The sequence below is a fragment of the Scomber scombrus genome, chromosome 2, assembly GCF_963691925.1.
Source record: "Scomber scombrus chromosome 2, fScoSco1.1, whole genome shotgun sequence".
Classification (NCBI taxonomy): Eukaryota; Metazoa; Chordata; class Actinopteri; order Scombriformes; family Scombridae; genus Scomber; species Scomber scombrus.
In genome coordinates, this window is record NC_084971.1 from 17022986 (window position 1) to 17147228 (window position 124243).

The following is a 124243-nucleotide window of genomic DNA, read 5'->3' on the forward strand; positions in this document are numbered from 1 at the left end:
TTATGTTTGTTTGATTTTTGATTAATTTTCTTTTTCTTTTCTTTTTCTGTAAAGCGTTCTTGGGTTTGTGAAAGGCGGTATATAAATGTAACTTATTATTATTATTATTATTATTATTATTATTATTATTGTCGTTTTGAAAAAAGTTTTGCATGAGATTAATTGGTACTGTGACACCATTTAAGCCCACACGTGCTCCAAATAAGTCCACATCATGATTTATTTACAAAATATAAATAGAATCCAACAATTAAAAACAGCAAAATGTGTATTATGTTACATGAGAAATTTTTTTTTTAAATGAGGAAATAACCCTCCTGAGCAAAATCTTAAAGGTCTGACTTCAGATATAACCCACTTTGTTATCATCAAAATTTTCATAAGTAACTGTAATTTTATTACACATTTTTTCTCTGTTATATTTATTTTGTAATTTAAATTACGTAATGCTGTTACATGTAACTAGTTACTCCCCAACACTGACTATGCAACTGCTCAATCTACATTTACAGTGCTTTTATACTTCAATACTTTACTGTGACTAATGTGAGTAAAATGTAATATTCTTGTTTTAGTCAGTTTTGATTTACAATAATGAATAATTTTCATTATTCAGGTAAGGATCAGGTAACTAATTATCAAAATGAGTTGTTTATCTGCACTTGAGCCTCTGTTGGAGAGGCATAAGTCCAGATCGGGGCCAGATGCTGTGCCTGGATTCACCAAAACACAACTGAAATAACTAATTGAAGTCTCAAAGTTGCTCAAAAGAAGTCACTGGAAAAAATCAGAGTTCAATGAAAATAGAGCTTTACTCACAAAAAGGAACAAAGCCCAAGTCAGACCCCGGGATCAGTTTTTCTTCCCCCTATAATTATAGTATCCCTTCATATCCTGTATCCTGCTATACTTTCCATAAGTGATAACGCTACACCCCCTGCTCCCAGTCTCACTGGTATCAGCACTCTCCCTGCCAAGGTCGTGTGGCAGACTTAGCTGCTTATATCTTGCTTGGCCCGCAAGGGAGTCCAGGCCAGGTAGACAGGCATTTTGTCGACATCCAATTTATGAGATTCTACTGGTGAATTACGAGGTGGGGCCTCCCTCATGCAGCATAGGTCTTCCAGGGAACTATGCTGGACTAGAGAACTAGAGGGAGCCAAGGCCAGAACTGCTGATACCATCAAATACGGGTGAACAGTAGGGCCATACTTTTTCACGTTACCTTCAGTTTACGCTTCACCTTCAAGCTGCTCACACTGAATAACAGTAACATAGGTTTTTATGACTAAAGAAACTAACTCTAACATTACGTGTGTATATGACTGATATTCTTTAATAGGTTTGCACAAAGCATTTCTCATACAGAGTACTTTTAATGAAAGTTTACCACAACACCTCATGGGATTTTTAGTGCAAAAGCACTTATCGTGACTTATTGCTTCATTGCAAATCTTTTACACATATACTTTATTTTTATTATCAAGTTCGTATTGCCACTACTCTACTTGATAATAAACAATCATTGCTGTTGCTGAAACATCATTATTTAGGGCACAACATAAACTGACCTTAACAAACACAAGGGATTTATTATATATAGTATAAAATACCAGACATAGTATTTTATTAAAGGCATTATGACTCTGATCTCAGTTCAGAATAAGAATCACCGATATTGTCTTTATTTTTCCTGGAAACTCTAGTTTTTGCACTGTCTCTCTTTTGGTGAAGGTTTTCACTAAAACTAGAACAGTGTTTTCATGTAAAGTTTGTCACTTTTCTAAGCATGTTTCATGCAGTATCCGTGCAGTGTCCCTGCAATATTATATATATTTGTTTAATAATGGTTGAAATTGTGATGAGGTAGTTACGGATGAAAGAAAGAATAAGTTAAGTGGGACAGAAAGGGAGTTCAAATAAACAAGTGAACTGAAAGGGAGAGATTGAAAGGAGCCATGAATCAATGGACAGTGTCCCTAAAGTATGATCGTAAACTGATAAATTAATAACACAGAGACAGTTGGAGAAGTGCATTTGTAAGTGAAAAGTTGCAGGGTTATATCTCTGGACAGCCAAGGAAATGAGCATCACACTCCACCCATAACTGCTCCAGTGGCATTAAGACTGCGGTTTTCTGGATTTACTGGACAGCAACAAGCTACAAGCTGTACTGCAACTTTATCACTGTAAAGCAAGGCATTACCGGAAGAGAGAAAACATCTTCAATATATAATTATTTGTGTATGACTTCTCTTACACACTTACAATGTGATTACACAGAGACAACAAGACAGTAATATGGTCAAGTCTTAATTAAACAAGGACCTTCCACAAAAACATTAATCTCAAAATGAGAAGAAGGGGTTTATAACAGATTTAGTTATTAGCTGATTTCCATCTGCAGCCACTGGGCAGGTAAACACAGAACAATGACAAGACACTAAAAATATTTACAACAACAACACATTTACATGGAACAGCATTACATAATCTCTATCACACTAACAATTAAACAGACAAATCTGCAAGCACACATCAGAATATAAATACCAGCACATTCATCCAGTTTATGGTTTAGGTGCTACGACGGCAGATACACCTGGGGTATAAATCTGGATTTAGGGACTGTGAAAGGAGCTTTTCTACTGACCTTTGTCTGCACTCTTGCATGTATTGGCTTAGTAGGTCTTTGAGCTTTGAGATAATCCATTTAATACCTTATACTGTAGGTGAGTCTCAATTTAATTTATCTGAAATTAAATTTCACATTATACAGTCCTTTTGTCATATTTGGGAATTCTGGTATCACATAAAATCCCACTGCTCCGAGCACTATTAACCACATTTTTTAAAGTTATTTTTCATCCATGCATATTCCTTACAGTATTCCAATTATCACTTGAAACAAAATGTGGTCTGATGGTTGTCACTGACATCTAGAAGGCGCCAGCATACCTATGTGTTCATTAATAAGCAAACTGTTTTATTGTGATTCTGTGTGCATGTAACCTACAAAAGAGATCCTGGTCTCAATGAGATTTATTGAATAAACAAAGCTTATTAATGTTGACTCAGTTTGTTGCTATGAATCATCTTTACACAACGAAACCATCACACATAGAGCTTCAAATGTAGTCAGTATTACTCTGAAACTTCTTGTCTATTCTTCTATAAGTGCAAGGAATCAAACAGCAGCTGCAGGCTCATCATAAGTAAAATGATTGCTGTTGTGGTTCTGTTTGCCTGTTAATGCAATGAGGATAGTTAATGCATTTATGGCCTTTGACCAGTTAAGTGGAGCCACTTTAGCTTGTTAGTAAACGACACGGAAACATGTGGATTCTCTTACTCTCTCTTTTTTTCCAACCACTTTAGCCATTTTCACTTCTTTAGTGGTGATTACACATTCATACATGCTTTAATGCATTTGATGCTGACAGGAAGTTTGTGGAAATACACGTGGATGTAGACATGCACTACACACACACACACACACACACACACACACACAGGGTGGTAACATCATATTTGTGAGCACTTTGATTTTTGTTCCCCTCTGTGAGAACCACTCGAGTTAATTTATATCAAGTAGCTACTGTATCACATCATACGTGTCAGTTTTTGTGTGGATCCTCCGTATGTTCATGGTACATACACACTCACACCCAGAGGGAAAGTGAGGTAGAGAGAAAGATTCTAATGGTCTCCCAGTTAAGCTGATCATGGAAATTGCATTTATTTCATTCACTTTGTCTCTACTCCAGTCTCGTCTCCCTTGTGCCTTTGCATCTCTCCCCTTATTTTCTCCCATCTCTACATTTAGCCTGTATGCATTTTTCAAAGTTGATTCATTGACAGGACCATAATAAGGAACAGCAATAAAGCAAACAGTTGTATAGTGTAAGTGGACAATTATGAAAGTTTAGAATGAAAGATTGAACAAAAAAACAAACCAGACTACATTACTACACTCTACGACCTAATTACTTAAACTAAGCTACTGCTTAAGCAGAAAACACAATTTTAAAGATGAGATATACTGTAGTCATCTTATCAAGTCAAGTCAATAAAGCACATTTAAAAACAGCAATGATCTAAAATCAAAAATTATCTGTGGTTCGACACTATATATTTTTTTTTTTCCTGAAGAGCAGAGTGTAAACTACTTTTAAACACTCCCATGTACCTAAAGTCTTATTTGATATAATAAATCAAACCCTGCAATCAGGGCTGAACTCACGTTTCATATATGGACACTTAAACATGTCCTTTGGACGTTACTCCCTCACAGGTCAAGAAGGATAAGGAAGTGCTGGACTCAGTATTTTGTCAATAATTAATCACTCCTTGGTTAATGACTGACACCAATCTACTTTCAAACATGCAGTTTTACAGTTTTTAAAACAATTCTCACATGCCTGTATGAACATTGAAAGTTGACAGTTTTTAAAACTGTTTTTGTAGCCTGAAATCCTTTCTCTTGTTCTCTTGTCCTTACATGCTTCCCATTGAGGTGATGGGGGACAAGATCCACAGACCCCTTTTCTGTGCAAAAATAAAGAATCTTTCAAAGTTACAGCTTTTTAGTATGAAATTCCCTCTTTGTGTTTCTGTGCTGACCTGCTGAGGAATAATAAAAAGACAAAGAGGAGATTTCATGCAAAAGAAGTGTAACATTGGAAGATACTCACTTTTCCAACTCAGACTGCTGACGACTCATATTAAATTCAAATAAAAAACACTGAAATGTATGTATATGTGTATGTGTATGTGTTATAATCATGTTAGGAAAATGATTTTCTAAAGCCAGTTTGAACAGGAGGAATGATTACCAACCAAAAAAGTAGCCATTGTTTTAAGACTTAAAAAAAATCATGAACTTATCCTTTAATGCTGTCAGAATGCTATACTGCATTTGACAAAACCATACACTTTGATATTTTAACAACTGAACATCATGGTAAAGGTGAAGATAGAAGAAGAAAAGAGATAAATGACAAATCAAAAGAGGAGTTGAGCACAGTTTCATGTGTAGCTCCTCTGGTTTCTTTCAGGTTGGGACCTTCTCTGACATATTTTGCTGATTCTCTTTGCTTCCTTCTCGTTTCATTTTCCTCCTCTTCTTCCCTCCTCTCTTCTTCAACCTCTTTCTCCATGCTCTTGCACCATGTTTGCCTCTATAGCTTCCCTTTCTCATTCTTTTGCCCAACACCCTCTGTATCATCCTGTCTCTAGTTGGTTCCCTCCCTCAGTGCCCCCTTCCCTCTCTCTTTACGGTGGATTAAAGGGCGGCTACAGCCTAGTCGATGCTAATCAGGTTTATCCAGACAGAGGGCGATCATTGGGCTATGAGTAATTACACTCGTTGATATTAGCTTACTCAGATATGTGTCCTGGCAGATTTTCAATCCACATCATCTCTGTGGATCAAACATATGGTTATCACTGCAGTGTGATGCCTCACATAACAGCTTAACACGGCAGTTTCTTCTCCTTTGTTTTGCAATACAAAGATCCATCTGTTGTGACAATAAATGCACGCTCATTTCTAGAATATGAGCTTACTGTTGTAAATGTGATTAGAGAAATTCAATTTTTCAATCATGTGTTGATCAAGATTTAAGAATGATTAAATAATTGATTTAGCTTTTTTTTGGTACATCAGAGCTTCACTGCAGAACAACAGTGCGCTGCTCAGCTGGAATACTCAATCAGAGTGAATTCCATCAAAGTGAATGCAAGGTCTTTCCTTGTTCCTCTGAGGAAATGTTTGTCTTTTGTTTCCTTTTTTTTTGACCCACCACTTGAACAGACCCACCGATCTGTTCAATGGGTAGTTATTGATATGTGAAACACCACATTTGAACCATGGATGGACACTTAACAACATCACAGAGTGCGTAAAAAACATCTACTGCACTGACTGTATTAAAGGAGAGGGAAGACAAATGGACACAGATATCAGATGTATAATGTCCAGTCAGCAGACAGAGAAGAGTGTTGGATTGCATCAGAAAGAAAAAAAAGTTTATGCTGATCTTCGTATGGAGAAACGATGAGGTATGCTTTGTGTGTGTGTGTGTATGTGTGTGCGTGCGTGCGTGTGTGTGTGTGTGTGTGTCTCCCTGTCAGTCCCCCTGTGGTTTTTGCACCGGCAGGCTACGAAATTGTACGTACGTGCCTGCCTGAGGGTGTGAAGATAGCTCCATTTGTAGGTGATTGAGTTAGGATGTGTGTGTGCATGCGTCACTGAGAAGGAGACAGAGAGGAGAGCGGGGAAGGTGAAAGAGAAGGAGAGCGAATGTTTTTCAATACGTAATCTAATCTAAGTGGCTATTTTTCTTGTATAAAACCTCCACTGCCCTCGGTGAGACCGCTGTCCTCATCTGTCTAAAAGCACTGAGTGAGTCATGGTGTGGGTCCGCACACACAGAAACACACACACACACACACACACACACACCAAGTCATAGTGAGTCAGCCCAGATCTGCTATAGACCCTCACCTCAGTGATGAATAATGTAATAGGGAAAGGCATATAAACTGCTCCAATGACATGTGAACTTAGTGGAGAGTAGACATATGAATGATCCTGGAGGACACACACTCACACACACATACACACACAAACACACACAGTGGCATCTTTATCGAGCATATGGGCTGCTGGGCTATAGATGGGTGAACAGGTGTATTGTACTTTGACACCTGAAAGTGCAGGTTTCCTTTGTTTGAATGCAGAATATTCAACAAAGGATTTCCAGCTGGACAGTGAGACATAAAGCGTGATGAGGTGTTTTAGCATCAGTGCATCACTTTGTCTTGTATGAGGTATGTTTTAAAAACTTATGAGCATTTATCAGATGTGTGATTAGATACTGAAGTCGACCTAAATGAGGACGAGAAACAACAAAACATTTGTGCTTCAAATATGAAACACCGCTTCGAGGCATCACTGTCTACAATTTTTTTTTTCTTAAGCACATGGTCGGTCTGCTACTGCCCTCTCTCACCCCATATTTCTGAATCCCTGAAGACCCTCCAACCCCTCCCTCTACCCATCCCACCTCCTCAAACGGTGCATGTCTCAGATTATTTGATCCTAATCCTGCCATTACTCTAACCATACAAAGCTGTCTATTTAGCAGAAGTACCCAGGAAAAATGTGTTATCACAGTAACTGGCCTGACTCAACGTCAGAATATATCTACTGGACTTTTCTGATTATCTTATCTCAGCAGTTGACCATCTTTTCATACACATTAAGGGTTAAAACTGCAATAAAATAGTTACAAAACTGAGCCTCGGGTCTGAATGGGTAATCATGCAAGTTAGCTTCCCCACAGTTATTTCTCTTATATTCAACTGATAAAAGAAACCATCGTAAGCCACATTTTTACAGAAAATCAGGCTGTAAAAATAAAACAAATCAATGAAGTTTAAATAAAGAAAAGGAATAAAAGTAATGTTCTGCTTCTTTTCTAGTTTGTTTAGCCTAATCAGGCCATCATTTGCTGAGAAAGGCATAAACAGCCACGGGGTAATGCAGTGAGGTTAGAAATGAATCATGTGTGTAAGAAGAAAAAAAAACACAACAAAATACAACAGACCCAGTGTCCTCTCATATATTCCTCTGGAGCTACAGGAAACACACAGAGCACAGAGATAAAACACACACACACACACACACACACACACACACACACACACACACACACACACACACACACACACACACACACACACACACACACACACACACACACACACACACACACACACACACACACACACACACACACACACACACACACATAACCAAACACACATTTGAACATGCAGAGGCATGATGCTAGTTAAGAGGCTATTTGTGGTATTATATCCACCAGGAGGCCCACAAAATGAATTTATAGTAAATTAATTTAGCTCCAACATCCAATTTCATTTGATCCTCTTTGGAATTATGACACAAAAAACAAAACACAGAAACACACACTTCAGATCATTTGTACCTGCTTAATTATGATATTTTGGTTGGGAGATATTACCTTTTTTACCCCCTCTAAAAGAGAAACACACTGGGTCTAAGTGAGGATTTTGAGATAATTAGTTTTATTATGAATGAATTATAGATGCTATGTTATATGATGGCTGTAGCCTGATGTTTACATACATTTTTTTGGGGGATTTTTCTATCTTGTTGGGTATATTGTAAATGATGTAAATTCAGTGTTTTTAGTGCTTTCTTGACATTCTGTCTTTAACTTGTGGTCCAACTGCATCCAGGACTCCTTTGATATTTAATCATATAACTGATTGAAACAAGTGTTCTGTATTAAGACTAATCAAATCATTTTCTCTCAGCCCTTTATACTGCTGACTTCACTTGCTACCCATTAATGCTTTGAAAAAGGTCTCTGACCAAAAGCTCGCTATTAAAAAGATTTTTGCACAGATTTGAGCGTGTGGATGCTTTTTTCTTTCCCGTCATTAAGACTTCATGATGTGCAAGAAAAAACTAATATAAGGAGCACCATTACAATATTTTAATACATTCAGAGACTGCTAAATTTGGGGAATATGCCATTTTTTTTATATTAGAAAAATATAATGATATAATGGCAAAAAGATAAGACACCATTTTTTGGTTGGCTTTTTGATGATTAATTTGAGGCTGCTATTACAAAATCAGTAAGTTTTATCTGTTTGTTTAAATGTTAATTTGCTATAATAATGATTAGGTACCAAACAGGTTATACCGGAATCATATCCTGCTGGAAAAAGCTTCCCCTGGCAGTGCACACCACCACATCATAAGCGTGCACTGACTCCTACTAGGATCTAAAGTTGATTAAATGTGGGAAAAGTGAAACCCCAAAGATAATGTTGATCAGATCTGGGAAACATGAGGCTATGAAGGGCAAACTGAATGAGCCTCTGCAAGGGAAACTCCAACCAACAGAGAAAGAGAGCTGTCATCATCTCAGCAAACCAGTGAGGGAATCACTCGGTAATAATATGGTGTAAAAGCAGTCCTGTAGATCAAATTTAACAGACTTCTTTGTCTTAAAATTGTACGTCAGGCAGCATTTATTGGAGAATTTCTTTACTATATCTTCCTCACAATGACTTTGTAAAAAGATAGAGATGGCTTGGAAAGAGTCAAGCTGTGTGTTTTTTTCCTGGTAATAAGCGACTCATCACCTTGGCCGGTGTCCAGCCAAAGCGGGACAGTAAGGAGTGGCAGGGAGCCACGGTAGAGAGGAGAGGAGCTGCACTGTGTCTTTAAGCTCCACTGAAATCCATCAGGGGGAGTCGCTGCCTCCAGGATCATTTTGTTTGTGCGCTCACTTACAGAGCAGGGACCTGTTCTGGTTATTACGGTGGATGGGATCTGGTGAGGTGTTTTTTTTTTTCTTCTTCTTTTTTTCTGTTTTTCCTGAAGCACAGGGTGGTCATTCCTGCACCTGAGACGCATGGAGTAGAGGGAACAGCTTAAAAACCGCCCAATCATGAGGTGCCACTGGGTTATTTTTGCATCACATTGTATTCTGCTCCAACTCGGAGGTAAGAAATCTTCCAGAAATTATTGTAATATTATTTAAGTATTGTTACAGTGACTCGTACTGTTTCTGTGTGCCTTGTTTAATTTCGTTAGCTCACATTAGTTCCATAAATGGTGCTTCATTAGACCTAAATGTGCCTTTAACAGTGAGTTCAAAGATCTTATTGTATTATAGCGACTTTATGGTGTCACCTCTGCTATTAGTACAGGATATAGAACATAATGTGTCTTTCCAGATAAATAAAAATGCTTCCACTGCGTTCAAATTGGGTCATTTCGCTCTCAATGAGACTTATCCAGGTGCAAAGAAAAGCAGCATTCATCATTGCGCATGTTAAGTAGCCCCTGGACTTATCTTACTGTTCCTAGGAACTTGATGTATGTTGACGGAAAGTGTCGTTTAACGGCACAGCCCGCCCTACCTGTCAGCTGTAGTCTACAGCTCATATCAACACTCATTTGCCTAACTATCCACCTTGGGGTTGCTTTTCTTGGTAGGCAACAGGTGTGTCTGCAATGTGTGTGCGTGTGTGTGTGTGTGTGTGTGTGTGTGTGTTTGCTGTTAGAGATAGATTAATTATTTAGTCAACCGAAATAAAAGGGAGGGAGTCAGGTTGTGTGTGCCTTTGCACGGCAGCAGAAGAAACAATAAGAGCCCGAAACAGCTACCTGTGTTGGGATAGTAGTTTTGTGTTTAGTCATGGGACAGACTCAGGCTTTGCTTGGTCAAATCACACCCAGTGACATGACTAAAAAAGAAAAAATAGACATGGAATCAGATATAAAACATGCATGATGCAGGGATCTACATGCCCCTTCATCTCGCTTTCTTCTCAGTGCTGCCAACCCTGAAGGCATTACACATCACATGAAAATCCTGCACTTGAAAAGGCGCCTTTCATGTGTGTGTGTGTGTGTGTGTGTGTGTGTGTGTGTGTGTGTGTGTGTGTGTGTGTGTGTGTGTGTGTGTGTGTGTGTGTGGTGGGTTGGGAGGGGTCTTTGCTGATGGGGGTTACACTAAGAAGAAAATGTTAAGTTAATGTTACTTTACTCATCTTAAGAGAATGGGTTTAGGGGCCTTAATGCATAGCAGGTAGACAGCTCATAACTATTGACTGTTCAATTGAGTCATTGTGGTTAGATAGCACTCTGTCTCTAGGGGCTCTGTGCCAACCATAGCATCCTATTTAACCATCACATTAGTTCTCTTCTCTTCTCTTCTCTTCTCTTCTCTTCTCTTCTCTTCTCTTCTCTTCTCTGTTTTATCCAGTTTTAGCTCTTTTCACTGAGCTCTTTCTTGCAATTCTTTGTAGAAATGGTAATCCGTCTACATTAGTGTTGGTGGTAGCAGCAGTTTTTTTGTCCTTCTGGGCTTCTTTTTTTTTAACCAAAACTGAACCCAGCACAGCCTTCAAAAAACAGCATCCATACGCCAACCACACTTTTTTTCCTCTGTTCCAGTATGGTGCAAGCCAGTCATCTCCCCCAGCGGGCCTCACATAGTAGTTCCCAAGAAGGGGAAGCTTGAGCTGCGTTGCCACGAAAAGGCCACAACATCCAGTGCTCCGTTCAGGTTGAGGTGGCAATGGGAGAGGGCTCGCAGACTGGAGGGGGAGGTGGAGGAGAGCGGAGTGGCTTATGTCAAGGTGCCGGCGGTTCAAGCCTACCACATGGGCCGTTACGTGTGCATCAACAACAGCACACAGGAACGCAGCTCCGTCTATGTATATGTGAAAGGTGGGTGTGTGAGGATGAGGGTGAAGCATGTGGGTCCATATACAGACTCTGATAATAATTTTCCAAATCTGATCCCCCTCAGACCCCCAGAATGCCTTCCAGCGCACGATGGTGAACATCATCCTGGTGCGTGCCGGTGAGAATTGCACCATACCCTGTCTCGTGACCGACCCTGAGGTCACCCTCCTGGATTTGGAGAGCTGTGATGGACAACCTTTGCCCTCCGGTATGAGTTACCACAGCAACCTTCAGCAAGGCGTCATCATCAGCAATGCTAGAAAGGAGTTTGAAGGCTGTTACGTATGTGTGGGAAGGCTTGGTGGAGAGAAGGTGACGTCGTGCAAGTACACCATGGATGTACGACTAGGTAAGTAAGAGATATGAGAGATATCCTTGAAGAGCAGGAACCATTAGTAGATTAATCAATTAGCCGATTAACAAAATTAGTTTAATCATTTCTCAATTTTAAAAAACCTCAACATTTTCTGCTCAAATCTAAGGATTTGATACTTTTCTGTGTCATTCATGATAGTAAACTGAATATCTTTGGATTTTGGGCTGTTGTTTGGACAAAACAAGACATTTGACACATCTCCATGTGTAATTATAACAGACATTTTTACTATTTTCTAACATTTTATAGACTAAAAGTTAAATCATTTAATTGAGAAAATGATGAACAGATTTAGCTTTAATAAAAAATAATCATTAGTTAGAGCCCTATTTCCTTGTTTCCAAAGCTATAGTTCATGTTCCTGAATGTAGCAGAGCTTTACAAGATTCCTTATTTGGATGTGAATGAGGTCTAAAGCAACAGCATGAATGCAGATTTAAAGCTATTAAAAAGACAGGCTCCAATCATCTTTATAGGAACTTTTTGTAGTAAGTTATCTGTGTTGAAATACACATTTTCAACAAAACAACAGCCATCCATTTCCAGTAATTACTCACAGCAAAGTGAAGCCAGATCATTTACCTTTTCCTCAAGAAACAATGTACATTTCCCAATGTTTGTTTCCAAGTAGTGAAGTAAAGCAAAGAGTAACAACCTTCACAGCTACTTACCAAAACATTAATGTTAGCTGCTGAACAATGTGTGTGTGGCAGTAAATACCATGATTAATTTAGAAAAACCTTCTGACATCAGAAAATAAATCATTATAGGTGTTGAGAAGTGGGAAACTTGTTGCCATATTGGCCTTTTGATGTTTATTATATTGTAATGTAGCATAATAGAAAGAGGAAACAAAACAGAAATAGCTTTGTAGAGATGACCCTACAAAGCTATTTCTGTGAATGATGTAGTATAGTATAGGGTACAAATGTAGGTTATAGCCTCCTCCAGTCAAAGAAGTGTTTTCCTTGTTCCTTCAGTCGGATGTTTGTGTTTCACTGTTCAGAGTTTGCGTTGTTGTTGTTGCCAATACTCAATGTACACTATTGTGATGTGGAAACTTGGATCCTCTAGTGCTATACTCTGAGAATCAACTTTTCAGTGAAGAAGGAGACATCTTGTGTCCAACAGTAAAACTTTGAAATGGAAAATGGAAAAAGAGCATCGTAGTAAAGAGTGATATTAAATGGATCATAAAAATTGTTTAAGTGGGCATAGGTAGAAAACGGATCATGTTTCTGTTTGTCTGTGCACTGCATCAGCATTCCCAGGATGGTCTGCAGTGGAAAGAGAGCCAAACAGAGACTGGCTGGGTGGAGTTATTGTGTGTCCTTTTGACTGAGCGCTTTTGACTGATGGAGAGAGGGAGTGCGAGAATGGATGTAAGGGAGGGAGGAGCAGAGGGATTAGAGGAGTCCCATACAGAACAAAGCTTTGTAACGGTGCATGAAGGGCGTGTTTGGGGTAAATAGAATTACTGCAGCCTTCGTCAAACCCGGCTATTGACGTGACGTCAGTGAGACGGTTGTTGTTGGAAATTAATAATCCAGTTTATGTCAGAGCAAGAGCATGCGTATGCAAATACTGCATGTATGTGCATAGTCACAAGAGCATAAACATGCATTAATGTGTGTGTTTGTACTGTAAGGAGTTCCCTGCCACTGAGCAAAGACTCACACACCCTTAAGGGTATTTTATAGAAGTAGACAAACAAGTTATATATTTGCTTTGCTTTTCATCTTTTGTATCAAATTGCCAAAATTCTCTTTCAGCAGCATTTTGATTAAATATCCCAGGGCAAAACAGTAGTTCAGATTTAGATTTATGACTTAGACATTTAACAGACAGACACATCCAGAGTGATTTACAGTGTTTATAGGAATACTATACAATACAATACAAATAATCTCAGACTCATAAATAACATCCAACCGATTGTTAGAAGTGCAGAGGTCATGACCTAAGTGACCAAAGTGAGCCTGTGGTCGTCATTAAAGAGGAAATGCCCTGGAAACAAATATGATAAGAGCAAAGTGTAATGGTTTTAATGAAAGTGTGCTGGTTTAAGTTATAATAAAGTTACATTTGCTGTTTTTCTTGATCCAGTTCCAGAGGCGCCTCCAGTCATCACACTGTCCCAGAAAAACACTGTCATCTTGAGGAGAGGAGAGAAGTTTGAGCTCACCTGTAGCTCCCCCAACGTCAACCCAGACTTCAATCTCAAGTGGAACTTCCCTTCAACAGCGGTGAGATTGATGTGCAGATTCACTGCAAGAACAGGTTGCTTCTGCTTTTGGGTGACTTACTTGTCTCGCCTTTCTTTAAAAGTGAAATCAGCCTTACCAACACAAGAAACTGTCAAATGTTTAGACTGAAGGCAATCATTTTGTTTGTAGTATTTCTGGGAATTTGGGAGATTTAATGATATAAAGAGGAATTAACATTCAACAATTAAACACATATTACATATTATGAGTTTGTTAAGACTGTTTCTGATATTTTTAGACTAAATATCTTAAAACTATCCCAAAAAAACTAACAAAAAACAATAATGATTGATTGTTTTTGATTGTCAACCAGAATTTTAAAAAGAAATTTTGGAGATAACATTTGCAGTGGATTTAATTTTACAGTTAAATTCATGAATAATATGTGACATTTTTTTTTCTTGAATTGCCAGAAAATTATATAGAGCTTGGTTGGTGGACAGGAGTTCTGGGGCTTTGGTCTCAGTATTTCAAAAATCCTGGTTACAGTCCTGAAAATGTTTAAATGTTAAATTTGTAGCATGAAATTAATATTAAAACACATCAAAACAAGTGTGAGGAATGTGTAAACTCATAAAACTTAAGCATGAATCTGCGTGACAGTGCGCCTCTCACCTTTGCCCCTGAAGCATCCTGATGAAGCCCATACCTCACACATCTTGCCTGGTTCGCGTGGTTATCTACGGGCCACCTCGCTCTCGATCAGAGCTGTCAACCAATCAGATTCAGGCACCTATCGCTGCTCTGCCCACAATGAGAGAGGAACCAGTGCCACAGCGCTGCAGCTGGATGTCCGCAGTGAGTGCTGAATTTGGTTTATATTAAAACAACACTCAACTAAAACTTGACACCAGTCTTCACCCCCAAAAGTTTATCTTTCATTTGCATACTATGCAAATCCGTAAGTGCATGCCTCGAGGGAAACATGAATCATTATTCAGAATGTGTTATTGTGAAACAGGACGATGTCTGAAATTAAAGCTGCTCAAGAGATGACTTAGTCAAGGTTAGACAGACTACAACAAAAAACAGCAAAAGAGAAAAAAATGTATGAAAGTGGTGCATATTTGCCATGTTTGATCAGATGAGATTGTTTCCATTCATACAAAGTAACAAAAAAAAACCTCAAAGAGAGAATACAAAACTTCCTTAAAAGCTTCCTATAATCCAAGGATTACGTATAGCGTCCACCAGAGTTGCCTTCACATTTCACATGATGTTTGAAATGCTGAAGGAAATCATGTAGGCAGGAAATCTGAAGTCTGGGAGCAGAGTATGACCATGAGGCTGTTGTTTACCTGTATCTACCATCACATGATGTGTTCTGATGCAACATGTAGTTTTATAAGTTTACAGAAACCTTTAAAAAAGTGGCGGTGTCCTTAGGTTTAGTTGGTTGTCTTACGGCTTTTATATATTTATATACTACATTCTACCAGCTACTGTTTCTCATTTCTAGACCACGGATTTTACATCAAAGTTCAACAATCAGTCTGTCACTATTATTTGCATATCATACCTAAGCTGCCTGGAAAAAGATTGATGAAGAAGATGATTTATTTTTTTTAGGATAGACATGAAAAATTGTGAACCTACCCTTTAAATAGACTAATGACATATACTGTATCATTGCATCTGTAAGATAATCTAATATCCAGCTCTTGTTCCTAAATGAACACATCAGATTATAATAATATGTACCAAGATGCACTTTTTCTTTAACCATTTCTGTTGTTCTACAGATCAGGGGTTTATCTCCATGTCAGGAAGCACAAGTCCAGTCCAGGCCGATGTGAGAGAGGGGGAGAGTCTGAGTCTCAGAGTAGAGTTTCATGCCTATCCTGCACCCAGCTCCCTGTTCTGGTCATACAATGGCAAGCAACTCCTCAACACCACAGAGCATGTTATTACTGTCCACCAGCACAAATACAGGTACAATATGTTTACTTCAGTTTTTTTCCACAGTAAGTACGCATGCGTGCACATGCAAACATATGACATGTATGTTTGTTTTATCAGATACGTCAGCGAGCTGAGACTAGTGAGGGTTCTTGGCTCAGAGGGCGGGATCTATCAGTTCTCAGCCAGTCACGATGATGCATCTGTCAATCATTTATTCCATGTATATGTCAACAGTAAGTTGCCCTAACATTTATTTTTATTTTTTTTTAAAGATTTTTTTCGGCATAGACTCCGATTCGAACCGGGGTCGGCTACGTACGTGGTATGCGCTCTAACCACACGACCACCTGCGTGCCCACTCTAACATTTATTACATTTTTTATAATAATAACACAATTTACAATTTAAGTTTTTTTTTTCATTCTAACGTCTGCCCATCGTCTCTTTCTCTACAAGGTAAGCCAGTTATCATCGCTCAGGAAGGGCCAGTTGATGGACAGGTGCGGTGCATCGCTGCTGGTTACCCAGTCCCTAAAATCAGCTGGTACTTATGTGTGCTGCCCCACACAAGGTATGCCTAAAATATATCACACTTCTTTCATAAAAAGGTGTGAATGATACTTTAATTGCTTTATTAAAGTGAGTTTATAATGGAAAAAGACAGAAAGGATTATTATACACAAGTGTATATGAACCTTTGACATCCTTAATGCTTTGTCTTGCTCTTTACTTCATTCTTTATTCATGAATAACTGTAGAAAGAAGAGAGTACAAGAGTCACAGCAGCTCTTGGTGTAATACTTGTTTCTACAAATTGGTCATAATGTAATAAAACTGTTACTATGATAAATGACAGCATCATGTGATTACTTCATTACTACTTTACTGGTTCATTCTCCTTTAAGAGCTGCAACCAGAGATATTTTAGCAAGAAATTTTACCAAAAAACTGTGTTAATGGTGCCCATTTTGTAATTTGATCAATAAAAAAAATCTTAACGTAGTCACTTCTTCGTTTCATGTTGCTGAGATGAAATGCTGTAACTAAACAGCTCTGTGACCTCAGACCATTTTGGACCTCACAATAATCTCAAACATGACTCATCATCTCTTAGCAGAGCATCATCTGTCATCATCTGTTATTCTGATTGCACGAGACACTCACGGGAGCCGAAAAAGTTAATCAATAGGTTTCATGTCCTTCATCTCATAGCCTCATTAGCATTCAACAAGCAAAAAAAAAAAACAGGATTATTGATAGTTTACCAAAGAAAGCTTTTTGGTCTTGACTTTTTTTTTTTATAACTAAATAAGTATCTACTAATATTGCATAATCTTGAGCTATCAGAATTACTCTCCTGTGATAATGGGATAAATACTAGTTATCTTATCTTCCAAATATGTTATTTAAAGAAAATTAATTTTTTCAACATAATTATCCTGTTATCAGAACTTTGTTATCCTGAGATAAGGATAACAAAGTTAAGACCATTAACTTGTGATCTGGAGATAATGGGTAAAATAAAATGACCACAACCACTGCCATTTACAGTTTCTGTAGATTATTCTTAGATTATCTTAATTTCAATAATCAATAGTTTGACACCTATTTTAATGAAGACATTTTAATTGGAAGTGTATAACAGTGCTGAGGCTAGCAACAGAGAATGCCCATGAATACAGAGGAAGAGCTGTAAGTAATAGCAGCAATCAGACGGGGGAAAAAGTTAAAGAGCCACATTAACCAACTTTATGACCCCTGAACAGGTGTTCACACCTGCCCAATGCCACCCAATGGGAGACTCCGGAGGTCACCATGGTGATAGAGTCCGCATTTGGTAGGAGCGAGGTGGAGAGCCGACTGAACGTCAGCAAGGAACACACGCACTACCACACTCTGGAGTGTGTGGCATCCACAGAGGGGGGAGAAGCCTACACCCTGTTCTCCATCAGTGGTACCATACTGTTAATATCTGTAACACACACACACACACACACACACACACACACACACACACACACACACACACACACACACACACACACACACACACACACACACACACACACACACACACACACACACAGACGTTACATTAGTACTCAAACAAACACAGAAACGTATTGACCCCATGTCTGTGGAGGCCAGGTGTGTGGTTACTGGGTGCAGATTGAATAAAATTAGTGCATGCTGACTATGCAGGCTGGGATTATATCCTTAACGCACAAACACCACTGCTGCAGCTGTCTGTCTTAACGCTAGAGGAAGAGGATGTGTTTTTTATGTTTGTGTGTGTGTGTGTGTGTGTGTCTGTGTATAACTACACCTAAGTGCTCCAACATACATTTCTGTGTGTCTTCTCAGAGCGCGTTGTCCCCCATAAACTCTTCACCCCTCTCTTAACCGGCATGGTGGCTACTGGCGTCTTGCTCAGCCTCATTCTGGTGGTGCTGCTCTATAAATATATGCAGGTAAGATAGCAAATACATCATAAATACGACATCATCACTGCAATAAAGAAATAGTTTAATCTGAATGAAAGTAGGGCTGTAAATATCTCATATATCACATAAATCTATGGCCATCAATACGATTCAGACTCATGAATTAGTTTAAAAACTCAGAGACACCAAAGTTAAATTGAGGTGATCTAGCTTCATTGATATGCAATTTTCACTACCAGGAAAATGGGCTTTAGTAGTCTCTGGCAAAGGTCCCACTCTCATCTACTAATGAGTCATGCCTCCATCTTGTTTACCGTTAAAGTTCGAAGCTGATTGGACTAGTTTTTGTGTTGCATTTGGTAATGATATTCTGCAGATAAGAGTGATCCTTTTAATGAATACGAATATGTCCTAATGAACTTGAAATGAATCAATCACCCATTCAGAGTGCAGACGTGGCAGTTAAAGGATTTTTACTTTACCCACGTGGCGCACTGCTTTTACTGCACTCAGATGAGTCAGACTCCTTGAGAACTAGTTTATGAATTCGCGGTGGGATCATCAGGAGAAGGTCTAGACATAGTCTGACATCTCAAAGTGTATAGAGCGCTCTAAAACTGAAAGGAAGGGTGATGAGACAAGGCCAAACATATAAATCTACACAATCATGTCATCACACATAAACAATATCAGGAAGTTGATTTAAAGTCACTTTCTCTGTATCCTTCGTCCTCTCTGCTCTCCAAACTTCAACAGAAACCTAAGTTCCAAATCCAGTGGAAGGTCATCGAGAGTATCCATGGCAACAACTACAGTTATATTGACCCCACGCAGCTCCCGTATGACTCAAAATGGGAGTTTCCTCGACAGAAACTACGCTTCGGTAGGACAAGTTTTTGTAGCTGTTTTACATTTACAAGAAACCATTTGTGCAGATGTGCTTGTGTGTCTATCATCATGTAAGTTCACACAAACAAGCATGATTATGTGACATTGCGTAGTTTGGGTGTTTGGCCAAAAGTTAAAACCTCCAGTGCACATACAGTACACTGAGAATAGACTTTGCACATTCATAGAAGTTTTATTTGTGGTTATATTGGAGTATTATTCAAAGTTGAGTATTTTTACATGTCTTAAAACATTTCTGGAGTGGATCTTAAAGTTTTTGTATGTGTGTGTGTTCATGCAGGTAAAACTCTGGGCTCTGGGGCTTTTGGAAAGGTAGTGAGGGCCACAGCTTATGGACTCTGCTCTGCTGACACTGTGTCAACCGTCGCCGTGAAGATGCTCAAACGTAAGCGTGACTTTCGGTTGGTTTGTTTTTCTCTCTCGCTGTCTTTGACTGCATTGTAGCCACATATGAGACACCGCAAGAGTGTATAAATGTTCCGATGATGTCATCACAGCCAATGCTCACTCCACGGAGAAGGAGGCGCTGATGTCAGAGCTGAAGGTTCTCAGTTACCTCGGAAACCACGTGAATATTGTGAACTTGCTGGGAGCGTGCACTGTCGGAGGTGAGAGGAGGATGTTGAGATTTTGGGTTGATTTGTTTGTGGATTTACCCCAGAATCATCTTGCATTTGCACTTTTAGTTTACCTTCTTAGATTTGTACTTATTTATTAATTGATTGTCACGGTGATAGATATTGCCTGGAGAGGTGGTGTAAAAAGAGATGTGCTGACTTTCTGCTCTGCCCCGCAATTATTGGCCTTTTATTAAAAATCTGATATTGGACAGTCAGTTCTACTTAGTTCCAATATGAAGACGTGATGCAGTTTGACTCGTTACAAATCTACTGCGCAGACAGTCAATATTATCTACCTGTCCAGCCCTCGGAATTGATCATAATGCAGCACTTAAATTGGATTTCACACAAGCATGCATGAATATGTTACTAGGAAAGAAACACTTAAGATTCTGTTGTAGGTCGGCATGACAAACCCTCATTTAAAGACATTGAATATTTGTGCAATATGTTTTAACACAACATATTGATATCGCCTGTAAACACTTATTATTAAAACCTGTCAGAAAGCATTTCACACGTCCATTTGTGCAGTCAAATATATCCAATTCCTGTCAACCTGACTAAAGAAGCAACAGACAAAATACAGCAAAATACCACAAACACCATCTTCTTATTAGAGCTTTGGTTGTCTGTTTCTTTTGTATTGCTGTTAAAAAAAAATCTACTGTGACTGTGGTTTCTTTTTAAATCTCTGCATCCTGCCAGGTCCAATTTTGGTAATCACAGAATACTGTTGCTATGGCGACCTCCTCAACTTCCTGCGCAGAAAAAGAGAGTCCTTCTTAAACTCCCAAGTCGATGATGGTTACTATCGCAACGTCTTTAAGCAGAGCGAGCCTGCAAGGTGTGTATTTGTGTTTTATTTGACTGGAAAATGGTTACCATGTCAGAATGAAATACTTACTGTGTGTGTGTTGTGCAGCAATGAAGTGACTGGCACTGGATATATGCCCATGCGTCCTTCCGAGAAAGAAAGGTCTTCCCAGTCAGGTAGAAAACCTCTTCCCTTTAAAGCATTTCAAAATTACACAACACACTGAGTATCCTTGTAAAGTCTATACAAATAAAGACAAGTAAAGACACCCATATAACACTTAAGCTGACAATGTAACTCTTGTCTAGACGATATCGATGAGCTGTCTCTGGACGCTGAAGATCTCCTCAGCTTTTCCTATCAGGTGGCCAAAGGAATGGAGTACATCACTTCCAAGAATGTAAGTCCTTTACTTTTGATCATCTGCTTATTTATAGAGTATTTACAGAGTGCAATTTTAAATGCTGCTGCTAGTTTATAAATCACGTCATGGCTGTGAGCCAAAATACTTTAAGTATTGCCGTCAGTTAGTCCATAAAGACGTCGGGATTTAGCTCCCATAGTGCACACAGATGGAAGCTAATTTCCTTATGGTTTTAAAGAACCTCCCTTGCTATTTTATGCCTTTGATTGATTGTTCTCACATTGCACTTTTGTTTACTATAAACAAATGTGGGCTTTTTTTCTATGTATGTCTAGACTTTAATTGCATTGAGACTGTACTAAAACCTGTCTCACTATAATTCAATTATTGACTTTATTTTGGACTAATTTATTTTCTTTCAGTGTGTTTCAATGCTTTTTGTCTTGTTTGAAGTACTGCCAAGTGGCCCCTTGTTTTTGTATGATTTGTAACAAGTTTAACTTCCATCGCCTCATTTACATGTGTGTGCTGTGTGTCAATCATTCACTGCTGAAACCAGTTAGAAAGTCAATACTCATTTCCATATTTGTGTTTGCCTGTGTGTGTGTGTGTGTGTGTGTGTGTGTGTGTGTGTGTGTGTGTGTGTGTGTGTGTGTGTGTGTGTGTGTGTGTGTGTGTGTGTGTGTGTGTGTGTGTGTGTGTGTGTGTGTGTGTGTGCATGTGTAGTGTATCCACAGGGATCTTGCAGCCAGAAACATTCTGCTGACTCACGGCAGGGTGGCGAAGATCTGTGACTTTGGGTTAGCACGAGACATCACTACTGACGCCAGCTATGTGCTCCGGGGCAATGTGAGTCACTCTTCCTCTGTGTCTCTCCATCATTTTTTCATGTTTCCCTTCCTCCCCTTCTTCTCTCTTTTTTTCTCTCTCTGCAAAATCAAGAAAATAAACCTGCCTGAAAATGAGCAATAGCTATAAATTCTCTTTGCAGCACATCAGCTGAATACTCTGCCCTAGAACTATGTTAAATTGCATCATCCCTATCAAATAAAATAACAATTCAATAAAATTAAACTGCAACTAACAATTATGTGTTAATTATTGATGAATCACTAATCGTTTAAAATATCAGAAAGCAGTGCCCAAAATGATGTTATTCAACTGCTTATTTTGTCCAGTCAGCACTCCAAAAAGCTAAAGACCAATTTTGTTGATCCATTAATGGATACATCAGCTGTTTTAGTTGCATAATATATTAATTAACAGAGAAGCAGCTGCACTTTGCTGCTATTCTCAGTCATAGAGAAGCCTTACTCTCTAATGCTCTACATGTACATTTTTAACCCTTTAAAGAGGAGATTTGTATTTTCTTATGAGAGAAAGTATGTGTATACTGTACTCTTGTAATGATGGCTCTCACTGCTGCAGGCTCGTCTGCCTGTCAAATGGATGTCACCCGAGAGTATTTTCGACTGTGTCTACACCTTTGAGAGTGACGTTTGGTCCTACGGTATCCTGCTCTGGGAAATCTTCTCTCTGGGTAATATTTCCAGTTAGAGCTGTGCTGTTGCGTCTGTTTCATAACGTCGGCGCCATTATTACCCTCCATTTGAGCTGACTGGGGCCTTATTAGAGGCTCTGATGACGCTCCCAAGCAGCAGCATCACTTAGTGCAGTGAATTATAGAAAATCTTATTGATTGTGATGCATAATGTAGCTGCAGAACCCAGCGTCATTAGAAAATCTGATTTTGTACTCAAAAAAGGCTACTTTAGAAAATTGTTTTGTACATACTGTATTTTCATGTTGCAGGTAACAGCCCGTACCCTGGGATGCAGGTGGGCTCAGCGTTTTATAGGATGATCCAAGAGGGTCACAGGATGAACAGGCCAGAGTATGCTCCCACTGAGATGTAAGTGTGTGTCCAGTTTCTCTTCTGTTATGATGATTTATATGCCTCTTTTTCATATTTTTGGCTGCTTATAATGATTAACAGATGGATGTGTTTTCTCTCATTAGTGCATAACTGTCACACAACAGACATTAGAAAAACAAAGACGCAATAAAATGTAAAGACACAAAAACAACCAGTGCTATTAATACTGACGTGTAATCAGAGGTTATGAAGTGGATGTGTTTTAGATGCAGAGTCACCAGCGCGATACTTCACCCACTTCTTTATTTGATTTTACACCTGCTACGTCTGTGTATGAATGAAAACTACTTTCATTCGACTCGAGGTTGTCACATTCCTCCATGTTGAAACTAATCTCACTCTCACCTCTGCAGGTATGAAATAATGCTGTCTTGTTGGAACCACGACCCTTTGAAAAGACCTTCTTTCAGGAAACTGGTGGAGAGGACTGAACTGCTGCTGTCAGAAAAAACCAAGAATGTAAGTTTTAAGCATTTTGGCCTTATTAGATAATGAGTGTATTGATACAGGGACAAAGGGAGAGAATAAGCAATAAAAGGTCTCCTGGAGTCAAACCATGGATATGAGGTTACATGATGGGCGCATCTTAGGCTGCTACTATGCCCCACATCTCATAATGTGGTCAATTTTTGTCATCGCTACCTAATTAAAGGGGCACCCCATTGATTATGCACATGTAGTTCATTTTAAGAGTCATGGGTAGTACTTCACAGCCTGAGAAAACAGCTGTATAATCTACTCCTGTGTCTCTGGAGGCGTTTTGTCAAGTTAGGGTAATGCAGGTTTTGGTTTTAGAATAACATTGTATTTGACAGAAAGCCTGCTTTACAAAACTTGGATCACTGAGTAATGAAAGAGAGGCAGGGAGACTCTAACAAAAGGTTTCTGTCAGAATGTATTATGGGAAATGTAAGATCTAGTGTTTTTGGAGCTTGAACCATACTATAGATTCAAACTCAGGATATCTTGGCTTCTCCTCTATCAATTATTGCCTATAGTCTTTAATCTGTCTCCTGCAAGTATCCCAACTTGAAAGTGACAATACTAAATCACTGGAGAATCCCTTTAATAGACATCCTATGCATAACTACAGTCATGTGTAAAATATGTAAACTCCCTTCTTGTGACATTTTGGAAATATTATTTGTTAATTTCTTCAATTGAACTAATAAAATCAGGTTCACGGCCTTATTTGGTCAAAAAAAAGTATGCCAGGGTGCTCATCTCTCTCCTTTAATCTCCTGCCAACTTCCTACTGTCACTATCTAACAGGGGAGAAGAAAGATAGCAAAAAAATGTGTGTGTCCTACTGAATTTAGGCATCTATTGTGGATATGACATTGTGTATTTAGCATGTCACACTCTGCACTATCAGGCTGAGAATTTAACAAAACGTTTGTTATTCCTCAGGTGTACTTAACACTGAGCAACCCTCCAGAGCAACAGAGGGCGCCATCACGGAGGCTGAGCTCAGTCTGCAGCACTACAGCCCCCACCCAGCCTTTACTGCAAAGCACTGCTGACGTCTTCCAGGACTATGTTTGATACACACACACACAAACACTGCTATGAAACATAACCCCCCGAACCCAATCATTCTCTCCCTTTACCGCACAAAATAAAAGAGAAAAATGTACGCTGCAAACTGCTCATAACACATTCAATCAAACTAATTCTCAACCACTGGCCTTTCTACATCACACACACACACACACACACACACACACACACACACACACAATGTATATACAACCCTGCACTGGGCTCTCACTATTGGCATCTATCTAATCTCCCCACTTGATCTCTGCGGTAGGTATTTAAGGTGCACTAACCAGCCCATCAGATACAACATCGACCATGAGCAGTGGGGTGGGGGGTGGGGAGGTTTGGCTTGCAGTCAGCCTTAAAGATTACATTTTAAGATGCTTTGGAGAAAACAGACAGGAGTAAACACTTGACCTTGGGAGATGATATTGGACTGAAGAAAAGAAGCAGAGTGGGTGCTCTGGACTACAACGGTTCTTTGTCTCAGATTTGTCTCCCGCTTTACAGGAATAATGTCATTTCATTTTGTTAAATAAAAACTACATACACGGGTTGGATAAGAAGAAAGATGCCACTCTCATTTCTGTGCATTAAGTCTGGTGCTATAGCCAGCAGCTAGTTAGCATAGTTTAGCATAAAGACTGGAAACAGGTTGTCTGGCTCTGTCCAAAGGTAACAAAGGCTGCATACCTGCACCTCATAATCTCACTGATTAATATCTTGTTAGTTTAACACATGGAAAGAAACACTGTGGAAAGAGTCTTTAGCTGGGTTGTATGTGGGACTATGTCATTGCAGGAAGCAGTGGATTTATTCTGTAGTTTAAACCGGTTGCCTGGAAACATTATTTGAACTAATTTAGCTTTTTCTTTTTCTTCCCTTTGAGAATTAGTGCAAGTTTTGCCTGTTCAACAAACATATCGTGTGTTGGTGTTCTGAATAACAGAACTTGAGTTGGTGTTATAAATGTTTGGGTTTTTTTTCTCAAATTTTCTTATATATTATGTATAAGCACAATGGAAGTATCCCTTAACGTGGTAAACGCTTATCTAATTTAAATAACTTCAATTACTTAGTAACTTTTACCTGGCCGGCTCCTCAAAATAGACCCAAATATATCAGTCAGGCCGTCACCTGCGTCACCGCAACCGGCCAAGAAATAATTCAACAACCACTTCTCTTTTTTTATTGATTTCACAAACCAGATATAATGTATTAATTCGTTATCCTTAAAAGTGCTAGTAGGTGCATTTTATAACCTTGGGACCCAAGCAAGATAACTGTTTCCCCCTGTTTCCAGTCTTTATGCTAAGCTAAGATAACCATCTCCTGGCTCCAGGTTTTTTTTTTTTTTAAATGGAACGACATGAGATAATAACTCGCAAAATGTCAAACTGTCACTTTAAAAAATATTAATTTACTGTAAAATATTAACAAATACCAAGAGTGTCCACATGAGTCAAAGTAACTGTTTGGTTTTTTTTAAATACCAAGTGATATGTTTTCATTATTAAGTTTAAAAATTGAGCCATAGCAAAGTGGCATGCGAGCGACAACTCCTAATTAAAAACAAAGCCATAAGTTACAGAAACAGATTCCCACCTGTGTTCATCTTTGAAAACTGTGACTTAAAAAAAACTGGTTGTATTGCTGTATGTATTTTTGGGATAGTGTTAGTTTAGTCTTCTTTAGCAAAGCCACTGGCCAGGTGTTTAGGGCTGATTGTGAGTCCTCTTTACTTGATTTATGTTAAACATGTATGCAATGTAAATACAATAGAGATGTGCCTTTTAGACTTTTTCTTTTTTAAATACTGGCTGCATTTGGTTGTGAAACTGTTATTGTGGAGAGGGCAGCCAAAAGAGAGTTCCTGTGTTCTGGTTTTGAGGTTCATGAAGTTTTGATACAGTTGGTTGTCTTGTAATAATAAAGAAAGTACCTGTGACGGTAAAACAGACTTGAAAGTGTCCATTTCATTTGTGTGTCTTTCCCCATCTCTGTGAAAGAAGACAGAGTTTACAGACATGCTAGAGGTTGTACAACTTTGGAAATATTCAAAATATAACGACAGAACAAAGTTAAATTTCATCCTGAGTGACTGTCTGTCCAAAACGTTGCAATTTCAATAGTTGTTGACAATCAAAAACCATAAATATCAATCTCATGAAAGCACAAGTGAAAAAGTCAAGAGGGTCACCAAAGTTTGGGTACATCAACTGGGACTCTGGATCCACCGACGCTGCCAACCTTAAGAGCTGAAAACAGTCCAAAACACAACAGAATAGCTGAAGATGTGTCACTTACAATATTTGCAACTGTTTTTATTTTCAAATTGACCAAGAGGGGAGAGAGGGTTATAATAATAGCAAACATTTTGCTTCAAAATATTGATTATTACATTTGACTTTGGGGTAGATAAAGGAGCACAGTTCAAGAGCAGAAGAAGGGATATACATACATACATACATACAGTACAGGTAAGCATAGCACCATTTTACACTGAATACTGGTGTTCTTAGCTTTGTGTATGTGTACAGTATTATACTAGAACTAGGACTCTTCAGAACCAAATTGTGTAGTGGGCAGGTGATCTGTGTGTCTGCATGGAGGGGGAGGGGGGGCCTCGCTGTCTTTCCAATATCCTACACCTCAACTTTCAGCCACTTTTGAAACTCTTTTCCTAAACAGATGATGTCAGAAAATTATTGCAGAAAAATAAACAAAATAGATGAAGATCATACTGGTGAAACATTCAGCGGGTTTTTTTTTTTTTTAATATACTATGTAAAACCTGTAAATAAGATTGTATGTAAGATTCTGTATGTGGACGCTTGCAGTGACAAACACTTTTACTCCCCATGTTTTCCTTCATCACAAAGCCTGTCAAAACTTCTCCATAATCAACATCCATTAGTCTCTTTAAAACACCTTTACATTCTTTGGGCTGGGTATCAGTGACACATACTCAAACTATAAACATTTCAACATTACCCTTTAGAGTGATGCCGTAAAAACACACTAGTCTATAGAGGATCTATATTTGCTATGTGATGGGTGGAAGACCTATTTCAGATAGTAAGACCCACACTGTAAAATCGTTCTCTAGACTCTGAAACTCCTGCTTTATCTGGAGGGTTACTATGAGACCGGTCCGGTGTGTATTTACCGTGATAAGTGCTTGTTGAGCAGTCCGTCATTGTAAAACAATAACAGCACCCATCTCCTTTATAGCCTGACTGGTGACCAATGCTCTGCATTGCCCAACATCCAGTCACACATCTGTTTCCATATGAAAATATAATGGGTTACAGTGACAGTTAACATGCATACAAATGCTCTCTCTCACACACAAACATGTATTCAAGCTGAGCTGTCCCACACACTTGCAGGCTTGCAGAATTCTGAGCCCAAGCAGAGAGGAAGATTCTTGAATATTACAATTATTTCTTTATACTGCAACGCAAGAACTGATTGGCTATCGCCAGGGGAAACCAATACTGACCCCCGAGTGATACAAGAAGTAGGATCAAGACAAGGAGACGCTATATTCGCACGTAATGCAAACATACACATACACTCGCTCGCACACACACGCACACACTCTCTGAGACAAAACACATTCTGAATGCTCCTTTGCCAACCATCACGCTTCCTCCTGTCCGAGGCTTTTCTGTTTGATATGGCTTACAACTGTGACACAGAGTCTGAGCTCAAATTCAAGTCTTAATTCAAAGTGAAGGTGAGCCCAGCCCTGCTTTTAACTGCCGTTTGTGAACTGAGAGAAAAGAGAACTACACTGCAAGAGGATTTCTGAGGCCTAGGAAGAGAAAGAAGGATGAAACACTGATTATACAGAAGACCATGAGACAGTGTTTAGAAATGTTCACTGGTACACTGAGGTCTGACGAGGGTATCTCGACAACCCCCTCCCCCTTTGCAATAATCTTAAAATCATGAAGAAAAATAGCACTTTTGTTTTGTTACTTTTCTCATTGGTGACTTCGCCCTCTACATTTCTGTTTTGATGAGGAAACAATAAGGAACGCTCCAAGAAATCTGGGTCAAATATTCTTCCGTCACCACACCCTTTGTGACACTTCTTCCTCTGGTCTTTGCAGCATCACTGTCTAATCCTTCCCGGTCTGGTTCCAGACTGAGGCAGACGCAAAACTTTCCACGTTCCTGAGAATACATGTACCATCCAGCAACTTCAAAACCCTTACTAAGTCAATTATCGTAAGACACAAGGGGCATCAAACACACACACACACACACACACACACACACATACACACACGCACGCACACACTGACCACAGACACTCATGCACACAAAGATTGTATTCTCAAAAACACACACTAGCTCACAGAATCACACCACAGTTTACAAACAACTAGGTCTACAGTGATTTACTGTACACAACCACATCAAGTGCTAAAAGTTCAGGAGGTTGAGGATATACTGTTTGTTACGTATAGGGCTCTTTGACTGTTAAAAAATAATCCCTTCTATATACACACGCGTGAACTTTATTAGGGGTAATATCTTTTTGGAAAATATATACGCCTTTGAGTAGTCTGCTCGAGAGAAAAAAACAAAACATAATTGACTATGTTATTGGCACTTGGAATCACTAAACCTGTTATACGTACAGTGATCATCCTGCAAAGAATACAGTTGAACTGTAATCTAGTCTCTTGCTTAACATAATTTGTACTTGCAAAGTTACATTTTTTGTCTCAGAGACAGTGTTTAAAAACACAATTCTTTCACAAAAAACCCCAGCCCAGCCTTTTTTTTCCTTAAAACAAACTGACAGAACTTTAAAGCCCCATTCTGGACTTCTTTTGTTTTTTTTAGAGAAGGGAGGGACGGGGGGGAGGAGGGGGTCCAAGAGAGCACGTTGTTGCTCCGTCTTTGAGCAGAAAACACTTGAACAAAGTAAAAAGTCATTTTTCAAAAGCGACTAATAAAAGCTTACACAGTTATTCTTTCCATGCAATCATATAAAATACTACATTTCTGTTTCCTGTTAGGCTATATTGGATATTTACAAGTTTTCTTTTATCATACAGTAAATCTGTACAAGGTCAGTCCACTTTTGACAAACCTTCAAAAAAACAAAAACAAAAAACAAGTCCATCGTTACCGTGGCGATAAGGTGTTCTCTGGATTTTTGTCAAGTTTCCACAGAGACTGGAGCTCCCTCACACCCCGCCTCTGATGAGGGAAAGGGGGATTTTAATCCATCCTGCTGCCATGGTGACAATCTTTGGTGAGTTCCTTGGGGACTCACTGGTTTTCCTCTTTCCTATGATTCGTTCCTTTCAGATGGAGGGAGGGAGGATTTTTTTTGGGAGGTGAGAAAAAAAAGGAAGGAACAAAACAAATGTACGCAGCGATCCCTTCAAGTTTCTGTTACCCAGGACTTTACTGTGGTTGGCTGCTGACACTGTCAGTTCTATGTGATGATTGGGTTTTCTGCTGTTTCTGGGGCTGCGGTTTGAGCTGCTGCTGGTGCCTCTGGTGGTGAGATTGTTGTTGTTGTTGTTGTTGTTGTTGTTGTTGTTGTTGCCGCTGTTGTTGCTGTGGTTGCTGTTGGTGTGTCGCCTGGGTGAAGGTGCCCTGTTGTTGGAGTGGGAAAGCTGCCTGCAGAATCAGCTGGGTAGATTGGTTGCTATGGAGAAGACGAGTGCCCTGACAGAAAAAAAGAGAAATTAGAAAAGTAGGCCTTCAGAACTTCTTATTCGCTCAGTGTTTCTACAGACACATAAAACACGACACACATCTGTAGTTATTTCATAATTACTAACAGTAGCATAAATGTAACCCTAATAAAACATAAAAAACATCACATCTGTTCCCTATTTAAATCAACAATACTTGCTGCCCTCTACAGATACCTGTAGAAACTGCTGTTGTTGCTGCTGCCCCTGCTGGCCGCTCTGAGCCACTACAGTGGTCTGGTTTTGGCCGTCGGGCTGACCCTGTGAAGGTTGGGCTGGTTGAAGAGTCAGGGTCTGGGTTTGTCCTCCCTGCTGAAGGTACACAGGAGTTAACACAGAACAAAAACGGGGAAATGTTCAAATAATGCAAAAAAAATAATTATAGTTTTAGGATTTACTGCTTTTAGAGAGATACTTAAGTTGTACCACCTTCCTCTTAACATCTTTTTATAATCTTTCAAAGATATTTCTAAGGTGATGGATCATCTATCATTTAAACTTATCTAAATTTACTGAACCTGTATTTTTGTAACCCACTAGTCTCTTGTTCTTTTAGTCATTTATTAAGAGTTTACAAAAGTAAAGCAAATTCAAACCAAAAAAAAAACAAAAACTGATCTTTTCAGATTACACAGCTCTATTTTCTTGCTGCATCTTTAACATTCTCACCCAAAGGCATCCAACTATAAACAGTCTGTGGACGCCAAGCAGCTGACAGTTTTAGAGCCTCAAACATGATGGATGAGCTATAATTAGAACAGTGCTCATTCCTTGTCTTTGGTAGATGTACTTCATTTACTTTCTTACCTGTTGTCCACCAAAGGGGTTGTATGCGGTGACCACCTGTCCCATGAACATGGAGGTGGGTACCATGACTGCGCCACATGCCATTGGAGCTGTTACAAGCTTGGTCACCAGCTGCTGACCTGCAGGAAACCTGAAGAGAGTGAAACAGTGAAAAAGGAGGGTAGAAGAAAATCCATGAAACATACTGTTACTGCATACATTTACTTTGACAGCTCAGCTTCAGACGGGTTTTCTGGTTATTGTCCTCTTACCGGATCTGTCGGTCCTGTGTGAAGGTGGCCACAGTTGTGCCTTGCTGTGTGTTGTTCTGCGGCAGGCTGGTGCTGATCTGCAGCACGTTGGGCTGCCCTGGCTGGGAAATCATCATGGTGTTGTACAGTGGGGCAGATACAGAGCCCTGGGGCTGTGGCTGGGCCTGGGGGGGCTGCTGAGGCTGGCGTTGAGGCTAGAGAGTGGCAATATGTGAAGAAGGAAAGAACGGTGTCATGAGTTTCTTTAAAAGAGCAAAGCAACAAAAAATGTAAATGGATGTTCAACCTGATTCTAATTTGAACAGATCATATGCTCATATGAGGAATTACAAATATACTGAAAAAGACAAAATAAATTAGTTGAAACTGTAACTTTACACATTTTGTTTTTTTGCTGACAAAACAACATCTTAGATTTACTCAGACCAGGCAGCAAACACCACAGCATCTACATGGTCTCACTAGCTGGGTGTACATGGACTCTAATACTCCAGTCAGAATAAAAATGTTTGCAGTATAGTGTGTATAGTTCAGGTGGTCAGCGAATAAATGCTACAACTCAGGACGAAAGCCTGTCCTGCTTGCCACCTGCTGATGAAAGTGAAGGGGATTTATTGTCAAATTTAACGACAGTGGGTTAGCCTAACCTTACTTTAAGTCAGCCACTCCTGAACAGAGAGAGGAAAAATGTATGGCTGCTAGTCAGCTGGCTGAATAAAACTATAGGAACATATTGACATATCACACTGATGTATTCATCACTTTTGTGCACGTCACACAGCTGTTCCGATTAAATGCACCAGCGCATGTGAACACCGCAAAGTATTAGATCACATCCCATGTAAACAGTTGACCCATAATCTTTAATTGGAGTGATTTCAAATCGGAATGAAAAAAACACATGCACGTAACTGCAGATATTAAGGAATTGTCTTTAACTTTAGCTTTTCTTTGATTTGTGTGTAAACAAGTGCGCATGAGGTTTAGACTCATTTATATATATGTATGTGTGCACTGTCTGTATATAGATTCTAGTTTTCATGCATGTTTTATGACTACACTAAGGTAACTGATTAGCTCATGTGAAACACCCTTTACCTTTTACCTCTCTCCCTCTGATTGGACATTTTATGGTTTGATAGTCTATTAATGTGTCTAAAATCATGTGATCTGGAAGCTGTACTGACAATGGTGTCTTGTGTCACTTTGTACCCATTAAATAAACTGATTCTTTTGCCTGCTGGGAACCTCATTTATCTTCTTTGTCAGTGTTCGGGCAATTTCTTTATGAAATGAGAAGGATTTCAATACATGGAAATACTATCATGTGCTGTGTGCCATTCCTGTACTACATACTACCTGGAAATTTGAGTATATACTGTACAAATCTTAGTAGTAAACTGTTTAATGCTGTTAGTATACAATAAATCAACATAAAACCGTTTTACTCCAACAGGAAATGATACAATGCTTGGCCCATCAAATGTAAAATTAAACTGTAGACAGATACAGCCAGTTAAACTAAAACAGAGACAGCAAAATATAATTTTTTACTAAAATGTCTTCTAAGTAGTTTTCTCAACCATTTAAATCCTTTACAGCTGTGAGCAACTCCTCCATTTCTGTCTACCAACAAAATCTGCTCTGATATTTACATTTAGTATGAATTTGGGACACCACCATGGTGCGAAATATGTTGCTGCTTTTGTCCTGACTTTGTTTTGAATTAACTTTATGGTGAAATGACAAGTTGATAAATGATTCCTCAATAGCCCAGCACGGGGTGCGTCTCCAGCGACAGTAAATATGATTTTGAGTTTATGTTTTTCAGTACTTCACATGATAACACACACTAACAGCATGCCCTGTGGCTCCTCCTGTCATGTGAATGAGGTGTAAACATTACTACTTCACAGGACAGTGCTGTGTTTTGTGTAGTTTGTGAAATTCTCCACTAAATGTGACCAAAAATGTCAAAGTTCACACCAGATCACTGTTCTTAGAAGACACTGAATACACAGTAAATAATAAATGTTTGACTTGTCCTTTCAAAGTTACCGTTATGACTAACTTAACTGAGGTGAGGAGAACTCTGTAGTCTGTGTGTGTTTTTCCGTCTTTGAGAAAACCAATTTCAGTTAACCAGCATCGAGAGGACATTTTGGCCAGTCCTCAGTTTAGGGTAAGGGTTGGGTTTAGGTATTTAGTTATGATGGTTAAGGTTAGGGTAAGGGGTCAGGGAATGCCTTGTGTCAATGAATGTCCTCACAAAAACAAACGTGTGTGTGTGTGTGTGTGTGTGTGTGTCCCACCTGTGTGAGGGAGTTAGTCTGCTGCTGTAGGCTCTGCTGAGGAGGAGGAGCCTGCTGCTGGATGGTGAGCTGCTGAGTTCCTGAATAGGCAGGGTTAACTGCCGCTTGCTGCACTTGATTGGTCAAAGTAGTTGTCTGTGGGACCGACCCCACCTGAGGGAGCTGCACGTTCATCGCTCCACCCTGCTGCTGCAACAGCATCTGTAAAGATGGAATATTTTAAAAGTCAGGCCACAGTAATCTGTCTGTCCAGGTTTACATCATATGTGATTATTTTTGTACATTTATTTGCCCAGTCTGTTTATCATAACAGAATAATTTACTGGGGAAAAAATCAGCAGCGTGCACACTCAGGCTGTGAAGCTCTGTCTATTATTGTTGTTTCCTCTGAACAGAACTAAAATAATACATAATGCATGATTGTAGATGTAGGTCAGGCAAAAAGACAAAGGACAACATACCTACTGATCTTTTAAAGAGAGGTTTCATGCTAGCTTTGTTTGACTTTCCAGCAGCAATGCTGTGAGTAAAGTAAACCGTTTCAGTAAACTAAATAGACTGCAACCTTTGAATTTAATTGGCTCTCTGGTTTATTGTTGAAAAATATATTTTTTCCAGTAAAAGGTCAAACTATTGTATCATATTTAACCTGACAAACTGTCTTCCTATTGCCAAACCCTAACCAAATAACACTGAGGACAGAGACAAAGACATATGAAAGGAGGAGAGAAATAAGAAGATTTTGGATGGAGACAACAAACATTATAATTGTTGTATTTCAGTCAATATACTATTGACCAATTTTAATTAATATACAACAAGCAAACTCAGCCTAAATAAAAAACTATTTTATCAAAAGACATGTAGTCTACAGCTCACCGGTATGCCCTGTCCCTGGACTTTCTGCAGCTGCTCTTGAATGTGTCTCAGCTCCTCCTGCTGCCGCTGAATATTGGCCTGAATCATTCTGGTCCTTTGCTCCAGCTGTTCCTTTAGGTGCTGCATGGCGTTCACCTGCGCCGTGAACTCCATCACCGGCTGTGGGTGGAGAGAATAGAAACAGGTCACTTACTTCAGTGGTATTAACTGCTTGTATACGCAGTTAGCAGTAATGGATGTTCTGATGTTAATTCAAACACTGAAAAATGAACAGTACAAACTCAGCAGCAACTCATCTTCATTCTTACCTGTACGTTTGCCTGCAGCTGCTGTGGTTGTTGTTGCTGCTGCTGCTGCTGCTGCTGTTGCTGAGTGATCATGCCTGGAGTTACACTTTGACCAGTGGTTTGAGAGCTCATTGACTGCAAATATAGAGGAAACAAGAAAATGAGGACAACTGTAATGTATTAGTTTATTATATTACAAGTCATTGACTGCCCTGTTATAAAACAACATTAAGAGCAGAAAATTAAATCTGTGTTACTCATGGTGACAAAAGATTATCCGTCATAACATGAAGTTATGATCAATGACGTACCACCTGGCTGCTGATGGATGAGCGACGCTGTGATGTCATCTCCATGGTGGAGGCCAGTGACTGCCGTGGAGGCGTCGCCGTGTCCATATGTAGCTTGGAGGCTGTTGCTGCAGAGACAGAAACACTGATGAGTAAGAGTCCTACTCAGACACTGCTGATGATTGTGTCCGTTCATGTCATCTTACTGCAGGGCTTTGTTACTTGCTGCGTCACTGCCTCCTCAGTATATCTGATTAGCATTACATGTACTGTATGTCTATACACTGTGTGTGTGTGTGTGTGTGTGTGTGTGTGTGTGTGTGTGTGTGTGTGTGTGTGTGTGTGTGTGTACACGTATGTGTGCACATGGGTGTCCTTACAAGTGCAAGTGTTGTCAGAGACATGTGATGAGGACTTGCGGGAACTACGTGAAGAGGTTGAGGGCGTCCGGCTGTGGTCAAATCGCTCCAATGCCTCCTTGAGACTGGATGTATTCAGCTGTGACTCTGAGCCAGAGTCCTGACTCTGGAAATAACCAAGCAGACAAAAAATACTCTTCAAAGCTGATCTTTCAACAATAATTTCAGTGTACAACAAGTAAAAATAACAGGCCTGAGCAAAAGATCATTCAGAATAAAATCCATGAAATGTGATTTGAACCCACAAAAACATAATGCATGGTGAATACACTCCATATACTCGAGCCAGCTACTGTACCAATTAAAAGAATGAGATTAATAACCCAAACCAGCCATTTATTAACAAGTACAAGTGTTTCATGACAGGAAAATTGGATTAATTTAAGATTAACAACCACTATCCTAATTACCACCATGCAAAGTTTGATTTATGATACAGTATCTGTTGTTCTCCTCTTAATGTAATCACAGCCCCTTTCATTTATATAGCATCAGAGGACAACAGTCAATTAGTCAGATACTTGTAGACACAGTAACAAGTAAGACATGTTAAAAAAGGCTGACAGAACTTACTGAGAGAAATAAATGGATAACAGATGGGGGGAAACAGGCTTTTTTATGTAAAAAATGTACAATGATGTAATGAGGTTGAATATATAATTTTGTGAGGGTAGTTGTTAGTTACTGTAAGTAAAGAATTTCACTCAAACAAATCAATCTATCAAAGTTTAATCAGTAATCATTTAATGATTACTTCCCAAATTCATATCTATAGTTTTTTTTTTAAGTAATTTCTTTTGCAAACTAGATATATTGTGATTAATTTCATTATCTGTATTATTATATTTAGTAATTTTTTACCTTATCCACAGTGACCTCTGGGTTGGATTCCTCAATGCCCAGCTCCCTGCGCTGTTCTGCCCTCACCTCTGCATAGCTGCAGACAAAAAAGAAAAAGGAGGTTTTAGGGACGACAAGTGAAAGAACAAGAAGGCAGTGTACATGTGTACCATCACTGAAAGTATTTTTAAAAAGTGAGGATGTGCTTTCAGCTGGCAGTACCTGACTACTGTGTGTGTGCAGACAATAAACTCAGGCCGAGAGTTCCACTGGTGATAGGTGATGTAGTAGTGTGTTTGCAGCCATATCCACTGTTGACCTTTAGTCAGGAAACGGTAGTAGCAAGACTTCCCTTTACCGTACTGCATCACTGAGCAGGGGAGAGACAGAGAGGCAGACAAGCAGAGCAGTGAGAACCGACTAACAAGAATGGCTTTTACAAAGTTAAAAGTGAAAGTGTGTAAATGTGAGCCCTCACAGTGTTCGTGACACTTGGCTAGCGTCTCCAGATCGTCCACATGGTAATAGTCGTACCCTGATGTTCCCAGAACCTCAAATGGCAGGTAGCCGATGATCGGTGGAGCTCTGAAAAGAAGAAATGCATTCATTATCAGTCACACAAAAAAGGAAGGGAGGGTTAACTAAGTCCTGGTGCTCAGAAGTTACGGTGACCTAGGTCAAGTAAGATGCTCTTTCTGGTTCGTTCTGGTCAAATGTATCAAGAAGACAAATCTGATGCAGCACAAATGTAAATATGTCAAATGAGTATCTCTGAGTGTTGTTAGGGATTATACACAAATAAATTTGTGTGTCCCTGTTTACCTGTGGTCTAAGAAGAGGAACTTCCATTCAAGACTGTGCCTGGAGGTGAATTCTTCATTGGGCTCTTCCACTGTACACATCTCCTTTGAATATATAAACAACACAAGTCTAGCATTAGAGGACAAACATTTTGTTTATTTCTTGATGGTATTTATGCCTCGATGTGGCAGTTTAATTCAACAACCACATGGTGTACTGAATAAAATTATTGATTAATGACTCAGGTTTATTTATGTATCTGTGTGTGTGTGTGTGTGTGTGTGTGTGTGTGTGTGTGTGTGTGTGTGTGTGTGTGTGTGTGTGTGTGTGTGTGTGTGTGTGTGTGTGTGTGTGTTGGATTACCTTGATAAACTGAGGTTTGGCCAGCCGGACAGTGGCCACAAAGCACACCTGGTCGTCAAAAGCAGGCTGTAGCGATCGCTGTAAAACCCCTGCCAGACCATTCCTCGTCACATTGGGAACTACACAACAGAAAACAGAGTGCCCCATTGAAGAAGTTACACTGTGAGGCTTTCAAGGTGATTGATGACTATGTAAATAAAAATAATTTGATAAATTTTAACTTAAAATGGGCCTCACATGCAGAGTTTGTGTCACTTTGTTTTTGTTCACATTAACATAAACATGCAAGCTTATGATGTGAAATAGCAAAAAAATGTTAAAGCTTTTAAAGTGATTATTGCCTCAATTTAATGCCATTTAGCTACTTTAACTATGCTCACGCAAAATTAAAAAAATTGCCAATTAAGACTCGTACCATTGTTGAGTGACTTGAAGTTGCCGATGAACTTGACATATTCGTAGACGGGGGGTTCTTTGGGGTCAATGGCCCCTCGCAGCATATGACAGCAGAACTCCATGCAGTTCTTAGCTGGAAAAAAACACATGATTTACCAAAAAAAATTATTACTGTGGTATTCAGTACAAACACATCAATGTTTTAAAATGTTAGATGGTGCTGGATAGATAACATAAATGTTAAATCATGTTTTTCATTGCAGTATTTCAGACTGTATTTTTAGACTCATTAGTTGCTGCACTAACACTCAGCACAGCACTTTTGGTGCTAAACAGTTTTAAAAACAACTTGAATTGTTGCCAGAATTGACAGTAATGTGCATCCTGATAACATTAACCTGAATAATAACCTCCATCACATAAAAGAGATTTGCACTGTACTCTGTCAGTCTTGCATACAAACACACAGCACAGTACAGGTAACATAACAGGGTGTTACTGACTCTTTAAGTAATCGGAGCTGAGGCCCTCTTGGTCGGTGGGGTGCGTGGACAGAGCCTTGTACACCTCAGAGTGTTCCCCAACTGGCAGAAAGTTTAACAGGTTCTGGTCCACCAAGTCCGCCTGGAGAAGAAACACACACAGAAACGCATGAGCACCCTCACATAAATTACAAGAAGAGCCAAACTCATTTTAGTGCACACAGGTCATCCTGACCTGTTCAATCTGAACTACACAAAAGAAATCCTTTTAAAGCTTCTTATTCAGCACAGTGAAAGACTAATTCATACCGAACTAAAGAAAGAACCAGTGTTACTCACCGGTAGGTGTTCTAGTAGTGAGGTGATACTCTCAGAGACGTAGAGGATGTTCCCATCAGTCATTATTGCTATAAAGAACCCATCCAGAGCCTGATAATGCAAAAAAGGACAAGGAGAACACTCTTTGACATTGGTCTTCAGCTACAGAAGTTAAAATTTCATTTTGTCAATTTGACTTTTCTTTAATAGGAAGTTATTTAAATTGATTATTCCAAAGAGAAAATAAAAATGAACCAAAACTGTTGAAATGATTAAGGACCTTTTTAATAATTAATGGATTAAATAATCCAACAAGTTGTTTTCGCAGCAGACATCACAGCAGAAAAAGCACAGGTGTTATTACTAATAACATTAACGATGGCTCTGTTCTACTCAAGTGTCTCATGACAGTGAGCCAGCAAACACAACACCAGCACTCTGAAACTGAATTCTGCCATAAATACTTTTATTATTTACACCTGTGATTTTCCTACAGTGACATGTCAAAATATCTTCCATGAAAAAGACCTTTTGGGTTTGTTAAAGAGAATTAAAAATTAACACACTACCACAGGAGTACAATAACAGTGAACATGGCCTCTGTGTTGCAAAATCACGGCACACAATGTGAGATTTCTGACCTCCAGCATGAGCTGGGTAAACTCCTCGTTGCTAAGAAATGAAGGCTTCCAGTCCTGCCTGATTTCACTGGACTCCGACTGGGCTGCGATTTCTGAAGGAGAGAGAAAGTGAATGGAATTTTTAAAAAGAAAAATCAAGTCTTATGGGAAAAAAGTGAAGTATGAAAAACATGATGAGGTGACACAACAACACAAAAACAAAGCATGCAATAACAAGATAATAATAAGACAACTGGCCATAAAAATGTATTGACAGTACAAGGCTCAAAGTGAAAACAAGGCAGTTAAACAGAGCTGATAACACAGTTGATAGTTGTTCTGTATGATAATGACATACACATAATTAACTGTGGCAGAATAATTAGAAATAGTACATCGAGTTAACAATAGAGAGTTGAAAGGTTCAAATTAATTGAAGGGTCATTTGCCCTTCACTTACTGCACCCATGTCTCATAAAAAGTGTAATAAAAACATGTTTCCTTTAACGAGCTCTAGTAATAAAAGTAAACAAACACAGACAACAAAGTACACAAGAGTGCATGTTAAACCTAAATATAGAACCGAAACCGTCCAGCCCGTGAGGTGTTCCACGTAAACACAGGAAGTGAGGTGAGGGTGGTAAAAATGAACTGACCTTTGTGTTTACATAGGAAGTCGATGCTTTTCTGCAGGATGGTGGATTTGTCCATCTTCCTGGTATTGCCTGGCAGCATGGTGCCAAGCTCCTTGATGAGGACATTGAACTGGTCTCTCCTCTTCTTTTCTGACTTGTTACGGGACACGCTACAATCAGAAAACACAGGATTAGATGCTAAATTTTGAAACACATTAAAAGATATTTGCTTGTTCTGTTTATTTTGTCCAGATTGGTTTGATATCATGAATCGTGTTTGAAATGTTGGTTAATTAAACAGGAGGGGGCAAGGCAAAGACAATCCTCGAAAACCCCTGGGATGTTTAAATGAGTAGGGTTGGTGCGGTAATATTTAGCACATACTACACTTAGCGTCACTCCAGCAAGTTCATTCATAACTTACCGTTTTGCTTTGTCCTTTTCATCTTCTTCCATCAACCCATCAAAGATGCTACAATCATCCCTGTGTGAAGAGAGAAAATTATTTACACACATTGTTTTTCTTGTTCCCCAACTTGCTCTGTGTTGTCCTGTGTGTGCACTTTTGTTGGCAGCTTGAAAGCAGATATGCATTGTTAATAATAGCTAATGACGGATGTTGGCTAATGAGAGGATTCCTACATAACAGGAGCAGGTTTATTTTTGGGTCACACAAAAAAAAGAGAGTAAGACGGACAGAGGAATGTGTTGTGCTTGCCAAGAACGTTATGAGCGTATTTGTGTTCTTAGGGTTTCTGCCTACGTTTCAAATAATATGGGTCAATACTAAAACTACAGATGCACCAATCTCAATTTTCTTGGACAACTATGAGTCTGACCTGTCGATTCCGATTTTCTTTCTTTCTAAGAACTATAATTGACAACATATGAAAACTTTTTAAAAATGTAACCCTTAACCCTTAAACAGAAAGTTCAATTGTATGTTGATAATAAAACATGAACACAGTATTTGGTTTTGGTGCAGATAAATCCTGGTTGGTACCACGGTGTATGTTCCCATCCTATTTTTCACCTACAATAGTTTGTAATTTCCTAAATAATATCTGTTTTAGTGTAATCAAAAAGCACTTAAGCAAATATCACCTCATGGTGACTCATGTAATTTTAGTAGTGATCCGTAGAACTCAACAGGTGTACAGTTTTTTCAACTCTGCCCTACTTATATGGTCATCATGTCTAAATTAATATTTATCAGCTGTAATTCAAATGTACTATTTCAGATTTTTCCTATGGATTTAAACACAGCGTGTCTTTGTGTCAGAAAATGAGAATGAGGTTACATTACACAAAAAACACAGAAGTACAAACAAAAAGTTGGAAAGTGTGTTAAACTGCATCAGAACACAGAGACCACCGACTGCCAATTTAATGACTTACTGAATTCATGATGAGAAACTATTTAATTACAGGTTTTGCTTCACTGGTATGCCATAATAATAACAACAATGGCTTGATGTTTTGCAGACATATGTATAGTGCTCAACATACCCTATGCTTGATGTCATGGTGGCTGCTGATCAGGGCTGTGGCTGCAGTGATTTGCTCTTTAGGCGTGAGGTAGGCATTTGGAAGACCACCTGGAAAAAAACAAACACGTTAAGTACCAGTTATGTGTAATGTTGAAATTTAGTGGACTAAAAACTCAAGTGAATGGTTTGTACTGGTAAAATGGTAGTCTTTTTATTTTTATGAATTTAAAATTGATTCTCAATTTATCTGAGACAAAATTCCCAGACTTGCTTTTATTTGTACACATTTGCAACTGCACACATGCAAGCATACAAAAAAAAAAACACCACACACTCATCTTGACAAGCAGGGTAACTGATTAGGTTTAAATTGAGAATAGGCCAAGTTTGTACAGGGTTATGTAAATTCAATGCATATACCTTTTTGATACATGCAATGAAAAAAGTATTATGCACATTTACTGCACGTTTATAAATAAACATTTTATGTTTAAAGTTTTTCTCCCAGTGTGTCAATCTCCAACCCGAGTCACAATAATAACCTTACCAAGAAGTTCAGAAGACCAGCTTACTCTGTTAGTTCCCTTTATACTCCAATACACAACTAACTTATATTTCTAGTGTCAACTTAAGTAAATTCTTAATCATGACACAGATGTCCAAAAAAGACCATATTTGAGGTCATCAACATATGTTAGGTAGTATAAGCCTAAAAATAATGCAATGAGATTAACTCAGGATAAAAAGTAACAGTGTGTATGAGCAGTCCTCAAACTCTTTCGTAAGGTAATTTAAAGTTTCTACAAGGAACTTTCATTTTGTGCTGATTTTAGCGCCCCCTGTGAACAAAAGTGGTAGTGTTTTCCCAGAATTAAGACTGCATTTCCCATGAGCACCACCACCTCATGTTGTAAATATCTTAGTAGTGGGTGCATTTGTTTTGCAAGCAAATGAAAGAAAAAGCTTCTTATTTTTGATACTATTTTTCTTTTTAAAATGTTAAATAAACTGTTGATGAGAAAGCAAAGTGATTGTTTTGTTTTAGTTCTGTTCATACATCTAGGTTACATGTAAGGCTGAATTTACCATCCAATTTATTTGTGCTTTAGGACATTGAAACAATGAGAATATAACATTTTAATTCTTATATTCATTCTTTTGTTCTCGTTATACCACCACTCGCTCACTTTGTTCACTCAACCACTGCTGTCCTCTCTCGCTCTTTTTTTTCTTCTTTCATCTTTTTTTAAAAATGAGTCGGGAAGCCGACAACAAGTCTAGCTTTACTTTTAACGTTATCAAACAAAGAGAAATATCCTCCCCTCATCCTAGTTAAGTCTTTGTACTCTCTCATGCTATAATGCTACATACAATGTAAACATAGGCTCTTCTGGTCTGTGTGTGGTAAATCATTTCGTCTGACTTTGCAGAGAATCTAACCCTTTGGCAGGTATTTAGAAGAACTATATAGAAATAGCCAGTCTTCTCACTGATGGGCTTGTTTGCTTATTTAAGTCATATAGAGGCATCATGAAACTGTTTCATAGCCAGTTAAAAGTTCCTTGTAGTAAACTAACACACACAACACAGCTGTGTGCATCTGTGTGTGTGTGTTTGTGTGTGTGTGTGTGTAGTCAGTCCTCACCCCACTGCAGCTTGTGCACGTGGTCAGTTATCGTCTTTTCTCAGGGGTCGTAGAAAGGGTTTGGGGTCAAAGATGTTGAGGTCATTAGGGGTCACGAGAGGGCACCAGACCACAGGAAAGACATGGTGGTCAACCAAACCTGCAGAAACCAGAGCAGAAAACTGAGGTCACTTTGGGTTATACGGTCAATTTGGAGGCAGCTTTTAGCCAATTTTCTACTGCGTCTGATTGTATTTGCAGCTAAAACATTTCAATTTTAATTAGCCTACACTTGGTTGTTTTATCATATCTGAGCAGTCTCTCATTCTACTCATTTTTTATGCAGTGTGTTGGCTGTTACATGTACACATGTATAATCAGCAAATGTGGGTTAAATTAAAAATAACTCACTAGCATACACAATTTATCAAGTATTTTATCATAAAATGCAAAAGGGTATTACTTAAATGTTATAATACTATACACTTTAAACAAAGATCCGACTTGGATTAAAACTTTCTGTTCGAATAAATTTTTTTGTGTGTGCAGATGTTCATTTTTCATTGATAATATCCAAACAGGTTTCCAGCCAGAGTAACAGGTAACCATTATACTGATTATCAACACAAGATTATCTTAACTACCCTTTTTTAATCTGTTTTACAGTTAGAAAATATCAAAATTGACATTGCTGCCATTTCTTCCAGTCAATACTATTGATGACCATTTTAGTACCGATTTGTTAATTCTATTTAACTAATTAATAACTGATTAAAAACTGACTGAAGGAATAATGACAATGAAATTCCAGCTCAATGAGTCACAATGTTTTTAAAAGTGAGGAACATACATCATTGCAGTGAGGAGAACCTGATTTAAATCAAATTATGCATATGTGATCTACTCTCTCACAGTGCAGAGATCCAGTTGTGATTCAAAATTGTGAACTTACTCTGTGGAATGTCTCTGCGGGCAACACTTTCTGTTTTAAAGCCTCTCCTTCCAGGCACTGACAAACCTTTACGTGTGAGCCACACCTTACCTGTAACACAAAAAACGAGGCTCCTTCACAAACATACCAAAGAGCCTGTGTTCACAGCTTAGTTTGCATGCAAATGGTGGATGCTGGCAATGAATGTAGATTTTGTATTGGCTGGAAGTTCAAAACAGGAAATTAGTGCTGCGTCAAACTCTTTTCATTCAAATTGCTTAACTGTGTGATCTATAAAATGTCAGAAAAATAGTAAAAACTACACACTAGTTTTTCAAGACACAAGGGGACCTCTTCAAATTGTTTATTTTTTTCCAACCAATAGTCCAACGCTCTTGACCATAACTACAAGATTAGGGCTGCAACCAACAAATATTTTAATTATTGATTAATCTGATAGTTTCTCGAATAAAGGTTTGGTTTATTAAATGTTTTGAAAATAGTGAAAAATGCCCATTACACGTTTTAAAAATTGTTACATCCAACCAATGGTCTAAAACCCAAAGATATTCAGTGACCTATAATATAATACACACACACACACACACACACACACACACACACACACACACACACACACACACACACACACACACACACACACACACACACACACACACACACACACACACAATCAGACATTTCTCACAGTATAGCAGCTGGAACCAATTATGGCATTGTTACTCAAAAAATACTTTAATAATTAATTGTTTCAGCTCTACATTAGAAAACAGCAGCAAATTCATACAATTTAGAAACTGAGAAATGTTTGCATATTTGCTTGGAAAATCATGCCAGTTAGGGCAACTCATTATCAATGTATCTGCCAATTGTTATCTTGTTTAATCAATTGGTTGTTTAGTCTATAAAATGTCAGAAAATGGTAATCACTGTCTCCCAAAGCTCAAGATGCACCCTAAAATTTCATCTGTTCTGACCACCAGTCCACAACTCAAAGATATTCCGATAATTATCAACTAAGACTTAAGAAACCAGACAATATTTACATTAAAGAAATTGAAATGTTTCCTTTAAAAATAACTCAAAACAATAACTGACTATCAAAATAGTGGCTGTAGGCAGGAAGGTCACAGTGTGTACAGTAAAACCTGCACATGACAGCACCCTACTTGATCTTCTTGCAGTTGTTACAGTGTTTGAAATAAAAGTGAGATGGAAGCATTTCTGTTTAAACATCTTGACCCCACGATGGCTCTACTCTGGGAAGCACTGGCCTGACCTACAGTCTCCATTGCCCACTGTACGCTGTGCTCCACTGCCAAAATGGATAAACACTCATACTAGCAACAAGGCCAGACATGTAAATCCAGTTGACCAAAAACAGCCACCAGCAATGAGACAAACACAGTACATTTCTTAATTTGCCTTTTTTTGTGCCACAGGTGTTCGTTATACAACCGAAAGAGAGCAACCCATATAGCTAGCTTAGCATGCTAATTAAGCTTGCTACCGAAACTGGCCGTCTAGCTACTTCGGGGCGATTTAACGCTGCGCTTTCTGTCCCCGGTTGCTCCCGCTAACGTACACTCGCGGATACCGACTGACACGGTTTATGACAGTGTTTTGTGAACAAACAAACAAACATGAGGAATATCAGGCTTTAACCATGGCGAGCTGGCGCTGAGCCTCAAGCTGTCACGCAACAACTGACATTGAAGGCAAAACAATCTGTAAAAAAAATATTACCGTCGGTTCTCCAAACAACGCGACGACACCGGAGACTAAACATCCGAGCGGGGTGAGATCCGAGCAAAAGCCAACTGGAGCAGGATAGTATTTACTGTTAGCACAGAAATGTCTAAAAGCAGCGACGGTGGAAACATTTTCGCGGCAGATGTATGTGTACACACACACACACACTCACGGGAGAGGCGTACACGCGCACCCAAACACACATACACACACTGGCACGCGCACTCACTCACTCACTCACACACACACACACACACACACACACGCACACACTGGCTGGCTGCTCGAAATGTGGGTCACTGGGCCTTGCTCTCCCTCAAGCGTGCGGAAACAGTCCCGAAGCCTCCTCTGCAGTCCCACTGCTTCCGCACGCTACAAAAAAAGAGAAAGAAACACACACACACACATACATACATACACATACACACACCGTTTACCGATCTCAGCGGCAGTGCTTCTTCTTCACATCCGCTGGCTTTTAGAATATGCATTTTTTTTTTTAAAAACAACCAAATCCTTACCTTCCCCGAATAAATCGACAGCAGCAGCCTCCGAGTTTTGCTCGCTTGAACGTTGCAGTCGAGGTGGTGGGGGCCAGGAGGACTCCGGGTTGGGGAGAAAAACAGGAGGCCTACTTCATATTACGACGTACAGTCATGCGCAATAGAGACAGCAGGGCGCACTATTTTGCAAGTACAGTAGCAGCAAAAGCGGAGCTGGGTGATCTTTCAGAGGGGGGAAATGACTCCGCGGGTTTTGTGGCTTTTCCAGCCAGACTAGTCCAAGTGCCACCTTGTTTTCAGGAGCACAGAGAATGAAATGATGCATTTGAAGCGAGGAACATAACCATAGATATCCAGTTAATTCATATTTTATTATATATATATAAGATTTAAAACTGTAAAACTGTCTCATTGCAAATGGTGCTATAATAGTAATATGCATTAATAACACCACAATATTTTCTTTCAGGGAATCACAGTTTAGGTTGCAGTGATTTTAACTGTGTGAATGTGACATTGGATGGTGGCCAGGAGGGTGCAGAGCAGGGTAGGGATGGCCCTGTCTGATGGCAAGGGGTTTCCCCTTTTTTTTATCGACATCCAATCACGAGCTCCACAGGCCGTGACGTTGCACCTGAACAGTGTCGAGGATCCCCTGAACTTCACATTGTGGTCTGCTTTTTTGGACACAATAAACATATTGTATAAAATAAGATGTTCATTTAATCATATACCCAAACGACAACAACAACATGCAAGATGTAAATGTTGCATCCATATAGATTGTTACTCTGCATTCTTTCAGCCTTATTATCAAAGGAGTTTTGGCTGCATCATCTTCCTTTCAATCAGTGCAACAGTAAGGCCGACATCAGCTCTGACTAAGAAAGATGACTGCTAAAAATGTAGTTTATTCTGTCCTGTGTCATGGACTTTTCAGTTCAGGAGATTGAGAAAGTAACAAAAGGTGATGTTACACAGAAATTACACATAGAAAATTATGAGGCACTGCATTGAAGCAACTTGAAATATGTTGTTCTCGGCTTTCCTGAAAAACAGCTGCCAGAATTTGATCATGGCGTTTGTTTGTATCGCTTAACTAATTGTCCTGTCCTGACTGTGATTGTGGGGCACAGGTCACTTCCCTGATAAGCTCTTGATCTTCCCGAGCTGACATGATTCCGTCTTTACCTCTGTCCTCTATCATCATTGCCTGCTACACTGTCCAAAGTCTAGGGGTGGGAATCACACGGTACAGTAAGTTATGATATACAGTTATACCAATAAAAATGATTGTCTGATGATGATGATGGTGATGATGATGATGATAATGACAATGGTTAAAATTATGCAAGCAACTTGATAGTTATACAAGAAATAAGTGTAATTTATTATAAAGACATACAACTAGAGTTAAAAAAAAGGCCCAATATCTCAAATGAAAAATTCCCAGGTAATGGAAGTGTTAGTCTATGTCTCATTGGATCACAAATCTTTTTTTAGTCTGTGCAAATAATTTAAAGGATAGGTTCACAATTTTAAGTCTGTCTTAAAATAACAGTCAGGCGCCTAAATGAACACTGAAACAGGCTTTACTCACTGTAATCATTTCTCCTGTTCATACTGGCTATTAAAAGATCCCCTTCAAATGTGCTTTCAATGTAATGGGGGCCGAAATCCAGTCGTCATTTCATGCAAAAATGTATTTAAAAGTTAATCTGAAGCTTATATGAGGCTTCAGCCATCTGCGTTAGTGAAATAAAGTGGACATCTGCCGCATTTACAGTATTTTTTAGTAAAACTCCCTATTTTCTCTGTAGAGCTGTGGTGGAAGTATTGTCACAAAAAGAAGGAATTTGACCATAAAGACTCTAATTAGGAAACATATTGAATTGATTTGACTAATTTGGATTCAGATTAGCTTTAAATAAACCTTTAAATACATTTAAAAGTTGCACAGAAGGAGGCTTGTGGATTTTGTCACCCATCACTTACATTGTAAATAATGGTCAGTACGAACAAGACAAATGATTACAGCAAGAAAAAAGCTCAGTGTTAATTTGGGCACCTGACCGTTGTTTTAAAACAGACTTGGAAAAACAGAACCTATACTTTAGCATAAAACTCAAAATATCATATCAAACACTCAAAATACTTTTGTAAAATCCATAATTTGCTATTTAAATGAAAACACTCATTATACCTTCAACCTACTTCCTCTCTCTGAACTCCATCTGCCTCCCTCGCACACTATTCTCACGTCTCAATCATCATTTTCAGTTCTCTCTTGGTTTGTTTGGATTAGTTGTTATCTGCTTCTTAGAGATTCTTCTCCTTTTCCTGTGTATTATTTTCTCTCCGTTGTCATCTTTCCTTCCACTCCAAAACCTCTTTGTGCATAATCTGTATTATTCCTTCTTTTAATCCTCTCTACAACCTCACATTCACCTTCTTGAATCTCTTCTTCAGGTCTTCTGTTCCTGTTTTTACTTCCTCAGCTTCTCCTCCACTGGAATCATTTCACACTTTTCTTCCTCTGCATCCTTCATATCTTCCTTGTCTTTTATTCTGTTTCTTGATGATAATTTCCAGACATAGTATTTTTGCCATCTTCCTTCCTCCTCTCCTCAGCTTCCTTCATTTCATCCAGCCTTCCAGACTCTCCATCCTTGCTCGCAGTCTGCTCTTGTCTGATACCAGTATTATAATTGCTATAACCTTATTTCTTATTGATATTCACCCACTCACCTGCATGTTTCCATAAACTGCAATGTCAGGAGGAATGCTTGTATAAATCATCATTATGTTCATATTTATATATATATATACAGTATATAGACACCCTGGAAATAGCTTTTCCATTGAATACAAATGGGAAGTCATTACGGTCTTTATTGTTATTTATTCCACCATACATAATAAAAATTACTCTCTACAATCTGTGGGTTTTCTCCAATTACAGTGCAAAGCTCAAATCCTCTCCAACCATAAGACAGGCATAAGTAAGTACAATAAACCTCATGTGTTATTCATGAGATTCAACACTTCTATTATTTTCTTCCCTCCCTACTTCCTGCCCATCTGCTCATCTTTCCATTTCAGTGGTAAAAAGGCTTTCAAGTGAACACCCACAAAAAACCATCGACAACAACAATAAAGCACTTAGCCCTAGAACAAATGTGACAAATCCAATGGAGCCACAGTCTTTCCCGCTAACAAATCAAATCAGCGCCTTTAGTCTGATTCATTCTTATATGGAAAAAAGTCCTCCCATGCTGCTTTGACCTGCCTCTAATGAACTGGAACTAAAACGTATAAATATTATGTTGTCTCTGCTTATCTGTACAGCCAGGAAATTGTCTTGCAGAGCCATGATCACTGTAAAGAAGTGTAGCATCCTTTATGTGCTTGTAAAACTCCCCCATTAAAGTGCTCCACCCCACTTGTACCTGTTCTCAGAGATTGAATTACAACAGGGTAATGGAAACCATGCAGTGAGTGCTGTGGGACGTCCTTTTCCCACACAACAACCGTTTAATCACAGACAAACATTGGGCACAGTGCCACATTATATAGCAACATTTATATTCGACTGAGTGGAGAGGAGACAGAAAGACAGAGGAAATAGAGAAAGTCTGTGTGTGTTTGTGTGTATGTGAACTGCCATATGTTACTTTTGGGGACACATTTAAAACTTAAGATCATTTAATATGGAATGGCTTGACCAGTTAGAGACAAAATCCATGTCCCCAATTGGGAAAAATATTATTTTTTGGGTCAGTGCTTAAGGTTAGGTTTAGGTTAAGATTAGGATATATAATCACATACAAACATAATAGAAAAAACTGTATTCATGTGTGCTTAGTATTAGACTCACTCTGAAGTTAATACAAATCTAAAACTGAAATATTTGAAATGATTTGCAGGAAAGTTCAGCCAATATCAGGATCAGCATTGTAATGGATCATAACTGAAGCAATACATGGGTAAAATGACGAAGAGACTGGGCTTTAATTGCTCCCATTCCAATGAATCCCTCCTGGGTAAGTTAGTACAAAGACATTACTTGGAAAATTAAAGGATCATCAAATCTGATTGCTGCAGAGTGGATTGTGTGTGTGTGTGTGTGTGTGTGTGTGTGTGTGTGTGTGTGTGTGTGTGTGTGTGTGTGTGTGTGTGTGTGTGTGTGTGTGTGTGTGTGTGTGTGTGTGTGTGTGTGTGTGTGTGTGTTGTAGAGTGAGAGCTCATTTCACACACAACATACTTTCATGCGGTCTGACCAGAGGAAACATCACCACCTCTCTCCCGTCTGCTGTCAGATTTCAGTGTTGTCCAGTGTCACAGTCCTTGTTAGATATTTTTTGTTATCTCTTGGATTTTCTCGTCTCTTTTCACTCTCTCTCCTCCCCCACAGATTCTTTTCTTGTGAGGCTTTTCCTCTCCACAATTAAGCATTAATTCTTGTCTTCGTCTCTCCAGTGATGTCGTCTCTTCTGAGGGAGGAGATGCAGAGAGTTTTATTTCGACCTGCAAAACAGAGACTGGTGGAATTTATTGAGATTGAAGAGCCGCTGCAGGGAAGACATTTCCTCTGTGTCTCAGGTAAACAACTTTTATTTGATGCAATCATTTTATTTCATTTATCTGATCAATAAAAAAGCAACAAGTTTTCGGGGATAAATATTAAACATGATTTCACATTTCTCTTTCAAATTTTACAATCGATATTCTTTTGCAGGACACAATTTTTTGGTTGTAGTGAGGCCTTGTACTACCCTATTACACATTCTGTGTGAAGTGTAAGCCTTGAAATGATTCTTGTGCAGGCTCCACTTTCACTGCAGATGTGTCCGGTGCTGTGCTGCACCTGTTTACTTGAAAAACTGTGTTGGTTGTTTTCTCCCATTTTTCTGCAGTTGCAAAAAACAAAGTGGTGCAGTTATCTATCGTGCAATGTCAAGTATCTCAGACAAAGTCTGTGTCCAAGAAGTCCCATACCAAGCGCTCCAGCCTACAGGACTGCTACATGAGGACAGAGATCTGGTCCCTGTACGATCTTACTCTGGTTGACGGACGGGACCCTGATGTGGTGATTAACCAAATTTAATTGCAATGTCCTTGCTTAGTATTGCCTTATTTGCTACAGTCTCCTTAGTTTCCTATAGAGAGGTAAGGTGTCTGTGAATAACACACATGTGAATGACAATATGAATGTTACAAAAAATTGCTCGAAACTACTTTTCCAAGTTAGTAGTGCTTCTTTCTCATCGTCTTATGAAGCTGGTTCATATATCCGACTCCTTTTTTTAATGCTGTAGTTTTTAAAATAGATTCAATTATTTCACTGCAGTCTTGTAATCTCTTATTTACAGTTAACTTTTATTAACAAATTTTAATTCATTGGATGGCCGGTGCACTTTCCCTAGAAAGCATTATGCTTTGATTTGAAGTGCCTAACAAATTAAATGGTTTTTTTTCTTGTTTTTTTTTTACAAATAATTCTATCTCATGCTGTGTCTGTTTGTCCTGCAGGATGACCCCTGTTTCCTGCTGCACTTTGACAAGGTGCGCACAGTGAGGGCTGTCAGCTGCTCAGCCAAATACTCTTTTGTGCGTGCCCTGGTTGCTGTCTGTGAAAAGGACTGTCAGATGTCACTGAACCTGCTGAACTTTGATGGGGCTTACATCAACTATACAAACTTATACTTTAACAAAGGAGACTGTCAAGTTCTGTCACAAATATGCTTTTATGCACTGAATTTGGTATGTCTATCCATGTGTCCGGTGCCACTGGATGCATAATGGAATTAGACAATGATTGTGTGTGCGTATGTGTGTGTTTGAAGTTCATAAAACTGCAGCAGGTTTACGTATAACTTGTGTTGAGTAGGTGGTGATTGTAAGCTTCTGGAGTTATTTATCCACCATGAAGGAATAACTCGTCTTGCATTAAACTCTGCTGAATGTATCTTCATGGCAAATACAAGTTACAAGCAGCTTTTTAAACCAATGTGTTAACTGTATGATGTACTTTTGTTGTCTTTTTAAATGCTTAACTAGAAAACATTTCTGGATTTCAAACAGAGAATAAAACAATTTAAAATGCCTTGCCTGCCTCGGCCCTCTGTAAAAATCATCATAATGTGTAGTCTTTGTTATATATTTTAAATTATTCATGGGGGCAAAAACAGTCACATTAAAAAAAACAAACAGTAACAGTAATGAAAAACAAAAAGAGGAATTAAATTATGACATAATAAAAAACTTCTGTAAAAGGATTCATGTGTAAAAAGATTTTAAATACATTTCAATAAAATCAAAATAATTCATGAGAGGAGGAAAAAATTAAAATACACAAAGGGTTGCAGATTATTATACTATATATTAAGTAACATCGGCCTATAATTTTATATATTTTAAAATTTGTTTGGGCCTTTGTTAGTTCTGTTTTTTGCATCTTAACTAAAGAGTGGTACAGCTCAATATCAATAAGAGTAAAGATTGCTTTTCTATTGGGTCCATTTCACTTTATATATGTGGAATTTGACCAAAAAAAAAAAAAAGAAGATAAATAGTTGAATTTTTAATGTCATGAACGGCATCATAGTTTTAGTTTTTTATTTAACATTGAAGAATAAGGATTAGAATATTAAAATACAGTAGGCGGCTATTACCAAAATATTTGTAGCAGTAGCTGATGAACAGTTTCTCTGCAAACCATAATTTCTAAATCTAAATCATAGGCTATTACTAATGTTTTTTGCAGGTCCTCCAATGACACGGGACGATTTTTCTTCAGTACACCTTTGGTTCAGTTTTGTACCTAAGGGTGGCGCCAAAACTTTTCAACTGCGATACAAGTCAGAGGCATTTAGTTGCCTTAAAATCTGCCTGACGAAAATAAAAAATCATATATATTTTAATATAAATGAAGCTGTGTATTCAGCATATTAATTTCAAATTGTGAGTCATTCATATTTATTCCTTGATTATCATATCAAATGTATCATCACATCGTGTGAAGATACCTTACATTTTTTTGTCCGGTTTCCGGCGCAGAGAGGACGGACTAGCGGTCCCTATGCCTGCCGCCAAAATTCAAGTTAGAAGAGAGGAGAACGCAGTTTTCGCCTGTAAACACTGGGTTGAATCCTAGTGCTTCTCTTAAATTATTGAGTTTGTATTTGAAACACCAGAAAGAGGACAGATTAAAGATGCACATCAAGTCAATTATCCTTGATGGATTTAAGTCCTACGCGCAGAGGACCGAGATCAATGGCTTTGACCCGCTTTTCAATGCCATCACAGGACTCAACGGCAGCGGAAAGTCCAATATTTTGGACTCTATATGTTTTCTTTTGGGCATTTCCAATCTAAGTCATGTAAGTATGCTGTCTGCGACGAAATTACTGAGAGTGAGAAGGCTATAGGTCAGAAGTTACACCGTATTTGACTTGTAAATTTGGTATAGCAGTGGTAGTGAGTTAAATATGTTTCTTCAGTAGCATCCTCATTGTCTGTGCTTCATTGAAGAACTAGTTTGCAAATTTTAATGTCCGTCTTAAAACTACAGTCTTATTTTTACAGTTTATTTAGCAGCCTGACTGTAGTTTTAAGACGGACTTCGGTTTTTGTTGCTAATGTCCACATTACAGTCTTTTTAGTGCCAAAGTCCCTCATTTTGTTACTTAACTTCCACTGCAGCTTAACAGATAAACACTGTCTGGGGAAATTGATGCTAAAAAAGACTGTAAATGCGGCAGATATCCACTTGATATGACTAACTCCGACTGCTAAAGTCTCATGTAAGCTTCAGATACACTTTTAAATACATTTCTGCACAAAATGTATGCGTGGACACGCTGCATTTTGGACATCACTTACACTGAAAGCACATTTGAAGGGGATCTTTTAATAGCCAGTATGAACAGGAGGAATGATTACAGTAGGGAAAACTCACTGCACACTGGTCATATGGAGACCTGGCTGTTAAAATAGACTTGAATAATTGTGAACCTATCCTTTAATGTTAGCCAGGTTCATTCACACTGCTGTATTGGTCTACATGCATCCCTTTGTTTCATTTTCACTTGAAAGGTTCGAGCCTCCAACCTCCAGGACTTGGTTTACAAAAATGGACAGGGTGGTATCACCAAGGCCACTGTGTCTATTACCTTTGACAACTCCAACAAAAGCCAGAGTCCTCTGGGGTTTGAAACCCACGATGAGATCACCGTCACCAGACAGGTGGGGAAAGAAAAAGACACCATGATTTTTGAAGGCTCTGTAATTTCTGTACAACGTTTTTGACTGTAAAACTAATACCGAAACTTTTGCACATTTCCCCTTCTGTCTTCAAGGTGGTAATTGGTGGCAGAAACAAGTACCTCATCAATGGGGTCAATGCCAACAACACCAGGGTGCAGGACTTGTTCTGCTCTGTTGGCCTCAACGTCAACAACCCACATTTCCTCATCATGCAGGTCAGTCCTGTGTCTGTGGAAGGATGCTTTCAGCTTTAAACTTCTTGTACTCCTCAAAAAAACAATAATTTGTTCTCTGTTGTAGCATTGCTAATCACATCCTTCAGACACATTTAATATCACAATGTCTTCAATATTTTTAGGGGAGGATCACCAAAGTCCTAAATATGAAGCCACCAGAGGTAAAACATATCTTACTAGCAGAACTCTTACTAGCTCCACTCCCCTCAAACAATACTGCCTTATCTGGTTCCTCCAATAATGAGTTTCTCCTTTCTTTCAGATCCTGGCCATGATTGAGGAGGCAGCAGGAACCAGGATGTATGAATGTAAAAAGATCAGTGCTCAGAAGACCATTGAGAAGAAAGAGGCCAAGCTTAAGGAGATTCAGACTGTATGTTACACATCCAAACTCATTTTGACTTCTTCAGTGAAGAGCTTTCATAAGTGCAGCTGCAGCTAATGTTTAAGTATTTAACAATTTCCTTTGATTGCTCTTTCAGATTTTGGACGAGGAAATTACCCCAACCATGCAGAAACTGCAAGAGGTATGCTGACTATAAAATTCACTTACATTTAATTCACTGGTCTGAAATATGACCACAAAAGCACATTTTCTGTTTTCAATGCTATGTCTTTTTTTCCCCCCCCAAAATCACCATCTCTGCAGGAACGATCATCGTATCTGGAGTACCAGAAACTCATGCGTGAAATTCAGCACTTGTCACGGCTGTATGTGGCATGGTTGTTTGTGTGCGCAGAGGAGACCAAGGTGAAGTCAGCAGAGAATCTGAAGGTGATGCAGGACAACATCAACAAGATGCAAGCCAGCATGGCCGAAAACGAGAGCAAAATCCAGGAGCTCTCAGCCCAGATTCAGGAGCTACAGAAGAAAAAAGACCAGGTACACTGAAAAAGAGGGAAGCATGGGATTACAAGAGTGCTTCTCAAACTTTAAGATCCTAATTTTATTGATTTTTCAACAGTTTGCATTCTTATTAGTTAACTCAAAGGCCTTTACACTTTAATACCTTTTAAAGTGATTAATGGGGAAGTTCACTGGCTGAGTGGTTTGAGGGTTCATTTGAATCTTACTTTTCCAAAGACTTGAACCTTGAGTCTTTTCACCCATTTGACCTTTTTGGCAGGTGTTTTTGAAACATGTTCAGAATTATATGTTGTACATTAAAATTCAATATCATACAGTCTTTAATCAAACTGCAACATGGAATCTTGAATCATTATGTTTTGCCACTGATTGTTTCTTATCTGCACCTTTGAAGGAGGTGAATGGAGTATTAAAATCTCTGGAGGAAACTTTGGCTGATGTTCAACGTGTGGATGCCAAAGCTCAGAGTGCATTTGATGTCAAAAAACAGAATCTCAAAGATGAAACCAAGAAGAGGAAAGAGCTTGTTAAGAGTATGGAGGAGGTAATGGGACAATATTGTAGATTTTCCCCATAATCCATCTACATTATGCCAGTGTTATCATCTTGAGAAAGGGGCACTCTATTAAAAGTGTGCAATTGTTTGCTTTCCCTCCATCTTTAGGACAAGAAGATGCTTGTGGTTAAAGAAAAAGAGGTTTCTAAGCTGACAGAGCAGCTTCAGGCTGTACAGGAGGAGGGGCAGAAGGACAGTGCTGCTCTTAATGCAGCTGAGCAGCATTTTAAGGCTGTGTCTGCAGGTCTGTCCACCAATGAGGATGGAGAGGAGGCCACACTGGCTGGGCAGATGATGACCTGCAAGAATGACATGAGCAAGGCTGACACTGACGCCAAGCTGGTGAGGAAAGGTCGCAAACATATCAGGTTACCAGTTTATATTGAATGTCAGGTTTTCAGGTGGTTTCAATATACTTCGTAAGCACATTGTTTCTCAAACTTTAAGAGACTTGATCTCTGTCATTATAATAGTCTTATTATAGATTTCTAACAGAGTTAATCTATCTTATCTTGACTCTATCCTCTTTCTTTCTGTCCAGGCCCAAATGACCCTGAAGCATGCCCAGGCCGAGCTGAAGACAAAGCAGGCAGAGGTGAAAAAAATGGACAGCGGCTACAAAAAAGATCAGGATGCCCTGCAAGCTGTGAAAAGCAAGAGGGAGAAACTGCAGGCTGAGTTAGCCAAACTCAACTATCAAGGTACTGTGTGTGTTATTTGTGAAAGCATAAAGACTTTTTTTGTACTTATTGTTATTATTATTGTTAACAGTATTTTACATTGATGTTTGGGGTCTGTGTTCGTATGTATGCAGATGGGAAGGAGGAGAGTCTGTTGGACAAAGGAAGACAGCTGTCCAAAGAAGTCACTTCACTTAAAGAGACCTATGAACGCCTCGTGTCTCGCTTCCCCAACTTGCGCTTTGACTACAAGTAAGAGTTTACTAAATGAAATTGCTCATTCGTTTTACTGTACAGTTACAATATACTTTGAATGTGAATGTTCCTACTTTTGTTATGCTACTGATAACAGCCCTTTAAAAAAAAAAATCAGATCTACATAATCATTCAAAAGGATCATTAACACCCACATAGGTGTTTTCAATTATTCCAGCTAATTAGACATATTTTCAGGCTGCAGTTGGGTGTAGCTACATTGAGAAATTGCTGGGATCATCATATTGTGTATACTGAAACCTACGTTTCAGCTCTTATTTTGCCTGATTAGAGTTCATCTCTGGACTGTGTGAGCTGTACACACTGTATTTGTACGCTTTTTACTGTTCAAGTGGAACATTTACACCTTTAAATGTAACTTTGACATGTCACAGTAAGAAATGCAGAGGTGTAAATAATAAAATGGCTGATGGCTGGGTCCTGGTATTGTGCATGCTGCCTCACTGTCACGACTTACTGAAGTACTTGAATAGAACAGCTTTTAAAAGAACCATGAGTTACACGTTTTCTCGCATTTTTAAAAATGCAAAAAAATTAAATAAATAAATTAGGAGGAGAATCAATCGACCCTTTTCATGGCAGAGATTTTGACATGTGATGCAGGAAAATCACAGATGTCCTCACTAACATCAACGATGGCCTGACATTTAGGTCAGCCAGTTCCAGCGCTTCATTTTGCATCCTCACTCACTTATAGAGCCATTGTTAATGTTATTATTCACAGCTGTGCTTTTCCTGCTTTCACAAGTCGAAATCTCTGCCATGAAAAGGGTCCATTAGATGTCAGTCATGCAAAGTGTGTTTATGTGCGCTGAGTCCTGCAGTTAAATCAGCTAGAATAATTGAAACACCTGTGTGAGTGTGCAGGGCTTACTTTATCTTCAGGAAAGCTGTCTAAACTGGCAGTTATCTGATTATATGATACATAAAGATCAATAATAGATTTGGATTGACTGGATGATCACATTGCTTCTTAATTATAATGACAAGTATCACCTACTATGTTATGGTAAGGACCATACTTTACCATACAAATCTCACCACTGTTTGATCATGTTGCCTTGTTTTAAAAAATGTGTCAGTGAAATTAGCTTAGTAGCTGTATGTTTTTGTTTTTTAATGTCTTTTAGGGACCCTGAGCGAGGATGGGACCGCAGCAAAGTGAAGGGACTGCTCGCCAACTTGATCTCAGTCCCTGATGTCTCTTACGCAACAGCACTGCAGGTGGTGGCAGGAGGACGACTCTATAACATTGTAGTTGACACAGAGGTAGGTGTGAGAGTGGTTTACTGCAGCCTTATTAAGGTGTTTATGTTCTTATTTAACTTTTAGTTTAGTGATTAGTTAGTTAGTTTGGTGATTTTTGTCTTTGCTAGACGACGGGTAAAAAGCTGCTGGAGAAGGGAGAGCTGCAGCGGAGATACACCATCATACCTCTAAACAAGATCTCTGCCAAGACACTCAATGACAGAGTTATCAACACCGCCAAGAGCCTGGTGAGTTAACGTTGCCTTTCTAATAGTGCAGTTTGTTTTAGTCTATACTGTATCATTGTGTGGAGAAATGTTATCTTTGCTGACCTCCATCTGGACTCTTCCTCACGTCGCCCTCTCCGTCCTTTCTCCCTCTTCTGTCAGGTCGGAAAAGACAACGTCCACACGGCTCTGTCCCTGGTGGGCTATGAATCTGACCTGCGTAAGGCTATGGAGTATGTGTTTGGCTCCACACTGGTTTGTGACACCCTGGACAACGCCAAAAAAGTGGCTTTTGACAGACAGGTGATGACCAAGACTGTCACCCTTGGAGGAGACATCTTTGACCCACAGGGAACTCTGAGTGGAGGTAAGAACAAGGAGAACACATGTACATGATTATGTGTCAGTGAACCATCAACAAAAACCAGTAAAGCTGTTTCAGAGTTATGAAAAAGCAACCCAATATATTTATTTGAGCCTTAGAATGGTTTTGCATTACTACTGTCGTGTGACTGTTTTAATTGGTATATGTAGAGTGCCAGTTATGATTTGCACGACTCTAAATAAACAATCATTTCTCATACTCAAGCATTTGAAAACTCCCCGGTGCTTTTCATAAGGCACTCTGAACTTACAAGTTTTTCTTGTTTTTCTCTTCCAGGATCTCGTTCCCAGTCAGCGTCAGTGCTGGCCAGTCTGCAGGAGCTGAAGGAGATTCGGGACAACTTGAATGAAAAGGAAGTCCAGCTTCAGCAAACTGAGCAGGAGTTGGCCAGACTGAAGGGAACTGCTGAGAAGTATGCAGACACACACAGTGTATTTTTTAGTTCTACTTTCATGTAATTTCTCAAGAAATTTCAACTCACCATGAATCCCACCATTATCTCATCAGCAATTCGATGGCAAGCTTTTGACACTTTATTGACATTCCTCTTGTATGAAAAGTCTTCTGACTTTGTGTATTTTTGCCGTAAAAAGGACAAGAACTGATTAACACTGACTTTTCCCTCTACTCCACCTCTAGGTACCGTCAGCTAAAGCAGCAGTATGAACTGATGGTGGAGGAAGAACAGATTCTGCAGGCCAAGCTGCAGCAGAGCTCCTTCCACCAGCAGCAAGAGCAGCTGGAGAGTCTGCGCAAGGCCATTGGTCAGAATGCTGAAAGAGACAAACACACTTTTTAAAATGTTTGAAAAACTACAGCTGTAACAATTAGTCATTTAACAAAATAGCCAAGGGACGGAAAATTAATACGCAAATACTTTGATAATCAGTTAATTGTTGGTAATTTAATTACCTGATTGACTGAATGTCTTTGAGTTTTTAATTGTTGTTCAGGCAAAACATGAAAGGGAAATTATAATGGGTACTTTAGACAATTCCTTGACCAAATGATTAATCAAAATAATAATAATTAATAGATGATGAATTGATAATCAAAATAATTGTTAGTTGCAGATCTACAATGCCAAGGTCTAATAGAAAATGGACAATAAACTGCTTTGATCCTAATTCAATTTTTGATAATTTAACTGTGTTTGATGTGTTTGCTAAACCAGAGGAGAGTGAGGAGACTTTGCGTGTCACCAAGGATGTGCAGAAGCGAGCTGAAGAAAAATACAAGTTGCTGGAGAACAAGATGAAGAATGCTGAGGCAGAGAGAGAGAAGGAGCTGAAAGCCGCACAGCAGAAACTCAATGCTGCCAAGGCCAAAGCCGATGCCTTTAATAAGAAGCTGAAGCAGAAGCAGCAGGTACACTGACCACACAAAAAGTCTCTCAGTGCATTACTTTCATTACATTTCTCATACATTCTGGTTACGTGTTTCACATAGTCTAAACATTTAGTTTTTTTCTGTAGGAACTGTCTCACAAACATCCAGAATCCGTTGATAGTTCTGGTAAATTGATTGATGGTATTTCTTTTCTTGCTCGTGTGTGCAGGAATCTGACGCTGTGGTCCTGGAGCTAGAGGAGCTGCAGAAGGAGCAGGCTGGTTATGAGCAGCAGATCCAAGCTGTTGACGAGGCCATGAAGGCAATTCAGGAGCAGATAGACAGCATGGCCTGCACTGTATCTCAGAACAAGGTATGGAAAGAAAATACACTCCGAACATCATCAGGCATGATGAATGCGTTGAGTTGTGGTAATATTCTTTTTTCACCACTCCACATTTTTCTGTCTTGCTGTGCAGGAGGCAGTGCGTAACGCCCAGGAGGAACTTTCTAAACAGAAAGAAGTGATCATGGTTCAGGACAAAGAACTCAAGGTGAAGATTTTGTTCTTTAGCCTCACACAGGTATTTTCCTCTTTCTTGATTGTGTTTGTTTTAATGAATTGACTGTTTTTATCCACCTGAACGGTCTAGGCGAAGAGCACCGAAGCCAACAAGATAAGGGAGCAGAACAACGAAGCCCAACTGAAGATTAAGGAGCTCGAGCACAACATTAGTAAACACCGCAAAGACAGCAAGGATGCTGCTGACAAGGTAGTCACACATTAATTTGCCTCCATCAGCTTTTCACTCCACTCTGCACTATTATATATTTCATCGAAGTTTCATCCGGCATCGTTAGATCTTCTGAACATTTCTCGTCTCCCCCCTCTGCTGTTCTCTCTTCTTCCAGGTCACTCGGATGCTGGAGGAAAACGACTGGATCCCAGCAGAGCGTCAGTTCTTCGGCCAGCCCAACACTTCTTATGACTTTAAGACCAACAACCCCCGCGAGGCTGGCCAACGGTTGAAGAAGCTGGAGGAGACCACCTCCAAGTTGGAGATGAACGTCAACAAGAGGGCCATGAACATGCTGAACGAGGCAGAGGAAAGGGTGAGAGGACGGAGATAAAGGGGCAAATGTAAAAACTGCAATTACTGCTTTGGATAGAAAAATTGTCTTGTCTGACATTGTCCCTCCTGCAGTACAATGACCTGATGAAGAAGAAGAGGATTGTGGAGAATGACAAAGCAAAAATCCTGCAGACCATCGAGGAGCTGGATGAGAAGAAGAACGAGGCTCTCAATGTGGCTTGGCAGAAGGTCTGCGCTCTTTCAGCACCTCTTCCATTTAGTGTTGGGCAATATGACAATACACAGTGAGACAATATACTTTTGTCAGCCATTATTAAAATACTGTGGGAGCCCTCGTTTTTTAGTATTAGCTTAAAGTAGTGGATTAGGCAGTATTGCTCTGCTGTTTTATTGTAATTTATATAAAGTCTTTATATTGGATTTTTATAAGACTTTTGGGGTGATAAAGTAACTTGATTTGTCAGGTATTTCCACACACATTTATATTATACGTTTTGTAGTCATCTTCCACTACATATTAAAAAACTCTAAATTACATTTACTTTGACACAAGATTGTATCTATATCACCCACTTTGTCTTCTTCTCTTGCCTCTCTTCATCTCTCCTTTTTTATCGTTTTTTCTGCTTATTTTGTTTAGTAGTAAGTCAATAGCTGGATTTTCATTAACCATTTGTGTTCCTCCATTCCTCCTGTGATCACTGTTACAGCTAAAACATTGTGGTTTTAATCTTTCATATATTCTCACTGAACCAGCAGCCCTGCAGGTTTGGGCATCACTTAAAGCTGCCTGTAGTTATTACTGTTACTTAGATTTGACATTTTCCTTCCTCTGCAGGTAAACAAGGACTTTGGCTCCATTTTCTCCACTCTGCTGCCAGGAGCCACTGCTAAGCTGGCTCCTCCACAGGGCTGCGGTGTCTTGGAGGGGCTTGAATTCAAGGTGGCCTTGGGCAGCACCTGGAAGGAGAACCTCACCGAGCTCAGCGGTGGCCAAAGGTCTGCAAGATCATTGTATTATTTAGATAGTAGTAAAAAATAAAGATGAAAGCTGATGATGAAGTGAGTCACTTTTATTGAGAGACCTGCATCTGTCTGTTTTAGATCTCTGGTGGCCTTGTCTCTCATTCTGGCCATGCTGCTGTTCAAGCCCGCTCCCATCTACATCTTAGATGAAGTGGATGCTGCGCTGGATCTCTCACACACGCAGAACATCGGACAGATGCTGCGCACACATTTTAGACACTCCCAGGTATGTTAAAACACTTGCTTTAATGCATACATGTGCTAATCCTTAAAGCGTTACTTGTACTTTAAAGTGTATGTTGGATAGTTGGTGGTTAAGTTTTATCAATTACCTTTTTTTATTTTTTATTAATTTTTTATATCAACTATTCTTTCAGTTTGTGGTGGTGTCCCTGAAGGACGGCATGTTCACCAATGCCAATGTCCTGTTCAAGACAAAGTTTGTCGACGGCATGTCCACAGTGACCCGGACCACGCTCAGCCAGAGTGATGCCAACCTTCCCCAGAAATGCCACGACAAGGCCCGACAAAAAGACAAGAAGAACAAGCTCATCATGGCACTGAAATAGCTGAACAGTATAGTCATATTTGAAATGTGCTCTGGTTTTACTTGTCTAGAAACCATGTTGTGTAACATCTGGAAATCAGTTGTGTGTGTGTGTATATACCTGTTTTCCTCTGTAGCCATCGCTCTTTACATTCTCAAGAGTTTCTCGGTGCAATTACCACTTTTTACACAGATCTGTTTCCTGCTGGTTTTGTCTTTGGTGCCATGCAGCTGTATGTGAGCAGTTTGTTCACATTTTTGTATATTTTAAACGTTTAACTTTCAAAACTTTCCTGTGGTTATCCTGTCCCTTTCCTCTTCTGTGTTCATGCTCTTCTGCTACAAATATTAAGTATCATTTTATATGCAGCTAATGTCTATATATTTTACTAAATAAAAAAAGTCAGGTATAATGTTTGGTTCATTTCTCAGTGCTCTTTGTCTTTACACTTCCTCTTGCAAACTGTATTTTAAAGATGCACAACTTGGGTTCCCCCTTGTGGTATTATCAGGCAATGCACGCCACATACAGCTTCATCTGTATCACACTCGATTTATAGGAGATCAGTGAAAACAGGAGTGTAATCTGTTGTAACCTGCAGTGTTGAAATTATCAGATTTTACAAATACAGTTGATACCCTTTCACGCTCTATAAATCTTGAGGTCATTTAAACTACTGAAGCTATGTGGCTGATGATTTGCAAATTAATGCATTTCAATTGTTACACAAGTTATTTTATAGATATCTATTCATAGCAAATAAGTTATATTAATAGTGGGTCACATTTACTGCCACGTTTACATTCACTCTATTACATTCACTAGTTTTACACATATAGTCAGGGAATATTATCAGATATTTGGCCAATCTGGGAATAAATTCCTTACCAAGAAATTTCTTCACCAATGTGTTTGTAAAAGTATCTAGTAACACATTAAAATATTTAAATTCAACTCCTGTGCCAAAATCCATGACAGTAGCTGAAAGTTGGGGTACCTGGAACCTTATCGGTGAAAAATTGGAAAAAAAAGGGAAAATGTTTATCTCTCCCTCCGGTAGATTGTGAGTGGTCAAACAAGGGGTTTTTCAGGAATTGATTGCAAGCATTTGTTTTGCACTAAAACCACGACCACTTTTCCCAGCTTTATGGGTTTATTTGTTAATTCATTTGCCATGGTAATGTAGATATATGCTATAAATTGTCAAATGCTAAAATATCAGATAATGTGATTTAGTAATGTATTGTTTGTTTCAATTGTTAAATGTGGTACAATGTATAACAGTGAAAACATGATGTGTGTCATAAGGAGAGGAATACATGGGAAAAGCATGGGAACCAGTGTCACACGGAGGTGTGATTGGAAGGGGGTGACTGTATTAACATAGTCCTGAGCCTCCATCTGTTGATCGGCTGGTAACAACAGGGTCAGAAAACATATGGATTGTTTGTATGGGTAACTTTTAACCTTTTGTTGGGCAATGGGAACGAACCCTTGAAAGACCCCCCGCAGAATTTCTGGAGATTCTGTAGGGGTCAACACGGGAATCACACCTTACCACACCTGTAAGGGATTTACACAGGGAGGTCACAGATCCTGGAGTCAGAAGATGAAGGATGAAGCCAGACCTACGGCCCAGCGGGAGACGGCACAACTCACATTTCAATTTGCATTCTGTTTTTGTATTTAAGAAGGTCAGGGAAACAGATAGAAGTCAGAAATCTACGAACGCTGACAGAGATGCTGTTGACGTCAGGGAGAGTAAATTGACCCGGAGCGCTGTAAATGCTTCATTGATTCACTGCTAAATAAAATAGCGCATTGAGACCGAATATCTTCCCTACTTGTCTTCCTTAAACGAACACACGGACTGAGCTCACACATAGTGTAAGATTTGCAAGTAAAGGATAGCTCAGATTCCAACAGTAACTACTTATTGTTTACTGGTAACTGGTGTAGTTGGTTGGCATTCACAGTCAGTGAGTTTTTCCAGTTGCTACTTTCAAAATGTAGCTTTCTCTTTCTAGTTTCCCAACACAGCCTGCCCTAGCTTTAAAGACATCCTTTGTCATGTGGACACATATCTTCTCTCTAATGTGTTGTATTTTGGAAAAAGTAGGGGGTCAGATTTACAGTAACTGCAAAAAGCCCTAGAGAACCCAAGACAAACCACTGTCAGCTAGCTAGCTAGCAAGCTTGTTAACAGTGTAACTAGCATTGAAGAAAGTAAGCTAGCAAGCTTGTTAAAAGTGTAACTAGCATTGAAGAAAGTAAAATGGTCATCAGATGCACTTTGGGTGTGGAATATACAAATGGCCGTTAGCTAACTAACCAGGTCACCTAGTGTTAGCATAGCAAGCTGTCTAGCAAGTAAACTAATCTGATGAGAGTACTTTCCTTATATATTGAATGTAGTGACATGAAATATTTCCAGTTGTAACAAAAGAAATGTAGATAATACTTAAATTTTGGATGTAAAATAGTCTTGTAGTATCTTGTTGAGTAGTGAATATTGTTATTTGATATGTGTGTAATCTATAGTGTCCATGAGCCACACAGTGGCTTGACTGACACCTGCCACTCCAAACTCATTCACTGACTGTGAATGCCAACCAACTACACCAGTTACCAGTAAACAATAACTAGTTACCATGGCAAATTAATTAACAAATAAACCCATAGGCCTAAAGCTACTTTTTCATTTACATGCACCCAGCAATATTTTTCTATTTACAAAACAAAAAACAAAAAAAAGAGTTTGCGGTGAGTGGGAAAAGTGGTTGTGGTTTTAGTGCAAAACAAATGCTTGCAATCAAGTCAGGATCTGGAAAAAGCTCTAGTTTGACCCCTCACAAGCTACTAAAGGGAGAGGTTTCACCAATAAGGTTCCAGGTACCCCAACTTTCAGCAGCCGTCATAGATTTTGGCACAGGAGTTGAATTTAAATATTTTAATATGTGTTACTAGATACCTTTACAAACACATTGGTGAAGAAATTTCTTGGTAAGGAATTTATTCCCAGATTTTCACAATATGCCCTGACTAATATGTTGAACCACAAAGACTGAGTATAACAACGTATGATCTGTTAAGTTGTTTTGGTTCAAGTCACAACCGGTTGTACTAACTGAACAGTGACCTTTGTTTAACTAACTTACAGGTTAAATGTTAAACTCAACGATAAAAGGAGGTGTAACTCACTGGCGCATTAATGTCTGCCAGTGTATTTCAGCTAAGACAGCTGATTGTTCAGTTTATTCATGAAACAGCATCTGACAGACACACATTAACTCAAAGAAAACATGAAATGTTATCGGAGAGAAAAATAAAATCAATCTCAAATAATAATATATTTAGTTAATTTCATTAAAAGCAAAGTTGGAAGTTAGAGAAATGTTCAGTAAAATACAAATACATCAGCTTTTCAGTTGAGTTTCACCTTTTATTAATGTTTAAACTATTTGTACTGTGTGTGCTCATCGTTCAGTAGTGTTTGAGGTCTCACTCCTGTAAGAGGTGAAGTTTAACTCATCACCTCAGATTAGAGATGAACTTGTTTCTCACACTTGAAACAGTAAATATAAAATTGCCATCCTGTGTTTAGACAAAAGAAGTGTCACTTGTCCAAATTGTCAAGGTCGTTTTTATTTCATTGGGGACAAATTCAAACAACTATATTATCACTAAACTTAACAGCAGGGTTTTTTTAAATTTTTTTATTCAGTTTCATGGCTTCACAAAATAGGCTGCTGTCTCACTCATTCACCTTGCAAACAGGAGCGAGGACACAGACACCTTGGCCTAAGTCCACCTCAGTTCTTTCATATCTACTGAGCGGTGGTGTCCTCACCCATGAAAAGTGCAAACTGAGCGAGAGCTGACCAGTTTGTGTTAGCCAAGGTTAAAAAACCTGGATATATTTAATGAGTAGGCAAACCCACAACAGTAGTAAAAGTCCCCATTTGGGGCTATTATAGGTATACAGTGTCCACAAACCCAACACATTGGTTTATATATCATTTATTATCATTACCTACAGTAACTGTCCATTTAAATGAACCAAATAAAACTTGACACATTACATTAGCCTTGCCCTTCATCACTGTCAGAGGAAAGACTCCGAGCAAGTTGTTTTTGTTCTCTTCAAGCTTCGAGGTCAAGCTTCGTCAGCCACAAGCACAAATCAGTCAGTCAGCTGGAGTGGAGCAGTCTCTTTGCACAAGCCCACAGGTAATATGGATAAGTAAAGCAACGACGGAGAGATTTGTGAATACAAGAGAAGACAGCTGTATCAAAGGGGAGCGTGCTAATGTATGTTTTGTTTTACTGATTATGAACTGAAAAGAAGTTGATGCTATATTCTGTTGTGTTTGTAACTGCATGTGTGTGGCTGTCTCGGGGAGGTGTTTCTGCGCTCAGGGTTGACTCTGGATGTGTCTGCGCAGCTCCTGGGCCTTATCCCTCAGGTCGGGTCTGCTGTCTGACTGCAGCGTCGACAGAGAGCGCTGCAGCTGCTCCCGGCTCTTCACGGACACACAGTCCCACTGTTCGCTCTCTGTTAACGTCACAGATACACACACAAGACAGTTTAATCAGTGACACCAACATAAGTTATTAAAAACACGCCCATCAGCCATGCCGGGGCCCACGGAGAAGTTAAAAAAGAGTTAGTATGTTACACACAATGATCCATTTTAATATATCTCAAACCATGAATACAAGAATTCATAACTCAAGACTTTATTATTTAAAAAAAATCTGTGGTTAGATTTCAAACATGCTGAGTTTCGTAAGAAAAGAGAACAATTCCTTAAGGAGGACAAAGGATGTTCCAACCTAAAGAAAGGCTGGCTACACAAAACAATGTGCAATAAAAAATCTAAGTTTGTTCCCTGCAAAGAACATATTAACATATAACTGTCAAACTGAACTCAATTGATCAGTTTAGAATTAGACAGTCTTGACAGCAAAAAACACTCACCTCCAGTTTTCTTCACGATTAGGTCTACGACTGACAAGGCCTCTGTCCTCACAGACGAATAACTTTTGTTTTCTGGAGGGAAAAAATGACACAAAGGTGTTAATTAAATCAATGCACATTAGAATAGATGATAGTACACTGACACTGTGAGGCCTTTACCTAAAGGATATGTGAGAGCAGCACAGGTCTCTGTGAGGATCTGAGAGAGAGCATCAATGTTTTCACTGCCCTTCTCCAGCAGCAATAACCTGCAAAAACAAAAAAAAAACAGATGAAAAACATACACCGGTGTTTCTGCAGGGTAAACCTTTTTGACATTTTATTGTCTTTTACGTTAAGTATGAAAATATGATGGAAAACCAGTAAAAAAAAATACAGCCGGCAGTTATTATCATATTTTTCAGTACTTCCCAGCAGTATGTAACAAAAATATATATGAAATCAACACAACCTGTACCAAAGAATGAATGGATTAAACAAAGAAAAATGATTTAGTTTTTACTTTATTTATTTTATTATTTATATTTAGTTTATTTTAGTTTTTGCTAAGATTGTCATTGTTCAACATAAGTGGACAAGCTTCCAGCTACCACTTCTGGAGGAAATAACAAGGCAAGATCCACTGTCAAAACAATCCACAGATTAGTCTATTGATGTTTAATGTCTCCTGACATCCTGCAATCACATTCAAAAATATCTCATAACCAAGTAAAAATATTTAAAACTTTTGTGAATTCGAGAGTTTTTATCCGTTAAGACTGGACATTTGTGTGCTACTCCCATTAGAGCAGGATACAATGTGAGCACGCGTTAGATGAGGTCTGCATTGATTCACTAAAATACACGTAGGGAATGTGAAATGCATTATGAGATGCTTTATTTTTCATGCTATTTGCCTCAGGTTTTAGGAGGCTGTTTTCAAACAATGCCTTAGGTTTTAAAAAGGTTTTTTTAGGGGCGCCTTAGGTCGTAAAAATGAATAATAACACTTTTTTGAGGAAACAAAATAGACAAATAACCTTTGGAAAAACATAAACACACATTGATCAGCCAAAATAGTCTGAGAGTCACTAGGATATCTTTAAAGAAAAGATAACAATAAATTAGTCAAGTTAATAAAACATTAATTGTTTGGTCCTTACCCCTTAAAGTATGCCTTCATGGACTGTAGAACACCAAGCTGGACTTTCCAGGTGCTTAGCTTGAGTTTCTCACACATTAGATGGCACACCTCCACCTGGAAACGACCTGTAAACAGACACAAAGTTCAGGTCACATGTTCAGTCTGGGTTCTGTAGGGTAACTCTGGATCTCACTGTAGTTCTGACACTGAGCTTCAGCTCCGCATCAGGCAGATTAATCTTTTAGAGTTTAGAGAGATATCATGATGTAGTTGAAATTGTTGGCAAAATCTGCCTATTTGGCAATATTAACAACATATGCACTTGAAAAAAAGTTATAGGTAGATCACATTCTACTCAATCCCAGACCTATTTGGTGAATAACCACTACAATGGGAGTATTCATCCAACATGTAAAGTGAAGTGAGAAACAATGACTGGCTTAAGTCTGAGACCACTTTCCTAAGTGGTCTCAGACTACTGTATTTTATCTCTATATCCTGCAAGGCTACATGAACATTTTTTCATTTTCTTACAAACCAAACAAAAATACTTAACATAGTGATTTATACTGGCAGCAGATAAGAAAAACTAAGCAGCATAAATCTAGCTGCTTTAACTGTGACATGTTTGAAAATGAAGAGGACAGTTTTCAAAGTGGAGTTTTAAAAAATCCAGCAGTGCGTTCAGCATCAAAAAGTGGGAAAAGTAAAACTATGATTTTATGCATCAAACTCAAACTTCATAATATTGTTGTAAAAAAACAAAAAGTTCTAATCCAAGTGCATGTTGGTCCAGTTTTGTCTGATGTGAGGACAACGTACCCTGGGTCTGTGGGTTCCTGGGCCAAGATTTTCCCATCGTCTCAAAAGCACAGAGCAGAGCTTCAGTCTGCAGCTCTTTCTCCTTCTCATCTCTATCATCATCATCATCCCGTGACCTCTGTGATGCGCCACCACTCTCTGGGCAGCTCTGTGGGTAAAGTAGGTGATTGATAGATAGAGCATTGTTAAAAGGCTTCCTGAAAATGCCCTTAAGAGCCACAATAATGACAGATATCAGACATCTCTTGAACATGATACAACAGGTGATATCAAACAAGCAGATGTCAGCTTACCTTCTTGATCAGAGGGAAAAGGATTTCAGCCATGTCGCTGAAACGGTCCTCCTGGATGCTGTGAAGGACGTCTCCAGCGCAGCGCAGAGCAGCCATTTTATACACCAGATTCTCCTTACGACACTCCTTTAATACAACCTCCAACACCTCAGAGATGGTGGGCTGGCCTGTGCAAGGCTTCCGTAGCTCCGCGCTAACATCAGAGGAAGAATGGAAGAAATAAAGTTTAAAAAGGCAATAAATTACTCTTTTCCTTCAAATAAACAGGTAATTATGGGAATAAACGGACAGAATATTGCACTGTGTATCACCTGCATTTGGAAGCTACTGATCCGATGGCTTTCAATAGCTCCTCCTGCAGAGAAAAACAATACTCAGACTAATGGTGCTAAAAACTATAAAGCTCTGATGTAAATTAACTTAAGATGTTTATTATAAGAAAAAACAGAATATCACCACATCCATCATTTAACACAACTGTTGTATTAGCAGTTATCACCTTGCCAGCCCATGTGCGTCCAGATAGTCCCTGCATTAAAGCTGTCAGCACCAAGCCAAGGTGTGGTGCCACCAATGAGCCAGTCTGTTCCTTGGCAACGGTTGCCATGGCAGCTGCACCCTGAGCCTTCATCTTCCAGGACTGGGACTGCAGTGCTTTATGTGTAATAGCAATCAGCTCTGTCATGTACAGTCTGATTCCTCCGAAGCTTCCTGATACCAAAGAAAAGTTGAAAGAATTAACATGGTCACAAGCAAACAAAGATTTTATGATTGAATTTTATTAATATTTCACATTAATTCACCTTAGATGTGTGTATTTATGTTATTAATAATAATAATAATAATAATAATGATAATAATAATGATGTCTGTTAGTAGCTGGTGCGAGTGGTTTTGCTTTTTCTGCCTTCAATCATTTCAAGCAGTTTGTTTATTGCTTATTTTAGTTGACCTCATTTTTTAAATTCATATTGTATGTATATTCCTCACCTGGCACATTCTCCTGCCACACCTCAGCCCACAGTGTGGCATCATGGCTCTCTCCTTTCTCCTCATCAGGACCTGGCGCCTGGTGCATGCCCAGGAAGGCCAGCGGCAGAGCCACTCCTGCGTGTCCCTTCAACACATCGGGGCTGTAGTGGCTGATAGCATGCACGGTCAACGCACATGAAGACTTATACACAGGCTCTGTGAATGTAAGGGAGAGTCGATGAAACAGAGAGTGTGTATCAGTATGAAGTTTAGTGTTTGGTTTAAAGCAACAACTTGTTATATTTTGGCTTTTCCAAGTGAAGAAAACATTTTCTGCTGTCTCACCCTCTTTCTCCAAGTACCAGGTGTTGAGCTTCAGTAGTAGTTTCTCAACACTGCTGTCTTTTGCTGTCTGATGGAGCAAACAAGAACAACCCAAAATTACCATGTCAGAGCATAATATGGTGAAAATAATGTAATAATACTACTTAACGATAGTGGCGCTTACCCTGACTAGATGGCCCAGAGCAAAAGCAAACGCTTTCTGTACTACAGTGCTTCTGTCATGGATACCGTTCAGCAGAGCGCTCATCAGTTTACCTGGTAACACCAAAAACATTACTGTCATTAGTTCACTTTCACCAGATGGAAAACATATTAAATATTGTTGAATACTTGTGCTGTACCTGAGTATGGAGTGAGGTCCTGGGGACACTGCACTGTGAGGGACACAATGACACTAGCACAGCCACCCTGTGCAGAAAGGAGTGACAAATGTGAGTCGGCTAACTTGGCACATTATATCTTCACATACATAAGGGATATAAGGGACAATCAACCATTTATATTATCTAGAAATTGTTTACTAATACTAACATACCTTGGTGCCCAAGCCTACTCCACTCTTGAGCAGCTCACAGAGCCTGGGAACCAGCTCTCCCAGCACTGAAACATCCAGGTGCTGTAGACACTGAACAGAGAAACACACGAAACACATCTCATTGGGTCATTTTTTCATATTTTACAAGTGGAAACCTCACATTCCTTTCTGGGATGACTAGAAACTGGGTCCAAAATCCCCCAAAGTCATTAAAATTAGTAACTAGAAGTCAATTATACATATATTTTGTTTTACCATATTAACAGTCTCCATCATTGGAGAGGATTTAGCAGCACTCAGCCTGGCAGCGTCCATGGCACTCTGATGAGACAGAAAAAACACTCATGACAATTTGAAGTCTAACCTGTAATAAAACGTACAGGCTTTGGTTATCAGACATAGTGTGAGGATCCTGAAGACTGCTGAGGTTACCTTTTCCTGCTCTGTGGCTCTGAGGCTGAGGTAGTTGAGGACCTGAGGTTCCAGGGTGCTGAGGGCCTCAAGCAGGGCTGGGATGAGTCGGGAAGCGTGGGGCTTTAGTCTGGCACCGGCTGTCTTACTGATCTTCACCAGAGTCTGAATACTGGTGGAAGAGATAACATGGCAGACACCGATGGCACCAAATTACAACAAGGTGATTGCAAAAACAAACACTACTTATTATATTGCTAAAAAGTTGAGAAACAGAGTGGAACAAAAAAAAACAAGAACACATTAACACATTTGCAGGCTTTACCTGAGTGAGCGGACCTCTGAGACATTGCTAACAATTCCTTTTTCCAGCAGGGTCGGCAACAGTGCTGCCACAGTTCTCTGGGCTGCAGAGCCAGAAGACTCACACATACGAGCGCACACCTGGACAGAGAGACAGTGTCAGGGGACAGATACTTGGTCATGTATATATATATATTCACACATTCAAACATACAGCGTACACATAGGCCAGATGTAATGAACAGTTTTACCTTACTGAGTGTTTTCAGTGTGAGGTCTGCAGCCTTCCTCACAGACTCCTGAAAGGCAGAAAAGAACACAATTGAATGAATTTATACTTGTGACATGTTATATTTACTCTGCGGTTATATCGTTTGTTGTGTCTGTCATGTCCTTTTCATTATTTATATGCTATGATTTCATCATCCAGTGAGTCCATCTTCAGTATGTTGCAACATAACAAAAATCAATGAACCAACTACAAATTCCCATCTCCTTGTGCCTGGCAAATGAAAACATTGATTCGTATTGTTTTGTGCTCACTTTGATGTCATCAAGGACTCTGAACAGTGTCTCCCACATTTCTGCCAGGTGATCAATGAGGTCATCAGCTTGGCGGCCACGAATCAGGTCATTCAGGGCCAGGCAGCTGGAAACAAAATCCAAGCTTCTTTGAACATTTACATTACAGTACAGGCCTCTAGTTGGCACTGTGTTTCAGAGCAAGCTGCAACAGTACAATCATTTTAACTGTTACATTACAATTATTGAGATGGTGACACTAGTTGCTATGATCAGACAGTTACTGGAATTACAACAGACCGGGCCAATACAGCATTGTCATCGAAAGAGAACATAGGAAAGAAGTGAAGGACAAAAAGGCAAATAATACACAATGAGAGAAAAGGGAAGTTCTTGGAGCATGTATTTCTACACACAGTCAGTCACAGTAAATACAGTTATGTCAAAAGAGTGAATCTTTAGTCTTAGTAGTTTGATATTTAGTCAGTGATTGCTTCTTTACCTGGACTCACGTACTCTCCAGGTGCTATTGGTCAGGTTAGATATGACATCCTGTAGGATTTCCTTCAGGTACTTATCCACCTGAAACACACCAGACAAAAAACATCATGAGATCCCTTCTGAAGAATTTGTTTATACGTGATGTGCATGTATTTGTGGGAATATTTGTGCTCCTACCAGGGTCTTATCAGTGACCAAGGCATCCCAGATGCTAGTCATGGCCTGACGAATGCTCAGGTTGGGGTCAAACTGGTAGCGGTACAGACGGGGCACTAGCTGGGGGAGGAATGGAGCCAGCTGCTCCCCGGCTTTGGCAGCGATCATGTGGAACCCAAAAGCTGCTCCCTGAAAGTATGAGTGGTCAGAGACGTCAGGCGGAAGCAAAGGTGAGACAAACCCAGAAAGTAGAAAAAGGAACACATTTGATGGATGAGCAAAGTGTGGAGTACCTTGCGGGAGTTCCACATGGCATGGTGATTGGCCAGGTTCATGAACTTGTAGACGAGATCTGGTTGGTTCAGGTCGCTGGCCAATGAGCAGAGCTCCTTGTATGTTGACAAGCTGTGGCTGCCAGGAACAATCAATGCAGAGAGGAAAAAATGGTCAGAGCTCACACACATACACTGACACAAGTTCAACTAGTATGTAACTTTTTCGAATTAAATTTGGAAAAATCAAGAAAATATTGTCTTGTAGTGGTGGTGTATAACTTACCCATCAGGTGTTTTTCCCAAGCCCTCTCCTTGGAACACTTCTGTGTCTTCTGAAACAGCGTGTCTCACTCTGTTTGGACAGATAAATAGGCATTTAATGTCCATGCAGTCTGTGAAAATTCGGACCTGATGTCTTCTCTCCTACTGGCACAAAACTTTAACTTTCTTTGATTCTCTCTGTACTCATCCACTCACCTTTTGCCAGTCATGAGTGTTTCCACCAGAGTGGACACCAGTTCCTGCTGGTCACCCTCTCCGCCCATCTCATAGACCAGGCCAAGGCCTTTAGATGCTGCATCCTGACTCAACTCTGACCCGAAGAAGGGATAAATGAAGGATTAGGAGGTACAGAGTTGTGTTGTAATGTTGTACTGAATAATGAGCAGATCAACTGTTTTTTTACAAACAAAAAAAATTAGATCATGCCAACTGAACTCATATCTTACCATCTGGGTCTGACAGAACAGAGATGAATGCCACCTGAATCTCTTTCAAATGGGACTGGAGGAAAAAAGGAAGAATACATTTTTGAATTATAACAAAGAGAGATTTGACATGTGACATTTGCCTGCAATGTCTGCCAACTGAGAAGTCATTTACGCTTTGTGAAAATGTGAAACAAAAAACAGCTCTGAAGCAGTGATGATTTTTTCAACGCCTGAGGAAAGATAGACGAGGAAGCTACATCTTCAAAAAAGCAAATCCTCATGTAATACCTGCAGTTTAAAGTGATAAATACAGAATTTGACGATTTGGAGCCCTGTTGATTGACGGGATGAAACACAAAACAATGTTCTAAACCATTTCATAAGAGACAATAGTTCAGCGTTGGTTACTTCTCAGAACATTCACACATGAAAATAGCATACACAAACAAACACACACACCGTGATTTCCTTGTGTTGGCTGAGTTTCTTGACCAGTGAGAGCAGCCAGATGCAGGCTGCCTGCCGGACATGAGGGTTCTGGCTGGGTATGTACTTGGACAGGATGGAGTTGAGGACCCAAGGAACCACATCATTGTTTTTCCCATCTGACAGTGAAAATGGAAATGTTGTTCAAGAAACTGAAATAATTTTCTTGTCTTCAATTTGCATATTGAGTTTTGCTGAACTATTTAAACTGTCCCAAGGCATATTTTTCTTTATGAATATATATATATATATAATCATTACTACCATGCAGAGCTGAAAGCATTTCTTTAAGCTGCATGCAAATCAATGTAACAACCACTGTCATAATGCAAACTATTATACTGAATCACTTCTAAAGATTACTTGAAACAATAACACATACATGAGTAACAGATCAGATTTTTTTTTTCCAAAAAAAAAGAAAAAGAAAAAGACTCAGTGCAATGGTACTTCAAACACAGACAGGAATGCTTTGTTTAGATTACAAACTTGTAAACAACGTCTCCAAGCCTGAAAATACAACCCCACTACAACTAAAAGTCCTTACTGTGTGGTGGGCTGTATTGTTCCTCAGTGCAGGTCCATGGGTCTCTTGCAGCTCCAGAGCTGGTTCCTATGGCAGCACTGGTGATAGCCTCTCCAACTGTGAACTGCAGCTCCACCTGCTTGGCCTTGGAGAGAGAGAGGGGGGGTTTAAACATATTGTCATTAATGAGCACTCAGACAGCTTCACAGTAGGTCTATTTCACATGGATGCAGATGATATGATCTTATTATATAAAAATCAGCAACAACTTAACATATTTATAGATCAGCTTGAGACCTCTCACTTACATTTCATATTCGAAAGACTGCAGTTGTATGTTTATCAACTGGAAAACATTTCAAGTTGCTTTTGTCAACTCATACTCCCAAATAATCTGTTAATATTGACTGTTTTAGTTGCTGTGTGACTTCTATTGTCAAAGCTACTGTTGTCAGTATGTTTCACACCTCTACAGAGTCCATGAGTCCCTGCAGCAGCTTCTTCTGGTGAGGAAAGTCTCCATCTCCCACTGGTAGGTAGCCCAAGGTCTGGATTGATCGCTCCTTCATCTGGACCACGTACGTACAAAAGACACACATGTGCAATAATGACAATATAAGTGGCATATCATTTAGCTGAAGATCTACCATTATTACATACAGTATGAGTGCAGTATGATACACTTCTGGTGAATTTGTCATCAATGACCGAGAGTATCTTAGCAGCCACTTTCTTCACTGGAGCCTGTGGTTACCTTGGTGCTCTCCTTGCCAGATGGGATACGAGCCAGAAGGTTGTCCACTGTGGACAGTTTGGTGAAACCCTCTCCCTCTGCAGGAATCAGGAGGGTGCCATTACGCCCAATTTCTCCCAGCGCTGTGCACGCTGCTACTGTCAGCAGAGCAGTGCTGCTGCCCAGGAAGGAACCTAGATGGACATACAAGAATACTTGAGTGGATGATCCCATACAAACAGATTAGCCGTCTCACTGCTTCTCTCCTCTTTCTGAGTGCGGGTGGGGCAGAGCCCTCCATGTCTGTGCAGCACAGCAGCAGAGACAGATAGCGTTGGAGAGAAGACAAAATCGTTGTTGGGGAGATGACAACTAAACTTGTTACATTACTCTAAGTGCAATACAAGCTTTGCAAGTAAATAGCTAAGAAGAGAAATACCCAAAATATGGACAGACTCCAAATAAAATCCAAAAATATGCAGTAAAGAGTGATTTGCGTCACAACGAAATTAACGATATGTACATAGACATTTTTCTCTCATCACACGATATATATCGTCATATCATACAGCCCTAAAACAAAAAGTTTAACATCTGCAAATAAAAAGATGTTTGTCAGAGGTAGGAGATGAAAAATACATTCAACAATAATTTATCATCAATGGACTGTACTCCAGGAGCTACCAGAGACCATAAATTACAGGAAATTCTTCCAAAATTGTCTACGTACCAATTGTTTTGGTGGCCATGGCAACAAGTTCATCGTCTTTTTGGGAGATGATGCTCATTTGCTGCTCCATGTTGTGGCTAGTTTCACTAGAAGTGACAGCATTCTTCTTGCTCATGTACCTTCCCACCATGTAACCAAGAGCCAAGATGGCACCGTGCTGAGTCTCAGGACTCTGTGGAGAATACAAAAATCAATAACAATTCATGCATGGACAAATAAACAGTAAAATAAACAACGTTGTGCTCAATAGAGAGAAAGTAATTTACATGGTTGTCTTTGGTGATTTTGACCAGGTTGTGCACGGCCATCTGCAGCTCGTTGCCGGTCATTGTGGAAACCACCACAGCGTACAGCTGGGCTGCAAGCTCTCTCATGTCCTCCTTATTGGTGTTCATCAGACTCTGGAGAAGAAAGCATCTGTTACTGCAGCTGATTGCACTGACAGCTGTGAAATGTGAATTAGTGTCATGTTTTACTATATCACAGAGCAGCAGAATGAATGGACTAATTGTTTAGTTATGCTGATATTTATCGCACTAATGAATTGAGTTTATTGATTTATTTATTTTATTTCGATCAGCAAAAAATATATATAAATAAAACCACAAAAAAAGAAAGCAGTAACACATCCCTCTAACAACAGGGCTGCATGGCTGATCGAAAGGGTCTGTGCACAGTAAATGTCAATGTAGAACTGCCTCTATCCCACATCTAGATAAATAAACAAAATACTCACTTTAATCCAGTCAATTTTATCAACAAATTTGTGAGCCAGTTTCTCTGGGCAGACAGACACCACCTCCAACAGACAGTACATAACTGGGATTCCTGTTGAGAGATTAATGATGAGATTAATTATGAAGTGCAGTAAATAACACATGAAAAGTGGTTCCAACTTCCAACCATGATGATCATGACAAAACTTGTTTTTTTACAATGCCAATACATGAACAATGACAGCTTCAATCAACAAATAAGCAAGCCGTTTTTAAGATTAAAAACAACATAACAGGAAGTAAATGTGATTCTTATTCCTTCCTCAAATGTTCTAAATGGACCATATTAATGATGGAGACCTGATTTGTTCATTTAGTATCATGATCTTTAGTAAAGAGCAGGTTAATTTCTCTCACCTCCTACGGCAGACAGCAGCTGCTGCAGCAGATCGATGTAGACATGCACTGGATTTGCCTCTGAACCCTTTGACACTGAAGGCTGAAGCCCAGAGGACAGCAGTGTGTGGACGTAGCGGCCGATGGCTGGTGCATCATCCTGCATGTCTACCATGCGTGTGGAGAGGGATGTGGCCCCTGCACTGTAGGCCAAGCACATCCTCAGGTACAGCACAATCTGGGGAAAGAAATTAAGTTTACTTTAAACAATATGTGTACAGCAGCTATCAGTCCATATCGGGATCAATGGATATAAAAGGCTGACCACCAATTAATTTTTACCTCTGCGAATGCAGATGGGTTGAAAGGAATGGTGGATGTTCCAACAATGTATTTAGCTGGAGTCTTGATCCTCTGTGATGCCTGATGATGGTGAATTAGACATAAAAAATACATGGAAAATACCATCCAACAGAAAAAAAGATAAAAACTGTTATCAAATGAACAAATTCCAAAAACCTAAAAAATGGGCAGTGACCACAAAATTATTTGGTTTGGGATTCAGGTTTTAACTGCATGTACTGTATGAACAGCCCTAGAGAAAATTAAAAATATGCAGAGCCTCACCTTCTCCTGGACATAGGCCACCATGTCTGGAAAGGAGGGCATTGGCTTTGGCCCCTCTTTCTCTGAGCTCTTGGTAGGAAACGCCCTCAGCACCCTCTGGGCCTCCCCACACACCTCCTCCCTCCTAAAACACAGAGCACCAGCATATTTTACCTACTGCACCATTCAGGAAAGTAAACCGTTGGCACACAGTTTTTAGTTTGAACCATATTCCCACTTATTATGAATATGACATGATGTAAATAAATGTGTTAAGTGTGTATAGAGTGTTTTTGGGACTTACGGATCTCCAGCAGCTAACAGCAGCAGGTATCTTGATGGCACATGATCAGGTGCAAACACTGTGCTGGCAAATTTCATGGCCACCTGACGAACTTGCACCTCCGGCTGTCCAAAAAAGAGAAAAATCAGAACCAAAAATAATAATAATAATAATAATTACTTTTCTGAGGATTTATTTGCCTAATATGCTTTGTTACTTTGTCAACATCTAACTGTTTTAAGAACCAAATCTTCAAATCAATGATGTTGCCTGCATGAACTCACCTTTACAATATATGCAGCCACCAGGGCCTCCATCAGGTTTAGTAGTGCCCCCTGTAGGTTGGCATAAGCTCCAACCATCATGGACAAAGCCTCCTGAATGGCAAGACGAACATCTGGCTCCTCCTAATGATAAAACAGGGTGCTGGATATATTAGTAACAGATACACCACTGTGCTTTGCTTTGAATGGAGGCTATGAAAAAAAGAGTAAAGAGTTCTTAGTGCCTTTAATGTCAGTTTCTTGAGAGATCTTTCACCTACCTTACACATGGACTCAAAAAACTGCTGTACAAGAGCGATATCCTTTGTGAACAGCTGTGGCATGCGGCTAAAAAGAAGGAGAAAAAAAGAGTAAGTGAAAAATAGTTCATGTTTCATTGCAAAATTTGAAACATGTTTTAATTTTTACAGAGAAAAAAAAGAGAATTAGTTTCTTCATAATACCTTGAGAGCTTCCCAACAGCAGAGTATGCAACACACAGTAATTTTGGATCCTGGAAGGACACACGTTGTTTATTAGGTATTTAAAAAAAACTTAATTACGTGAAAATGCTGATTAAATGTTGCTGTTTGAAGTTACCTCCTTGTACTCATTGATGAGCTTGGTAAGACCATTTAGGAGCATGAGGCCTAAAGGTTTATTAGTGTCAGGGCACCTGAAAAACAGGGTAAAAAACAATTAGACCTCAAAATACAAACATACTTACTTTTTGATGGAAATATATGTATCCTGGATTTATCTATACAAATGAAAAGGTGAACTTTTCTTACACCATGCAGATGTGATGGACAAACTGTAAGGTGAGAGACAACAGTTTGTTGTTGGTGTTGGCTCCAAACAGACCGTCATACACAACCTACAGAGGAAAGGAAACCGGTAAGAATGATTATACAGTACACTGGAGAGGCATTTTATAGCAGCCTCACAAAAAGGAACAAGCCTACCTGAATATTAGCAGGAAAGCATTCTGCCGCAAGGCGTGACCGTAGGAGATGTGGCAGGATCTTCAATTTGACTCTAGTGCTCACTGGCTCGTGTTTCAGCTCTTGCTTCACAGTGCCCCCCTAGTGCACATACATAACAGTATTTAACACTGAATATTTACTAAATCATAAAAACATTCAAAAGTTAAAACACTGAGCTTACAAACCTTTGATTTAAGAGGAACATCCCCCAGATACACCTTGAACATCTTGTTGATAATTAAAGGATTGTTCCAATCGATGATGCTGGAAGACAACAAAACAAGGACATAACCAGTGATGTCAATAAAGGTCTGCTCATCAGGTCAGTCTGATAAACATGCAAAGCTTCGCAAGAAACAAAAACATTAGAAAAGAAGGAAACATCTATACACTGATGAATAGGATTTGTTGTATAAATGTCTAGTTGTTGACTTGAAAAATGATCTAGCACATTCAGACCAGTGATAATGCAAACTCGTTCACCTACCTCTGTTTGCTCTTCAGCTCCAAATCAGCTGCAGTGGCCACACTGTGTCGAGTGTCACTGGACGCCACCACCAGGTGCACCACTGTCTCTACTTCTGGGACTTGCTTTGCCTCAATGAACTTCACTATGCCAAGCTTACACTGTCAAAACCAAATACAGAATGAGGGAGTCATTAGCTGATATTGAAGACAAATACATTGTGCATATTGAATTGAGTGGCTGCACCTTTTGGGATAGAGAACAGCTTTGTTCAGCAAGCACATGCAAATATATAACCTGTTCAAACTGACAAAAACAAAGTCACTACTGTCATCTTCCAGCGTCATTTAGTGTACCTGCTCAAGCTGTTCTGCGCTCCACTGGGCCTCCCCAATTACCCTCTTGGCAGCGTAGACACTCATCCCAGGTGGAGGCTGAGGGAGACCCTGGCTGGACGCAGCCACCGTCCCATCCGCAGAACCCCCCTGAGAAGAGGAGGGAGCAGGACGAGTTGGAGATTCATTCAGCACAAACCTAGAAGAGAAGACAAGTTTATTACCAAAAATTGTAGTTTATGTTAAAAACGAATACACTCATTTCAGTTTAGTTAAGCACACGAGACCCTCTGTCAGACAGTAGAAACTCACCCATAAGGCATCAGTAAAACATCTAACATGAACTCCAGCAGCAGCTGCACTGTCTTTGGCCGCTCGGTTAAGTTGAATGGAAATGCATTCTTGGAGGCGTCTGTAGGATATTTCATATGGTAAAGAGTTGGGATCAGCAGGTGCATTAGGCTAAAAGAAAAAAGAGGATGGAAAAGAAATTGAAAATCATAATTCATTCAAGAAAGTAAAGGTCAGGCAAAATAAAGAGGACTGAGGTAGTATCTGTGTATAACTTAACGCATACTATACTATACTATATACTATACTGTACTATAATGATAATAAATATCCTTGTGTGTAAGTACACTTGTCCTCTCACCTGTCCTGCTGCGGCTGTGGCTTGCCTTCCATGGCAGTAAGTAAGGTGGGGGCCAACTCACACTGTTTTCCCACCTCCAGACGGGGGTAGCCCATTTTGATGTAGATGATGGTGAAATTCTGCAAAAAGTATGAATGAAACAGTAAAAACTAAGTTACAGACCACTACTTTAACATGTTGCACACAAAGAGCCAAATCGAACTAGAGTCACATTTGAAACATTCAGCACATATGAGCTAATCTAATTTTCATCATATCATAATATTAATACATAAGACACCAAAACACCAATATAAATAACTAATTACCGGTTAAGTAATATGTTAACTTCCTTACATAGGATACCTTTCTTGTGCTGTACTTAATCTTAAAATGTACTAATTTTGAAATTGCACCATTTTGTTTTTCTATTCAGCACAATGGGCACATAAAATGGTTAACTATATAATCAATATATATAATACACCCAGTTTTCTAAGCCTGATATTATAAAACAAGACTCTCTTACTGTAACAAAGGATGCTGCAGCAGGGTCTTGGTACTGCACCAGCAAGGTCTCTACCGGTAGCTGAATCTTAGGTCGGCTTTTTATCCTCTTGTTCAGGTGAACCAACAACTCCATGACCTAGTAGAAGGGGCATAAAAAGGCAGAGTAGTTACATGAAACAGACGACATAAATGAACAATCACTGGCAAGGGAGAAAGATCCACATTTCTTACAAGAATATGTGTGAATCACAAGGAGGTACTGTTAAATCTGTACAGACTTGTAACTTTAAAATGGTTGCTTTATACTTGTATCAAAAAATAAGGAAGATATATTTGAAGGACAGGTTCTGATGACATGAAACTGCAATTTATTCACATGTGTATGACATGTAGTCAAAGAGCACACACTCAAGAGTCACTGTAATCTCTTTAGGCACAGAGACAGGCAACACCCTTCTTACTTTCTTCCGCACACCCTCTTGAACACTGGAGAGTTTGAGGAGCACAGGGGGTAGGAATTTAGAGATAATATCCTGTAGCTGTTCATCTGTTTCTGCATGGCCCAGGCGAAGGAACACACGCTCCAGTTGATCTGTCCAAAAAATAAATACATGTTAAAAAACACACATTTCACACCTTGATTAAGATGTATAACTTATTTTCTGGGTGGTATTTGTCATAAATCTTCCATAAACACTTCACGCAGGACCAGTTTAAAAACAATAGCTCTGCTATATTTAAATTGACAGTAGCTTTCCATTCAAATATGGAAATAAACCCTTTGGGTGTATGCACCCACAAGCAAAAAGGGTCTGTACGACCTTCAGCTTCACCCAAAGGTAATGAAACACCCAAAAGCTTAAAACAGTCAACTAAAAACAATCCTTGACGCGTTTGGATCAGTTTTGTGTGATAAACTCGTACTGTCAGCTGTTATATTGCTGCAGACCATCACCCAGCCCTGCCTTCTTTCTCTTGGCATGGCTCAGCAGCCAGCTAGCTAAAACAACTGACTATCTATCCACGCAGTTTCTCTTCAACATAATTGGGCATTCACTTGCCGTGACACCTTACACAATAAAACACAAATGCCCCACATATCCAACTGTTTAACTCACGTAATAAAAGTTTGCTTAATGAAAATGTATTAATAGCCTGTGAGACAGTTTCATTTTGACCATGACTGGGCAAACGGCCTTCTGACGTTAGCATTGTAGCTAGCTCTCTTTATTGCGTCAGTCTTTACCTAAAACAAGCTTTACGGTCATTTACAAATCATCCTGCTTATTAAAAAGAAGCAGGAGTGTTCATTCATTATTTTACAAGACCACAAACTCGACATTTAGAGAGATATTAATCGGCAATAACGCAGACAAAAACTTACTGAGTTCATCCTGGGCAGCCATGTTTGCAGAAAGTCATTTAGCGACCCCTGCAGTTGGCTGAGTGTTACTGCACCCACCAGAGCTGCTACTCCTCCTCTTCCTCCTTCTTCTCGTCCTTCTCCTCATCCTCCTCCTCCTCCTCCTCCTCGTCATCATCACCAGCTGCTGCCTCTCCCAGAGTATCAACCACACAGCCATACGAACATATACTAACATAGACCACATACATTTACACATGCATATTAAAGTTTGTGTACAAGACATCGCCTGAGATCATTATAATTTGGTAACCATGTTTTAATAAGGCACTTTTTAATTAAGGGTTTACAATAAGTTGTAACTGATGACTTTATAAATGGTTAATAAAACATGAACTATGGTGTATACAACATGCTTGGCCAAACATCCACATGTTTGGTTTCATCAAACAGTGATGAAAATAAGGTGTTTGAATCTCCACATATAGACGTATGGGTATGTATTTTTCAACTGTTATTTAAACAAAAAATAAATAGACTTAACCGTACACATAAGTCAGATACTATGTTCTTCATGTTGTACTAGAGCTAAACAACCTGGCAACCTGTTTGGATAGAACAATAAAATCCTAAAAAGCAGTTTATATTTTAAAGGTCCCCTCCAGACATGTTTTAAGATGTATATAAAATGCTAAACTTTGAATACTAATGTGTGTCCAATATTGTTTTTTCCACCAAATAAAGCTCAGTTAATTGGTTAAAATTCTTAAAATGACATGTACTCCTTCCAACTCATGCAGACTGAATGAATATACAAAATATTTTAACTGCTGGACACAAGATGTCTCCCTCTTCATTCTCAGTGTTTGTGCACTGGAGGCTTCAAGTTTCCACATAAAAGTTGAATACTGGGCTACAATTGGATCCAAACTAGTCGTGATGCCACAAATCATGCCTCTAAATCAGATCTTCAATGAGCACAGAGAGCTTTCCACTTTCAGCAGATGAATTAATGTTAAAACAGTCTTATAGTGTCGAACTCTGCACAGTGAAGCTCAAACATCATTCTGAAGGAACAAACACATTTTTTGAGTTGAGGGGGGCTTTAGGTTTATTTAAAACGTTTCTCAGGACAAGAGTGCAAAACTAACAAAACGTTACAGTAGCCTAAACATAATGTACATAAGGATCACATGAAAAAAGAATATTTCAAGTGTATGAGTGCATGAATACTGAAGTGCATTGCATCCACCAATTGAAAACATCGGAGGATTTATCTCACAATTATGACTTAAGTAGCTTATCTTAAAATTATGACATATTATCTCATAATAACAAGACCTCGAAACTACGATAACAATATCATAATCATGGCTTAATATCTCATAATAACGAGAAAAGGTCTAAAACCACGAGAAAAATGTCAAAATAATGATTTGATATTTACAAGAAAATATCTAAAATATTGATTTAGAATCTCATAATCTCAAAGTTTAGATGATCTGAAATGTGTCCTTTAGATGCAGGTGCAGCGCCTCTCTCCACCGGTGGCTGTGTTTCAGCTCATCTCCTGTGCTGTGGGTTTCGTGGATCTCACAGCTCATGGATAGGGCTCCTGCAGCACCGTCAGCCTGTCTGCCGTGTCCATCAGCAGACTCTCCCGGTGTAGATCTGCGCTGCAGCCGGTCTCAGACGCGTCCCATTCACGGAGCAGCAGCAGCAGCCTGAGCAGCTGTCATGAGAATCAGCTGGACGAACAAGGAAGGAGATAAACAACAACACGACTCCGTCTTTCTAAATCAAGGTAAAATATTGCATCTTTGCGTGGGAACTACATGTTATATCCCAGTGTAAATGCAGCACGGTAACCAATTTTATACCACTTAGTTTAAAAAGGGTTGTGCATTTGGTGACTCTCGTGCAGAATTAGCCGGGCTATCAACAGCTAGCTGTTAGCAAGCCGGATAAGTTGGCACGCTCTCATACCAGCGGGCATCTCGCACTGTCTGCCTTGTCATTGTCCAAATGTTTAGCACTAAACTTTAACTGTGAGTGCAAATGATGTAGACACTGCACAAATGTCAGATCAAATCGTTTGTAGCACGCAAAGTCACATAGCGTGGTAGCTAGGGGCCTATCTGCAGCCACCTTGCAGAGGGACATTTAAACTCCATTGACTCCCATGCATTCACAAGTTAGCTAGCCAAATAGTTAGCTGCTGCTCTCTCTTTCCTTGCTGCTCTCTGGACCTGTCGAGTCAGGTCCGCTGAGCAGCACATATCAAATTCACGTCGAAGAGTGACCATCTAAATATAAATGAGCCGGGCAGCAGAGCTAGCGAGCTGCGCTATCTGTTCAGCCATTACTTGGCATCACAACAACGTAGGCTAGTTGGCTAGTTGGGTTAGCTTGCTTGGCAGACAACAAAGATCAAGCCAAGCTGCAAAAGCTCGTGTTGAAATAAAAGCGAAGTTAAAATTCAGACGAGATTATATTTCCCTGCAGTGTGTTAATAGGTTTGTTTTTAATAAAGAATAGTTTGAATACGCACGAATAAGATGGTGTACCTTTTAAAACCATTGTTTAAATATGTGGACAAAGAGATGTAAACACACTGTCTAAACACTGCAGCTGATCTAAATAACAACTTGTTTCAGCTCGCCTGTTACATAATCGGGTCACACGCCATTATATTGTGGTTTGCAGTGAAGTATCGGTGTGAAAAGGTTGAACATCATAACAGCTTCAGTTGGGGCAATGTGATCCTTTGTCTAAACACAGTAAAGTCAGAGTTGCGAGTGGGATGGGTGGATGGGAAAAAAATCGAAAAAGGGTTGTTGGCATCAGCAAGGATCAAGGGATCAAATCGACATGTTGCACCTCTACTTCCATCTAGTGGTGAACTTTCACTAACACGCAGACCAGCTGCTTCATAATCCGGTTGCACACCTGTAAAGTACATTTAGTGGTACATATTTGTATGATAAATGTAACATTTGCATCAAAGGGTTAGACTAAGATAAACTATACAAAATGAATTTTCCCCATGATTTATAATTAATAATTAATTAACAGTAACACCAGTATAATATTGTATAGCATCAATCAATTTATGAGTCATGTGTGAGAAATGTAAAATGAAATTGCGAATTAGCAGCAATTAGAAAACGCTGGACATGTGCTTAAGTGTGATTTTTAAAACATTTTATTAACTTGAATATAATAAATAAATAAAAATGATGTTTCCAACTGTAATGTTACACTATATATGTCTTAAACAGTATCAGTAACATTTGTTCAGCACTTTGAAAAAAGAATATATTTCACTATTTAAAAAAACAAACTTCAGTTATTTTTTTCAGTTTTGAAGATTTTACTCTGTATGATAATCCTTGCACACAATTTAGCTTTCAGAATAGACTACATTTCAATTAATAAAGTAATAATTTATTTACTTGGCCTTACATAACTAACAAAGTAACCAATATATTTTAGCTAATCCAATATCCATTAACATTGGAATTTATAAGTAATAAGTTGATGATGGAGCACGTTTTTCTATTTGTTTATTTATTTTTTGTTCAGGTTTTATCTGGTGAGGCGGCAGGATGGCGGGGGCAGAGGTGTTCACCCCTGCAAACCCCACCTGCAAGATCATGACCTTCAGGCCTACTATGGAGGAGTTCAAGGACTTCAACCAGTACCTGGCTTACATGGAGTCTCAGGGTGCACACCGCGCAGGCCTGGCGAAGGTAGGAAGTGTTATCAATCTCCACTTGGGCAAAATTTAAACCTCCGATAATAGTCATTAAGAAAAAATAAAGACATTCCGACACACAGAGTGACATATTGTAGTACAGGAGTAATCAGCTAGTGGCCCTCTTGGACATGCAGGGCTTACTACCCCCCCCCCCCCCCAAAAAAAAAAAGAAATCCCTCTGTTCCTGTTTTATTTTAAGCAACAAACAGCCATTTATTCCTCTGTTTGTCCCTCAGGTGATTCCTCCTAAAGGCTGGAAGCCTCGTCGCACCTATGATGACATAGATGAACTGATGATCGACGCTCCCATCCAGCAGATGGTGGCCGGCCAGTCAGGGCTCTTCACTCAATACAACATTCAGAAGAAGCCTCTTAATGTGGCGGAGTTCAGGCGACTAGCTAACAGTGACATGTGAGTATAATGGTGCTTTTCCACTATACAGTTCTAGCACTACTCGGCTCGACTTGACTCGACTCTACACCATTGTTTATATGTTTGTGTCACGTATAAAATGAAGCCACGGCTGTTTCGCGCAGCCGTGCTATGATGACCCCGCCCACGTTGAGTAGGTACTATAGAAATGGAAAAGGTCGTTCCTGGTACTGTGTCAAGCCGAGTCGAGCCGAGTAGTGCTAGAACTGTATAGTGGAAAAGAGCCATAATAGAGGACTTGTTTCTTGACTTGATTTTATGGACAGGAGAGCAAAATTTTATAAACATAACACTGAATGTAAGCATTTATTTGCCTTCAGTGGTTACAGTAAGTAAAGATGCAACTTTTGTTGTTTTCAGGATATTTGGTCTGGTATATTACAAAACTTACCAATATTAAACAATGTTTTAAGAGTACAGAATAGCCTCTAGAAGAAGATTGGATACTTGGCAAATTGGCTGGAGATACTTGGAGATACTTACTAACACCAACGATGTATGTGTGTCTCTTTGATGTTGATTTATCATCATGTATAGTCTCTATCCAACATAGCTGCCAAAATGACATTGTATTGTCACAAATGTTCTCCATTTCAAGTTTACAAAGGTCCTGTCTTTCCTCCCCGCAGGTACTGTACACCTCGCTACCTGAACTACGAAGATCTTGAAAGAAAGTATTGGAAGAACCTCACTTTTGTCTCACCCATATATGGTGCGGATGTCAGTGGCAGCCTCTATGATGAGGTAGTCGCTTTTCCCTCTCTCCACATGTTTTTTCTGTTCTATCACTCGTCACTCAGGCTCCATTAACACCTGGTTTTAACATGTCATCTGTACCTAAATTATCTGGATACATGCATATACACCTGGTATTATAACGTGTTCCTGTTTTCTCATTTGTGCCCTCATTGTGATGGCACAAACGGATATCATTCACTTTTTTGCAAGGGAAGACTTCTAGCTACTACTACTTTTTGTAGTTTTTACAGGGCTCACTTTAACTGGCAGAAATAGGTGGAGCTAGGTGGCCTTTCTTATGAATGTGGTCATAATTTAATGTATGTATTGCATTTATACCTTGCTGTGATCTAGTGTGTGCCTGGACATCTCTAGTCAGGTTTAATTTTCTGAATTGGTTCTGTTCATATAAGAGTTGATATTGAAAATCACTTCGGTGGATTGTACACATACATGAACTGTCATATTAAAAACATTTATTTCTAACTTTCTAAAAACGATGTCATTTGAATAATCATAGAAAATAAACACAGAGAAAATTTAAGAGGGAGTGTTTGCCAGTATTAGTGAGTGCAAGCTGATATTTCTTTAAAAAAACAAACACATTTTGCTTAACGAATTACCTTCATGGTAGGCCTACATTAAAAATAGTATATTGAAACTTTGATAGTTACAATCCAAAGGCTGCATGAAAACAGCCTGCATCACAGTTTTTTTTTAATGGTGGATGTTGTAAACTGTGCTACAGTGTGTTTATAATGGCTGTGAATAGAGGATTATAAGTGCTGCTGTTATGGCATGGAGCTCAGAAAAACTTTCTTCATCTCCAGCATTAACAAAAAAGGTTACTGAAGTTCAAATACAGTTTCTGGCTTCAGGCAACTCTTGCCAACAGCATCACTTTAGAGGCATGGCACAATTGACATTTGTAACTTAAACAGAAGCAAAGTGACCATTTTCCCCTTAAAGTGGTCCTGCTTGCATTGCTCACTGATTCTCATTGTCATGTGGATGTTTATGAAATTAAACTACTGATTTGTTCTGCTTCATATTTCACTTGCTTCTTATTAGCTATTAGTTATATTGTTTTTAAGGAGAGAAAAGGGCTGATTTGATCAGTGGCACAATCATCCTGCAGCATGATGTTATATTATACTTTATATTGCTGATACTGATTGGATTCAAAACTGTCACAGCCAGCTCTAATACCAATTTACAGGATTAACTCTGGACATCCATAAACCAGTCTCACCACTGCTGTGCATCTCTAACCACTGTTTCTAATCTCACAGGATGTGGAGGAGTGGAACATCGGCCACCTGAACTCTATCTTGGATGTTATTGAGGAGGACTGTGGTGTATCCATCCAGGGCGTCAACACCCCATATCTGTACTTTGGCATGTGGAAGACCACCTTCTCCTGGCACACAGAAGATATGGACCTGTACAGCATCAACTATCTCCACTTTGGAGAGCCAAAGTCCTGGTTAGTGTGAAACAGAGATTTAGGTATACAGCAAGTGGATGCATAAAGAAGAGACAATTGTGCAACATAATGTAATCCAGCAATACCATAAAATTCAGCTTGATCAACAGCAGCTCCATAACGAAGTTACAGTCCAACTCAACAAAGTAATCTTCACATGAGTATTTATTTTACTCGAGGTGCTATACTCCTACTATGTTTACATCCACTTACTTTACACAGTGTGCCAGTAATGCTTGTTTCTGTGTGTATCATTCAAAGTTAAAACCACTGCTGCCAATGCCAGTTAATTACATATTCAACATATTGGTGGAAGTAAGAATAGAAGTATTATAAGTAAACTTTATGGCTTTTTTGTGTTATCCTGACTATCATGACTTATCATGTTCTTAGCCTAACATGTTGTTAGCTAAAAACATGTCAGCTAACACTGGCTACATGGTGTTAACTGGTGATATTATAGACAGAAGTGAATGTGGCTTGCTTGCTGGGCTGTGGTGAGCCCAACTCCACAAAACACCACTTATAGAGAGGGTGGCCATCTGATTCAAATGAAACTGCCTATCAAGCCAGATGGGCCAGTGATTGTAGTTTAGCCTGAGCAGATACAAGATATAAGGCTTGATTAAAGGACCCATGTGTAGGATTTAGTGGCATTTGGTGGTTAAATTGCAATTTGCAACTAACTGATACAAGCACATACAAGTGGACATACATTGCTCTGCCACATTACATTGCAGCCTTCATCCACATCTTTTTTTTCATGATTGAAAATATATTCAAATTGCAAAATGCATGCAATCTCATAGCTTTCATTTTATTTACCCCAACGTTCTGTTTCACATGGCCTCAGGGATTTGTTCCCTCAGTGCTTGTTTGCACACTGAGGAGGTGGCCACCTGCAATAAGTGAGAGTCCAGGTGCTTGTGAGCTTGATAGAATAGTTACAAGTCCATGAGCAGGGGTTTGATTACACATCCAGGGAGTGTGTATGTAAATGTGTTATTCTCAAAGGGTGTAGGCATATGGTTTGATTTCCTGGAAGCTGTCATTGCTGTCAATGGAACAAGGGAAAAAAACAAATATTTTAACCAGTCAACCAATACAATACAGTGTGTCTGGCCCTGAATAAGAGATGGACCATTTCTTTCTTACCTTTTTAGTAAGTAAAAGACAATGAGGGGCTTGAAATTAATTGCATATATTACCATTTTTAGGTATAGATAAAACATTTACTAGCTTTGATGTTAACATACTTCTATTTGTATTTCATTAAAAAAAAACCCCACTGTATTAGCCAGAGAACATGGAAACATGATCAAGGCAGTCACAGTCCAGGTTTTGCATAGGTTAAATTGGTATAATGGTTAGATACATTCTTTAAGAAAGGAGGAGCTGGGGTTTAATGAGACACATCTTAAAGTGATAAAATGAAAAGAAGGTGAAGAATGCAGGTAGATGAAAATGGAATTTGCTTTTTATTTCTTCCTCAGCTCGGCTTGCTCCATTTTTCTCTCCCGCTTGCCCTGGAGGGAGTTCTGCTCATTAGAGCAGTGAGCCCTGCAACCCCACAGGGATCAGTGTCACAGCCAGACAGTGACACACGTATACACAGAGACACACACACACACACACACACACACACACACACACACACACACACACACACACACACACACACACACACACACACACACACACACACACACACACACACACACACACACACACACTCTCATAAAGAGCAGCCTAGTGCACCAAGTACCCACACACACACACACACACACACACACACACACACACACACACACACACACACACACACACACACACACACACACACACACACACACACACATGCATACCCTTATCATCTTGCACACACACACACACACTGACATGCAGTCTTTCATCTTGCTGCTATTTTGACATCTCGTCCCTGGAGGAGAGTGGCTTAAAGATGCACCCCTCTCACCTCTTCTCAATCCTTTACCCCTCCAACTCCCCATGTCACCTTTACCTGAGGTTGCCTCCGCCTCTCGCCCTGTCTCTCACTGCTCCGTTAAGCTGACAGGTGATATGATAGAAATGCCACAGACCTGAGGGCGGATGGTGCTAGTGAAATGGAATGCCTACTCAAACCTTGAGGGAATTCTGACACGCTTCTAGGGTTTCTCACTGGGAACTTTGGGAATAGTTTGAATTCAGATTGCGTCAGCAGTGTGGCACGAGAACATGCAGAATAAGGTCAAAATGAGATTCTGTAAACAACTTTAGACAACAGAATTAGTGATAGTTATTTCTCCTGGCTAGAGACAAAATTGGCTCATTGTTTTGAAATATTACTGAAATTAAGTACATTAGACAGTCTAAATTGTAGAGTTAGCATTTCAATTAAAATTAAAGCCGCAAGCGGCGATGGCGGGCCCTCGCTCACCCATGCCACCGCGGGGCCTGAGGCATGTCGGGGCTGTGGCGTGAAGCAGAAAGTGAGAAAAAACCTGGAAGGAGGCCAAAAATGCAATGTTTCGTTCATCCAGTAGGGCAGTCACAGGTAGTTACACATATGGTCTGGTGTGGTCTGGTGTGTTCAGGGCGGCCACTCATCAGTCATGTGAAGTATGGAGTGAATTGGACAAAGTATGAAGGAGTTATGAGATGTTGATGGTTCATCCACCAGGGGGCAGTAATGGGATGCATGCAGGTGTGTTCAGGGTCAGTCCCTCATCACACATGTGAAGTTTCGTGGGAATCGGACAATGTTGATGCAAAAAATGGCACTTCCTGTTTCCACTAGGGGGCGACATGAGCGACACCCCTATCAGATGGAAGAGGTCTCCACCCTGGACCTGTGTATCAATTTTCATGATGATACGTGTTCAATAAAGCCATCAAAAAACCAAACCTATTTTCATGGCGAGGAATTGATGGTAGCCACGCCCCCACAGGGACGCCATTAATCGTAGCTTCACAGTGTTCATAATGTAGCTTCACCAACTGGTTCTGCATGTTTTAGAAGTGGAATGAAGTTGATGGGGTCAACTATGTATTTTTCATGAATTTAAGTTCACTTCCTGTTACCACCGGGGGGCGCTATGAGTTACGTGGGAAGTTAATATATCGGGACGTTCAGGGCGGAGCCATCATCATGTCCAGCAAGTTTGAAGCTGATTGGATGAAGTATGTGGGCGTGAGAGCCACTCGTATGTACATGGCGAGCACGCCAAAGTTAGTTGAGCCCTGGCAGACACGCCCTTTGACCTACGGATGCGCAGAGCACAACTTAAGCTCAGCTAGGTCTGGAGATGTTGCGTACCTAATTTGAACTTGATCGGGCGAACGCTGTGGGAGGAGTTAATTTTAGGCGGGAAAAATCTAAACCAAAATGGCCGACTTCCTGTTGGGTTGAGGTCATGAGGTCAAGAGGCTTTTTTGCATATGTGGGTATAATACATATGTGTATTTTGTGAGCATAGGACAAAGTTAGCAAAATTCCCTATGGGCATTTTTGGACTTTGTAGGGGGCGCTATTCCGCCATTCTGCGTCGACCATGTGCGACCACCCAAAAATATCGAATTTCGGATGAGGCCGGACGTCCGTGCAAAAGTATAAGCATTTTCGCATTTGGGAAAGGGGCGAAATTGGGGCACGAAATGTCGGAAGAATAATAATAATAATAAACATTACAATTTCAATAGGGCTTTAGCCAGGCGACTTGCAGTCGCCGCTCGGGCCCTAATTAGCCAGGCGACTTGCAGTCGACGCTCGGGCCCTAATAATAATAATAATAATAATAATAATAATAATAAACATTACAATTTCAATAGGGCTTTCGCCAGGCGACTTGCAGTCGCCGCTCGGGCCCTAATAATAATAATAATAATAATAATAATAAACATTACAATTTCAATAGGGCTTTCGCCAGGCGACTTGCAGTCGCCGCTCGGGCCCTAAAAATAACAGCAGGCAGGTTATTTGTGTCTTTTACAGTAAATTTGGATGAGACCAGGGAAACAGCCTTCCTGTATGATTAAATTATTTTTTTTATCAGCAGTGGAAGGTGGATAAAACTTTATGCCTTCTTGCATTTATTAATTTATCTGCCACTTGATGGCAGTCTTGAAATTGCAGTGACTCTTCTTGAAAGCTTTCCTGCACCCATAATGAACATGCATGTTCACAGATTCATACACAGCGCCTAAAATAATTCTGTTTGCTCCATATATCTCTCTCTGTTGTCTCTAACAGGTATGCCATCCCCCCTGAGCATGGGAAAAGACTGGAGCGCCTGGCTACAGGTATGGGAGGTGGTGGTAATTAAAAAAAAAATTAAATAACGTTTTCAGCATACAGAAGCAGGTCTGCATTAAAGAACAAAGAACGGCACATAAATTAAACAGAGACGGGAGAGGCCACTAGAGGTGATGGCAAAGCTAAAGAGGCAGCATCCTAATGAGCTCTGACTACAAACATGCAGAAACTGCTATTAGAGATGTAAACTGTACAAAGGAAAGTATTGTATTGACAAACCACTTTAGGAAAATCTATACTGTATGACAGCAGTAGACTTAATACACACAGTAATACATACAAATACAAAAGGAACTAAATTATTCTATCTTTCAAAGATGCACAGCTGAAGCCTCTGCTGTCTGGTCCATGTAAAGTTGATGTAAAATCTGTTTGAACTTGAAATGTTGATTACTTCACTGGATGAGTGAAGAGCAAAAAGGATGAGATTTTCCACATGAATATTACAGTAAATTGTGCAGTCAGTTGTCAACAAATCCTGGCTGGTTATAAATCGCTGAATGGAAAATAGTATTGACAGTTTTCATTGATCAAGCTATAAGATGATTGACAGATCATGAATTGACTCTTGATAAAGTGTTTAAGTCATTTATCAGCTAAAATGACCAAAATTTAGTAAATTGAAGACTACGATAAATTGTGTAATTGAGACATTTTTTTAAAGAAATTATTGATGAATTGGTTGATTTTTTTAATTTTTTTTTACCATTCAGTGATAAAAAAAATTCCTTAGTTGTTCTAATGAAAAAGTGTCATTTTCATTTATAAATATTTGATTATATAATAATCATTTTTTAATATAATATTAATATGTTGCAACCAGTAAAAGTACATTTTAGTACAATTTAGTTTTTTATTCATCTTTTGTCTTTTTTTACTGAGTCTCTCTGTTAATGATGTGTGTGTCTGTGTGCCTGTATGTCTGTGTGCATGTGCATGCACATTTCTATCAGGTTTCTTTCCCAATAGCTTCAAGGGATGTGAGGCTTTTCTTCGTCACAAGATGACTCTAATCTCCCCTTCCATACTGAAGAAGTATGGCATTCCCTTTGATAAGGTAGGCTCTCAACCCCTTTGAAAAATTACTCTCAGTCCTCCTCTTCTAGCCATTTAAACTCCATTTATTTATGAACTTTGTGAAAACAGCTTTTGCTGCCACTAACGTTCCTCATGCTTTTTTCTTTTTTTTTTAAATCTCTTTTTACGCCCCCCTCTCTTTCTCCTTCCCAAACAGATTACTCAGGAAGCTGGAGAGTTTATGATCACCTTCCCTTATGGCTACCATGCTGGCTTCAATCATGGTTTCAACTGTGCTGAGTCAACCAACTTTGCCACTGTGCGCTGGATAGACTATGGCAAGGTTGCCACACAGGTATCATTCAGCTTTGATCAGTGTTGTGAGAATTTTCCTTAAAAACCTGTCTTACTATGTGTAATTGATGAGGTGTCTTGGGTTTAAATGCAGTTCATTTCAGTAACATTCTTATTTTTCATTGAGTATCAGGCAGAACAGAACAGACTCTGATTTTAGCATCAAAGTGGACGGTCTTGCACACAAAGTAGGCCCCTCGTTTTTCTAAAGCAGAGGTTATATTTTCCCGTGTTCTCTTTCCCTCCTCTAGTGCACATGTAGCAAGGACATGGTAAAAATATCTATGGAACCGTTTGTGAAGCGTTTTCAACCTGACCGGTATGCAAACTGGATGTTGGGCAAAGATTCGACACCTATTGACCACACATTTGCCACTCCTAGTAGTACACCTGAGCTGCAGAGCTGGTTGCAGAGGCGCCGCAAGACAAAACCTGCCAATAAAGGGTAATGTATTCTTACTCAAACAATGTTTCTTATGTTATTCATGCAATACTTTTTAAGAAAATTGTGCTACTGCTGCTAATAGTGTTGGAGGGGCTTAAGTCTGGAGTAGATATGGTGCTAAACATGCATTTATAATTTGATATATTTAATTTAAACATAAGATTGAACCTAGGATGGAAATGCATAGTTTTGTCCTCTGTCAGCTCGGATATTTCATCTAAACTGATTATAAGACAACAGCCAACAGCTGGTTAGCTTGGTGCCCCTGTTGGTGACTTTGGTGTATTGGCTGGTGACTTAACGTATGTGGCCAGAAATATCTGGAAACTGAAAATCTCAAATACCCACATCTCTCAAGTTACAAAATTCCACATTGCCTTCGTTGCTTTTCAGTGTAAATCAGAGTTTTGAGTTTCAACCTTCTTTGATCCTTCCTTCTATTTTCCTACAGCAGCACCCACTCTCGAATGCGCTCCAAGCGCCTCAGAACCACAGAGGAACCTGTTGGTCTGGATGGCAGCTCGGCTCTGACTGGCAGCAAGAGAAAAGGTCTGGGTGGTCCACCTGGGCCCAAGGTGCGAAGGTCTGTTGCAGGGCCAGCCTGCAAGGCAGAAAAGGTGGAGGAAGAGGAAAAAGAGGGGAAAAAAGAAGGCAGGGAAGCTGAATCAAAGCACAACCAGAATCTTAACTCTGCTCAGCTTTCTGGTAAGAGACTGACTGGCACCAAAAGGTATTTCAGACTTTGGATATCACTTTGAACTGAAGAGTGAACAAACTGGCCTGGCAGGGAGTACATGTGTGTATTATGTGAATGATTGAGACAGTGTATCTGAGTGCCTACAGTATCTTCCTCAATCTAGAACATTTTAATTCACTGAAAAACCTTTTTATGTTCCTTGTGTTTATTGTATATTACTAATGTTATCCATACCTTTATCCTCTACAGGTGCTTGCAGACAGATGTGTGTGGTCAAGGTAAATCGAGTAGAGAGTAATCGTTTGGGATTTTCTACTGTGGATCCTAAAAACTCTTGCTCCAGCTCCTTTCCCTCCCCTGCCTCAGTAGTAAAGAATGACTTAAAGGCAGAGACAGACACTCATCCTGATCCTGATCCTCAATACATCTCAGAGTCAGGGGTCACGAGCAGGACTCCTGAAGGACTCAGACATTGGCCTGAGGCTACCCAGATGCATCCGAAAATTAATGAATCAAGGTGTTGCTCTCCTCAACCACAAGACCTCTCTTCTCAGGATTGCTCTACCAGGGCTGATCCCTGGGAGGCCTCCAAACACAGCTCATCTTCCCACACAACAAATACACAGATGGGTTTGTGTCCTCCAGACTCTGAAGTTCAGACTTCTAGTTCCTTGTGTCGAGAAGACTCTTTACGCCTAGCACCAAACACTGAGAGCAGCATGGACACAGGTGCTGAGAATCACATTAATGATACTGCTAAGGCAGAAAAAATGGACACTGTTGACCCAAAACGTATCAATCCACACTCCACTAAAGAAGCACTTTATGATCCCAGAACTGAGCCAGTAGAGGGGGGTAGTAACACACAATGTGGCCCTTCCTCCTCTTCAGGACACAATTGCAGTTCAAAAACCAGCAGCACTGAAGAAATTATTTTCCCTCCTCTGTTACAGAGGAATGCGGGGGATATGCCACATCTCACTCCTGAGCCAGCAGATAAGGTTGGAATCTGTCCGTTGCCACCTGTACTGACCCAAGAGATGCCCTCCCTCACCCCTGCGGACGATGGGTTAACTGACAGACCGAAATCTAGAACGTACACTCACCAGGTTGCACCTGTGCTTCAGCGGGAGACGCCAGCTGGCTCCCAATCCTCACATGGAGCCAAACAGAAGGAGACAAAGACTGACTCAATGATGTCAAAAGAATCTCTTACTGCAGAACACGCCAACAACTGGCATTTAGATCCTCCGTATAATTGTGGCGGGCCAGCAGTATCTGGTTTAGAACGTAGCTCAGCTCATTTAACTAGCAATGCTATGCACAAAATAACATCTGGTCGTGTCCAGGAAATACTAATAATGCCAGAGATTGCAGCAGAAAAGGGTCACACAAAGCTAGAAAATCTTACTCCTGGACAGAGTAATGTCTCCTCTCACCACCTAGTTCAGAGCGTTGCACCCCAAACAGAGCAGCAGTCCAGCTTAGCAGAGTTAGAAAGTAAAGATAACTCCAAGGACCCAGCTCAAAGAGACAGTGTCTTCAGTCTCAGAAGTACTGGCTCTCTTTTGACTGGTGCCTCAAACAATAATCCCCAGGCCCCTTCCCCTCCAGTACGCTCTCAAAATGACAGTCACTCAGCATTACAGCTTCACAACACAACATACTCCCCTTCACATTGTACCTCATACATAGAGCCCAAACCCTTCTCCAGCAGCATTTGGAAAAACTTCAACTCCCAGGGTCCTGCAGTACTCATCCAGAGTCTCCACCCAGAACTCCCTTCTGACTTCACTCATGACCCCCTACCTTACACCATGTGGACTGAACCACAGTGCAAAGAGGTCACAGACCTGGAGGACCCAGAACAAGACCTCCGTGAGTCAGAGAGCCAGGAGGAGGAAGCTGGGCCTCTCACCTGGGCCCAGCTTGAGCCCACCTCTTTAGTTTCAGTTGGTGCTGTAGAGCCCCTGGGGTTTTGTGGAGATTATGAGCTGGGGAGACAGAGGGAGACAGAGGAGAGTCTGCACTCAGATACTGCTGTTTCACCCCCAATGATAGGGGTAGGAGAACAGGACGGGGTGTCCGATATGGAAGAAGGGGGGTCTGATGGGGAAGAGGCAGAGCAGCCAAGTAGTGCCAAGGGAGAGACCAGTAGTGATTCATCTGATGAAGAGGAAGAAGAAGAGGAGGAAAATGATACAAGCAACTACGAGTGTGATGAATCGGGCCTGGAACCTGGGGAGGTTTGTGCTGTGAGTGTTTTGTCTTGTCCAAACACAGTCAAACACACTTAACTCTTGTGCTCAAATCTTCCATTACAAGTCTTATCTAGATTATTTGCACTCTAATACCTTCCAATGGTGCCTGTTTGCCAGTACCCTGCCCTGTCAGTGAAGAGAACCACTAAGAGCTGGCGTCACCCACTCAGGAAACCTACTGCAAGGGCTGTACCCACTGCCGTCAAACAACAGGCTGCCAGTGATGATGGTGGGCACATTCAAACACACACACACACACCACACACACACACACACACACACACACACACACACACACACACACACACACACACACACACACACACACACAGATATATATATATATATATATATATATATATATATATATATATATATATATCAGATCAGGGTCACGTTTGGGGACATTACATAGACTTACATTAATTTCCTGGAGACTTACCTTAACCCTAACCCTAACCACTGACTCAAAAATCAGGTTTTTCCCAATTGGCGTCATGGCTTTTGTCTTCAGTTGGACAAGCTGTCCCCAATTAACTAGTCCTAAGTCTAAAATTTGTCCCCGAAAGTAGCCTATGACAGAGCACACACACACACACACACACACACACACACACACACACACACACACACACACACACACACACACACACACACACACACACACACACACACACACACACACACACACACACAGAGAGTTCATTAAAAGGTATCATGGAAGGATTTAGTCTAAAAAAACTACTGCATTCAGACAGTTTCACATGCACACACTGAAGCCAAGAGCCATGCTCATTTCAATAAAAACCCTGGGACATTTCCTCTTGTGGTTTGTGCTGCATAGTGGGTGACACCAGGCCAGAAACCATGATCCTTTTGACTTCTGGTGGTTGCATTGCAGTGAACCAGAACGTTGCCATAACATTTTTTTTGTAGACCCAATTGTCAACTTTCTTAAAAATGATGACCTTTTTTTGGTTAAATGGATAGTGTAACCAGCATGAAACCAGAGTGAACAATATTTACTATGTTGCCTTAATAACATTAACAACACATTTTTAAATATTAGGTAATATCTGGTAACATTTGTGTTCTCCCACAGTTAAGCTTTTTGTAAATGTTGAACTGTTCCACTTTGCGGTCCCCTCTTCCCCTCCTCATTTTTCACATTTTATGTCCCCCCAAATGATTCCTCTGACGTCAATGTGCACATAAACCCAACAAATTCAACTCTTAGACCTACCACAGTAAAATGACCCAGTGATAGATACTCTATGTGTTTTCATATTTTTAACAGGGAGGAGGGCCCTCAATTAACAACTACTAATGCATATATACACACACAGTCACATTAATCATTTCCATGGTTGTGATGAAGGATGAATTATTCAGCAGTCATTTTAGTTGTTTATCCCTGAGTAAGAAATGACCATGAAATGACCATGGCTATGAGAAGCCTATTTTATGATGATGATGAGCGTTCTTAATCATTTTGAGAAAATGTATAAACAGGCAGGCTCCTATTAAACAGACAGGCTCCTATTCATTGAAACTGTTTTTCAGGTCACTGGAGAAAATTGTCACCACTGTGGATGGATTAGATCTGACTTAGCTGCAAGTCTATTAATACTGCTGAAGTCAATTGTGAGAATGATGCTTGCTATGTTTTTGATATTCAGGTCACGCTATTGTTTCAGATTCCGAATAGGCTTAATTAACAAACTACCAGACGAGAGATTTGTACTCGGTATTGCATGAATAATCAGTTGGGCAAAAGTAAAAGAGACACCAGTTGAATTGGTAATTGCAAGGTTTTGAGACTTTATTTTGTCTTCACTTAGAGCCCCCTGAAGCAAGCCTGGCAGAGGAGGAGGAGACTGAAATTGAAACGTGGGCGAAACCCCTCGTTTACCTGTGGCAGAGCAGGAAGAGCTCCTTCACAGCAGAGAGGGAGTACAATGCTCATGCAGCCACCATGCAGCCATATTGTGCTGTGTGCACACTCTTCATGCCCTACTATCAGGTGAGTGGGAGTTCAGCACACATATATGACTAGTGTCATTTTGGTGGATGCTTGTATCTACAAAACATTACAGTTCCATTAGTGCATACATTGATTACAACATGGCCCACATGAGGATATATACAGACTCAAGCATAAATACACCTTAAATATGATTTTATTGTATCTTGTAGTCACTGAGCTGAAGATGGAGGAATCAATACTAGCAGGTCACAAACAGCAGGCCTCTTTGCTTTTGCCCCTTAAAGGATATGGTTAGCGATTTTCTATATTTTTATTATTGTCAACTAATCTCATGTGTAGATGCAGGAACCCAGAGCAATGTTTTTAATAGTTTTTCGACAACAATGCAACAATGTATCACAGAGGAATATACTGTATCATGCTTTGGATACACACAATACTACTAGTAGAATCATTTCATTGTTGGTTTGGTTCTGCACTTGAAATTTGTTGACAATAAGAAAAATATAGAAAATCATCAGACATACCCTTTAAGGTACATTCGAGTTGGGTGATTTCAATATTACCTGTGCTGGCTAATTATTTTAATCCTGACTGGATTTTTCTTTTTTCCTTCTCCCCCAACCCCAGTAATAATTACACCCCCAATTATACATACTGATTTTTGATGAACTCACCTGTCCTTCTGTAATTTAAGTCCAGTCCAGAGAGACATATCTGGTATTTGACTTTAATTGCACATTTCATTTTAAAAGTGAAAAAACTGACAAAGTAGAAATTGATTTTGCTGACCTGATGGATTAACATCAGTCAGTTCGTTGAATGAAGGAAAAATTAAGATAAACTCAAACAAGATCCCGCAGTCTTATCAAATCGGTTGAAAAATGCCATTCTACCAGTCATTCTGTATTTCCTGGTCTAGCGTTGCATAGCTGCTGAGTTTATGTATAGTGAGCTCCCAGATACCATCTAGTTTTTACTGTAAAAGCATAACCAAGACATTCAGGTACTTTGCTATTGTCTGTATTAATAATTAATTTGCACTTAATTAATTACTGGTAAATAATACTAATTTTAAAATGTGATGAAGGTTGCATGCTTTCCCCACAGCTTATCATTTTGTTATTAGAGAACCAGCTCCTGTTGCTTGCCACCGGCTAAAATGACATCTGGAGCGACAACTTTCATTATTATCCACCTCCCCTTGTGATATTAATCCCGTCCAAATAAGAGGCTTAAGAGGAACATAAAAATCACCCCTTTCTTTTTCTCCCATAGGCTGAAGACAAAGCAGAGGACAATAGACCTTTCATAGCTAAGGACACTTCCGAATCATCCTCTCTTGAGGAGGGCTCCACACGTCCCTGCAGAGGTCTGAGGAGGACCAAGCCCCTGGTCCCTGAGATCTGCTTTTCTTTCCGGGAGCAGAACTGCCCTCCGACACCCACAAACCCTCTGCTGCAGGAAGATGGCACCTCCCCTCTGCTCTACTGCCAGGGCTGTTGCCTGCAAGTCCATGCAAGTAAGTATGCATCAGGGAAGAGTAGTGTGTGCATGTGAGAGATAGGTGGAGAGAGAGAGAGAGAGAGTGGATGGTGCGCCTATGGTTGATATTGGTGGAATTTGATAGTGTGTATTTACCACCTACCACACCGAGCCGCATTGTTTGTTTCTACATGTTTTGCTTGTCTCTGTGATGTCATTGTAACAGAGTCAGTGGGTTTAAGCCTTTACTCACTCTGCCTTCTTTCTCCCCCTTTCCCTGCGGTTTGGAGTATTTTATTCCCCTCGTCAGCTGAATAAGGGTGAATCCTCTGTCTTCACCACACATACTTCCTGTCCAAAAGCCCCAAATAAATTCAACAAGCCCTCACACACACTCTCTTTAAAAACTCCCGGAGCCTTTCTGTACCACGAGAAACACAGAACCAATACACGTACTTTATCTCAATCCCTTATTCACAAACATATTGCCAATATCTTAAGCTTTCAGTCAGCCCATGTGTGTAAACTTACTTTTGAGTCCCAAAACGTTCGTTCTCACCCTGAACCTGAACCTATAGCTTTAAAAAGACATTTCTTGCAATCCCTCATACTTTCTTGCCATAAATGTTGATCCCACGTTATGTTTAAGTCTGAAGCGTCTATGGTGTTATGTATGTGCTTAACTTAACTGCACATATTCCACATGTATTTAGTTGAATAGTGTGTGTGGATAGAGGGTGGGAGAAGTAGATGAAGTCTATGTTATTTGACACTGATGAAAAAGCCACAAGTTTGGTTTTGAGACTGAACAATAAGTACAAGTTGACGTTGCTTTGCCTCTGTACTGTTATTTGAACTTGGGAAAAGGAAAGAGAGGTGAGCTTAGATTTTATGTTTGGTTTGATGATGGATAGTAGAGGAAAAGAACAGACATATACAGACTTTTAAGTGTTTGTTACAAATAAAAAATTCCCCCCGGCTTATGTGTCTAAAGTCTCTAGCCTGTGGATTTTAACAAACTGCCAGCTTTGAAAAGAATCACATTTGTCTTACTTTTAAATTCCAAAATGTTGTTTTTCTCTAAGAGACCACCAGCACTTTTTTTTTTCATAAAGTGTTTGTGCTGCACTGACTCAAAGTGGCTGTTGTTTTTCATAGAGTTTTTGTACTTTGCGATGTCTTGTCAGCTATGTCATATGGGTTAAAAAGGGTTAGAAGCGTAAGTGTCTGAAATGAAAGGATACTGTCACGCCAGTGTAGGGTTGTACCCAACTCAGAAATTTGTCAGTGGAATTGGATAGGAGTTGGATCGGATTTTCTGTTCAGTACAAAGACTCAACTATTCACTCCTCCTATAGACTTACCTGGCAATCAGAATATTTATTGACATGAATTTCAATGATGATTAACAGTCGAATGCAACAGAGTCATGGGAACATATTTTTGAACATTTAATAAATAATAATCAACAGCTACATATGATGAATTGCAGACATATAATGTCAGGCTACCATATGGATTTATTGGAATCATGAGACAGACAGCACACTTGTATTTCTGTTTAAATCAAACTTTTATAGCCTAATACTTAAATTCTACTATAAACATTAAAACAACATGTAAGTGAATAAACAAATGAAATAGTTAAAAAAGTTCACATCATTGCCTGCTATGAAAAAACTGTCATCTTAGCTGGATCGGCCTACTTCTGTCTCTTTAAACATAAAACTCATAAATAAATCTAAACAAGAATAAATTAACAAATGACATTATTTAAGACTGGAATTTTTTTAGATGAATAATAAATGATAAAAAACATTATGCCTGAATTTTTTTAATAAATTCACAACATTGTCCGCTTTGAAATATTTATCTTCTACAGGATAGGTTTATTTATTATGACGGTTCGACTTAAAGAATCTCAGTCGACTGAGATGATTCAACCCATCGACATTCAGGGGGTCAGACCCCCCCTGACATGGCTGCGGTCAGCTGTGGTCACACAGAGCGCTCTTTAATATGAACACACAAACCTATCAGATGCATTTATTAACACATATGTATACATGTACGGTCCCTCCTCCTCCTGTGTTGTCTTAATTTCTTGTTTAACCACACCAGCATTCTCGTTCACACATATACACACATACCATAGAGATCTCAAGTTCCACATTGTCTGCATTACTGTGCTTTTTTGGTTTCTTGTGCAGTGGAACAATGCCGCTTTTCTGTTGAAAATTTATGGAAACAATGTGGATTTGGCATTTACTTCAGTTCTTTGTAGCTGACGATAGACGTAGCATTCGCTATGAAGTGTGCTGTTCTCTGTGAATGGTTCACTGATAGCGCGCACTGGGTTAGACTAAAGTATTTTAACAGTTTGCAGTGAGAATCAAGAGTCTTATTAAGTCTTATGTAGGTTTATATTTTCATTTTTAACAATCTCTGCTTCCTTTAGGTTGCTATGGTGTCCCTGCAGATGATGTCAGCGAACAGTGGTCATGTGATCGCTGCACAGAAGGAAGTTTTACAGCAGTAAGAAAACTTACCAGTCTCTTGTGTGATGTCATCATGGCTTTTTTGACAATGTTATTTTAACAAACTGAGTTTTGCTAAATTACTAAATTTCTCAGATGTACATTTTTAAACACCCCAATAGAAAATCAATTATAAGCTCATTATGTGATTATATAAACAAACATGACCATAATTAAGACAGTGGACAACCTCTCTCTTTTACCAGTGATGTTAGTGCTAACATTTCTCAAATTAAAGACAGAATATCCCATAATTCACACGTTTGCTCTCATAAAGATGATGTACCTGTTTGGTTGTATTTTTGCATACTACCTGGATTTACTGATGAGAAGATGATGCTGGAATAAATTTAAACATTGTATCACTGTAAGAGCACCTTTTAACTATGTTTTAGCTGAAAGAGCAGGCGGCCTAAACCATCTTCTTGTTAAAAATGAATCTCCCTTTTTTTAAGTATAAAACAACTCAGCAGATTCTCCACGAATATGACCCAGAAGAGCACATAGTGTTGATACAAGCACCTAGATGATAAATCATTGTCTTTTGCTCACTTGTCTCTCCTTCTGTTTTCTCAGGAATGCTGTCTCTGTAACCTCAGAGGTGGGGCTCTGAAGAAAACCCAAAACGACAAGTGAGAAAAGCTTTTGTTCTGTGATTAGTGCTGCACACTCATCTCTGATCTGACAGACAACTTAATAGTCTGTCTTAATTATCCTCACGTTTTAATTTGTTTATTTGTGTCTGTGTAGATGGGCCCATGTGATGTGTGCAGTAGCACTACCAGAGGCGAGGTTCAGCAATGAAGCCAAGAGGGGTCCCATTGACACCAGTAGGATCCCCATGCAGCGATATAAGCTGGTGAGATGCCTCATACACACACACACACACAGATGCAGTGCTGGTATTCCCCAGGTCCTTGAGGACTGGCTCGGTCTAATTAATGAAGTGTTCACAGTTCTAATTAACACTGTGAGACGAACATGCCCACAATCAAAGCTAGATAATTAACCACTGGTGGAGGGGAGTGGGGGAGGTTGTGTGTGTGTGTGTGTGTGTGTGTGTGTGTGTGTGTGTGTGTGTGTGTGTGTGTGTGTGTGTGTGTGTGTGTGTGTGTGTGTGTGTGTGTGTGTGTGTGTGTGTGTGTGTGTGTGTGTGTGTGTGTGTGTGTGTGTGTAGGGTTGTCTGTGTGTGGGATATTTGTCTTTTACATCTGTATGTATGTGTGTGTGTGTGTGTGTGTGGCATGTTTGTCTTTTACATCTGTGTGTGTATGCTTAATGAGAGAGCTGGAGTGTGTCTCAGCAGACCTGACATGTTGCCACTATAGATAGCTCTGTGCTGCAGGCACCATGATACCTCAGCAGAAAGTGAAGTGTTGGAGAGGTTCATCCTTACACAAGATGGATAACAGAGATTAACACTGCCTGTCCATTCACAGCTTACATTATTTTCATTATCAGCAATAAGAAATACATGCAAAGGGAGGCTTGAGCTTTGTAAGAAGCACATACTGTATTTGGAGGCTGTTGTTCACAGTGCTGTTGAGTTATATTGCATTTTTAGTGGAAGTTGTTTCTTATATTTACTCTGCCCTTGCACCACAATACTAAAGAGTTGAATATGGTTGGATGTACCTAATTTACTTTCAACTTAGTGTATAGAGCAGTGGTCTCCAACCCTGCTCCTGGAGAGCTACTGCCCTGCATGTTTTAGGTATCTCCTCACTCTAACTCGTTATCAAGCAGCTGAGGCTCGTCAAAGGGCTTGATAACGAGTTGATTATTAGAATCAGGTGTGTTAGAGTGAGGAGATACCTAAAACATGCAGGGCAGTAGCTCTCCAGGAGCAGGGTTGGAGACCACTGGTATAGAGTCTTCAACTTCATCTATATCATACTCTACTGTGAAGGAGGTTCCTGTATGAGTGCTCAACCGAAAATACTGTAGTTGAAGGTATCCTGCTGCGCTGTCAGTGAACAGGGACACAAACTTTGTGGACACAGTGACATTACCCACAAGGATATGGTTCATATCTGTACACACCACACTGAAATTAAGCTCATTTGGATGTGACAGCACAAACCACAGAGTCACTTTCCATATTCATGGGCCCAAATCAAAATTAAAATTGTAAAGTCAGGCTGGAAAGGCGGGGTGCTCATAAAAAGCTCCAGACATGACCCTGTTGACGGCCAAAATGTTTTAGATCTCACAATGATCTGTTTTTTTTTTTTTAGAATATAGTACTTCTCTCCTATGGCTGTTGAATGGTTTTCAGTTTGTCCAGTGTACTTTTCTCTTGAAACCACACAATATATTTTCTAGCAATGCAGCTGAATAGATTGTTTGAAAATAATGCATGAGTATATACAGTATATTTATAATGAACTTCTTCTTGTGTTTCTGATCTTAAGATGTTTCTATGACAGCAATCTGTTTGCTCACACTACACACGAAGTTTGTACTTTCTGCTGCCAGTTTTTTTTATGAACTAACATGCTGACACAAGTGCTTTTTGCGCTGCTGTGCTTTATTTGATGACAAAACAGATGGGCCCCCTTTGTTTCAGTTCTAAATTAAGATAAAACACAAAATAAATTCCATCACACGGGCTGTAGCTTGAAAAAGATTTCCATTTCTGTAGAGACATTGTGCTATGTTGGTGACACAGATTTTATATGAATCGAGTCAGATTGTGGATGGTGTATCTTTCTCTTTCTTTTGTCCAATCCAACATTTGTATGTTTGCTGCATGAGCCACGTGTTCTGACGCTCGCATTGGACCCATCGCCCCTGCAGTAGCTCAGCACATTCATAATTTACTATCATCCAACACACACAAGCAGGGGCGGGCACACATACACATTCATAATTTACTGTGGGAATGTTCTTAACGCATGGCTCAACACAGGCACCCAAATACACCTCAGAGAAGGCACAGGCATGGTGGAAAATGGGTTAGGCTCTCTCTTCCTCACACACACACACACACACACACACACACACACACACACACACACACACACACACACACACACACACACACACACACACACACACACACACACACACACACACACACACACACAATTTAAAATATAAAACTGTTAATGTTCTCACACTATTTTATGTTCTCATACACATTGTTTTTCCACCAGAAACGTACATAAATACTAATTTACGCACACACAGCATACTCACATGTAGGGCGCATTGCAGAAATAGAGGAGCCATGAAGCAAGAAAGTTATGAAGTTAAGGATTTTCATCACCCACTTCAAATTAAGCATTCTCGTTGCCTTTTTGGGTTGCTTTGCAAGAAGAAAAGGGATCTTTTTCAAGAGTCTTTCTGTACACAATACCTCCTGATCCGCAGCTGATATCTGAATTAAGTAGGCTTAGCTGATAATTGTAAAGGTGAAACCAGCCCTGCCGAAGAGGTTAAATTGAATTAATGTCATCTCTAGGTTAACTAATGAGATCAGCCATTAATTTTTCAAAGAAATCAACAAATGGCAGTTATTTCAGAGGCTTCGCTGATAATAACAGGGACTTTAACAAAGTTTTGTAGTGGCATGGCTTCGCTTTCTTAATCATTTATCAAACACTGCTATTCTTTCCGGGACAGTGAGCATTTCTTATTATATACACCAGGGAATTGAAACATCTTAAGGACCTTTTTAATATTATAATATCTCTATACTCTGGTCTCTATAAATATGCTGTTCAGACACATCATGTACTTCCATGGATCTGATAAGATAGCGATATGACAGTTAAGTTAGTCATCAGGCCATATTTAAAGGCATGAATTCATATTTACAAACCAGCTAATTCCCACTTGAACTCATTTACCGCAGAGACTCATCCTCTGGGGAGTTCGTCTATATATAGGCATATTACTGTCAACATGTATGGATATTTCGGTATGGATTCGCTGGAATTAGATTAATGAATAAATTACCTTCAAAGAGACGCAAAACCACAGGGCAAGGAAGCAAAGCGAAAAAGCGAGTGTAGATGGGTGTTTTTATTAGGAAAGAGAGGGAAGGAAATGGAGTGAGATGGGATGCATGCGAAACGGGGTGAAAGAGAAATGGGGAGCGAGTAGGGTTATAATGGGAGGATGTCGTCATGTTTTCCCCCTCAGTGGGAGAGCAGAGGATTTGTGGGAGAAGAGGAGAAGGGAGATGCCACAAGTTAAGGAAATGGACTTGATGGGCTGCTTGGTGCAGAAAACCGAGCCGTAGTCTTCAAAATGTAGGTGTGAGTGTGTTTGTGCATGGATGCATGGCAGTGTTTGTGTGTAGTGTATAGGGTGAATGAGTGTATTACTCCACCCGCTGGGCAGTTGTGTACTGCTCACAGACCTCAAGTGGGGGGAAAAAAATACCACAACATAGACATCGCAGCGCTGGTTTGTTGTGGAAACCTCAAATGATGTCATCTGATTGGTCTTATTTAAGGGTTTCCTCATATTGTAGCGGTGAAATAACAGGTTTCTGTTGACTATCACAACTGGGGTCTCTCTCTTTCTCGCTCCTCATTTTATTCGCTAGTATCTATGTTTTGTTTACACCGCGGTATCCAATAACAGAATGTCGAGCAGATTTCACAGATATCATTATTTGGAGCACATAATGGTTTTAAATGATGTTAGAGGTTCATGGCACAGCCGAGCAGTGATTCACTCAGCGGTCTTTTGTCTTTAATTCGCTGCTGTTTTTCTTGAGTCTCTCAAGTGGAAATACAGATTTTAAGTTTTTTTTACCCCGTTTCAAAGGCTGCACTATTAAAGAAGGTCAAGTTTCCTTCACTGAAATATATACACTCAATGACAGTCAGTTTTATGTAGTTTGCAAATTGGAAGTGACAGGAAAAGAGGGGAAGGAAGGAGAAGATGTGTCAGAAGGTCTTTATGACTGTTCGGTTTTGTTAAACCTTTTTCCTGTCCTCCTTAACCTGTCCTCAGTGTATGTACGCAGATATCCCAGCTGTGCTCAAGTCGATTATAAATTCTTCATACTTGAATACTGCGCTTGCTGAATTCTTTATACTATACAATCCAGTGTGTAGAATGCACCATGAATAATACACCATGTGCTTTCACATTTAAGCAGGAGTGGTCTTTAGTAAAACTTAAAGACACATTTTGTTTTCTTTTTCCTTTATATGACGTCCTCCTGCTTTGATTTCTGTTAAAATGTCCTCTGACCAGGTCCCCATATTGGGACTGACAAGTTGAAAAAAAACTTTTAGGGATAACTGGTATATTTATGGGATAAGTCTGGTAGTATTCTGTATTTTTCTTATTGCTATCAAATCACACGAAGAGACCAAAACTAACAATGAATTGCTCATACTATCAAGTGTTGCCTGTGTAGTCCTAATACAGCTTATTCCTCTGTGCCCTAGACCTCTGTTGTTGTCCAAAACCACATAAATTAGATGCACTGTTCCTTCATTACGATTAAAATGGGCACTACTTTATTTTGAGTAAATCATACATACACTGTCCTGCTGTTGAATGTGCTCACTCGAGGATCAAATGTGTATTAATCTGCACTGAAAATAGTCCCCAACAAATACACTACTCACTGCTCTTTGAGAAACATTTGCTCAAAACTACAATGTCCATCTCTTTTTGTAATTGAAACGATATATCTGTGAGATATTGTTTAAAGATTTTTGCTGCAGTAGTGTCCAGTGACCTTGGGGCTGAGTGCCGGAGACAGAGTAGGGAAGTCAGAAAAGTATTAAAATACAGACTAATGCGTTGTTGGTTTTGGTCTATTCATGGGATTTGTTGGAGAATAAAAAAGAATAAATCCAGCATTGCCCTTTAAAGAATTTGGACCCAGCTGGTCGGTGCTGACAGTTTGCTCTGGTCTACATGTGTTTACAGAAGTGCATCTATTGTCGTAAGCGCTGCGCGGGGAGGCGGCAGGCAGGTGCTTGTATCCAGTGCTCATGCGGCCGGTGTCCCACCTCCTTTCATGTGACCTGTGCCCATGCTGCCGGTGTAATCATGGAGCCTGATGATTGGCCGTATGTGGTGTCAATCACCTGCCATAGACACCAATCACGGAGCTCTTCAGCTGTAAGTTATAGGACAGGTGTTTACTGCAGTCAGCTGCTATGAACTAAACTGTGCTCAGTAAGAATGGACATGGCAATGTGTTGGCATTTTTAGACCCTCATCAAACTTTGTCACTGGTAAAGGATTGATTGTAATAATTGATTCTATTGTACACAGCTAACTATTGACTCATTTTTATATTAAGTGGACATATGAATGTGGTCACATTTCTAAAATCAAATCTTGGTACACTTAGGAAGGTGCATGGTGCAGTGGTGATGTAATTTAAGTAAACTGACCCTTTGAATGGAAGTAAAAACAACTCCAGTCATCACTTGCCATATCATGATATAGTATTGTGGAGGAATTTAGCTTCACATTATGCTGTACTAATTGTTAAACATCAGTCTAATCGCTGTCCTCTGCTCTCTTTCTACTAGAAGCAGCGAGCAAGCCAAGCGTCTATCTCACTGGGCCAGACGGTGATCTCAAAACACAAGAACCTGCGCTACTACAGCTCCAAGGTCACACAGATCACGTCCCAGATGTTCTACGAGGTCATGTTTGATGATGGCTCCTTCTCCAACGATACCTACCCTGAGGATATAGTGGTGAGGATATGTTTAATTACACTCACGCTCAAGAGGTCATGTCCCAGTTGTATGAGGTCATAGCAGATACTAAATATTGGTTCTAAAATGATCATTACATGAGTGACTACCATTATAGTGTGTTTTAAGGTGGTGCACAAACCATTGCAAGCAGCCAACCTTCAGTTTCTGACAACTGCCGTACCAGAGTGCATCCATTACACATGACCATTGACTGTGTTTACTTTTAATAAATCACATGCAAATTGCATTAAATTAAGTGAATATGAAGTTTCAGCTGCACAGATTAGTCAAATCAAGCTGTTGCTGTCTTTTTTTTTTACTATGAGACCTGGCTGAGTGTATTTATTAATCACCACACGTTTTAATCTTTTAATTTCACTTCACTCATCTGCATAATTTCTGCACATACATGAACCTAATAAGAATGTGCACTTGAAGACACCCACACAGTCAAGGCACTCAGGACCCAACACTTTGTAGTGGTTACTGAAAAATCTGAAAAATCAAAACGTGATCAAGAGTTGTTTCAAAAAATTCTTTCATTGTATAAATCTTATTGAAATGACCATGACACAACATGAAAAGGCCATTCAAACTAAAATAGAATATCACAGGAGTGCTGAGTTGTCATGGTAGCACCAAATAATGACTGACTAGATGAGTTGAAATTCATGGATTTGCTCAAGTGATTATGGTAATGGGTAGGTCTCAGTTGGTGAGCCTAATACTGTTTAGGAGAAGTAGCTGTGACAAACATAATTGTGTGTGTGTGTGTGTGTGTGTGTGTGTGTGTGTGTGTGTGTGTGTGTGTGTGTGTGTTTCTGTGCTAGTAGGACAGCATGTACAGTGTATCAGTGCACCCACTGAATTCTTATTCAAACGCTTTTAACAGTTACATTTTTTTTTTTTTACCTACAAACTATATGTTGCTGTATAATACACAAAAGCAGTGATAAACTCCATATATATTATTTAAAAATCTAAAATTGGATCATCAGTAAATACTTGTTTTTTTACCTGTCAGATTTTAAATTGTTGAAATTTTGGTTTTAGCCTTTTAACAGCAGTGTTGTAAGATGAATTTAAAAATGTCTTTCATTGTGTGTATTGTTTTGTGGATTATGTTCCAGCAGCTTAGAAAGACTGCAAGCATGTTGATTTTTCAGTTTCAAAGCAGCTGAACATCAGCCTTTAAGATTTGAGGAATGCACTTGTTTAGTTCCCCATACATGAACAGTATGCTATACTCATATTATGTGAAAGATAAGGTGTTAAAATGATGAGCTTGAAATTTCTGCAGCAGAACTGGCAAATAGGCAGTAGGATAAAAAGCCCAATCCTGAATTAACCATGACATGAACCTAAATCTAACACTAATCCTCAACCTACAACATCAGAACTGGCAAAATGTTCCCACTTGTGTTCCCATTGGATGACCTTTCAATTTTTTTGGTATTTTTGAGGACATTTTAACACACCCAGTCTCTTACATGGACCAACCATTATTCTATTGTATTTTTTAGAGCAGAGATTGTGCAAACTTGGGTCCTCCTGAAGTGGGGGAAGCTGTTCAAGTGAAATGGCCTGATGGGCTCTTCTATGGTGCCAAATACCTGGGATCCAACGTCTCCTACATGTACCAGGTACACACACGTACTGTATTTATAGAGAAAGTGTATATATGTCCGTGGGAAGGTCAGACACGCAACCCAGCTCTGCAGATTTCTTCTTTTTCTTTATGTTCCTGTGAGTTTATAATAAAACTTGCAAGCTCAGTTATGGGTCAAAGCGACACAGCAATAAACTTGTGTAACTCCCTCAACGTCAGAATAATCTTGACTCTGCTGATGTCATCAAGGTCCCCCAGGTTTATGCATGGAGAGGAGGAGGAGGGAGAGAAAAAGGAGGCAGACACTTGAGACTGAAAGTGAAGGAGGTGCTGAAGTCATGGTCACTAAAACAGCGGGTTGGAGATGAGATGAAAGATGATAGGAGGTTGAAAGAATAAATATATATATATATATATATATATACAGCAAAACCTATTCACACAGAGTAAAAGCAGATGGCTGGAGAAAGAGAGATGAGGAGAGCGAGATAGTTCTAGAAGAGGAAGATAAGAAGGTGGTGACAATCTGCATTATTCAAACTCACTGAAATATTCACTAAGCTAAGAGTCATGCGGCTTCCACTTAAAGGCTTTATTTAGTTGAGCTGGGCACCAACTATTAGTTATGCACAAATGCATCTGTGATGCACACACTCAGTTTAAGATAGGTCAGATTTTTTAGAAAAAGGCTGAACAAGAACTTTCCATTGTCGAGGTGTGTCTCGGTAGGAAATAGTTTCAGGCTGTGTTTTACTTACTTACTAAGTTCTGCATGGCGATCAAACACTTCAGTTTTGAGATGAGAGGTGACATGAAAATGGAAAATCAGTCACACTGCATACAGTTATTTACACCTGAAAAATGTTGATACTGTGAGAGATCCTTTTTTCTGATTTCTGATCAAATAACAAATAACAAAATGGAACTGGTTGTCATGCTTTCTATAATAATGCTAGTATAAAACTAGAAATGTATTGTTCTGTGTTGTTAATGTAGTAACTCTAGTAAAAGTTACTTTCCTTTTAAACACCCGGTTCTTACTTAGATAGCACTGTTCTTAACTGTCTCCTTGTTGACTGATATTCAGTTGTAGCATCTTTTTGAAACTCAAATTTACTAACGAATGTAAAATTGATGTGCTTTGGATTAACACGCTATAAAAATTAGAGCTGCAACAATTACTCAATTATTCAGTTGATAGAAAATGAATTATCAACCACTTTGATAATCAATTACTTGAGTCTTTTTGAAGGGCAGGTCGATTATTTTTTTTGTTATTACTTTTTTGAGGGTTTATATCATTGTGTAGCTTTCCAGTAGTGTCCTATGCGTATTAAAATCAGAAAAGTCAAATTGTGATTCTAGTTTCGTATGTTTTAGCCATTCTCCCAAGCCCTTCTAAAAACGTTTTCCCACGTGACTTGAAGTAGGTTTCTGCATGAGGACATTGCTACATATAAACCAATTTAAACTCCTTGACCTGACTAGCCAGTAGCCACAGAGATGGACTAAGTGTTCACTGTTGCTGCAGCTCAAACTTAAAAAAATAAACTCTGAGCTTTCCTCCCACCAGTAAATGGCTCCGGATCACAGCAGATCCCGGGTGACTTGTGGGTGTTTTTCGTCCTGAAGCTCCAGGTCTCCTCCCAGCTCTCCTCTAGAGCTCCCAGCACTCAGCAGCTGGCTGTCCATTCGCTCTGTCTGCTGCATTTATAAACATCTCACACACTCAGTGCAGTGACATCGCTCATATTATATCTGGACCATTGTTTGTGCTCTAACATAGAGTGAGTAAGTATGTTAGGAAGACACTGTCAGCAAACTGTGTGTATATGAACATCCCGGAAAAAATGCAGTTGGAGTTGTCCTTTTTAAGAAAGACTACTACTGGCGCGCAGTTGGGCGAGTGGTTAAGAGCGCATGCCACATACGCAGCAGACCCCGGTTTGAATCCCGGCCAGCGGACCTTTGCTGCATGTCACACAACCCCTCTCTCCCGTGATTTCCTGTCTCTCTACTGCTAATAAAGGTGTCTATGCCAGAAAAAAAATCTTAAAAAAAAAAAAAGTACTACTACTGGTTTCAGGTTTCTGGTTTCTTAAGTCTTCTATGATGGCAAACTGAATTTATTTGGGTTGGGGACAGTTGGTTGGGACAATACAATGGATTGCATCTTGAGCTTTGGGAAATGATCTACATTTTTCAACATTAAGTGACACATAAAGACCAATGAATAATCAATTCTTTGAGACAATAGATTAATTAATAATGAAAATAATAATTTGTTGTAGCCCTAACATAAATGTAGTTCATTTATTTAAACTGCATACTGTAGATAACTGCTGAATATTTTTGTGCTGCCTCAGGTGGAGTTTGAGGACGGGTCTCAGGTGCTGGCAAAGAGAGAAGATGTCTATACTTTAGACGAAGACCTGCCCAAAAAGGTGAAACGTAGACTTGTAAGTATTAGACTTAATGGGCAACACATAAACTTAAAAACATAAAAATTTAATAATGCTATAAAAATTATATAAAAAATATTATTTTCCCACCTGGAACCTTTTCTTATTTACTCATCTATGTTCTTCCATGTCTCCTTCAACAGTCCACGGCCTCAAGCATGCGTTTCCAGGACGCCTTCTTTACCACGCAAGGGGAGAGGAAACGGCAGCGAACACCTAATTCACGATTCCAAAAAGACTATGTGGCCCTGCCAGGCCTCCGTACAACTGCCAAAAGCACATGGGAGCAACGCAGCCACAAAGGGAAATGAAGTCATGGGGAAGTATCAGTGAGAATTGAATGCACTGAGTTAACAGTGGATGTAGAGGGGAGGTTGTGTGTGTGTGTGTGTGTGTGTGTGTGTGTGTGTGTGTGTGTGTGTGTGTGTGTGTGTGTGTGTGTGTGTGTGTGTGTGTGTGTGTGTGTGTGTGTGTGTGTGTGTGTGTGTGTGTGTGTGTATCAATCTACTTCCATCTTAACGACTATTGCCCAGACAACCTCCCTGTGAATAGATCAGAGGAAATGATGTAAGGGAATTGGTGATTTGGGTGAGATGGAGGTTACAATACCTGCGCTTGTACATTATACATCAGTGATTGGTTGATGGGTGGTGTGACATGCTGCAGACGAATTCTGATTGGACAGCTGGACTCTACAGAATGGGTTAACCGATGGCATTGTTGCCTCACTTGCCTAGTGCTTTCACATCCGTCAGGGAAAAAACAAACTGTGACTTAACATTTGTCACATCACCCTTTTTGAAATAAACCACCACTTTTTTCCTTGTACATGAAAAATTCAAAAGTGAGATTTTTCTAAATAGCTTGCCTACAGTAGGTTTTTTGGGGGTCTGTTATTTCCAGTTTAATTTTGAGTATTTATGCACTTTGCTTGTAGTATTTTCCTCATGTCTTACTGTTTCTCCCCGCATGTTAAACACTGTCTCTAAACTGCTTCTGCTGGGCCAAATCCAAGCACACCACAATGGCTTCCTCTCTGCACATTTTTTAATTAATGCTGACAGAAATATGTTAATTGTGTAATTTGACATTGAAAAATGCATCAGTAGAGAAAAAAATGATTGAAGACATGCTAATCACGCAAGGTAAAAAGATTCAGACAGGAAGTCATTCCTGTGTGTTGGATTCTGAGCCCTTTTAACGTGAAATGCTACTGTTACTCTGTTGAATGAAACACATTGATGACATTATTTAAAATTTGTATTTATTTCTGGCTTGGTATAGTTAAACTATTGCTAACTGCTGTAAGGAAAACAATAAAAATGCATATTTGTTTTTTTTGTAATTGAATTGTCATTAATTTATTGGCAATTCCAGATGCAGTGGAATAAACTGCTTACAGTATGTGATGGTGTACACTAGTTTGACCATTGAATCCATTGAATTCGGGTTATATGTTTGATGCTGAAAATGAATATTGGAACAATAATTTGAACAATAATCCATATTTAAATGGTTATTTTATTAAAATATACACTACAATGTGATGTTGTGATTGCTATGTTGAAAAAAAGTGAAAGGGATGATAACATTGCCAGTGCTGGCTATGAATGATTGTGACTGGAAAACACCTAAAGGATAAGATTTACGGGATGTTATCATTGCACTTAATTTTTACAAGGGGTTATTTTCTTTTGGACAATTGTTCCCAGTATTTCCATTTTGTAAATAAGGTTGCGGAATGCACATATGGTATGTCCCAGTTTGAAGAAATTTCTGTAGAAAACAGATTCTTGCTGAGTTGCTAGGTCAAGAGACATTTACAAAATACAATAGACATTTATTTTTATAAAGAGGTTTAATCAATATGATTTAGTCCCTGTGTGTGAAGGGCTGCCTCATGCTAAAAGATACTGAGCAGCAGACTCAGCACTGTTCTTCAAGCTGATCCTGAGGACCCTGACAGAGCAGGCAGGAAGTGAAATCCAGGAGGCATCTTAAGTGTCCCTGGCAAGAGTTCAAAAAGCTTTGTACTCCGATGGACACCATGTTGCAATCTGTTTCTGGAGGCTCTTTTTGATACTGAAGCCAGAGCAAGACAAGTCATGCTTGATGAAAATGTGAGCAAGGCCATACTGTACAATCATGCAACCCTGCAGTCTTTTCTGGTCTTTCAGTGGATAGTACCTGACACTTTTGATGAAAACACACCCGAGCATCTCTTTTAGATCTTTGTAAATATTCAAGGTTTTATACTCCAATAAACACACTTACTCATTTTGTAAAAAAAAGAAAATTGAATATAACAACATTTTTTAAGACTTTTGTTCTTTTTTCTGGCAAAACTGAGGAATGAAATATTTTGGTCCATTATGACACTGCATCATCTCCAGGTGTTATAGGAGGTATTTTATTACCTATTGCGCAGCAAAGATAAAGAACAACAGCTGAATGAATTCAGGTTTCTCAATCAATCAATTTTATTTAAAGGGCAGAATCATCATGCAGCATGGTCCCAATACATTTTTACAATGAATGAGAATACACATCAAATGTCCTACTTTTTTATCAAGATTCTAGCTGCAGCATTCTGAACAAGCTGAAAACTACAAGTACCACAAGTAGGAACTTGGAAGACCAGAGAAAAGGATAACACAATAAACAAGCCTGGGAGACACACACTGATAGAATAAGTCAGATCTTGGCAATATTACTAAAGTGAAAAAAATGCTGCTGTCTTGATAATAGCCTTGATATGAGGGTGGAATATCAGAAAAGCCATTTATACAGCCATCTACTACTCAAATTCTCATATTAATGTCCATATTTGGCTGGTCCAACAATTTATTTTTAAAAAGACAAAAAATGGGGTAGCAAAAGAATACTTTTGTGCCCCCTAAATGAATAATAGGGATGCATTTGCTCCACTTGCTCCATTGCTTGGGTGTCTATGACAGACACGAGACAAATAAAACAAACTGCAAAACATGACGGACAGATAGTGTATCACTAATAGGGATTTAGAGGAGCAATGACCAAACTCGCATCTAACTGCTTTGGTCAAAGTGACATTTTAAAGTAATGTTTACATACTATTTAATGTGCTGGTGCTGAGAAGCTAATTAGCTATCTAAACTGTTAACTGATGTTGGCAGCGCACCTTCACCTGTGAATGTTTGTTTGGTGGCTCATGTTCATGTTTGGAAATTACATAAGAAGATGGTTGTTGTTCAGAGTATATGGCTCTTATGTAGCAGGATGCTATCAGGGTCACTGTGACTATCTGCTCTGCCTATGATAGAACAATCTTCACTTTGTCGAATTGAGGTATCCAGCTTATATAAGTGGATGGCAAAACAGTATTTAGCTGAAATAATGTAAAACTAGGGCCCACCATAATGAGCATATATGCAGCATACTATAGCAGACAAAAACAGAGCTGCATTACTTTGTCCTGTAAAACTTCACACTCAACTTAAAGTACTTTTTTTTTAATGGACATTGTAATTTAGTTCACCGAAACCCTTCATTTGCACTGTGAACTTCCTTGGTCCCTCAAAAGGGCCAAGTTAATTCTAGAGATTTAACAAAAAACAGATGCCTTTCCTGTGTACCTGGCAAGATGCAGTTCTGCATACTCCTGTATTGCCACAGGAGCATGATAAAAACATTTGGGCCTGGCCTTCACGACTTTACTGGCCAGACATTTGATTCTACTGAAATGGAAGAACACTTCTCCCCCTGCACACGATCAATGGATTGAGGAAGTTCTATGAACTCGAGAAAATTGGATTCCCTTTCATGGGTTCGGTAAACACATACCAAGAAACCTGGAACCCTTTTTTGGAATATATTGACCTGCTCAACATATCACCCGAAACGGAGGAGGATTAAACGACCCAAACCAATTGTCTTTTTCCTAACTCCTACTTTTTTACCCCATCCTTTGTTGTTAGTTAGTTTTTGTTTCTTTTGTCTATGTGTTTCACGACCTGAGTTGGGTCCTAACCCAATGAAGGTTTGAAAATGTTTTGTTTTGTTTCATACTGTTTGTACTGTACTGACTGTTGAAAGAAAAAAAACATCACTAAAATCCCATGGCCAGACCAAATAGGAGATGCTTATGGCTCTAACCAGACCAAGTGATTCTTTAGAGCATCCCACAAAGTCTAATAGAGAAAATCTGAAAGTGGTGAGAAATGAGCGGATGACACAGTTCATGGCAAATGTAGCACAGCTTCGGAGCCTGCAATGGGGAAAAGACTGATCTCAAGCGTTCTGGTTGAAGGCCAGAAGCAAGACAGTCTCTAAAGCCTGGTAGAGACATTGGAAGATAATTTGCTCTGCCTTTACAATGACATGAATGAGCACAGCCCTTTCAGCCGCAGCTTGCGACTCACTGCAGACTGTAGCCAAATTTTTGTTCCCCAATATGGATTTAACAAGACGAAAACTTTATAGCCATACAGCCCTGTGAGGCTGGAATGCTCATTACACTGCCAAAAACATAGTTACTGAAAATTGTTGGATGAAAAATGCTGGGATTAAAATAGAGAAAAATAGAAATAATGTTGCCACCCTTAGCTTCTTGCAAATTAACACAGGGGAAATATGTAATGTATGGTCTGAAGGTGGCTCAGTCTCAGTCAGCCTCACGTCTACATTGTCAGACATGGATCAACTTTCCGCTGTCTGAGCTGCTGTATACTGTGGTTGAATACTCCTATCCAAGTGGTAGCCTGGCTCCGAGAATGCCAGTCAGCTCAATGACTTATTTGGAAAAAGAACAAAGCGAAAGATATTCAGTGTACTATAAAATATGACAAAGAAAAACATAAAATCTTGACATTCGAGCAGCCCTAAAAGCAAATGATTGGCATTTTTACTGAAAAATGTGATTATTTCATTATTAAAATAGTTGACATTAAATTTTCCGTCAGTTGACTAATCAATTAATGGACTAATAGTTGCAGCTCTTATACTATTTGATTACAATAAATTGATCCAATTATCAATTTTCTGCCATATATCTGGGACTGGGTTGCAGTGGCAGCAGAGCTGGCAAGGTAGTCCAGGTGTCCCTTTCCCCAGCAATGTCCAAAAGCATCCCTCCTGGGGGATCCTGAAGCATTCTCAAACTAGATATATAATCCCTCCAGTGTGTTCTGAGTCTAACCTGGGGTCTTCTCCTAGATGAACATGCCTGGAAGACCTCTGAATGAAGGTGCCTAGGAGGCATCCTTATCAGATGCCTGAAGGACCTCAGCTGCCTCCTTTTGACACAAAGGAGAAGAAGCTATATTTTGAGCACCCTTCTGGTGTCTGAGCCCCTTATCCTATTTCTATGGGTGAGTCCACTTAACCTATGGAGAAATGTAATTTTGGCTAATTGCGTCTGCAATCTCATTCTTTCGGTCACTACCCGAAGCAAAGGTAAGAGTTGGAACGCAGACATCCCAACTCTCTTGGTAGCGGCTCCCTGAAGCCTGCAAATGAGACGTAATCCCCCCCCGAATGGACCTCACTGAAATGACTTTATGCAGGTTGGGATGTCTGGGAACGTAGACTGGCTGGTAAATTGAAAGCTTTGCCTTCAGGCTCAGCTCCAGTGCAGTACCTGGATTACTGCTAACTCTGCACTAATCCACCTGTCCACTTCATGATCCATTTTATCCTCACTTGTGAACAAGACCCCAAGATACTTGAACTCCTTCCCGCAGGGCAGTGACTTACTCCCAACCTGGAGGGAACAACCAACTGTTTTCCAGCAGAGAACTACGGCCTCAGACTACCATCCTGACCACATCACATTCGGGTGTGAACCTCTCCAGTCCAGCCTGTTGAACTCATAGTGTGATGACAACATTATAGAAGCGTATCATCTGGAAAGAGCAGAGAATTTAATCTGATGTCTCCAACCTGAATACTCTTCTCCAGCTCTGGTTACTTCCCCACCAGAGAGGTGATGTTCCATGTAGCTAGAATCATTTTATATTGCAAAAGGTCAACATGTCTAGGTCCCCACCCCTGTCCACTTCCTGACTGACAATACATCTGACCCCAATACCTATCCCTACTGGGGTGGGTGGGCCCACTGGATGGCAGCTCCACACAATAAATTGATGATTTATTATATGACAAATCCTTTCAGAAAACTAAACTGTAAATACATGTAAACGCTAATGAAAGAATAACTTAACTTAAATAATTTGAAAGTAACTTAAAATAACTATTACCCAAACTGTACAAATAAAGCATCAACAAACCATGAAGGCACTAATTAAATAATTTCCATCTGAAACTATTAAATACATTTTAAGTTAATCTTCATATTATGCTGTCATGAACTGACAGTTTAGACAAGTGTAAAAACTCCTCTTCTGTACTAAATTTCATAGCAATCCATGAAGTAGTTGTTGGTGTACACTACCTCACTCTGGTGCTAAAGACTGATTTATAGTAGGTTGCTGAAGTTTGTAGTTTTTACCAAACTTGATATTTCGATCTGTAACTTGTTTAATTTAAGATTTAGAGATGACTCCCTGAAGCATAAATGTCACGCGACACTTTAATGTCTGTTTAGCAACGCTTATCAAAAGTGTCAAAGTGGCCTACCATAAATCAACTTTATAGGGTGAGCGTGTAGGATTTAGTGGCATATAACGGTGAGGTTACAGATTGCAGATTTACTCTCCACTTCCAAGCATGTACCTAAGTAGATAAAGATCACACTCTAAGATAACATGAGTCTTATTTTCAATACACTAATGAAAACATGCTTATGAGTATTATATTCCTATTCTACTGAGTCTGTTCCATTCAAAATTCAAAATTCTACACACTGTACCTTTTAGTGTTGGATACACTGACCATTCCATTTAGTATTCCACCAGGAGTTGGTTTAAATTGAACATTCAGCACAGTTCTGTAGCAGTTGCTGTTTAATTGACACCCAGCCTTTTTCAGATCTGTGACCAAGCAAACAGTACTTTTTATCTCCACAAATACCCTTATTGGGGCATTGTCTGAAGGTACTCTTTTCATTATAGATGTTTCCAATTATAAAACATGAAAATGAAGGTTAACTTTCAGAAATGACCACAATATTTGTTTAAATTAGTAAAGGCAAGCACACACACACACACACAAACACACACACACACACACACACACACACACACACACACACACACACACACACACACACACACACACACACACACACACACACACACACACACACACACACACACACACACACACACCCCACCCACATTTACATTTCAAGCTGGTGTTTGTTATCCAAAATAGCAGTTGCTTTTGATAGCTGACATTGTCACAAGTTACTTTTTTAGCATTGTAATAATTTATTACACCTGTTATTCCAAACATGTTAAATGTTAAGTACTGAGCCACAAAACAAAAGCAGTAGCAATTATTTCACTTGAGTTTATTTGTAACAAATGAAACTTGTGTCGACAAAGAACAGAAATCCATACAGACCTGTTTTTCGGTTTTCACACGCTCCGAGAACCAATGTAAGAAAATAAAAAGCACTTGTTGACTCGGAGCAGAAAAGAAACCAAAGAAAAAAAAGTTTACATTTACAGACCAATTGGAGGTAACTGATCCAAGTAACACACCATATTTTCATTTTTATACAATTTATAAACTCCAGTTTTATCCATCTACATGATACATTGGGGGTAAAATAGAACACCTTTTTGTGAAACTTCTCTTTTGTGGGACAACAAATCCACAATGTGATGTATTGCACTTACTGCTGTGCCATAAACTGTGATTTCAGGTGCATCCGTTTATTATATCACTCTGTATATCTGATAATTTTTATTCACTCTTTCCTTAATCCTTCATTTATTTATTTATGAATTTCAATTACTCTCAGTGTTTTGTGTTATTTACATTTACACAACCATGTGAGCATTACAGGGTCCATCTTTACTGAGTTCAAGTAAAACTTCTTTTGGGGCGGGGCTT

At 39.5% G+C, this 124243-nt stretch overlaps 6 protein-coding genes across 14 annotated transcripts; 4 read left to right on the forward strand and 2 right to left on the reverse strand.

Moving 5' to 3' along the window:
* Positions 1-9515: 9515 nt before the first annotated feature.
* On the forward strand, positions 9516-24612 carry kitb (KIT proto-oncogene, receptor tyrosine kinase b). The gene is made up of 21 exons (XM_062429704.1): positions 9516-9570; positions 11030-11305; positions 11388-11672; positions 13806-13945; positions 14596-14764; positions 15709-15898; positions 15986-16101; positions 16325-16439; positions 17635-17822; positions 18233-18339; positions 19069-19195; positions 19502-19606; positions 19719-19829; positions 20550-20688; positions 20767-20834; positions 20967-21058; positions 21749-21871; positions 22451-22562; positions 22835-22934; positions 23312-23417; positions 24369-24612. Exons 1-21 carry the CDS (start codon positions 9516-9518, stop codon positions 24501-24503), a joined length of 2859 nt encoding a protein of 952 aa, XP_062285688.1. The 3' UTR covers positions 24504-24612.
* Positions 24613-26809: 2197 nt separating this feature from the next.
* On the reverse strand, positions 26810-46388 carry LOC133990541 (circadian locomoter output cycles protein kaput-like). Of its 3 annotated transcripts, none has more exons than XM_062428906.1 (24): positions 46269-46388; positions 43996-44085; positions 43065-43203; positions 41439-41527; positions 40354-40413; positions 39951-40099; positions 39316-39407; positions 38696-38785; positions 38378-38498; positions 37894-38007; positions 37479-37597; positions 37137-37219; positions 36793-36899; positions 36537-36684; positions 36336-36411; positions 35436-35580; positions 35077-35183; positions 34787-34900; positions 34479-34637; positions 33600-33800; positions 31288-31481; positions 31037-31166; positions 30407-30538; positions 26810-30200 (listed from the first exon to the last, which is right to left on the reverse strand). In XM_062428906.1, the coding sequence occupies exons 4-24, from the start codon at positions 41453-41455 to the stop codon at positions 29934-29936; spliced, it is 2625 nt and encodes an 874-aa protein (XP_062284890.1). In that variant the 5' UTR covers positions 41456-41527; positions 43065-43203; positions 43996-44085; positions 46269-46388; the 3' UTR covers positions 26810-29933. The 3 variants fall into 3 exon arrangements, with proteins under 3 accessions (XP_062284890.1, XP_062284872.1, XP_062284881.1); XM_062428888.1 differs by having other exon boundaries at positions 30407-30541; XM_062428897.1 differs by lacking the exon at positions 46269-46388 and adding an exon at positions 45742-46094 and having other exon boundaries at positions 30407-30541.
* A 4343-nt stretch (positions 46389-50731) lies between these two features.
* exoc1l (exocyst complex component 1 like) lies at positions 50732-52052 on the forward strand. Its single transcript, XM_062440829.1, has 3 exons — positions 50732-50852; positions 51167-51339; positions 51783-52052. Exons 1-3 carry the CDS (start codon positions 50732-50734, stop codon positions 52050-52052), a joined length of 564 nt encoding a protein of 187 aa, XP_062296813.1.
* A 1317-nt stretch (positions 52053-53369) lies between these two features.
* smc2 (structural maintenance of chromosomes 2) lies at positions 53370-63391 on the forward strand. Its single transcript, XM_062429823.1, has 25 exons — positions 53370-53632; positions 54348-54497; positions 54611-54733; positions 54877-54915; positions 55017-55127; positions 55237-55281; positions 55404-55637; positions 56017-56166; positions 56287-56520; positions 56720-56879; positions 56993-57110; positions 58265-58403; positions 58511-58630; positions 58772-58976; positions 59271-59406; positions 59634-59758; positions 60169-60362; positions 60553-60696; positions 60803-60877; positions 60977-61096; positions 61236-61436; positions 61529-61645; positions 62256-62416; positions 62522-62669; positions 62821-63391. The coding sequence occupies exons 1-25, from the start codon at positions 53465-53467 to the stop codon at positions 63010-63012; spliced, it is 3609 nt and encodes a 1202-aa protein (XP_062285807.1). The 5' UTR covers positions 53370-53464; the 3' UTR covers positions 63013-63391.
* A 3231-nt stretch (positions 63392-66622) lies between these two features.
* On the reverse strand, positions 66623-84043 carry ecpas (Ecm29 proteasome adaptor and scaffold). Its single transcript, XM_062432497.1, has 49 exons — positions 83992-84043; positions 83069-83199; positions 82627-82743; positions 82119-82237; positions 81779-81928; positions 81488-81665; positions 81153-81292; positions 80851-80929; positions 80645-80764; positions 80471-80556; positions 80280-80355; positions 80144-80193; positions 79961-80027; positions 79701-79823; positions 79438-79541; positions 79155-79278; positions 78870-78950; positions 78549-78765; positions 78152-78243; positions 77682-77816; positions 77416-77587; positions 76707-76879; positions 76420-76521; positions 75974-76097; positions 75400-75545; positions 74959-75013; positions 74708-74822; positions 74514-74582; positions 74249-74366; positions 73977-74144; positions 73801-73880; positions 73320-73425; positions 73028-73075; positions 72799-72917; positions 72495-72645; positions 72318-72383; positions 72063-72152; positions 71869-71935; positions 71691-71782; positions 71528-71594; positions 71201-71398; positions 70710-70921; positions 70522-70565; positions 70211-70403; positions 69918-70065; positions 69115-69220; positions 68132-68220; positions 67973-68044; positions 66623-67546 (listed from the first exon to the last, which is right to left on the reverse strand). Exons 1-49 carry the CDS (start codon positions 84011-84013, stop codon positions 67407-67409), a joined length of 5541 nt encoding a protein of 1846 aa, XP_062288481.1. The 5' UTR covers positions 84014-84043; the 3' UTR covers positions 66623-67406.
* Positions 84044-85529: 1486 nt separating this feature from the next.
* Positions 85530-117861, forward strand: kdm4c (lysine (K)-specific demethylase 4C). 7 transcript variants are annotated; one of them, XM_062428993.1, is made up of 22 exons: positions 85530-85774; positions 87556-87722; positions 87967-88142; positions 88793-88907; positions 90194-90387; positions 94637-94686; positions 95653-95756; positions 95934-96071; positions 96322-96515; positions 96967-97220; positions 97462-99467; positions 99591-99702; positions 101315-101496; positions 102739-102982; positions 105404-105480; positions 106059-106114; positions 106233-106341; positions 111387-111581; positions 112001-112171; positions 113698-113817; positions 116150-116242; positions 116389-117861. In XM_062428993.1, exons 2-22 carry the CDS (start codon positions 87579-87581, stop codon positions 116554-116556), a joined length of 4902 nt encoding a protein of 1633 aa, XP_062284977.1. In that variant the 5' UTR covers positions 85530-85774; positions 87556-87578; the 3' UTR covers positions 116557-117861. The 7 variants fall into 7 exon arrangements, with proteins under 7 accessions (XP_062284977.1, XP_062285009.1, XP_062284993.1 ...); XM_062429025.1 differs by having other exon boundaries at positions 116150-116227; XM_062429009.1 differs by having other exon boundaries at positions 112004-112171.
* Positions 117862-124243: the final 6382 nt, after the last annotated feature.

Excerpts from the sequence above, each read along its gene's own strand:
- smc2 (XM_062429823.1), top strand. The coding sequence starts at position 53,465 with ATGCACATCAAGTCAATTATCCTTGATGGATTTAAGTCCTACGCGCAG. Across the intron at positions 55,282-55,403 it reads CCATGCAGAAACTGCAAGAG|GAACGATCATCGTATCTGGA; the intron begins GTATGCTGACTA and ends CCATCTCTGCAG. Across the intron at positions 59,407-59,633 it reads CTGAAGGGAACTGCTGAGAA|GTACCGTCAGCTAAAGCAGC; the intron begins GTATGCAGACAC and ends CTCCACCTCTAG.
- LOC133990541 (XM_062428888.1), bottom strand. Across the intron at positions 40,100-40,353 it reads GAAAAGGACAAAGCAAAACG|CGTGTCCCGTAACAAGTCAG; the intron begins GTAAGTTATGAA and ends TTCTGATTGTAG. Across the intron at positions 30,201-30,406 it reads AACAACAGCAGTTTCTACAG|GGCACTCGTCTTCTCCATAG; the intron begins GTATCTGTAGAG and ends TTTTTCTGTCAG.
- kitb (XM_062429704.1), top strand. The coding sequence starts at position 9,516 with ATGAGGTGCCACTGGGTTATTTTTGCATCACATTGTATTCTGCTCCAA. Across the intron at positions 14,765-15,708 it reads GCTGCAGCTGGATGTCCGCA|ATCAGGGGTTTATCTCCATG; the intron begins GTGAGTGCTGAA and ends GTTGTTCTACAG. Across the intron at positions 16,102-16,324 it reads ATTCCATGTATATGTCAACA|GTAAGCCAGTTATCATCGCT; the intron begins GTAAGTTGCCCT and ends TTTCTCTACAAG.
- ecpas (XM_062432497.1), bottom strand. The coding sequence starts at position 84,013 with ATGGCTGCCCAGGATGAACTCA. Across the intron at positions 79,542-79,700 it reads TGGCTGCATATATTGTAAAG|CCGGAGGTGCAAGTTCGTCA; the intron begins GTGAGTTCATGC and ends TTTTTTGGACAG. Across the intron at positions 73,881-73,976 it reads TGGTCACTGATAAGACCCTG|GTGGATAAGTACCTGAAGGA; the intron begins GTAGGAGCACAA and ends GGTGTGTTTCAG.
- exoc1l (XM_062440829.1), top strand. The coding sequence starts at position 50,732 with ATGTCGTCTCTTCTGAGGGAGGAGATGCAGAGAGTTTTATTTCGACCT. Across the intron at positions 50,853-51,166 it reads ACATTTCCTCTGTGTCTCAG|TTGCAAAAAACAAAGTGGTG; the intron begins GTAAACAACTTT and ends ATTTTTCTGCAG. Across the intron at positions 51,340-51,782 it reads ACGGACGGGACCCTGATGTG|GATGACCCCTGTTTCCTGCT; the intron begins GTGATTAACCAA and ends TTTGTCCTGCAG.
- kdm4c (XM_062428993.1), top strand. The coding sequence starts at position 87,579 with ATGGCGGGGGCAGAGGTGTTCACCCCTGCAAACCCCACCTGCAAGATC. Across the intron at positions 90,388-94,636 it reads TTTGGAGAGCCAAAGTCCTG|GTATGCCATCCCCCCTGAGC; the intron begins GTTAGTGTGAAA and ends TGTCTCTAACAG. Across the intron at positions 102,983-105,403 it reads TTGCCTGCAAGTCCATGCAA|GTTGCTATGGTGTCCCTGCA; the intron begins GTAAGTATGCAT and ends TGCTTCCTTTAG.